Below are 112,650 nucleotides of genomic sequence, written 5' to 3' on the forward strand. Positions count from 1 at the left end.
GGAGCAGTTGTCAAAAATTGGTTTTGTTTTTAGATGTAACTCGTCCTTTCTGGATCGATAAGGCTTGTCAGTTTGATTGCTGATACATAATCACTAATCTGTAATTTTTTTTGATTTATCTTGCATTCTCTCTCTCTTTCCTGTTGTGTAATCACTAATCTGTAATTTTTTTTGATTTATTGTGCCGCAGCTGGCACAGGCACGAACATACCCGCCGCTTGCCCGAGTGCTCGTCGGCCCTCGGTCTCATCGTACAAGCCTCCATCCATCTGCTCCGGCCGTTTCCCTCACTGCCGAGGAACAACCCATAAGATTCAGACTGGGTGATACAGGGTAGACATGTCATAATGTGATATAAGGTAGATCTTGATCCTGCAAAACAAATCCAACGGCTAAGATTCGTCCATGTCATCACGAGTTAAAATTTAACTCCATTAAAATTTTAACTTCTGAGTAAATCTGCGAGTTAAATTTTAACTCCGATGATGCGGCTGCCGAGGATCCCATGAGGAGGCGGCCGGAAATTACAGATCAGGTTGGCATTAATTCTCACTTCTCGAAGATAATACATATTGCTGCATAGCACGAACAACTTCTTGTCCATGTTTTTCTCAACTTGTAATCTGTAAAATTTCTCAATCCTAATAAAATTTGGTCAGCCTATATTTCTTTGGCTGATCCGGCAAAACAACCATTAACAGGCCATTGTATGGAATTTTTCACATGGACAAGGGGCCAACTGGATAAGTTCTTCATTCAGTTTAGCTAGTCAACTAGTACGAGAAGAAGGCACAGTAAATATTCATATAAATAAAATTACAATACCAGTCACTCTACTACATGTTCTTTACTGACTTAACTAATAAATACGACCAACTCTACCACGCATATTGCAGCAAAGATTACCCTCCATCAAGAGTGCCATCGACATCACTCATCAGCATTATTAGATTTCCCAGAGTTAAGTTTAGAAACACGCTTCCAAGCCTGAAGCTTTTTCATGCTGCCACCAGGAAATGTGGGGTCGCCAAGGCTTCGATATTGTCTTGACATCAGCCAAAGAGATATCGCAGTTGCTACTGCTACAACATAGAACTCATTCCGTGGATCAATCTCGATCCTTGCATTACCCAATGCCTTGATCTTCTTGACTGCCAGCCTACACAAGATTAGAAAAAGAAAAAAGCAATTGCATCGCATGGTTAGCTTTATTACCATGCATGTTAAGTAGTAGGGACCCTAATTAGTATCACGCTAATTGTATCAATGGTAGAATAAAAGAGCTAAGCATTCTAAATCGAAGACATTGAGACCTCATATCCGTTCTTGTAAAAAGAAAATACTAGTAGTAGTAATTAGCATAGCGGGGCAAGCACGAAGATCAGATCGGTTTTAAGACTAGCTAGCAACAACCTAAGTGCATAAAGCAGAAGCACGGTTCGTTGAGCAATATGAAGCACAATGTGCATAAATATTGCATAGGTTACAAGGAAGTGTGTTGTTAATTACATCCTATATATATCCTTAACTCACCTTGCTGATTCCATAAGCTTAAAACCATTAGCATTCCTTTCCATGGAGAAGAACCTCTTCTGCCCTGCCCACTTCACACCCTCGGTTGCTTCAGAGATGACGAGGAATTGTCGCGGTCCCTGCCAGCAAGTGCACTCTGGTCAATACTGCTAAGGGTAACACGTAATCATAGCAAACAGAGCTTGATTGTTACACAAAATTATTTACTTAAACCCAATCATCAGAAGAAATAAAAATTGCGGAGCCAGCATACGCATCACAGGACTATCTTAGCAGCCAGCCTTACTGAATTAAATATAGAGTAAATTGTATACCGGGACAGATTTAGTTACCAAATTTTCACTTTGTTCAAGGGCATAACCAATTTTTTCACTTTGGGCTAGAGTTTCTTTCCTTCTGTTGCACATTGTGCCACCTTTCCCACCACCCGGCTGGGCACTGCCTGCACATCCTACCATCGCCGACACCATGAAGCTGTTGCTGCTGCCGCAAGGTGTGAAGAGCAACAGCACAGGTGAAGGAAGAGGAAGCAAGGAGCAAAGTTCTAGGAGGAAGCAGATGGAGTTTGATCGGTTGTGCACAGATGGACCTCACCTGCTCACCATGGGCACATTCCTCATTGAGTTGTCATTGCGTCTAGACTCTAGACTAGAGGATGAGAACACATGGCCTGGATATAGCTGCGGTGGTGAGGAGCTAGGAGCGGACAAGAAAGATTGAGGAGGTCTAAACTGAAACAAAAGCCATGTCCCTTAGCCCAAAGTGAAAATATTGGTTGTACCCTAGTCTAAAGTGAAACTTTGGTAATAATACCGAGCCCAAGTTGCAATTTACTCTTAAATATATCATGATGCCACAACAAAAGTGTTGCTTCTATCTATCTTTCCTACCTCAACCTATGTTATAGAAAATATTGAAAAAAACACTAGTTTAGTCCCGATTCCCAATACACTAATAGAGAAACTGAGAAAAACAGCAAGGGAAGAGAAAAATGAATTGAACCGATTTGTGGACTGTGGTCTCTAGCAATGATCCAAAAGCTTTCATAATTAGACTGATGAAAATTTTTAAGTATGTACCGATAGAAGTTACATTAGCAGCCCAAAATATAGTGCTTCCAGGTAACATCCATTTGGAAATCAAGGGGAAAATGGGTTGAAGGGTGTTACGCCACCTGCCTAAATTATTAGGTGGCACGCAATGGAAGCTAGAGCTCCACAGAATACCACTACAGCCCCTAGAAAACATGTGCTGCGTTGCCAGGTTCCTCCAATCTAGTTGTGTATACGCAGAAGCACTTGGAATGGAGTGAATAATAGAACATCATTTCATTGTTTCTAGAGATCTTGTTAAAGCAGCAGGAGATCTGCCATAGACTAGCAAAGTTCCACTGTAGACAAAGCTCGCAATCAATTTGTAGTCGGATTGATCATAAACCCTATTCTTCTGAAATCAAAAGCTCAAACGAAACACCTACACGAAATTAACCTCATATTGATCATAAAACCCTACTCTGGAATCAAAAGAAACACCTACACGAAATTAGTAACATTTTTCGACCGGGCGGCCGTACAAGAAACTAACCTAGCAAGCGAACCAAGCATCAGAAATTTATCCTACGTTTTAGATAGATAGATAGATAGATATATATAATAATTTTTTTTAAAAAAAGAAAAGGTGCGAGGGGAGCAAGCGAATCGAAGAAGACCTGGAGGAGGCGGCGAGTGGGCGCAGCTGCAGCGGCGGCGGCTACAGACATGTGCGGCATCGCGGCGGGGCGGAGGGAGGGCAGTGGCGGCGCCTGGTCGATGATCTCCGGCCGGCGGCGGCACACCCCCGCTGGAGCAGAACAGGATCCGGAGGCGGAGCGGCGGAATACCCTCGCCAAAGCCGATCGCATCATCGCCATCACCTCCCTCCTCCTCCTCCTCAACCCTCTTCCTTCTTTTTCTTTTCCTTTTTTTTTCTTCTCTCTCGATCTTACTTACGACTAGATAGGGTTGCCGTTCCCTCTCCGACTCGGTAAGTCTAACCACGCGGCCTTCCGTATTTGAAACTCTAATCCATGCCAATTGCCAAAATTAGAATCGGACTTTTCAACTACTCCTGCAGTATATACTATTACCGAAAGAAAAATAAAATCAACTCTGCTGGAGTAGCTCATAGTAACAGACACCTTATTAACGGTTGCGGTTTGTATTAACCTAAAGGCACCGTCATAATACATGATATTATAATAAAGCATAATACCAGGCGATGTCGTTCCGGTGGAACCTGACGGCGAGCGCGGCGAGGCCCAACCCGCAGGGGTCGTTCCACTACGGCACCATCGCGACGTCGAGGACGCTGATGCTCGCCAGCTCCGCGCCGGTACGCCGTCAGCGGCGTGTCGTTCGTCGTCCCCGACACGCCGCTCAAGCTCGTGGACAACTACAACATCGCCAATGTCATCGGCTGGGACAGCGTCCCGGCGCGGCGCCGCGGTCGGGGACGCCGGTGGTGAGGCTCAGCCTGCACGAGTTCATCGAGGTGGTGTTCCAGAACACGGAGAACGAGCTGCAGTCTTGGCATCTCGATGGATATGACTTCTGGGTTGTTGGGTAAGAATATAAGCTACTCCCTCCGTTACAACGCCGCGCGGTGGAAGAGGCGGTAGCGGAGGAGGAAGAAGCGGTCGGTGACGAGGCGGCGCCAAGGCTTGCATACGAGGGACGCGCGGACGAGGCGCTCCGGCTCGTCGGGAGGGAGGCGGACGAGGATCTCGCCGGCTATGGCCTCGTCCATCAGCGCCCGGCGAACGCGCAGCGGCGGTGGCGCCATGCTCGCCGGCGGCGAGGGCTAGGGCTAGGGCTTTTTGGAGGGTTTCGCTCGGCTTTGGCTGCGGATGTTTCGTATCCACAAATTTAGACAATTTGACCCTTTGTAAAACTAATTATACAAATAAATCGTGGCTAAAACTTATTTAAAAAATGACCCTTTTGTTCAGCGTCAAATCCCATGACACTGAAGTTAGATACCTCAGTGCCAAATAACGTGGCGCTGAATGTGAGTTGGCACGCCAACTCAGACTTCTATCCACAGTGGCACGACATTCAGCGCCAGTTGATGTGGCGCCGAGGTGTTTAAGTTTAGCGCCATGGGATTTAGCGCTGAAAAGGGTTATTTTTGAAATATGTTTTGGCCACGGTTCATTTGCTCGTTGTATAATTAGGCCCCCTTTGATTCAAAGGAAATTCATAGAAATTTTAGAGGATTTCATTCATTTGTTTTTCCTGTGTTTTGCAATCCTCTGTTTTACACTTACATTCCTATCAAAATCTTATGTTTTTCCTATTCCTATGTTTTCTCATTCCTTCGATTCAAAGGGCCCCTTAATTTTTGCAAAGGTTCAAATTGTCAAAATATGTGTTTCGTACCCGTATGGCGTTTTGTATGCCATTGGATCGGGCCTTTTGCGGTCCACACCGATTATTCTTCGTGGGCCTTTGCTCCTGGGCCCTAACTAGGCCCACACCTGGCAAACAGTTGCAAACGCACAAAGTTTTGAATCGAATGGGGAAATACACCTGCATTGTTGAGTGCAGTTGGAAGTGGGAACACTTTAATGTGGTGCTGCATCAAACTTCTCCATATGCAACAAATGCAAATGCCACCATGAATATTGTGCTTCAACAAGATCATCCATTCAGCTGAAAAAGAGTGATATATTACTGTGTTATTAATCCTTTTCAGGACTCAAGATTACCTGCAACTGCAATAGATAGAAGTCTTGGACTGGTCGCATGGAGTACCACATTATATATTATCCATGAACCAACCAAACACTGGAATAAATAGTTCTCGTATTTGAACACGAAATAACTTAATCTAATCAACTACTCCCTCCGGTTCCATATTAATTGACGTTTTGGACAAGATTGAGGTCAAACTTTTATAATTTGATCATCAATAACTTTAAAAATATTTAATTTAAAGGAACTAGAACAACATATATATATTTATATTTTAAAGCACTATAATAAAAGTAAACATGCATTTATTTATTATATATATTATAGTAGAAAAATAAGGTCAAAGATATATCTTGTAGACCATGTTATTGTCCAAAACGTCGATTAAAATGAAACCGGAGGGAGTAGTCAATGCGTTGTATCATTTGTTTTGCTACACGGGCGCTACTGCTTCAAATCAACAATCCTGCTTGAGAGACGAGCTAGTGTCTGCATGATGAGCCTAGGGGTCAGGAAACAAATGAGACTACGACCATGTAACAGTCAACATTTTTCAGCTATTAATTAGGCTCGTTAGTTTGATGTTGTCGCTCAACGTAGCATCCTTGAATTTGATCATCAGTGTACTTGAACAAGAGTGGGACATTTTCTAGTCCAACCTTGTAATATTTCAGTCCATACTTTCCTGTATCTGACAACACATTTTTTTCTTGGTATTGGCTGTGTTTAGTTCCACGCCAAAATTAAAAGTTTAAAGAAATTGAAATGATGTGACGGAAAAGTTAGAAGTTTGTGTATTTAGAAAAGTTCGATGTAACGGAAAAGTTGAAAGTTTGAAGAAAAAAATTGGAATCTAAACAAGGCCACTATTGGCAAGTTCAAACAGTGGCTTTCCAAGAAGACATCTTCCAGTATTGATCTCCACAATCTGCATGCTAATCAATCATCTGTCAAGGATTAGTAACATATGTTGTGATGAACAGAACTGCCTGCCTACGTGCCGCCGGTAGCTCAAGTCGATAGGCAAGTAGGTAACCGTGCACACTCGCTTCAGAAAATGTGAAAAGTGACTCTGAAGCCAGAACTTAAAGTCAATTTTGTACACCAATTCTTCTCCTCCCTCCCATGTGAAGTCAATTTTGGCGTATACTCCACTATATATGTATTATACTCATAAAAGACTATATCTGCCTGCAACAGCACAAAAGCTTGACAAATTCCCTTCTGGGCTAACAAAACGAGTAATATGTATTTTCGGTCAAACAATCCACGCTCCACTCAAATCAACTCCATCACACACCGCTGCTATATATGCAACCTGCACCTGCTGCCTTGCACTCATCACAAACAAGAACCAACTCGATCTCAGCATCAACCCACATCAAACATTCCACACAACATATAATTCGTGTCTCTCTGCTTCATCACACATTCTATCGATCTCAATGGCGTCTCAGGCCATCGAGAGCCACCGTGCCGGCGCGGAGATTGTCACCGGAGACGGCGTCTGCAGGAAGAAGTCCATTGAGCTGCTGGAAGAGCTGGGCCTCCCCAAGGGCCTCCTGCCATTGGAGGACATCGAGGAGTTCGGCTACAACAAGGAAACAGGATTCATGTGGCTGGTGCAGAGGAAGAAGAAGATCGAGCACACCTTCAAGAAGATCAAGCAGACCGTGTCCTACGCCGGCGAGGTCACGGCGTTCGTCGAGAAGGGGAAGCTGAAGAAGATCGCCGGCGTGAAGACCAAGGAGCTGCTGCTCTGGCTCAGCGTTGTCGAGGTCTATGTCGCCGAGGCCTCGCCGGAGAAGGTCACCTTCAAGACGGGAACCGGGCTGTCTGATACCTTCGACGCCACTGCATTTGCTCTTGGGGAGTAGAAGTTGACACGTAAGATTGGGGGTCTATGACTGAATTCTGGTTAAGTTGCCTTAGTTATTTGTTCATGAAAGTCGAGACATGCAAGCTTTATTTTCGCTTTTATATGAAAAGAAATTTTATGGTTATTGAGGAAGTATCTCGAGATACTTAAATTTTAGAGTAAAGTGTATGGGCGGTCTTTAAACTTGTAGGGGTGTGTCATCTGGGTTTTTAAACTCTCAAAATACATATCCAAATACCAGAACTTATCGTAGGGAGGGAAGAAGGCGATAGTGTATCTTTTTGCTTCTCTTTTTCTTCTCCTTCTTCTCTTTTTTTCTTTCTTCTCCTTTCTCTGTGACCCGAGCAGAAGAAAGGAACAAAAAAGAAGAATGCGAAGAAAACAAAAAAGAAAAACAAAAGAAAAGGACATGTCACGTCCATGTGGCATGCCACATCAGCACCAGGTATAGATGGCCAAATGGGCCGCCCGGCACGGCTCGGCCCAAGCACGGCCGTGCCTGGGCCAAGGCTTGTCGGGTCGGCACGGCCCGACCGACATACCGGGCCGTGCCGTGCCAGCCCATGGGCAGCATCCGCGGCCCAGGCACGGCCCAATACTACTCGGGCCATGCCGGGCCGGCCCGAAGGCACGACGGCGCACCGTGCTTCCTCATAGAAAAAGTCTATTTTTGGTCCCTCAACTTTGTGGCTGTGTTTAAATGCTGGAGAACAAGTCTATTTTGTATACCTCCTCGCAGAAAAAGTCTATTTTTGGTCCCTCAACTTTGTGGGCTGTGTTTAAATGGCTGGAAAATAAGTCTATTTTGTATACCTCTTATCTTGGGCCTTGCCTTATATGATTATTTAAGTCTATTTTAAAGCCCTATATTTTTTTTATTTGACCAGGCCGTGCCGTGCCGGCCCAGCGTGCCGAAGGTGCGGCCCAAGCACGGCCCGGCTGTCGGGCCGGGCCGGCACGGGCACGACCCCAGTTGGGCCGTGCCATGCTTGGGCCGGGCCAAACAGCCATGCTTTGGGCCGGGCCGTGGGCCATGGGCCATATGGCCATCTATAGCATCAGGTAGGATCCTAGAGAGGCTGTGTCGATTTGAGACCTAGATGATACACTTAGATAAGTTCTGGAACCTGAATCCGTATTTTGAGAGCTAGGAGATCTAGATGACATAACTTTTCAAGTTTAAGACCCGCCTATGCATTTTACTCTAAATTTTGTACTAAAAGTTTTGGTAACGTTACCTCTACCATGGAGGCAGTGGCAGCTGCTACCACTATCGCCTTCTTTCCTCCCTACCAATAAAAGTTGAAAAATAAATTATGATGAAAAAAAAATCTTAAAATCAATTTAAATTTAAGGTTGAAAATTTAAATTTTGTCTAATAAATATAAGCATAAATGAAAAGATGAGACTAATATGCGTTACGTGAATAATATTCTACAAACGAGAAATGTGAATACTACATGACAGCCAATGCTCGCAAGCCAAGCCAACTCTGGCTTTGTTCATGGACGAGGCTTGGGCTTGACTCGTTTGCCGCTCATGAACCCGGTTCTTTTCCACCCATAGAGGTTGCATAGGTAGAATGGACGTGAAAAAATAATAATAATTGTTTATAATTATCTTTATATATGCTTAGTTGATACTATCTTTGTTTTATATTATAAGACGTTTTGACTTTTCTTTGTCAAAATTCTTTAAATTTGATCAAATTTATAGAAAATTTAACAACATATACAACGTCAAATTAGCTTCATTAGATGTAACATTGAATATATATCTTCACGAAACCTTTGGTCACGGCCTTCGCTGGCCTCTTGCCGGCAGCCGAAGTACCCTTCCTCGAGGTGGCACCCACTATAGCAGCTAGGGTCTTTGCCCCCTCTAGGTCTTTCTGGCGAAGGGGTGACGAGCTGGAGGCCACGCCAGTTTCCGGATGATCCGGACTTGGGGTGTAACCTGGCGAATAGTTCTTGCCCTCCGTATCCTCTTCGGCCGCTTCCTCCACCACCACCACCTCCTCCTCCTCCTCCTCATCCCTCTCGTCCTCCTCTTCCTCATCGTTCGCATCCGATTCAGCAGGTGAAGGGGCGGTGGATCTGGTTGCTCGGCGGGTTTTGCTTCAACCCCCTAGCGTGGTTTTCGCAACACCTCTCTTACGCTTCTTCGACGACTCGGCTCCGTCGACGATCGTGACAACCTTGATCGGGTTCGCCCGAGCGGGAGGCTCGCTGTCGAAAACACGGTTCGCGCGGCCGCTAGTTTGTCGCGAGAGCAACATACCATACTCTCGTGCGGTTAGCTCGCCAATAATATTATTCGCCTTTGTCTCGGCCTCTGCTAGCGACTGCACTGTCCAAGCCAAACAAAGATGAAAGAGGTGTCTCCAGCACCAATCGGGTTGCGAAGATGAAAAGGCGCGAATGATGGCGAAGTAATAATAAAACATGCAGGCAAGACGAGACGGGGGAGGCCATAGACTTCCTCGTTTGCACTAAGCTAAACACCGCAGTCTCGGGACAGAGGGCATATGCGAAGCATGTAGTATTCTTCAACAAGATCGCGGGTGCTTAGCCGGAGGGCGATCTTGCGAAGAAGTATGAGCCTCGACTCCAGCGTGCCTTCCACCTCCACGTTCGGTTTCAGTTCGATGGAGATGGCATGGTGACGGCAGTGCAAGGCCTCCGCCCGTTCGGAACCGACCACATATGGAATGTTGTGGTAGAACCACTTTTGCATCCAGTGGTGATGCCACTTGGGCATGGAAGCATGGACGAGCTAGACATCTGACCGTTCCGGTCGAAGAATGAAGTTGGCACTGCCGAAGACCATCATCTTCGGCCCAGCAGCCGTCTGCACAGTTTTGGAAAGGATGGTAGCAGTGAAGATGGCGTCGAACAACTCCGCGGTTGGGGCCAAGCCAGCGCGGTATGACATGCCTAGTCGAACACTGCAATCCGCGCCAGGGCGGAAGGGCTCAGCTAGGGAAGCTTGATCTTGTAAAGCTGGAGGACGTCGGGAAGGAAATCATCGCACGAGAAGCGAAGCCTGGTGTCGAAGAACGTGGAGAAGACCAGCGTTCACCTGTCGCCCGGAGTTGGAACTAGAGCTTCGCCCGACACGAAGCCCTGCCCTTCGGCGATGGCTCCGGAGGCCACCAGGGAGGCAAGATCCGACTCCTTGATGAGAGACTTGCCAAGGAAGCAGGAGAGATCTTCGCCAAGGCGACCTGGATCGGGGACGGTAGCGGCGGCCTTAGCAGGCTTACACGCTGCCATCGGTAGCAGGGCGAAAGGTTGCAAGTGGCGAAAGGTTGCGGGGGCGAAGGAACACGCACGGCAACCAAACGAGGAAGAGAGAAGAGAGGTCACTAAGAGCGGGGGAGTTGAAATGAGAATGACTGCGGTAAGAATGAAAGCGACCCAGAGGGGTATATATAACCCCGAAGACGCAACGGTTTGGCTACCGGCCAATAGTGGCCAAACACGTGGTGCCCTTGAAGGGAGGCAGCAGTAACTTCCTCTTCCGGATGGGCTGAACAGTAAAAGGCCGCGGAAACAGTGCAATACGGCCCAAAACTGATCTAAATAAAGAAGGGGGAGGCAAAGAGAAGGAGTCTGTCCAAGCATCCGAACCGACTCAACTCCAAACGAGTTACTGATTCAAATAAGGGTGCGAAATCAAGTAGAGTAGAAAGAAACATAAAAAATGAAAAATATGTAATAATAAGTTTTAAGGCTTTGTTGGTTAAGAGAGGTTTCGGTAGGAACATTGGCCGAAAGGGTGAGCCTCATTGCCATACCATATGTTTGCACGGTCTCGGCCGAAACTCCCTACTCACCCTTGCCCGTGAGGGGCATGTTGGAGGCATGTCATGAGGGCCTTCGGCTGAACCTACCGAAACCATCAAATCAGCAAGACGCCAACCGGGTCTAGGAGGTTCGCCTTAAGCGAAGCTTCAAGGCAAAGCCAAAGGACGAAGTCAAGAGGGTTCGCCACCAAGCTCGGAGGGCTCACCATCTGGTCTCCCTCTGGGCGAAGCCTTAAGGCGAAGCATGAAGGGTTCGCCCCATGGAAGACTGGCTTCGCTAGGAAGCCCATCAAGCTAGCGTGGCCCATGAAGGCCATTTGCCTCTTATGGGCTGGGCCAAAGGACCCACCTAGGGGCCCATAATTAGAATAGACATTGTATGCCCTCACTGGTGTCCCTATCTAAAGAGTATCTATGTAAATTCCCCTGTACACACTAAACCCTAGAGGATATGAGCGTGTACTAAGACTATAACTAGCCCCTAGGACCATGTAATGGGGGGATCCCAAAAAAAATTATTAATTAATACAATGTTTTACTTTCTAATCATTCCACTGAGAGAACCACGTCCTTCGACGTGAAGCTTTTCGTTTGTACAATAACTGTAGCATCACATAAGCTAATTATGGATTAATTAGGCTCAATCGATTCGTCTCGTGAATTAGTCTAGGGTTATAGAATGGGTTTTGTTAGTAGTCTACGTTTAATACTTCTAATTAGCGTCCGAACATCCGATGTGACAGGGACTAAAATTAGTCCATGTAATCCAAACACCACCTTAATCAAATACAACTCACTCTATCCCGCAACAAGTCTTATCAACTCAAGGGCACTTGATGACCGGCTTAATTTCCATCATATCTCACTCTTATCTCAGCGCTAAGTCTTTCCAATCTATGGTGCAGCATACTATGATACATTTCTGTGTTATCGTCTTCATAGTATGCTGACAACAACAGCCCAAGACATATCACATTAAATATTGCTATAAGAACAAACTCAGTTTTTGATCTAATTGGCCTACTACCCCATTCATTGATCCTCCTAGCTGTCGGCATGTAAGGGTAAGTAAAAAAGACAGCGTTGGTTAGCTTACCAAAATATCTAATCATTTCAAATAATGTTTAAACAAGTATGGAGCTAGGAGTACAATAATGCTAAGTGTATTCTATCTACTATTGGTACTAATTACCGTACAAGATACAATACATTCTATTTACAATAATGCACTAGCTAGCTAGTATCCATAGGAGAATATATATTACAAGATATAATAAGCATTCTAAATTAAGATATATAGAGATACTAATAATACTATACATTCTCAAAGTTCAGGTAGATCTTTATGGCTAATATAGTAACAATAACGAACTTGACCATAACCAGCTGGGTTTTAAAATAGCAAATATATTATTGCATTGAATACACGAACTATAGTGTTACATCTAATCATTACTAACCTTGCTGATTCCATAAGCTAGCACCACTGTTAGCATTCCTTTCTGCCGAGAGGAACCTCTTCTGCCATGCTCACTTCATACCCTTGGTACCTTTTTAGATATGACACGCTGGCCCTGCAACAAGCGCTCTTGTACCTTTTAGATATGACACGCTGGCCCTGCAACAAGCGCTCTTGTACCTTTTAGATATGACACGCTGGCCCTGCAACAAGCGCTCTTGTACCTTTTAGATATGACACGACAAGCGCTCTTGTCAATATTAAGGGCAACACATAATCATAGCAAAATCATTTACTAAACTCAACCGTTAGATGAAAACAATATCATGGAACCATCACATCATCTACGCATTAAAAGTCTATCTTAATAGCTGGCGTTGCTGACTTTATATATATCATGATGACACGAGGAGGTGCTGCTTAAAATTTTAGTTCTGAGAAGTATGATCGGATAACTAGGCTTAACGATAGGAGACTAGGAGCCCAAGATGAAAATGTGTTTCTTTCTTACTTCAATGTTACAACACAATTGGAAATGCATTAGCCTAACATAGAAAAAAAAGAAGGCAGAAGTGCAATATGCTTGCCAAGTCGATCAATAAAAAGAACTCATTCCAAGAAGAGATGAAGAAAGCTCCCAAATTAGTGTCACCATCCATGTAGCAGGTTATGTGACCTTATGGAAAAATTGAGTTCTATATAGCAGGTTATGTGGCCTTATGGAAAATTTGAGTAGCAAGCATAAGGTAAAGCTACCCGGAAGGTACCCTCAAACTCAAACCCCTAAGATCCACTTTGAAAAAGCCTAAGCGAGGAAGGAGATCTTTACACGAAGAAGAAGAAGAAGGTTTTCCCATTATCAAACCAATCACGCAATTTATAGCCATGGTTAGGGTGAGGGAAAACACATCCTGAATTGCCAGGTTTCCATTCTATTACTTGGGATGAAGTGAATAAAACATCATATTACTACTACTACTAACTAACTGATTTTCCCTCTGCTCGGGCGACCGGCCAAGGGAGCAAAATCGAGTGCTCCCCCGCCCCCTGACACGCACGTTCCCCCTAGGCCCCACCATGTGTCCTGCCCCCACCTGCCACGTGTCTCCACAAAAAATGTTTGACCCAGTGTACTCACAATGTTTTACTATGTATAGATCTAATGTTGCAGTGAATTGAAACATTCTTTTGCAACAAATTGCCCACATATTTTGGAAAACCTCTATTAAGGGAATTCGTTTCATTTTTTGTTCCACTGAAAATGTTTCACCTAGTGTACTCACAATGTTTCACTATGTATAGATCTAATGTTGCAGTGAATTGAAACATTCTTTTGCAACAAATCACCCACATATTTTGGAAACCCTCTATTAAGGGAATTCGTTTTATTTTTTGTTCCACAAAAAATGTTTCATATAGTGTACTTATAATGTTTCACTATGTATGGATCAAATGTTGCAGTGAACTGAAACATTCTTTCGCTATTTGCGGAAACATTGTTTTTATATAAGGTGAAACAACACCTGATTTAAACGATTGAAACATTTTTGATCTACTTAGTGAAACAATTCCGATATACTTGGTGGAACAGCGTGTAACATTTAAAAATAATTCAATAATAAGCTAAACTTTTTTGTCGGAATATATCCATGTGTGGTCTTGTTTTAAAGATTTAATTGTAACGAATTTAATGGTGCAATATGATCATGATTTGGATAAATAATTTAAAAGAAAAAATAGTTTAAAGTAGTTTGCACGCATGCGTCATGCGACGTCAGGCTGAAGTAAAATAAAATGGGAAAACGAATTCATTGCACACAAATTTCAATGGAAAAACACCCATATCAGTACTTCAATAGGAAGTTGGGAATTTGTGTGTGTTGCGGGGAGGGTCTCGTCATACAGTTTCATCGTATGAATGGTAAGACCTTTTTTTTCTTATATATGTGAATGAGGGGGTAAAGAGAGCTGTTGGTTATGTTTACCCATATGGCTTTTAAGTGGGTCTAAGGATAAGTTTGAACTAAAATAAAATTTGAAGAACTGATATGGACAGATTGAAATGTGAAGGACCAGACTGAGCCTTAGAACTTGAAGGACCACTTTGGCTATTCACCCATATCCAAAATACCAAATATTTAGGGTGTGTTTAGATCCAAGGGCGTAAAGTTTTGGCATGTCACATCGGGTATTATATAAGGTGTCGCATAGGGTGTTGGGTCAAAAAAAAACTAATTACAAAACCTGTCAGTAAACCACGAGACGAATTTATTACCTAATTAATCCGTTATTAGCAAATGGTTACTGTAGCACCACATTGTCAAATTATAGAGCAATTAGGCTTAAAAGATTCGTTTTGCAAATTAGTCGCAATCTGTGTAATTAGTTATTTTTTAGCCTATATGTAATACTTCATGCAGGTGTTCAAACGTTCGATGTGATGGGGTGTAAAATTTTGGAGTGGGATCTAAACACCCCCTTATGTTGGAAGTTTCCTAGGGGACTCACTTTTTAGTTTTTAGGAAGCTAATTTTAATTAATCTTTTGGAGGGATGAAAATTTTGACATCTCAAATTCTGTTTACCATTCTCATAACCAAAACTTTGGGATGTTGTCGGTGATGCTCTAATGCAAAGATGCACATTCTGGAGAATTTTTTTTAGATAAACCATACCATATGGTTCGTGATACGAGGATGGCAGAATGACTCCATTTGCCCCCTTTGTCGTAGGAACCAGGAAACAGCCCTCCACCTACTAGGGGGATGCAGATACATGAAAAGAATCTGGACGGCACTAGCGGAATGAACAGCATGCGGCCAGCTTAGGACAACCTAGTGGCAAAACGCCTTGACGCTGCTTGAGTGGTGGGAGGCCACTGTAAATACCAAAGATGCGTCCAAGAAAGCGTGGCGGACCCTTATGTTGCTAGTGGTCTGGGAGATATGGAATGGAAGGAATCGTAGTACCTTCCAACAAAAGGAGCTCCCGTCAACTAGCCTTCTAGCCAAGATCAAGGGTGAATAAAAAAAAGAGAAAATTCCCTATCTAGCATAAAAAAAATTGCTCTTCCCTCTATAGCATCCAAACTTCAAAAGGTCCCTATCTATGCACCATCAAAATTTTTGTTCCCTATCTAACACTTCCGTTACTCCCGTTAGCCTCCACCGTCAAAACAAGCATGGACCCACCCTCAGGATTTTTTTGTTGCTCTTTCTCCAGGACTGAGCGCGACCGCGACCTGCTCTCCCCAACCCGCGCGCTCCTCTCACCAAATCCACGCCGCCAAAACCCTAGATCACCGCCCCCATGGCCGGCGGCAAGGACGGCGACCCCCCGGGTGGCGAGGACAGCGAGGACGGCGAATCAGCCAGGCGGCGAGGATGGCAAGCCCCCGGGCGGCCATTGGCGCCGGCGGGCTCCCCCGGATGGGCAGCGCCAGCGGCACGGGAAGCCAGCCCGTCGCGGCATGGGAGTGCAGCGCCGGCGGCACGGGAGGACACTAAATGAAAAAAATAAAGAACAAAAAAAAACTGTGAACAGAGAAAGAGAAAAAAGTATAAAATACAGAAGGGCAAAACCGTCTTTCCTCATGCTACTTAACACCGTCACCCTCAAAACTAACGGAAGTGATAGATAGGGAACAAAAATTTTGATGGTGTATAGATAGGGAACTTTTGAAGTTTGGGTGCTATAGAGGGAAGAGCAATTTTTTTTATGCTAGATAGGGAATTTTCTCTAAAAAAAACATGGGTTCTAGCAACTAGCGGGCGCAGAAATCCTCGGCAACTGACTAACTTTATAGATAGCTTGGTCCAAAGGTACTGAGCTTGTACACTTTCTTGGACCTGTACAGTTTACTCCTTACATTTTCAATGAAATTGGCGGCTCGCCTATTTGTTAAAAAATATAATGTACATTTTTTAAAATAATAGATTTGATCACAACGCAGTGTACATGTACATGGCACTGCTGATTACTCGAGTTTAATGCATGAAACAACAAAAGTACTACCATCTTTCTTTGAACGGACATTTACCACAAACTTTTGGCATCATTTCGAACAATGCAAGCAAATTAATTCCAAGTCCTTACTCCCCAAGTGCAAACGCAGCGGCGTCAAAGGTCTTGCAGATTCCGGCGCCACTCTTGAAGGTCACCTTCTCCGGCGACGCCTCGGCGGCGTACACCTCGATGATGCTGAGCCAGAGCATCAGCTCCTTGGTCTTCACGCCAGTGATCTTCTTCAGCTTCCCCTTCTCGACGAACGCCGTGACCTCACCGGCGTACGACACGTTCTGCTTGATCTTCTTGAAGACGTGCTCAATCTTCTTCTTCCTCTGCACCATCCAAATGAACCCGGTCTCCCGATTGTAGCCGAACTCCTCGATGTCCTCCAATGGCAGGAGCCCCATGGGGAGGCCGAGCTCTCCCAGAAGCTCGATGGACTTCTTCCTGCAGATGTCATCGCCGTTGACGATCTCCGCGCCGGCGCGGTGGCTCTCGATCTGTGACGCCATTGGAGCAGTAGTTTCGGAGAAAATTAGAAGAGAAGTTTTTGGTTTGGAAATGTGTTGTGTTTGTTTGTGCAAATGGGTTGAGAGATTGCTGTGGTGGAAGATGAGATGTAGGGTTCTGTTTATATAGAGTTCCCAAGTATCATGTTAATTTGTTTGTTCATTGTGATGAAGATCTGTCCAGGCTGCAGATGTTGCGAGATCCCCCATGATACTGAGATTTAGTGTATCCCATAGTGTGATGAAGAAACCCGTGTTCTTTATAATAAAAACTCAGTCATTATCCTTGAGTGTTGTCGTCACGTCGTGCATTAATCAATATAAGCAAGTATAAACATGTATCATCAACTATTGTTATTGTATCAGTGAGTATCATCCAAAGTGCCGTTGTGTATCGTTGAAGGTATCCTGAAGATTTCAACAGATTGAGACGAAAATCTCAAAGACTCGAATTCAAAAGTTAATTTGCACGTGTGCACGATCGATCTGAGGGTTCAAGTTCTCAGCTGTTGCAGTCAATTCTATTGCTGCTGGAGCTGGACTGAACTGTGAATTGTAAGCTGCAGTCTGTAGATTTGCAAATGTTGATTGATGTTCAGTAATTCACTTGTCGGAACAAACCTACCTGCCTGCCTGCCTGCAGGCTGCTGGTAGCTCAATTTGACAGGCCACTTGAAACACATGAAACACATCTCTGTCGCTTGCGAAATCCCAACAAAATTTCAGCATTCCATCCAACACATGGGAATTAAAATTCGCTGATATGTTAGCCCAGAGTCCGACTCCGATCCATGCGAGGTCGTTGCAGAGATAAAGACGGCGACCGTGACGTCAGGGAGGCCTAGAGGAGAAGGACGTGGCGGAGGCCACGATGCGGCCTGGTTTTGTTGCAACAGAAACGGGCAAGCATAAGTTTGAGGAGAATTTGTCTGCCAGATATCTTCAGCATTGAGATCTTCGGTTCCAGAATTGCTCAGTAAATATGCAGCCTATATCTCGGTTTATATGTCCATTGCTGCGATCATGACAAGATTCCATCGTTTTGATGCACTCTGTTCTGCAGTGTTGCGGTTAATTTGCGTTTCCTCAAGAGTAGTTCTCAGTTGCTGCATCACTTCGGTGCATACAGTAAGGGCTGAGCCTGAAACTGTACAATATCTGCTAGCCTCTGCTCTGCGATGTTGCTTGCTGATCAGGAATTTCTTTTGTCATGACACTGGTCTGGTCCAACACATGCTCATTTCCTCGCTGATGGTGCCCGGCAACCGGCAATATCTGAAGGATAAGCAATACGTCAAGACGCAAATACACATGGTTACAAGAGACTGAAAAAACTTGCCGTTTGCTACAGCCTACAGAGTGGCAGGAAAGCATAAAACAAATCATCGAGCGAATGTGCCATATCCATTCAATGTTTTCAGAAAAGCTACTATAGGAACAAAATATAGTGCAGAAAACTCATAACATTGGCAGCTTCAGTCAGCAAAAGAAGGCAAAGTGCTCTGCTGTTAAATGAGGTTCGATCTTGCTCCGCTGTAGTATAATATAGTGATTCAAAATATCAGATGACAAGCTGAAGGCTGAAGCCATGCAGTTCCTCATGGTAGGCTTGCCTCTGCTATATATCTAAGAACATCAACCCTACCTTGATGAGTCATGCAGTCAAATCTCTTAGAATAACACAGCCAAAACCCCAGTTCCATTAACCGAACAGCAGTTTAAAAGGCAGCAACTTCAGTCAGATCTCATAGTTTTTGTGTTCACGATTTGTTCAAGTTATTATTCAGCTTACCAATTACTACTTGGTCAACCAGGTACAACCAAAAAACAAAAAAAGAACTGTAATTTTAATGCTTACTCAGTGGGGCTAGAGCAATTCAATATATCAGTTCCAATTAGGCTTCCCAATCATGGATTGAATATTGTCTTAAATAAGAAGAAATGCCAACCTGAAAAACAGATCATGGGTAAAGATCATAAGCAGTTAAATGAGAAGAAACAAACTGTTCATTGTGTGAGTCATCCTTTTTCACTTGAATTACAAACTGGATTAAACATCTTAACTGACCTCTGAACACGATCGCATACTTCATCTCCCCATCCGAAAGGATAAAAAAAAAGAACCCAACACAAATTGATCATAAAGTTCAGAGAAGATAATTTAAACTAGGCAAAATTTGCCGTGGGACATCCAAAAAACGTGTAATTAGCTGGGAGACACCGCAAAAACGCTTATTTGCTAAAGGACACCACAAAAAACTGGTAATTAGCTGTTGGACACCTGCGGGATTATTTTATTATATCCGGAGAAATTGGAGAGAGAAACAGCTGTGTAAGTACGATTCTACCCTTTGAATTTTTTTTTATTTTTATTTTTTCTCCATCCTTCTCTACTCCTTCGTTAGTATTCTCTCTCTCATTCTTTCTCTCTTTAGCCCGAGGGAGCGCCGGTGACCGGCGCAGCGAGGCGCGCGCCAGTGCGGGCACCTCGGTTGGGGCGGCGTTGCGCGGGCACCTTGGTCCACCGGAACGTCGCCGAGTTGTAGATGAAGACGGTGGAGCGCTTCGCGTACGACAGCCCGAAACGCGACCGCGTGCTGCGGAGGTCGCCGGCGCCGGTGCTGGAGTCGGGCCCCGTGAACACCTCCCCCCCCCATCACGGCGATCAGCGGCGGCCCGATGAGCAGCCCGTCGGCGCCGAACTGCGGCCCTCGCGTAGTCGAACAGCGCCGCCCCACTCCCGCCCACCTTTGGCAGCACGACCGCCGCCGTCGCTGCGGCATCCGTGTCCGTGTCCGGCCAGTAGAAGAGGAAGGCGTCGAGCGTGTCGTAGTAGTCGTCCGTGCTTCGGTACCCCTGTGGGCTGAACCTGCCGAACATGACGGCATGACCCCGCCGGCGGCAGCGGCGGTGGCCATGCAGCCAATGACGGTGGAAGTCCGTCGCGCTGAAGCCGTCCACGTTGGCCTTGTAGCAGCATCTCAGCTCGCGACCTGCACACGGAAATTAATAATTAACCAAGAATTACTTACCGATCAGTAATTGAGCAAGAATTAAATCATCATCAAGAACAAGATGATTTTGGTTTTGCCTCTGAGGTGGGTGTTGGCGACGAGGGACATGGGGAACGGCGGCGCGACATCGTGATACTAGAACTCCGGTGGCGGCGGTGCGCTTCTGCCGCAGTTGAAGAGGCTGCGCGGGGTGACGAATCTCGCCGCCGGCCAGCAGCTGCAGGTTGGACTCGAACTCGGAGAAGCCACCAGCGATGTGGGGCCCATGTTTGGATTCCTTTGAGCCAAGGGCAAACTTGTCTTTAATGATTTTTTCTCTCTCCAATTTCTCCGGATATAGTAAAATAATCCCACGGGTGTCCAGCAGCTAATTACCAGTTTTTTGTGGTGTCCTATAGCAAATAAGTATTTTTGCGGTGTCTCCCAGCTAATTACACGTTTTTTGGATGTCCCGTAGCAAATTTTGCCTTTAAACTACAAGTTGAAAATCACTCCTAGTTACTGACAATGTGCACTAGTCTACAAAGCTTACGATTTTTTAAGTGCCCTGTCCCAGTGTTCATTAACCAAGTTGACTAAGGTCTTGTGCAAAACAGTATTTTTTTAATACTGGAACAGATGCAGGAATATACTCATATATGTTAGCAAATTACAATACAAAAGATTTATATAACAGTACATGGTGATGTAAGATAGTGGCTTTAAGCCTTTTACATAATTAAGATTACAGATTTGCACCATCTCTAGCTTACAGTAGCTGACTGACTCCTTAAGCCTTACTCACCAAGAGCAAAAGCGGCAGCATCGAAGGTATCAGAGAGCCCGGTTCCTGTCTTGAAGGTGACCTTATCCGGCGAGGCATCGGTGATGTAGACCTCAACAACGCTGAGCCAGAGCAGCAGCTCCTTGGTCTTCACTCCGGTGATCTTCTTCAGCTTCCCTTTCTCAGTGAATGCCGTGACCTCGTTGGCATAGGAGACGGTCTGCTTGATCTTCTTGAACGTGTGCTCAATTTTCTTCTTCTTCTGCACCAACCACATGAACCCAGTCCCCCTGTTGTACCCGAACTCCTCGATGTCCTCCAATGGCAGGAGGCCCTTGGGGAGACCAAGTTCTTCCAGCAGCTCAATGGACTTCTTCCTGCAGATGGCATCTCCATTGACGATCTCCGCACCAGAGCGGTGGCTCTCGATTTGTGATGCCATTGGATATGTGGCTCACACAAAGAAGTTTTGGTTTGGTATTGTGTTGCAAATGGTTTGATGAGAGATTGTTGGTGATGGAAGATGAGATATGGGGTTCTGTTTATATAGAGTTCTCAAGACTTGTCTGCTTGTTCATTCTGATAAAGATATGTGCAGACTGTAGAGGCAAAGGTTATGGACTTTGGATTCCAACTCGTGAAGAACAAAGCTTCGAGCCATGACTCAATGATTCATGGCTCAGTTGAACACCCGCCTTTTCTGACCATGCAGTTGATAACTGCATATTAATTCTATGCACAAAGCCCCTGACCAAGTCCACTAATGGTGTAATGCATACACTTCTTCAATCCCAGCATGCAATATACAATACAGTTATGGATGTATGCTGGTCAGCCAGCCAAGGATGACCCTTTATTTGTTCTGTATTTTTTTTTTTGGCAAGGAGCCAGAGATGGCTTAACTGACCAATTAATTAGCAGTGGTCCGGTCCAATTCGTTGGGCTTATGATCAATACTGGACACTAGTGCCATATGAACGAAAGCCAGAGCACAAAAACAAAATCATAACATTGGCAGCTTCAATCAGCAATAAAAGGCAAAGTGCTCTGCAGTCAATGCGATTCGATCTTACTCCTATGTAATTATATAGAATAACCTCGAATAACAAACTCATGACAGGCAGGCTGGTCTCTACTCTATTAAAGAACATCAAATCCATACTTTGATGAGTCATCCAGTCAAATTCTTTTTAGAATAACACAGCCTAAAACCCTTAGTTCCATTAACAGAAACAATTAGAACAGTTTGCTTTTACTGAACAGTTACAGCAATTTAAAGCACAAAAAATGCAGTCAAATCTCTCAGGTTTTTGTGTTCATAATTTCTTCAATTTATTATTCAATTTATTTTTACTAAATAAGGTGCTCCAGAAAAAACATGAGCAGTAACCTTTGTATTTTCAGTCTGAACTACAACAGGTAGTAGGGTCAACCACTCAACAATATCACTACTCACCAGAGCAAAAAGCAAAAAACAAATGCTTCAATATATCGGTTCCAAGTGGGCTTCCATATTGAGCATTGCCTCAAATAAGAAGAAATGTAAACCTATAAGATTGAGGGTAACGGTCCTAAGCAGTTAAATGAAATGAAACAAATTGTTCACTGCATGAACCATCCTCTCTCAATTGCATTACAAACTGAAATGAAACACCTCAACCAAGCACGGTCACATACTCTCTTCTTACTTCGATTGCCTATCTGAAATGATAATAAAAAGGAATAACTCTGTAAGATACCAGAAGCATAACGGAAGGGTCTGGATGGGTCACTGTACAGTCTGTACTCCAGCTGGGTGCGACGACCTCCCCCTAGCAAGATCTGAAAATACATAATGTATAAAACTTATAACCATATTATGCTCAACAGTAATACCCAAAATGAGGCATGTAATTTAACACAGTGCTATTTTGGAATGTATAATTCAGAAAAAATAAACAGTATAATAGATCAAGCCATCAAGAAATGCCTAGGCAATTACCAAATTTCAGGAACATTTCATAATATGTTGAACCAATCAAAAAATGATGTAAGAGCAACAGAGTTTTACACTTTTATGTGATATTGAATTTTCATAAATTCAGTGCTCTTAAGTGCAGAGCACATATATGCTAACCCATACTTTTTAAGTTGCTAACTGAAAAATCATGCTTGCTGTCAAATATCCATAATGGCGTAATTTAAGACTTTTTACGCCACCAACTGAAATTACAATAAGGATCTAGACTAGTACCTGAAGTGTAAAAGCTCATGTAGGGAAGGACAGAATAGTAGGGCCTGCTGTCACCAACCTTCTTCACTTGGCCTGATTTGAGCCCAATTGCGAACACGCCGACATCCGATGACACGAAAATGGTTTGTGTGCCTTCTATGAAACCAACCAGATCAAGTGAGACTGAGGGGTTATCCACCGGGATCAGCATTTCCAACTTGATTACCCTGAGTTGTTCCCAATCTGCAATCCCATCATCATCATCCACATACCACGACCACAGCACGAGGCCGCGGGTTTCCATAGTAGCAAATCCCAGTCCACCATCCTCCGCTGTCATCAGGGTTCCCCCTTGGTAATCATCCCACAATGGCGGCTCAATCTCCCAAAGCTCATGCCTGCCAATGTCATACCCCAGAATTCTAATGCCATTCTCACAGATGAAGAAGAGCATATCTTCGACAAGGAGGCTGGGCAACATCTCGACATAGGAATCGAACACGATTGAGACCTTGGAGCTCCACTCTCCAGTCTCTGACGAGTACAAGCACGCCCATGAGTAATGGTACCCGTGCTCTCCACTGCCCACGAAGACGACGAGGAAGGGGCCTTGGTGGCAGTCGAGATGGCGGCAGTCGCGCGCAGCGCATAGCACGGCCCCGGTGCAGTAGGCGTGCGGGTGCGGCGGCACGGGAAATCGATGGTGGTCGCCGGTGATGGGGTCCCAGACCATGAGCTCCATGGGATTGAAGAGGTTGATGAGGACGCGGCCGTGGCGGCAGTCGAGCGCCCACCACCAGTGGGGAGAACCGATGGCCGGTGGGGAGAACGGCGAGGAGGCGGCGGTGGTGGTTGGGACGAAGCGGGGGACGGAGGAGATCGCCTTGTCGCCGTCAACGTTGTGGAGGAATCCCAGCATGGGAGGTGTTCGATGAAATGCGCGGTAGCGGCGGAGGAAGGCCGGGTCGGTGATGATGCGGCACCAGGGCTTGCAGACGAGGGAGGCGCGGACGAGGGATGCGGGCTCGTCCGGCGGGATGCGGAGGAGGATCTCGGTGGTGAGGTCGTCGATCAAGTCCGGCAGCGACGCCATTGCCGGAGCGAGCGAGCGATCGAGGGTTTGGGTGGTGAGGAGGCGATGAACTCGTCGCGGGCAGGAGGACGCTGGTGGTGGCTTGACGGGAGTCGCTGTCAAGTGGGGCCCGCAAGTCAGTGAGAGTGGGACTCCTTTCGTGTACAATCACAGCTGCGCTCCGGCCAGTTTGAACATAGGAATGAATTCCAAATTCACCTAGTAAAAAACCGGTCAGTTTTCGTGAAACCGCTAGGTATAGTTTGTGGAAGCCGACTGGTATTAGCTGGTTTTTGTACGGCGTTGACCGAAAATCATCGGTTTTTATTGGTTTTCGGTTGGTTTTTCGTAAGCTGGTGGGGAGCGGTTTTTTTACTTCGAAAATGAAAAGGAAGCCCTCACATTGTGACAATGGATCAACCCAAAATTATAACTAACCGAAAAATGGGCAGCCGGTTTTTCAATACTTCCTCCGTCCCAGAATATAGAGAATTTTAGAGTTGGACAAGGTTATTAAGAAAGTAGATAGAATTAAATAGGAATGTGTTGTGATTGGTTAAGAAGTGGAGGTAGATGAGAAAAGTTAATGGTAGAGGGTTGTGATTGATTGGGAAGGAAATGTTGGTGAGGAAGTTGTTATATTTTAGGATAAATCTGAAGTGCTAAAAATTATTATATTTTGGGACGGATGGAGTAGATCACACCGTTAATATTTGTACATAAGTTTAACCTCTGTCTTATTTTAAAACATATGTAATGGTCATTTTCTTTACTTGGTTTATTTTTAAAGGCACTTTAAGCATGTACTATATTTTTATATATATTTGTGCAAAATTATTAAATGAGATGAAATATCAGATTACTGTCAAAAGACCAACATCATCTATTGATGAACACAGTAGAACCTGATCGCAAAGTTCAGAGAAGACGAACAAAACCCAGTTATAAGCACGGCGCAGCTGGCACCTTAAACTCGAACCAGTAGAACTTTTATCAGTTTAAACTGCAAGTTGAAACCCACTCCAAGTTAGTGATAATGTGCATGTTAGTCTCTGCATATCTTTTTCTTTTTGGGAAAGGAGACCTAAAGATTCAAGCTTACAATTTTGTAAGTGCCCTGTTCCAGTGTTGCTTAATCAACTTGACTTGTGTTGTCTTGTGCAAAACAATTGTTTCTCAGAACAGGAACAAATGCAGGAATATACTCGTTCAAAAAAAATAATAAACTACAGGAATATACTCATGTAGGAGTATGTTTGTAATAGTACAAAAGATATAACAGTACAAGGTGATGTAAGATAGTGGCTTCAAGCCATTTTTACATAGTAATTAAGATTAAGGACTTGCAGTCTTGCATCATTTCTACTAGCTTATAGTAGCTGATTGACTCCTTAAGCTTACTCTCCAAGCGCGAAAGCGGCAGCATCGAAGGTGTCAGACAGCCCGGTTCCCGTCTTGAAGGTGACCTTCTCCGGCGAGGCCTCGGTGACGTAGACCTCGACGACGCTGAGCCAGAGCAGTAGCTCCTTGGTCTTCACGCCGGCGATCTTCTTCAGCTTCCCCTTCTCGACGAACGCCGTGACCTCACCGGCGTAGGAGACGGTCTGCTTGATCTTCTTGAAGGTGTGCTCGATCTTCTTCTTCCTCTGCACCAGCCACATGAACCCAGTGTCCCGGTTGTAGCCGAACTCCTCGATGTCCTCCAATGGCAGGAGGCCCTTGGGGAGGCCAAGTTCTTCCAGCAGCTCAATGGACTTGTTCCTGCAGATGGCATCTCCATTGATGATCTCCGCGCCGGAGCGGTGGCTCTCAATTTGAGATGCCATTGGATATGTAGTTTCAGGCCAAAAAAAATGCTTTGGTTTGTAAATGTGTTGGTGAGAGATTGTTGGTGATGGAAGATGAGATAGTGAGTTCTGTTTATATAGAGTTCTCAATTGAACACCAGCCTTTTCTGACCATGCAGTTGATAACTGCAAATTATAATTCTGAAGCACAAAATCCCTGACCAAGTCCACTAATTATGTAGTGCATACACTTCTTCAGCATCCCAGCATGCACTATACAACCAGCCAAGGATGACTGTTATTCATTCAGTTATTTATTTTTGGGAGGAACCAGGGATGACTTATCTGACCAATTAATTAGCACTGGTCTGGTCCAATTCATTTGGTTCATGATCAGTACTAGACACTAGTGCCATATCCCCTAGCACCACCAATTCAATGTTTCCAGAAATAGCCATAGGATGATAGGAACAAAAGGCAGATCACAAAATCAAAGTAATAATATTGGCAGCTTCAATCAGCAATAGAAGGCATCTTACTCCTGTGTAATTATATAGAGCTCGAATGGTAAACTAATGCCATGGAGTTCCTCATGGCAGGCAGGCTAGTTTGATCTACTCTCTTTAAGAACATCAAATTCATAGAGCCAAATCCATTTTAGAATAATATCAAAATCAATCAGCACCAGAAGGCAAAGTGCTCTGCTGTCAATGCAATTCAATCTTACTCCTATATAATTATATTGAGTGATCTCAAATGACAAATTAATGCCATGGAGTTCCTCATGGCAGGCAGGCTAGTGTCTACTCTATTTAGGAACATCAAGTTCATGCTTTAATGAGTCATGCTGCCCAATCCTTTTCAGGATGATACGGCCTAAAACCCCAGTTCTATTAACTGAAACTTCTACAAAAGTTTAAATAACAGAAAATCCAGTCAAATCTCACAGGTTTTTATATTCACGATTTCTTCAAGTTATTATTCAGTTTACTTTTTACTAAACCATGTGCTCCCCAAAATAAAAAGAACACTAAGTCAGTAACCTCTGTATTTTCACAGTCTGAACTACTATAGGGTAGTAGGGTCAACCACTCAAACCTTGTCACTACTCATCAGAGCAAGGAGCCAATAACAAAGGATTCAATATATCGGTTCAAAGTGGGGCTTCCAAATCATGGATTGAGTATTACCTCAGATAAGAAGAGATGTAAACTTCAAAGATATATATGCATGGTAACGATCATAAGCAGTTAAATGAGAAGAAACAAATGTTCACTGTGTGAGCCATCCTTTCTCAGTTGCATTACAAACTGAAATCAAACATCTTATCTGAGCACGGTCACATAGTACTCTCTTCTTACTTCAACTCCCCATCTTAAAAGATAATAAGAGGACTAGCTCTGTAAGATACCAGAAGCTTAATGGATGGGTCACTGCACTTCAGTCTTCAGCTGGTTCCTCCGGCCTCCATATAGCAATATCTGAAAATACACAATTATAAAACTTATAACCATGAAATAGCTCAACATCAACATCCAAATGAGGCATGCAATTTTGGAGGTAGTGCAGTCCTGTTCTGGAATGTATACTTAAGAAAAATAGTAGAATTAGAATAAGTCATCAAGATATGCCTAAGCAATCCAGCTAATTTCAGGAACATTTCGTAACATGTCGAACCAAACAAAAAACAAGGTAAGAGAAACAGAATTTAATACTTTATGTGATATTGAATTTTTATAAACTCAATGTTGTTGAGCACAGAGCACATATATGGCAACTCATACTTTTTAAGTCGCTATAACTGAAAACTAAAGCTTACAGTCAAATATCCATAATGGCGTAATTTTATACTTTTACGCTGCTAACTGAAATAATGCCTGGTCCGATTTAAGGGAGGCTGTACAGGATCTAGGCTAGTACCTGAAGTGTAAAAGCTCATGTAGGGGACGACGGTATAGTAGCCCTCCTCACACAGCTTCTTCACTTGGCCTGATTTGAGCTCAATTGTGAACACACCAATCTCTGATGAGATGAAAATGGTATGCACGCCTTCGGCGAAACCGGCCAGTTCCCACGACAACGACGGGTTACCCACCGGATTCAGAAAGTCCAACCCAATTACCCAGGATTTTTTCCATTCCTCAATGCCATCATCACCCACATACCGCGACCACAGTAGGATGCTGCAATCTTCCACAGTAGCAAATCCCAGCCCACCATATCCTGATTCCATGAGGATGCCAACCTCATGCCCCAATGGGGGCGGGTCGATCTCCGAGAGCTCATGCCTGCCAATGTCATACCCCAGAATTCTCTTGCCACGCTCACATCTGAAGTAGAGCGTGTCTTGGACGAGGAGGCCAGGCAACATCTCAACATAGGAATCGAACGCAATGGAGGCCTGCGAGCTCCACTCTCCAGTCTCCGACGAGTACACGCACGCCCATGAGTGGTCATCCTCTCCTGTGCCCACGAAGACGACGAGGTAGGGGCCTCCATGGCAGTCAACATGGCGGCAGCCGCGTGTAGCGCACAGCACGGCCCCAGTGCAGTAGAAGTCCAGGTACGGGGGCTGAGGGAAGATGCGGTGGTCGCCGGTGGTCGGGTCCCAGACCATGAGGTCGATGGGATTGAAGAGTTGGAGGAGGAGGCGGCCATGGCGGCAATCGAGCGCCCACCAGTAGGTGGGGAACTCGATGCTCGGTGGAGGGAAATCGGGGTAGAATGGAGAGGGGGAGGTGGTGGCGACGAAGCGGGGGATGTAGGAGCTGTTGCTGCTGTGGTCAACGTTGTGGATGAAGCCGAGCATGGGAGGTGTTCGGTGGAATGCGCGGTAGCGGCGGAGGAAGGCGGGATCGGTGAGGAGTTGACGCCAGCGCTTGCAGACGAGGGAGGCGCGGACGAGGGACGCGGGATCGTCCGGCGGGATGTGGAGGAGGATCTCGTAGGTCATGTCGTCCACCAACTCCGGCGCCGCCGCCGCCATGCTCGCCGTCGCCGTCGCCGTCGCCGGAGCGAGGGTTTGGGAATTTGGAGTTGGGGTGGGGTCGAGAGGAAAGAAGGCGGTGGTGGACAAGACAACCGTCTCGAGTGGGGCCCACGAGTCGATGAGAGTCGTGTACAATCACAGCTGCTCATAATATGCTCAATTTTATTTATTTATTTATTGGCAGGGATAATATGCTCATATCAGTTTGAGTACAAGGGTGAAGGGTCCTTTGTTTTTGTTTGTTTTGCACCTCGAACTCTGGCACCCAAAAGAATTTTCAGCAATTTAAACAGCAATGACAATGTGCACGTTAGTCCTTAGTCACTGTTTTTTTTCTTTTCTCTTTATGATGAAAGGGAACAAATATATATAGGACTATACTCGAATGTTTGTAATACAAAAGAGATAATAGTAAGTACATGGTGACCTAAGATAGTGGCTTTAATCCTTTTACACAGTTGAGATTATGGTCTTTCATAATTTCTACTCCCCGAGAGCAAAAGCAGTGGCATCGAAGTTATCAGAGAGCCCGGTTCCAGTCTTGAAGGTGACCTTCTCCGGCGAGGCCTCGGCGACGTACACCTCGACGACGCTGAGCCAGAGCAGCAGCTCCTTGGTCTTCACGCCGGTGATCTTCTTCAGCTTCCCCTTCTCGACGAACGCCGTGACCTCGCCGGCGTAGGAAACGGTCTGCTTGATCTTCTTGAAGGTGTGCTCGATCTTCTTCTTCCTCTGCACCATCCACATGAATCCAGTGTCCCTGTTGTAGCCGAACTCCTCGATGTCCTCCAATGGCAGGAGGCCCTTGGGGAGGCCAAGTTCTTCCAGCAGCTCAATGGACTTCTTCCTGCAGATGGCATCTCCATTGACGATCTCCGCGCTGGCACGGTGGCTCTCAATTTGAGATGCCATTGGGTATGTAGTTTCAGGTGAAGAAGTTTTAGTTTGAAATTTGGGTTGTGTGCAAATGGGTTGTGAGATTGTTGTGATGGAAGATGAGATGTGGGGTTCTGTTTATATAGAATTGTGAAAGTTTGTTCATTCTGACAAGATTTGTTCAGACTGTAGAGGCAAAGATTATGGACTTTGGATTTCAAGTCGTGAAGAACAAAGCCTCGAGTCATGCCACAACTGTACCCCAGCCTTTTCTGACCATACCATGCATATTCACTCTGACGTAGCACAAAGTTCCTGACCAAGTCCATCCACTGATGAATACTACACACTTCAGCATCTCAGCAAGCAATGTTACACAGCACGGTTATGGATGTACGCTGGGCAGCCAGCCAGAGATGACTTATCTGACCAATTAGCACTGGTCCGGTCCAATTCGCTGGGCTCATGATCTAGCATGAATACTACTTCCCGTTCTTCGAAAACAAGCTAACATTCAAGTTTCACACACTTTCATACAACTTCAGTCCATGTAATTTTGCACAGTACAGGTTCGTAAAGTATGCTCACTTTACAAGTACCAACTAATACAATTTCAAGAGAGAAATTTTACAAACCTGCTAAGCCTAAGATGAATGCACAAGCGAGTCAAAGTAATGCAAATGAATAGCTGTAATTACAAGATTTGGCTCTATTCTGATCACTTCCAATATTCTTGAAGTCTACCACCTTTAGTTCCATGTAAGCTTTTGATTCTCTCCTGGGAGAGCTCTCATCTTCCCTTGCGAACTCTGAATTTCTTGCTCTTCAACTCTTAACTTTCTGTCTTGAAAGAAGATGCACGGCACATACAAAGCGAGGCACTGACCCATCATGTGGCTGATCACTTCTTCTTGTTACACTTGTTCGCCTCGAAGTATCGCCCGCAAGTTACTGCATCAGGAGGGATGATGCCTCCTTCCTGTCAATCACCATCGCATAAACAGATCAGATGCGCCTATGGCCATTCCACCATGGCTGTCCATTGAAAGTCAACTGGTACAAGAGCACATAGTAAACACTAGTATTAGAATGAACACGTATATTTTACACTACCAGCTAAACAGAAAACTACATTGCAATAAGTTCAGCTTTCACCCGGCGAAAATAAGTTCAGCTTTCCAACCCTCCCATCTAGAATACTTGACCCAGGAATTCTCACTACTACTCCGATAGTTCAAATTACTTCCCAGATTTCAGCTTTAGAACTACCCACACACTATGTTGACACGCCTACATCATAGTAAAAAACGATGCTAAACCAACTGATGTAACATCAAAGAATTCATTGCGTGGGTCAAGCCGCTTACTCTTCCATGCCTTGATCCTCTTGACTGCCAGCCTACATAAGGGAAATTAAAAAAAAAAAAGGAGACACCACTGCTAACTTAGCAATACATATTGAGATAAATAATGCATGTGTGTTCAATCTGAAATGATGTTCAGAGTTCAGACATACAAGATTGTTGATCCCCATAGTATTCTACTACTAGTGATAATAACTGGCATAGCTTTAGCTAAAAAAAGAATCACATAGACTGTAGTGCTCAAACTAAACAACTTGAGTACATATTATTTCAAGTTTTTTTTGTGTGTTCAGCGATGTGAAAAACAATTTAAAGGGTTAACACAGCATCCGCATTGGATTGACTACAATGAATTGTTCTGCAACACCCCATCCTTACTCACCTTGTGAATTCCTAAAGCTTAAGAGTCATTAGCTTTGCCTTCTGTCGTGAGGAACTTTCTCTTGCAGCCCACCTCATGCCCTCAGTTCCTTTAGAGATGCCAGTGAACACTGCATGCCTTGCAGCAAGCACTTCGGTCAGTATCAAGAGCAAAACATAATTATAGCATCAGAATCAAAGGCAAAGCATAATTATAGCAAACAGGTAAGTTTTTCATGCACTAATGAACTTCATTGCCAGATGAAATAGATATTGTGGAACATCCATTTAGTAAGGTTCATCAGTTTAAGTTTACTAGCTCAATATTAATTTAACTAATCCGAGCCAGAGGAAGGCAACAAAACTAAGTTATGATCACAATTCACAAAGGCAGATATAGAAATCCTGCACACAACAAAAGGTTGAGCTTGGAGGAAAACAAAGCTGCCATGCCACCAAAAGGACTGCAAGTGACCTGTCATCATCAAGTTAATTTACAAACACCGTATGCAAATTCATAAACCTCATCCTTAAATAAAACGAACACCTACCCAAATCTGTGTCAAAAAAACAAACACACCTACCCAAATTCAGCCTAAAAAAATGCAGGGAGTCAGGTGCCCTATTTGCATATGGTCATATACGCTAGTGCGCCACACTGTGGCTTAGGAATAATCAATACGTCAAGAGACTGATGCACATGGTTTGTGATAGGCTACAGGAGACCAAAAAAAAAACTATGTAGTTTGTTAAAGCATTAAGTAAACATCAAGTGAATGTGCTATATGCCTATTTCCACTCAATTGTTTTCAGAAAAAGCTACAGGAACAAAAAGAGATAAAAAAAAGACAAGTGCAAAACCACAACATTGACAGCTTTCAATCTGCTGTATTTTACTTCAAATGACAAACTAAAGGCATGGAGTTCCTCATGGCAGGCTTGTTGGTACTATACTTAAGAACATTGAATGATGAGTCATACAGTCAAATCCTTTTTAGAATAACATGGCCAAAAATCCCAGCTCCATTTAACTGAAGCTATTACAGCAGTTTAAATGTAGTCAAATCTCCCGGTTTCGAAGTCTGGACTACACAGAGTCAACCACTTAAATTTATCACTACTCACTAGGGCACGTGCAAAAACGGAATATTCAATATATCAGTTCCAAGAGGGCTTCCCAGTCATGGATTGAGTATTGTCTCAAATAAGAAGAAATGTAAACCTGAAAGATAGATCCTGGGTAACGATAATAAGCAGTTAAACGAGAAGAAACAAGTTGCGTGAGTCATCCTTTCTCACTTGCATTACAAACTGAAATCAAACATTTTCATTGCGCACGATCACATACTTTCTTCTTACTTCCACTCCCCACCAAAAAGGATAAAAGAAAAAAAGAAGACTTAAAGTTCAAAGGACTAGCTCTGTAAGGTAGAAGCAGCTCAATGGATCGGTCTGAATGGATCACTGCATTCCAGCTGGCTGCGCTAACCTCTTCCTAGCAAGATCTGAAGATATGCAAAGAATAGAACTCATAACCATATATAATAGCTCAACATGAACACCCAAATAAGGCATGCAATACTTTTTGGGGAAGTATAAATGTATAATAGATCAAGTCATCAAGATATGCCTAGGCAATTTAGCTAATTTCAGGAACATTTCGTAACATGTACTAGAACCAAACAAAAAATTGGGTAAGAACAACAGAGATCTATGTGATATGTGACATTGAATTTTGATATATATATATATATATATATATATATATATATATATATATATATATATATATATATATAAACACTGTTCTGAAGCACAGGGCATATATGTGGTAACCCATACTTTTTAAGCCACTAACTCAAACAATGCCTAGTCTGAATTTTTGAAATTTCAACTAAGGCAAGCTGTACAAGATCTAGGCTATTACCTGAAGTGTAGAAGCTCATGTAGGGAATGACGGCATAGTAGGGCCTGCTCTCACCAACCTTCTTCACTTGGCCTGATTTGAGCTCAATTGCAAACAAGTCAACATCTGTCAACATGAAAATTATATCTGTGCCTTCTGCGAAACCAACCAGACCACCTGAGTAAAAGAAGTTAGGGATCAGCATGTCCAACTCAATTATCCTGGATTGTTCCCATTCCTCAATGCCATCATAACACACATACTGCGACCACAGTACGAGGCCGCAAGCTTCCACAGTAGCAAATCACAGCCCACCATATTCTGATTCTATGAGGATGCCACCATCATGCCCCAATGGTGGGTCGATCTCTGAAAGCTCATGCTTGCCAATGTCATATCCCAGAATTTTCGTGCCATACTCACAGTAGAAGTAGAGTGTGTTTTCGGCGAGGACGCTGGGCAACATCTCAACATAGGAATCGAGCACAATGGAGGCCTGCGAGCTCCACTCTCCAGTCTTCGACGAGTATACACACGCCCATGAGTGATCATGCCTTCCTGTGCCCACGAAGACGACGAGGAAGGGGCCTTGGTGACAGTCCAGATGGTGGCAGTCGCTTGCAGCGCATAGCACGGCGCCAGTGCAGTAGGCGTGCGGGTGCGGGGGCAGAGGAAAGCGATGCTGGTCGCCGGTGATGGGGTCCCAGACCATGAGTTCCATGGGATTGAAGAGGTGGGAGAGGACCCGGCCGTGGCGGCAGTCGAGCGCCCACCACCAGTTGGGGGGATCGATGGCCGGTGGGGAGAATGGCGACGCGGCGGTAGTGGGGACGAAGCGGGGGACGGAGGAGATCGCCTTGTTGCCGTCAACGTTGTGGAGGAAGCCGAGCACGGGAGGTGTTCGGTGGAATGCGCGGTAGCGGCGGAGGAAGGCGGGGTCGGTGAGGATGCGACGCCAGGGCTTGCAGACGAGGGAGGCGTGGACGAGGTGCGCGGGTTCATCCGGCGGGATGCGGAGGAGGATCTCGGCGGCGATGTCGTCGATCAACTCCGGCGCCGACGCCATGCGGGAGGACGCGGCTCGCTCGCCGTCGCTGGAGCGAGGGTTTGGGTGGGAGAGGAGGAGGTGAACTCGGACTCGCGGCTACTTGGTGCGGTTCGACCGTCGCGGGAAGGGAGTCGCTGTCAAGTGGGGCCCACGAGGCAGTGAGAGTGAGACTCATGGTTTGAAAGAACTACAGTTCTTCCATTTTCAAGCGAGTATCAAATATTCACATGTTAAAAATGGATTCCCCAAAATTACACCGAACTCAAAAAAAAACCCGAGAAGATTAGTATTCCCCAAAATTAACTGTACGTCTGTACCGATAAATTAATAAGTATACCTTAATTAAACATGCAAAACAGTGAATTTTTTTAATATATCCGAACAAATACAGGAATATACTCATATGTGACTGTGTTTGCAATACAGAGATACAACAGTACATGGTGATGTAAGAAAGTGGCTTTAAGCCTTTTACATAATTTAGACGATAGGAGTAGCCGACTCATTAGACCTTAGTTCTTACTCCCCGAGAGCAAAAGCAGTGGCATCGAAGGTATCAGAGAGCCCAGTTCCAGTCTTGAAGGTGACCTTCTCCGGCGAGGCATCGGCGACGTAGACCTCGACGACGCTGAGCCAGAGCAGCAGCTCCTTGGTCTTCACGCCGGTGATCTTCTTCAGCTTCCCCTTCTCGACGAACGCCGTGACCTCGCCGGCGTAGGAGACGGTCTGCTTGATCTTCTTGAAGGTGTGCTCGATCTTCTTCTTCCTCTGCACCAGCCACATGAATCCTGTTTCCTTGTTGTAGCCAAACTCCTCGATGTCCTCCAATGGCAGGAGGCCCTTGGGGAGGCCGAGCTCCTCCAGCAGCTCGATGGACTTCTTCCTGCTGACGCCGTCTCCACTGACGATCTCCGCGCCGGCACGGTGGCTCTCAACCTGTGATGCCATTGGCTTAGCTATAAATCTCTCTAGCTCGGTCGAAATGCAATCCCACTGAAGAGTAGCTTTAGTTTGCAGGAAGTGATGAGCTTGCTCTGATGGAAGATGAGATTGATCAGGGCCAGTTTATATAGATGCACGGAGAGGCCAGCCTATGTGCTGTTCATTCTGAATGAGACACAAGCTTTGCTTTCAGACTAGCAAGCAATGGAAGTCTTGGAGCAATGACTTTGCTCTCTCGCCTTCTCTGACCGTGCATTGTCTATCGCACGAAGTACCTGACTGACCAAGTCAATCCGGGCCTGCAAATGGAATAAAAGAAACATATTTGAGTCACTTGTCACGGCGCATATAGTAGGAACAGTTAGCCGCACACCACGGCGAAACCAACGTACGGGTTAGTTAGCCAGATACGACTATAAAACTTGGCCAATATGAAATGACATTTATGTAGCAGCTCTAGCGCTGGTCCAGTCCAATACGTTAGGCTCACCAAGCTGCACTACATAGAACACTACAAAATTATTGTTTCTCTCTCAAATCAATTAAGAAGTTTCACATTTTCTCTATCGAATTGTAGCAATCTATCAAAGTAACTAGTATATGCACGCTAGTTAAATAAATAGTACTTCGTACTAGGCTACTAGCTAGTGAAGTAACATTCATTCGTTCATTCATTTTCTTTTCTTTTCTTTTTCTTGTTTTGAAAACTTAGGCAAGAAATGCCTTATATGTATTGATGTAGCAGGAGAGTTCAGTTAGAAAGTAACATGTACAGGATAATTTCATTCGTTTCAAGGGGCAGGCTAGTGTTCACGTATGAAAATGATCAATCAGTTTTAAGGCGAGACAGGAGAATGAGTATTTCACTGCTAATGGTTCATGTAACTCATAAGCAACATGAAATTAGGCCCAGAAAAGTAGGGCTAAAGGTATACTAGTAAATCAAGAGAAGATAATCAAGCTGATTGCACCTCCATTTTGCAGCGGCCACCCTGACAAGGATGCCAAACGGCGGATGAGCCTTGTGGAGAACAGAAGATTAATTCAACATTTGTTTGTTGCATGAATCGGACCATACAACATAAAGACCAGAGCAAAGGATAAACTGATTACCAGAAGGTCATTCCACGAGTAGCATGTAACAACATGCTACTCAAATTTCAATCCTGCTCACAAAGCTCCTCAAACCTGGCCAAGCTGCAACAGCCAAAAACTAATCATTACATTGCATGGTTCATATCAATGGAGCTTTATAAGTGAAAAAAAGGGAGAAAACAGCAGCATAATCACAATTTCACTGAAAAGCATAGAAGACATATGACCATGACCACAAACCTCTTGAGGAGAGGCTTTGGATTGTAAGGGAACAGACCCTTCCTATGAAGATCTTCCAGTGTTCTCTTCAATGAAAGGAGGCATGCTTTAGCATTTAGAAAAAGCTTGTGTTTGTTCTTGCTTTTCTTATGACATGCAGAACCTAACTTAGGGCCTTCAATTGAGCTACCACTGCTACTATTTGCATCATTGAAGGTCTTCTGCCTTTTAAAGTTAAGTTTCTCTATTTTTGCCTCATAAATTGAATCATCAGTGAAAGAATGCCAACATTGGGTTACCAGGCGTAAGCACCTGAGATAGAGTAACAGATATCATAATGTGGAGAAGGCACCTCTGTTATGCTGTTTATATACAAGGATTTGTAGGTACAAACTGACCTTAACAGATACTGTGCGCAATGCACACCTACATCTTTAGATATCAGATAATCAACAAGCACCAAGTGATCATAGTGCAGCTGCAGAATGACATTAAAATAAACAAATACTATTATCCTCAAGACTCATATTGTAGAGTGGAATCAGAAGAAGAAATTGGAAATCTACAGAAAAGTAATGGTGCATGAGCCAGCAAATGCATGAGACTTTATTAAGTTTGTAATGTCCCTTTACACATTGTATAACCCTCCATATGATTGTCTGAACTTGAAAGAACATGGAACATAAATAAGAGTGTCTTATTTATTTTTTTTTGAGTACAAGCTACGGTAAGAAGGAATCCGCAACCAAATAAATAGTAAAGGATGCCCCCCTATCTTAAACAGTTTTGAACACTGCTGATTACTAAAGCTTGCTACTATATTTTTACTACATACAGCAGTATGCCTGTGCAGAGAAATGAACAAGAACTGAAATTTAAAATGCCACCAATCCACCATGCAGAGAGTTGTGCTTCTTATAAACCTAGTGACATGAAGTAAAAGTATTTTCACTGACTCACCAATAAAAGCAAGAGATGGAAAACATGAACTGGGTCAAAAATGCTCGAGAACAGTTTGCCACCAATCAGTTCAGAAGCCCATCTATTCTCCATGCTATCTCTGCAAGTTCAGAAAAAAAAAGAGCATAACTTTTAACTACACCCAGATCTGGATAACTTTCTAAGACAAACTGCTTTACTCTTTGCTTACATTTTCGAGGAAATGAGTGGAGCATCAAGAAGTTGTAAGAGAACGTTGAACAGCATGTCATCCTAAAGTATAAAGGAACAGATCAGTATTATGTTAACACTTAACACTAGGAAAATTAACAAACTTAGCTGACAAATAACTTAAGCATCTAGATGAATTGGTTTGGAAAAACAGAAAGTGCAGAGAAGACAAATACAACTGGAATAAAAGCATTAGCACCTCTCTGTAATAACTAACATGCCTTTTCACTGGGGCTTATGCCAAACATAACAGGCAACTCTATAGTAGTGTAGAGTAATATAAATGTATGAGAAATATCCTACTGTAAGGAAACAAATTATGTCCACAACAACCCACTTCCGAAGACAACTACAGCATACTTGCAACTACTGCCAAATCCAAGTTACCAAAAACTACTTAAACAAAACCAACAAGATGAAACATATTTTCTACCTTGAACATTGATCAAGGTTAATTAGCTACCAGGCAATTGTAACAGATGCATACCTCCTCCATATATAACTGCAGAAAGCACAGAGCATTGTCTGTAGATGATTTGAAGCCAAAAATCTTATCTAAGAAACATCTCTGAAACCAGTCTGAAATTTCTGATAAGGCAAAACAGTCACAATGATCACTGCAGTCTAGAACTTTGTGACCAAGCATTTGATCGTCTCTCTTGCATGAACATTGCAGTGCACTGTCATTGCCATTGTGAGCCAAACATATGCAAAAGCTAAGAAACAAATACATAGCCTGTCTTTGTAAGTGCCTAGTGGATTTATCATGAGTCTCACCCAGACCTACAGTGCTCAACAAAAATGGGGATCCTTCCAAACAGTTTTCTGGTTTAGCAATATGTTGCATTATAGGTTCATGAAGAAGATCCTGGAAATGTTGTCGAAGTAATTTCAGGCAGCAAACAATATATGAGCAATCCTTCTGGATGTAAGGCTTTAGCCGCATCATTATCATCTGCATTGAAAAATAAATAGCAGACTGATGATGGTCCAAAAACAAAATGTTTAATTTCATAGAAGAACTTTATATGCACCTGATTAATCAAAAACTGTTTTACAATTCTTATTCGTAAAAAATGAAAAGCAACAAAAATGTCAGTGCAGTAATAGAAAATCTTTGCATGTCTGAAATTACCAGAAATTTGTGCTTTAAGTACTGAGAGAGACTTTTGGGGGCATCCTGATGCTCTGGTAATATAGCCACTAACTTAGGAATTACACCTACAAGCTTAGCATAGATATCTTGTCCATTGTTGTCTTCCAGGTCACTTTGCTCAAGTAAAGAGCACAATAGTTGGAGGAGACTGCTTGAAAGAAATCCTAACTGTTTCAAATCATCACTCAAGCTAAATGTGCTATCCTTGACAAGGTTTAGAGGTTCTCCAACATTGAGTTGATAATACAAATCCCAATCAACCATAAGAATATGATGAGCAGATATACAAATGAAGTCCTCTTTCAGTTCATTATCAGTGTGTTTAAGGAACTTTAAAATAGTGTGCAGTACTCGAAAGAGACTGGCCACCATATGCCCATTGATATCAAGACACCGTAGCTGAAGTAATTCCACGAAGCTTGTGATATTGGTGCTTGAAATAATAATGTCGTGACTTAGACTTTCCATAACAGAGCAATAGCAAATCGAGTCTTTTCTGAAACTGCTGATGGAGTCAATTAAAGAAGGTAAAGCACTATGAGCGCATGTTGATACTGTATGTATAGCTATCCAGACCAGCTCAACAAATTGAATCCAAACAACCTCCTAAAATAGAGCAACAACCATGGAATAATAAATATTTTTGAGAGAGAAGTGTGGATCAGATTGAAAATGAGAAAGCATGAGAAGCTTACAAACTTCATTAGAGAGTCAGAGATGACAATCAGGATATTCCCAGCTGAGTGTTTAACATAACTGCTACAGAAACCAAAGAAGCCAACCTGAAAAGGATGATGTCATATACTAACAAAGTAAGCTGTTGAAGAAAAAAAGCATGAGGGTACGAAATGTAATAAAACAGTATACAGTCACCACAATTGTCAATAATATCTAATTCTGAAGCAGTATACGTAGTTTAAAATTTTTGTGGAGCCACAGTTTCAACAACTTCCTCTGGTTAATTTTGTTGTTATTTTTTCATGCCTCCCTTTTCTATTGGTAAGAGTGGATGACACATTAACACTACTTACGGATCAAATGACATGATTCAAAGTTGTTGATAGAGACCCACAGGTGATCGGGATAACGCCTATGCCCTACTTATATATCCTGATGCCAATATGCCTGAACAAATGTAAAAGATTAAGGTTAATGAAAATGAAGACTAATCCAGTGTTGCTCATTGTCTTTGTGTTGCTATATAAACAATGAATGACTCAGGCAGTCAGGCACTAGCACCCAGAACCCTTCGCTTCCCAAAGACCCCAACAATTACTTATTGGTTCATAGTAGCATAAAAAGTGCCAGATGTATTTAGTCTAAAGAGCCATTGCTCAATGGCAGGGACGAAGGGTAATATTGTGCACTTCATATTTAATACTGTAACAGGTGGTTATGAGGAACTGGGACCATATGAGGATCCCGCTGACTATGATTGGAAAGTTGATGGCTGACGCAACAAAGCTGTATATGAAATATTCTTACCAATATGGAGATAATATTGGCCAGGCAGCTAAATCCATCATCAAAATGCTGGTTAGCTGGTAAACTGCAACTGTGAACTTCCGCGGAACATGAAATAATCTCCTAAAGAAAAAGGGTAAGAAACAAATGAATGTAATACTTGGAACCTGAGTGACAGAATCAAACAAATTCCCTCACAAAACAGAAATCAGTTACTACATGAACTAAGTAATTTGATGCCATAAAGACATTTCACAAGCCATTCTACATCATCATCACAATCCCAAACCACTCCCTCTCTGCTCCGTGATGATACCTTACACTACAGGGTTAAAGCCATGTGCTAATAATAGATTTTATCATTACGTTCTAATTCCTCAACCCCAATATAAAGCAAATGCTCAGTCAGTCGCATAATTTCGACTAAACCTACAGCAGTTCAACAATCAAACTGACCAAAAAAAGGCTATCGGAGGCAATACCTGATCCAATTCGCACCCTTCGTCGTCGTCCTCCTCCTCCTCTTCCTCCTCTTCCTCTTCCCATCCTCGAATCGCCTTACTTACCTAAAAAAATCCCAAAAAAATCACGGAAGGGAAGGGCAATAGAGCGCAGCAGTAACAATCGCGAACCCTAGTGAGAGGATTACTCGGGAGAGCGCGAGGAGGATCCGCCGCTCGTCCTCCCGTGTGAGCCGCGTGGCCGGCGGCTTGGGTTCCTGTGAGCGGCGCGCACGGAGTGATAGGCTAGGACTAGGAGACCAGAGTCATCAGAGGCCAGTGCAGAGAGCTGCTTACGAGGTGGGGGAGGAGTGCGCAGGCGACGAGGTCGCAGAGGCGAGCGAGCTGCCGCCTCTCCCGCCGCCGCCGCGCCATTCGCGTCGCGCCGCCTCTCCCCTTCCGGTGGATTCGAATTGGGATTTCAAATTCGGAGAAAAGTTTTTGATTTTTGCCTGAAATTCTCGGAAATTCATTCGAGGTTGGTAAATTTATTGGCCCATTGCGCTAATGGGCCCGGCCCATCATTACACTACATTAGATAAAGCCCATAGTATTATAGGCCGTAAGAGTCACAAGGGGAAGAACCGGAGAGAGAGAGGAACGGCGATGAGGAAGGCGGCGGCGGCGGTGGCGCCGTCGACCACGACGGGGTACGGGTCCGGCGAGGCGAGGCGGTCCTCCGGCGGCCGGAGAAGCCGCGGAGGCAAAGGGTGAAGAGGATGAAGGAGGCTTCACCTGCCACCGCGCGTCAAGTACATGCACCAACTACTATTTCTCAATTTCATTTTCCGCTTGATTCATTCTAGTAGTCTCCTATAATTTCCACTGAGTTTTGGGTCTAATAAATTAATATAAGCGCGTGTTAGTTTCCACTTTGGTTTTCATCGATGCGATTATAGCGTAGTTTCGCGTTAATTGAGATCATTTATCTATAGGGTCTTATCCTATTTATCTATATGATCGTAAATTGCAGGGAACTAAGGCACCTTCTGTCACATGATCCCATCATCATTAGGTAACAACAAACACCAGATAAAAGAAGTGGTAGGGTGGGTGATGATCTTAAGAATTCAAGATTTGTTGTCGATGACTGAGTAGCCTCCGCCAGCGAGCATGATAAGGATTGGATTGTTTTATTTTCTTTTTGGGAGAACGATTCAAGTATTGATTACTCCTATCTTGGAAACGAAATGCGGAAATGGCATAGTTGATTACAGAATTTTTGGCTAAATGACGCGCTTAAGTAGATAAACACAGATTAGACAAACCCATGCTAATGTAAATCTACCCTCGTTTGCAACTTCCTACGGTTTTGCGGGTGAATGTGACATCTTAATTAGGAACTTTCCTCCTCCTTCGTGGAAACTTTTCATGTCTCTTTCTGTCTTTCATATGTTCAACTTCAGTAATATTACTTTTTTGAATACTCATTATATTATTAAGGTTTAGTAATATTACAATAATCTCAATCTGCTCTACTTCTTCATATATAGACAGTTAGTTCATTTGTAAGACAGCTGCTTACTCCTACTGTCCTACATGCATGGTTTGTCCAGGTCCATCAATACAAATCAATAACACCAGTACGCCACTAGGCCAATTCTCTGCATGTGACCTGGCCAGCTTCCAAATCTTCTCAGAGTTGGGATCAGTGGCTAGTATCTCGGTTCTTTAGTAAGAGCCTAAGAGGCAAAGGTGAGAATTTTATTATGCATACCATCTACCTATACTTATACTAACTGGGTACTTCAAGAAAATATCTTAATAGGAAAAGCAGTGAATAAATTGCTGCCACTACATATCTAGTAATAGTTCCTCCTTTCTCACTCACCTTCTATCCATTCATCCGTCTAGTGGGAGTGAATTATAAGCTTAGATTGAAAGAAGAATAGACATCAATTACAATTTGCTAATTGTCAATTTTTAATTTCATTAAATTAATAGGATACCACTAAATTGAGAGCCCGAAATTGGTTTCCTTTTAAATCTTATAATTTTTAAATATAAATCACTTTGTCCTTAACTTCTTAAAAACAGCTTCACACACACGCGCGCACATATTGTATGTGTGTATGTATGTATGTATGTATGTAACATAATTTAGAGGATTTCCCTGCGCAATTTTGAGCAGACCTAGATTTCAAAAGTAGGATCAGGTTTAGTAACAATTCTTAGCTTAAGTTTCTTAGATTCAATTGTAATTTGTATATAACAGATTCTAACATTAGAATTGGATTTGATACTTGATAGACAACTCTTACTTTCTACTATTTATATAGACATGGCTGTATTTTTTATATACAACTATATCGATCAATCTATATCATTATAATTTGGACCTATCACGATCAAATGGCCAATATCTTTACTTTTTTTTTCTTCAATTAATGTGATAATTTCTACGTCCCTTAAGCGAATATGGTGCCCCATTTCGAGCTCTCTCTGCAACCTAATCACTTTCACTTTATGTCTTCTGTCAAAATGCTCCCTTTTTTCTTTTTTTTTTCTGTAGAAACAGTCCTCATGGCAGAAATGGTGGCCTCAACTGTTGTCCAAGAGGTTTTGGGCGGAGCCGTCTCCTACTTGTCCAGCAACCGGGAGAAGGTGTCCGAGAGGCACAACTTGGAGAAGTTGGAGATGGCACACGCTCAATTGGAGCACGCCCTAGAGAGATCTTCAAAGCTACCCATCACAGATGTTTCCTTGCTTCGTCAGAGGAGGATGTTCAAACGTGCCTATGAGGAGTGCAGTGAAGTGGTGGAGAAATGCAAGGTGCGGATTTTGGAAGTTGCTGAAGAGCAAGGGGTAACACACAGCTATTTTCCCAAGCAGTTTGTCCAAGCCGTAAAAGCCATGAAATCATATGTCTTGTCTTTCCTTGGCATGAACAAGCAATATCTTTTGAGTTGCTCCCATGTTCGCAGATTCGAATGGTTTGCAAAGAAGGCTGGTAAGTTTGCGAGGGATGTGGAGACTGGCCGTACACTTTGGCACTACAACTTTTTTAGCTCTCTCATCAGACCACTTCTAGAAGGGAAACATCTCAAGTATGACATGCCATTGCAAGGAAGCAAAACCCTTGGTATTACAATAGTACCTGTATCTCTTGAAGGGCGTGGCGTAGAGGCATTGATACAGTTAAATAAGGAGGATAGCAGAATGCCACTGAAAAATTTTTGTCTGTTGCTGATACTACGACTCTCAGAGAGCACGGACATAGTTAGGATTATCATCAATTGCTTGCAGTTACTTGGGCCTCATTTCACGCGTTTGGCTAAAGATGCAATTGGTCAACTTGCTGCTCTACAACACTCACATCCTCAAGACCTCGAACCACTGCTAGCACTTCAGGCCGTGGACTACCATCGGAGCTTTCTTGCCTTTCGAGCTACAGTTGCTCGCCCTGATCCATTTTGTTGCAGAGAAAAGAGGCTCGATCCTTGTGCTGACAACACCATCTCGCCCAATTTACCATATGATATTCCAGAACAAGTTATCTATGTGCGCTGCAGCAGCTACATTTCGGCTGTTGAGTACAATTACTTGTACAACTCAAGCAATATTGTGAGGGATTGGTCTATCCTGAAGATGGTGATCAATATTTCGCCTCATTTCTCGCACCCTGAAGCCAATCGGGGGAGTTACAGTAGTCGGGGAGCAACTGATAAGTGTATGTATGCTAGTCTGCACGAAATGCAGGAGATGGCAGTGTTAGTGCCCAAGGTAATGGATTGCTTCGTCTGTCAACCTGACTTGGGGTTTTATTCACTGTCTTTTCATTCAGTTCATGGTTATGGATACCTTTGTCTGATGAAGCCGCGCATCCGGAGCTGCAAAACCAATTCTAGTTGCAGATCCAAGGCCAGGAGAGTATCAAAGACAAGACATAACTAGTGTAAGTTTTGGTAGGGGCGGACAGTTTAATCATGTATTATGTATATGCTTACTGAAGATGTTCCCCTTCAAATTAAAAGATGTATAATATTGTACTAGTACGAGCCAGTGTGTTTAGGTTTAGCCAAGGCCCATCTTAGTCTTGACTCTTGACAAGCCAGTCTATGTTAATTAATTTCCTGTATGTTCAATGCAAATGTACATGTTTTACATCTGCTAGCTATTGTTCAGTTCTTATTTTTTTTCTGTCACAGTTAGTTATTTTTTCATACACGAATTTTAAAGCAAATCGAATGGTTCAAAATTACATGATAGTTACATGTAATTACAATGAAATTACATTGAGATTGTACTAAAAGTTTGACAAATGTAAATATAGTACAATCTCAATATAATTACATTGTAATTTATATATAGCAAAATTTGTTGACAGAAAAAATTTCATTGTAATTTCAATATAATTTTTAGAAAAAAACGTCGACAAATATATAACAAAATCGGCATTACTATCTCATTGCTGAAATAGATGAGCAATATTTATCTCTTGGGCCTTATTTGGATGGGCCTCAATTCTGGCCCACCCACGTGTATTAATCTATGTAAGCGGGCTGTCATTTCGGCCTAGCCAAATGAGGCTTTCAAGCTGTTGCTTTCGGCCCAGTCCACTGCCGCGGTGACCGAGAGCGCTGGCGGCGAGCGGCGGCGCCGCCGCCGCAGCCGCCGCGCGCATGGCGGCACGGGGAGGTAGGAGGCGGAGCATGGAGGGGGAAGCTAGCTGCGCCCCGGCGCGACGGAGATGAGGAGGCGCAAGCACAAGCGCACCCACCGACTACCGCCGCGGCGAGCGCTCGAGGTATGCACGCTCGGTTCACTCGCATCTCCGGTTGGTTTACTGTTGTTACCGCCGGCGTCCCGTCAGATGATGGAGAAGATTTTTCACCGCCTGCTCGAATGATGCTACCATCTTTCACACTAGGGAGTAAAATTAGCGAGGGATCAATTTGATTTTTCTACCATCTGTTCATACTAAGGGAGTAAAATTAGCTAGGGGTCAATTTAATTTCCACCATGGATGTGCTTTATAGGTAGTTGCATCGTCAACAACTTTAGAAGTTACTTACGTTTGCTTTCACATTTTCTGCAATAGTGATAAGATACTACCGTCTAATCGGTTTTATGCTGTAGAAAAGGACATCCCATTATGAAAGGGAAACTGATTTCACTTTCGTGTACGAGGAAAACGTGATGCCAGGCATCGGACTAGATATTATTCCGTTCTTCTCCCTAAATGATTAAACAATGACCAGAGTTTGACAAGGGTCATTGAAGAATTAACCAAATGACAAAGACCAGTCACCTCATCGCAAGAGATTGTTGTAGCAAATGGTCCCCATTTGGCCATTTTCTTCTCCTTGAGAATATAACAAAACCAACTGAGTGCAGGACTCGCTAACCACTTTTGACCCATTAACCCTCAAAAGTCCTGGGTATCACAATCCATTCCTATCCACAATAGTTTTTTCTTCTTCTTTTTTGAGCCATCAGCGGAGGGCCGAAGAGGCCCACTTGAACATTTCATTAATTCCACAATAATCTGATCACTTTCTTCTGTCCCTTCCAAATATCAGTATATATTACAGAATTGTGAGCTCGCCATTCAGGCAATCTGGTCTCAGCCTGCTGGGTAGATTCTTATACTGCCACAGTGCCACTTCATGTGCTCTTTGGCAATACCTTCCATCCCAGGTTCTTTTCTACCAATTCAAACTCAGCAGGCTGAAGTAGTTCTACTATAATCAGAGCAATTCATTACAGATCAGGAATCACTGATCTGTCCCTTTATTACATTGGGCATAGTGATATGTGATCGAGTCCTAATGGCAGAGATTGTTAGTTCTGTGGTTGTTCATGAGGCAGTCAACCAAATCATACATGGCTTGGTGAACTGGAATGAGCGAAAATCAAGCGCAGAGGAGAACATGGAGAGGCTTGAGATGGCACACATCAGGTTGGAGGCTGCACTTGAGACATCCTGTAAGTGGCGAATCACTGATTCTTCATTACTGTGTTGGCAGAAGAAGCTGAAGCGTGCTGCTCAAGAGTGCGATGACACACTGCGCAAATGCCGGCAACGCATCCTGGAACAAGAAGAGGCAGAACAAGAAGTAAGGAATTCCTCTATTCCTAGACGAATAGCCCATGCCACCAAGTCATTAGTGTCCTCCTTATTTTACAGCAATATCGATGGCTCATGTAGATCTGCTGTTCGAAGATTTGAGTGGTTTGCAGATGGAGCTAATGAGTTTTTGAGATTTGTGGAGTTTGGAGGAACACCACATCAGTACTTGTTCTTTGATCCTCTTATCAGGCAACTTCTTGCAGGCAAAACACTAGAGTATAAATTAGTGTCTGAAAATAAGTACCGGTTGTTTGTCATACGGCCCTTCTGTATTTCAGAGAATAGAATAGAGGCTAGGCTGATCTTTGACAGTAAAAATGCTAGTGCACTGGAGGATGATTTTTTCCTGTGTATGCTGCTACAAGTTTCAGAGAGTGTGGACATACTTGGCATTGTAATCAAGTGCTTGCAGCTGTTTAATCCCCATTTCATGTCTACAGCTGAATCTGTTAGGAATGAACTTACTCAGCTACCTTCACAAGATTTCACCTGGGTGCCATATGCTGAATCATGCCACAAAAAACACTGGGATAATATTCACAGCATTACTACCCAATGGTTTCGCCCTAACCCATTATGCTGCAAGCAGCATGGTCAGAACCACAGCTGTGAAAGTAGCAATCTAGGAATGCCATCTGTACAGGGTGTTTCTCTAGGACCAGTTATTGAAGTGAGTTTGCAGTGCCATGTCCCAGTTCCTGAGTTCAGAGAACAGGGAACAATTGTCAAAGGCAAGCCTTCTCTTAAAAAATGCCCGCATATGAAAGTTGACCTTGTCTACACACCCCATGGCTCATCACAAGACCTACTCCCAGAAATCAAGAGTTCTGTAATAGAGGTAATTAATGGTGATAAGCAACATTGCTTGCACACAAACATTGCCTTGGAACTAATGGAAGAGATCATGCTGCCAAGGGCAGTAGATTGTTTTCATGAGAATGCAGAAGCGAAATTGTATCAGATGCTTTGGAAGTCTAAACATGGTGGTGCATATCTTCAGGTTATGAAGGCAACCATGAACACTCGGAGCACACAGAGAACCATTCGAGGATCTAGGAAAGCGAAGCTGTTGCAACAGCAGGGTCATAAAACACAGCATCGTACAAATGCAATCTCTGACTTCCTCAACCTTTGGTCTGCACATGCGCCTGTCCAGCTGCAGGGCTCAATCCTCGATTGGATTCAGAAAGAGAAGGAAGCACAATTAGCACCTCCTCTACTGCGCCTGAAATTTTAGATCATGTAACAGGGACTGGTCAAGAAAACACGGATAATTAAATGAATGGAAATGTAATATTCTAGCAGAGAAAAGTAACTCATACGGAGTTGATTTCTAAGTCATTAGGAGTGTATTGATATGAAATGTGTGCTACATATGCTGCTGCTGTTGGTCTAACTCAAAACTTATGTTTGTAAATGATGATAACATGATGTTCATTCTCTGGTAATATAATGTACAGTTTCATCATTGGAAATTTGGATATGTCATATTTTATTTGAATTTGCATGCATGTATCGTTATTGAAAGTGATGAAAAAATTTCATATCTCACTCAAATTTCTGTACTTCACATTCCCATGCACTTCTTTTTTTGTTTGGGTTGTTTGCATCCAGCACGCATTTTTTTTACAGAAATTGTCAGTTTGACATTTGTACCATCTCTATGGTAGTTCAAACTACTCTATATGTTTAGGAGATTTTGAATTGAGAGAAGACAACACATGCATATATGTAATAATATATTCTGACTTCATCATGTGCTGAAACAGAAAACAGAACAATGCAGCAAGGAGGAGACCAAGTCATTTTTTGTGTCTGTTGGTGGGTCTGTGTGGAGGTGGGCATGCCAAGCCAACATAAGGTGCCAAATAGAACAATTTCAATGCATATGGAAGACAGGTATGCCATTAAAAGTGTTCAGAAGAATCCCAATACTTGGTCCAATTACAAAGCATGACCGGTTGGTAGTCTATGATTCAGAATAGTTAATTGTGTCACTAGTATGTACAGTTCATTTTATAATTGATGCTGATGGACCCTTTCGCAAAGGAAGAAGACTTGCAATCCTGTGAAACAGAGTGTGGCAGGCAATTTCACCGGTCTGAACATATATTACTCAAAAGTTGGTTCAGTTACAGAATATCTGGAGAAATACCAGAGGTAATAATGCCTTTTCACCCTCCAATTGACATTTTAACTAGTTTGGACGCACAGTTCCAGCTGAATTGAACTGAACAGTGAATGCAACTGAACTGAACTCTCCTCTTACCATTTCCAGCTGGACGCACATTTATGGTCTTCAGGCTTGCAGTGCAATCTGTTTACATCATTATTTTCAACTAGTTTGGTGAGGTGAGTATATTTTCTGCTGAAATCTTGATATTGTACTATTATACACCTCTCTATCTCAAGTTATTTTCTTCCATTTTACTATAGGACTAGAGGAGGTCAGGGTTATTAACATAATAATAGTAGTAAAAAGGGAAAATCCATATGGCATATGGAGAGTTAATATGTGCTTTACTTGGGCCTCGATAGGCCAGCCAAGCTTTGACTGACAAAGGGCCCAATAAACCCCTTTGACCACCACCACGTAAGCAGGTGACAAGCAAGCCAGTGCCATGGCCATTCACTGACAAGAGACAACTGACAAAAGGATTTAACTTTAGCTAGCCCAGGATCGGACAGTCAAAATCAAGAGACGGCAGTTTCAACTAGAGACTAGACTAGGTCACTAGAATGATGTATTCTCCTGGATGACATAGTCATCCCACAAGACTCGCTTACACCAACTTTGAATTACTCACTTTTTCCTCACCAGAATCATGCATTAATGCATTTCACTGCCCCCTGCATAAATATCTGTTATCTTACACTATTGTCAGTCTTTCCGTCTTTCGCACTAAGCTCTCCTGCAAATTGCAATCCAGTTATTGTCTGCTGGGTACTCTTCGGTGAACCTGTGTGACCACAAATTGCTTCCTATTGATTCAACTCAGAAGGTTGGCCTTTTTACATACTACAACATTGCTCTTTTTAAGTACTTATTAGGTATCCATTTGTCTGTATTTTGATTCTATCGGGCATAATGATGTAGTGATTGATATATATATTGCTCTGTCCTGATCAGGGAGGGAACATGGGAGAGGTAGTCAGTTCTGCCGTTGTTCATGAGACAGTGAACAAAATCATATCTGGCTTGATTGACAAGTATGAGCAAAATTCAAGTGCGGAGGAGCAGATGGAGAGGTTGGAGATGGCGCACATCAAGTTGGAGACTGCACTTGAGACATCCAGTAAGTGGCAGATCACTGGTGGGCCCTTGCAACGTTGGCAGAAGAAGCTGAAGCGTGCTGCTGAAGAGTGTGATGATACACTGCGCAAATGTAGGCAGCGCGTCCAAGAAGAAGAACAGGCTGAACAACAAGTAAGGAATTCCTCCTTACCTACGCGAGTTGCCCATGCCACCAAGTCACTGATATCATCCATCTTTCACGGCAATATCGACGAGCCGATTAGATCTGCTGTTCGAAGATTTGAATGGTTTGCTGATGGAGCTAATGACTTTCTGAGATCCGTGGAGTTTGGAGGGACACCACGTCGTTACTTGTTCTTTGACCCTCTTATCGGGCGCCTTCTTGCAGGCGAAACACTTGAGTACAAATTAGTGCAAGGAAACAATCAGCATTTGTTTTGGATACGGCCAAATAACACCGCAGAGCGAGGAGTAGAAGCTAAGTTGATCTTTGTTTACAATGATGAAAGTGTGCCTGTGAATAACTTTTTTCTAGGTATGATGCTACAACTTTCAGAGTGCACAAACATAGTTGGTACTGCAATTAAGTGCTTGCAGTTGTTTGCCCCTCATTTCAAGTCTACAACTGAAACTGTTAGGAAGGAACTTAGTCAACTACCTACACAGGACTTCTCATGGGTGCCACGTTCTCATTCATACCATTGGGACAGTATTCACAGTACAGTTACTGAATGGTTCCGCCCAAACCCAATGTGTTGCAAGCATCGTAGTCAGAAGGTATGTAGTAGTGGCAACATGGAGAAGACATATTTACCAGACATTTCTCTAGAATCAGTTATTGACGTGAGTTTGCAGTGCCAAGTTTCACTGCCTGGGTTAAAAGATCAGGTCACAGTTGTTGAGAGCAAACCTTCTCTCAAAGAATTTCCGCATCTGAAAGTTCACCTTGTCTATACGCCCCATGGCTCTTCAGAAGACCTATTCCCAGCAGTCGAGAGTTCTGTGATAGAGATGGTTAATGGTGTTGACCAACATTGCTTGCACACAAACATTGCCTTGGAACAAATGGAAGGGATCATGCTGCCAAGGGCTGTAGATTGTTTTCGTCAGAATGCAGGAACAACAGTGTATCAGATGGTTTGGAAGTCCAAACATGGTGGTGCATATCTTCAGGCTGTGAAGGTATCCAAGAACATGCTGAGGCAGAGAACCATTCGAGGAGCCAAGAAAGCGAAGCTATTGCGACGACATGATCATTGGACACAGAGTCGCATAGATGTGATCTCTGATTTCTTAAATCTTTGGGCTGCGCATGCGCCTGTCCAGCTGCAGGGCTCAATCCTCGATTGGACTCAGAAAGAAAAGGAAGCACAGTTAGCACCTCATCTACTACATCTGAAATTTTAGATCATGTAATAGGGACTTGTCAGGGAAATAGGGATACTTCAAAGAATGAAAATGTACTACCCCGTCACAAAATATAAGCACTTTTAGCTAAGAATATGGATAAAAATGCTTATATTTTGGGACAAAGGGAGTAATATTCTAGCAGGGGAAGTGACTTAGGGAGTTATCTCCAAGTTATTAGGAGTGTATTGATCTGAAATGTGTGCTCCATATATTTGCTGCTGCTGTTTGCGCAGCGCAGAACTTAGTAAATGGTGATAACTTGATGTTCATTCCCTGGAAATCTAATGTACAGTTTCACCACTGGATATTTGGATGTCATATTCTATTTGAATTTACATGCGTGTAATATGTTTGAAGCCTTGAAGGTGATGAGAAAATTAGCATATATCAGTATCTCGCTCAGATTTCTGCTATTGGATATTCCCATGCACTTCTATTTTCCTTTCTTTTGGGGTTATTTGTATCCACACATTTTTTAACGGGAAATTCTGAGTTTGATAGTGGTACCATTTATGTGTAATTTATTGTTTTGCACAAATATACCGTTGCGCGAAAATGACAATGGTGTGATGACGCCAGTTGGTGATGATAATATTGTGCTCGATGATCATACACAATATTCTGCATGACTTTATTTGTAAACAAAGTTGTATTGTGGCAGCGAAGCAAGAAGGGTAACAACCAGGTGAGTTAGTGTGGGCTTTAGTTGGGCCCTCGATGGGCTGGCCAAGCTTCCACTGACACTTGGGCCGCATGAAGGCCGACCACCACAAGCACGCCGCCGCGGCTGGCCATGGCCTCCGCGGCCGCGGCCGCCGCCGCCGCCGTCGCCGGAGGACGGGGTTTCTGGTCGATCGATAGTCCGCGCCGACGAGGGCGCTCGCAGGGAGGTCCGGGCATGGCGTTGCATTCGTCGATCCGCTGCAACTCCACCACTAGGTGGCGCCGTATGTGGTGGCGCGTGCGGCGACGCGGAGAGGGAAGAAGAAGAGAGCGGCTGTTTGCTCGCGCCTCGCGGCGGCCGCTTCATGCGCCTGCGCACTAGCCCGTGGTACGGCTCAGTTTCCCCGCATCTCGCAACCAGTTTTTTCTTTGGTTCCATGCTTAATTACTGTTCTGTAATTCTGTTTAGGAGGTGAAAGAGATTTTTTTTTTTTAAGATAATGGATTTTCATTAACTTTTTGCCGGGTCAGCGAAGGAGCCGACCAAATTTCGAGGATTTTCATTAGTCCAGGCTCTATATTGACGAAGTATATGCACAACCAAGGAGGTGAAAGGGATGGTAAAGGACTAACGGCCTGTTTGGTTGGTGGGAGTTGATAATGGGGAATGAGAGTGTATGATATCTGGAAGTTTAAGTTTGTAGTTTGATTGAAAGATTTGGGAATTCGAAGGGGTTTGGGATGGGGAATTAAGAGGTCCAATTCCCACCAATCTCTTACCTGGAGGAGGCCTGTTAATTCGTGAGACTTGGAGAGAATTCGATGTGAAACAAAAGAAAGGATAGGGACTAAAAATATAACTCCCATGACCAATCCCACTATCAACTCCCTCCTTAAAACTTCCATTCCTCTTTCCTTCTCTTCAAACAGGCCGTAAAGGTTAGTAGCCGGAACTGAATTGATTGCAGACTTTGCAGTGTCGACTGATGCTTAGCTTTAGCCCAAGATTGCAAACCATCAAATCTCCGGTCTAAAAGAGTGTGGCAGATCATCAATCCCACCTAGGACGGTCAAAAGCTCAAAAAGAGGGTAGTCCTTTAAGTTGATTGACGAATCAACAGGAGATTAGACTAGAGTGATGTGTTCTCTCCACCATACACATCAAACAAAGACGCGCTTAGCACCCAACTCTGACTTGCTCACTTTTTTTTTCTCTCTCCCTGGAATCATGCACGTCACTGCCCCCCTGCATAAATACCTCCTTGTGTTACAGGACTGTTCATTCTTGAAAACTGCAGTCCAGTTATCTTGTGCTAGGTACTCTCTCTCTCTGGGTGCACCTGTCTGACCCCCAAGGCCCCAAGTTACTTCTTATTGATTCAACCCAGAAGGTTAGGCCTTACATTGAACTTTGAATTTCTCACTTTTTTCTGTATGGAATCATGCATTATTTCATTTCACTGCCCCCTGCATGAATATCTCTTATATCACAAAATTGATTCAATTCAGAAGGCTGGCCTTTTCATATCCTACAGCATTGCACTTTGTTAGTACTTATTAGGAATTCACTGGTCTGTCTTTTGATTTAGTGATTGATATAGTATATATTGATTCTTGATCAGGGAGGGAATCCTACAGATTACTGAAGATGGGGGAGGTGGTCAGTTCTGCTCTCGTTCATGAGACAGTGAACAAAATCATATCTGGCATGATTGACAAGTATGAGCGAAAATCAAGTGCGCAGGAACACATGGACAGGTTAGAGATGGCACAAATCAAGTTAGATCTTGCACTTGAGACATCCAAGAAGTGGCAGATCATTAGTGAGCCGTTGCTACGTTGGCAGAAGAAGCTGAAACGTGTTGCTGAAGAGTGTGATGACACAATACGCATGTGCAGGCAGCGTGTCCAGGAAGAACAAGAGGCCAAACAAGTAGCAAGGGATTCCTTCTTTCCTAGGCGAATTGCCCATGCCACCAAGTCACTGATATCGTCCATCTTTTATGGCAATATCGACGAGCCGACTAGATCTACCGTTCGAAGATTCGAGTGGTTTGCAGATGGAGCTAATGACTTTCTGAGATCTGTGGAGTCTGGAGGGACACCGCGTCGTTACTTGTTCTTCGACCCTCTTATTGGGCACCTTCTTGCAGGTGAAATGCTAGAGTACAAATTGGTTCAGGGAAACAAGCAACATTTGTTTTGGATACGGCCCAATAACATTGCAGAGAGGATAGAAGGTATGGTGTTCTTCGTTTACAATGATGGCACTGCACCTGAGGATAACTTTTTTCTTGGTATGATACTACAGATTTCAGAGAGTACAAACATAGTTGGCACTATAATTAAGTGCTTGCAGTTGTTTGCTCCTCATTTCGAGTCTGTAACTGAAACTGTCAGGAAAGAACTTACTCTGCTACCTACACAAGACTTCTCCTGGATACCACATTCTCGTTTATACCATTGGGACAACCTTCACAGTATAGCTACCGAATGGTTCCGCCCAAACCCAGTGTGTTGCAAGCATCATGATCAGAAGGTATGTGGTAGTGGCAACATGAACATGATAGAATTACCAGACTTCTCTCTAGAATCAGTTATTCAAGTGAATTTGCAGTGCCATGTTGCACTGCCTGGGTTCAGAGAACGGGGAACAATTGTCGAGGGCAAATCTTCTCTCAAAGAATATCTGCGTGGACCGCATCTGAATGTTCTACTTGCCTATACGCCTCACGGATCTTCAGAAAGCCTATTCCCATCAGTCGAGGGTTCTGTGATAGAGGTGATTAATGCTAATGAGCAGCATTGCTTGCATACAAATATTGCCTTGCAACAAATGGAAGAGATCATGTTGCCGAGGGCCGTAGATTATTTTCATCAGAATGCGAAAGCGACAGTGTATCAGATGCTTTGGAAGCCTAAACATGGTGTTGCATATCTTCATGCTGTGAAGGCGACCGTGAACATTCTGAGCACACGGAGGACCATTCGAGGAGCTAGGAAATCAAAGCTGTTGCGACAACAGGATCATAAGATGCATCATCGCACAGATGGAATCTCTGACTTCCTCAGCCTTTGGGCTGCGCACGCACCTGTCCAGCTTCAGGGCTCAATCCTTGATTGGGTTCAGAAAGAGAAGGAAGTACAATTAGCAGCTCCTCTACTGCGCTTGAAATTTTAGATGATATAGGGCTCGTTTAGTAGAGCTCCAACTCCTAAATTTAACTCCAGGAGTTGAGTCTGGAGTGGGGTTATGGAGCCGTTTAAACCCAGCTCCACCTCTTTGGTTCATTTTATGAGAGAGTTCCATTCAGCTCCACTCCCATTTTGGGTGGAGCTAAAACTGTTTGGCTGAGCTCTAGCTCTAGGAGAGGTGGAGCTAGTGCTAGTCAGGAAATCAGAGAAACGTGAAGTACAAATGTAATATTTTAACTGAGAAAAGTGACTTGTAGGGAGATAATATCTAAGTCATTCGGAGTTAACTGATATGAAATGTGTGCTACATAAAAATGAAAACTGAAAATGTCACCTAGTGGTCTGCTCTTTCTTGACCTCTGTAACTGCTTCTCCTTCTAATATATCCGGCAGAGCTCCTGCCGTCTTTTGCTTCAAAAAAAAAATGTGTGCTACATATACTTCTGTTGTTGGTCCAACCCAGAACTTATGTTGGTAAATAGTGATAAGATGATGTTCATTGTCTGGAAGTCTAATGTACAGCCGTGCTCATCAGATGTGTCATATTTTATTTGAATTTACATCTGTGTACCATGATAGGAGGCGCATGCTTTTCCCCCCTGGAAATTCTTAGTTTGACAGTGGTATCCTCTGGGTGGTTTAAAATTCAGGTTATATGTATTTATGATGATTTTGAAATGTAACAAAAAAAAACATGCTATATTTCTTCTACTTCATCGTGTACTGAGACACAGAAACAAAGGAAACACACAAAAAGCAGCAAGTAGGAGAAAAAGCTGATTGGTGGGTGGACATGCCAAGCCAACAGATGACTCCGAAAGGGAACAATTCTAATCCGTCAAACAGACAGGTTTTCCATTACAGCTGTTCAAAAGAATTCCAAAATTTTTGTACTTAGTCCAGTTGCTAAGCTTGACCTTGTCTTCTGACTGATTTTTTTTTTTTGACTCAAAAAGGTAGAGAGACTCTACCTTATATCAGTATTCTGACTGATTAGTCTTTCTTTTTATTTTTTTTAGAGAAGGATATTTTTTATCTGGCCTCTACATCCAACCAGATATATGCAACCTTTTAAAATTAGAAACTTAGTCTATCAAATAGGGAACTTAGCTCTCAAATAACCTAATCTGAAATTCGCTCCTATAAAGATTTAAACTCAGGACCTTGTGGTGCTACTCAGGTCATTGCAATCACTAGGTTACATACCCTTTCACAACTAACCGATTAATCTGTCATAGAGAGTAATCAATCAGTTTATCAACGGAATGTAATATTTTTTACTTTTCTTTTGCTCAGTTGATTCAGTTTATATTTGACGGATCCTTCCAAAGACAAAAACTTGCCATTTTTTTCTTAAACTACTACAGCATTTTTATTTTTATTTTTTGAGAACTGGCAAGCAATTTGTTGGCCTGAAACATAGATATTACTCAAAAGTTGGTTTAGTTACAGACTATTTGGAGAAATACATTGCAGTAACTGTCCAATTGACATTGTGAAGATACTGAACCTCCCTCTAACCCTCTTCACCAGTCACAATTGCAGTTTGTTTAGAGCACTATTTTCAACCAGCTTGGTGAGGTGAGTACATTTTGCTTTTTCGCAGGCTGGCGTATGCCAGCCAAAGTTTATTAAGATTTTTCGGCAAGAGAGTTACAAGCTACAGAGATTACATTTTTTTTTTGAATCAAGCTACAGAGATTACATTCTACACCAAACTCCTCCAAAACAGGCTACAGCAGCTACGGGGAGACTGCCCGCGTCTACAGATGAGTAAATTTTGTACTTGCATTGCCCTTATAATCAAATGTATGGATAACAAAAGACAGTTACTTGTAAATGCCACCTGCCATTTTATACACTGTGGTACGCGCACTAATGAAGTGTATAGTATACTTAGCTCTACATTCCAGATATATACGATATGTTGATCACTTGCAGCTTTGTTGCTGCCTCTCTCATGTTCATTCGTTCACTGGGATTCTGGCGTGTGCAGGAAAGTGCCACTCCAAGCATGTCCAACAGCAACTGGTATGCTGCCTTCTCTTCGTCCAACATCGCTGGAGCAAGCTCCTTGAGATCTTTTCGGAGGTAAGTATCAATGATATGATCTATCACATCTGGATAGTTCCTCTCGACGAAACTGACGATGCTAAGTCCATTGCAGAACAGAGGATCAGTAGGCCTTTTCCCTGTTAGCAACTCCAATAGTACTACGCCAAAGCTGTATACATCTCCAGAGGTTGAGAGGAATCCTCCTCCAGCATATTCTGAGTTCATGTGAAATGTGCAAGGTAAGGTAAGAGTTCATGTAAATAATCAGTTGTCTGTCACATAAGTGACAAAGTTACAGCTAGAGAAACATACCTGGGGCAATATACCCTATAGTTCCTTTCAAACCGATCGAACAGATTGAGCTCGAATCTCCAACGGCAGGTGACTTGGATTTGAGGTAGAAATGTGCTATGCCAAAATCTCCCAAATGAGCAGTCATATCATCATCTAGGAGGACATTACTTGGCTTTAGATCACAGTGTATTATAGGATTCTCACAGTCATGGTGTAAATATTGCAATGCATCTGCTATGTCAACAGCTATTTTTATTCTTTGGGACAGGCTCAGTTGATTTGAAGCATTTGTACCACTTGCGGGGTGCAGCCAAGTATCCAAGTTGCCATTGGGCATGAACTTATACACTAGAGCCTTGAAATCATTGCCTACATTATCAATTGTTGAGCATGAAGTTAGAACTGGAAGTAGATTCCGGTGCCGAATGCTCCTCAAAGCTTTGCATTCTGTCATGAAACTTCTATCTGCACCTTGCATATCAAGATGAAAAACTTTCACAGCGACAACCATGTTTTCTTGGGTTAGCGTTCCTTTGTACACTGAACCGTAGCTTCCTCTCCCAATCAGATTACTTTCTGCGAAGTTCTCTGTAGCTTGAGCTAGATCTTTAAAAGAAACTATAGCAAACTGATCACTAGAAGGCAGCAATGGTAACTGCTTTCTGAACATCTTCTTTCTGAAAATTGCAAGGTAGGCCAGAAATATGAGACATAAAATGCCTAATGTAGGGACCAATACCTTGACCAAAAAATGTCGTCGTCCAGTTTTACTTTTATAAACAGTGGGGCATGAAGGCATATGTAACTCCAGTACTCCTCCACAAAGCTGTCGGTTGCCTTCAAGTGAGATGGCCGTAGCATTTCTGAATACCCCATCTGTTGGCACTTGACCTTCAAGATGATTATCTGATAAATCCAACTGGGTGAGAAACTGTAGTTTGCTTAGAGCAATTGGGATAGATCCTGTCAAATTGTTATGTGAAAGATTGAACAAAGTTAGGATGCTAAGGTTTCCCAAAGATGTGGGAATGCTTCCTGAGAGGAAGTTTTGCCCCATGTTGATGGTTTCTAATTGCTGACATGTGCCCAAAGTAGGAGGAATTTCCCCAGTAAGGTTATTTGATGAAAGATCAAGATAGCTAAGCTGTTGAAGGCTACTTAAAGAAGGGATCAGGCCTTGCAAATTATTGTGGGATAATCCACATTGGACAATTGTGGGTACTGTGAAGACCTCTTTAGGTATGTTGCCTTCAAGATTGTTATAACTGAGGTCTAACTTTGAGAGCTGTCGAAGTTTTCCTAGGCTGGATGGTATGAGACCATGGAATTGATTGTTTGAAAGAAACAATTCTGACATCTGGGAGGTGTTGCCAATGGCATCTGGAATGTTCCCAGTGAAGTTGTTGCTGTCTAGGTATAAAGCCTGTAAATTTACCATGCTTCCAATCCACCCTTCAATCGGACCAGTAAAACTGTTGAAATCCAATCCAAACTTAGTTAACCTATGAAGATTTCCTATGCTCGAGGGCACTAACCCTGAAAGCATGTTGTTACTCAACACAAGGTTGTCCATGCTAGAGGAGAGGTTGCCAACAGAATTCGGCAGGACACCTTGCAGTAGATTTTGGTGCAGTGAGAGCATCTTAAGACGCGTGCAGTTGCTCAATGCATCTAGGAATTCCCATCCCCAACTGTCTCTTGCTTCAAGATTGTTCATGTCAAGACCAAGCTTTTCGATCTTCCGGAGTTTACCAAGAGAAGGAGGGATTCGGCCAGTAAACCCTTGGTTATATGATAGGTCTAGCCACTGCAGTTCAGTTGCATTGCCCAATGAATCAGGGATATGACCTCCCAACATGTTACCACCCAAGTAAAGTTGCTGAAGGTTAGGAATGAAGTTGCCAAGGTCAGATGGCAATGGACCATGCAGCATATTAAGTGGTAGTGCTATTTCTTGGATGTGTGACAGATTGAAGAGCACCTCCGGGATCCTGCCTGACAGCCGATTTCCACCTAGCAACAAGTAGGACATGTTGGACAGCTTCCCAAGCTCCTCAGGAATGGATCCCTCGAGCATGTTGCCTTGAAGAATGACAGTATTGAGCGAAGTGATGTTCCCTATTTCTGGTGGGATGATCCCAGTGAGGTTGTTGGAGTGAAGCCGCATATTTCGCAGGTTGGAGAGGAGGGCTATGTTGGGAGTGATATCACCAACTAGATGGTTCCTTGAAACGTCCAACGTCCTCAATCTGGTGCAGTTTATGAGTGCCTCCGGAATAATACCCTGCAACGAGTTGCCACTCAGGTCAAGAAACACCAGCTTCCGCAGGTTGCCAAGCTGAGGTGGCACTCGGCCGGAGAGCAAGTTGTCGGGGAGGCTCAGAGAAGTGAGGTACGACATGTTTCCAAGGGAATGGGAGATCTGCCCGGTCAATGTTTGCCCAACGAGGTCCAGTGCCACGACGCGATGCGCCCGCTGGTCGCATGTGACGCCCTTCCACCGGCACAAGTGTGTGTTGGTGTTCCACGAGCTCATGGCTCCGAAAGGATCGTTCGTGATCGCTCGCTTGAAATCTAGGAGCGAGGCCAAGTCCGTGCCATTGACGTCCCCATCTTGCGTTGATGCGCCGCCCTTGATGCCTCCAGCTCCATATGACAGTAATAACAACACCAAGGTGCACGGTATAAACATACCCAGTTCCATGTGCTGCTTGCTTGTACCCTTATGAGGGATCTTTGCTAGCTGAAAGAACTAAGGGCCTGTTCACTTTGCTGCCAAAAAAAACCTTACCAAATTTTGGCATTGCCAAAATTTTGGCAACTATGCCAAAATTTTGGTAACTTGCCAAAATTTTGGCAGGATTTCTTATATAGTTACCAAAATTTGGCAGCAAACTAAATGTAGCTAATTTTTTTTGGCAACTTTACCAAAATTTGGTAAGGTTGAAAATGGCACCAAAGTGAACAGGCCCTAAAAGAGGATGCCATCAGTATGTGGGACAAACATGTTTCCTGGAGAGAAAAAAGTGAGTGAAAAATAGCATATTTTGGGACAAATTGGCATGAAGCTGGACTACATACGGTGCAATGACAGTTGAAGTCGATTGCTATTTCACTGCAAAACGAGCTGCTTGTTATCTGTCTATTATGAAAGAAAAAAAAAGAAGAAGAAAGAAAGGCGAACTATCATCCCAGAAAGGCAGGCGATCGAGCTATCATCTTGGAAAGACGAAGAGGAAGTGTAAGTAAAAATAGCACTTAATTCTACCCAAGTGTTTATCAATTGTTCGCACGATAGTCATGCTAGCATCCAATAAGTAAAGATTGACATAAGACCAACGAATTGTATGGCATGAAACACGAAGAGAGCAAAGGCGGGGGGGGGGGGGGGGGGGGCACCTTGTTACGTCGGTGTTACTGATCAGACGAAAAGTGTTGCTAAGAAAAATTGAAGGTTCGGAGTGTCCCGAGAAGGGCTTAAATGGGAGAAATTTACGGCATATCTCCATCCATATCGTTTTCACCTGCCATGAATTTTCCACATTTTGCCAATCCAGTCCTTCACGTATAGGAAAATTGCAGCTAGTTTCATGATTCAAAGCCTGAAAAACTGATGAATCGGCATCACATCTCCATCCAGATCGTTTTCATCTGCCACGGCCTTTTTGACATTTTCCCAGTGACGCGTTGCCCAGGCGACAACGAGTGGCCTTGCATCGGATACCATTCATGTAGACTCTTATGCACAGCGTGGTGGAGAAGACGAACGAGGAATGACCTCGCATGATGTCAGCACCCCTTGTACAAGGAACGGGTGCTCCATAGGGAAGAAAAAAGCAGTGGTCCACAGCACTTGGATCTGCAAGGTGGAGCAATGCCGACCGCCTGAAGTTGAGGGCCACCTCGCCATGGATCTGACTGAGGTCGAGCTGCCACAGTCCATGGACCATAGTTGCCGCCGGCGGCCTGGAGCGACGAGCACGCCATCCGGTGGATCGGAGGCAGGCTGGGAGGAGTAGCCAACTAGGGGAGGCGGAGATGGGAAGTGCGGCCGTCGGCCGGAAGCGAGGAAGAGAGTCGGCAATGGTGGGGGGAATTGGGCATTGGGGACGGATACTACGGCCGGTGAGCATCTCCAACAGTCCCTCCAAATTAGACTCTCTAAACACCCACATAGCCAACTCTCTATCTGATTTAGCAAGTCAAACTCCTTACCTACTTCAACAGCCTCTCCATCTACGCTCTCCATTTTAACTCTATGACAGAGGGTCCCATATGTCAGCCACCTTACCCTTCTTCTTCACCCCTCCTCTCTACCTTTTCTTTTCTTCTCCCCTCTCTCTCCACTCACTCCACACCATCGGAGACAACGTGGGGGCAACGGCGGGCGGCGTGGATTCGGGGAGACGGCGTAGACGACGGCGGTGGCAGCGGCTTGCGACGACGACCTCGGCAACGGTGGCCTCGACGATGACCCAGGGGTGCGGAGGCCGTGTGGCCCCCGAATCCATGCCGCCGCCGTCGCTCGTCGCCGCCGAGCTCTCGCTGCTCCTCTCTCTCTCCGCCGTTGCCGGCGTGCTAGGTCGCCCGTCGCTGCCGCTTGGGACGCCACCACCCCCTCGGAACCGAGCTCGCGCCGCTCCTCTCTCTCTCCGCCGTCGCCGCCGCTCGGGACGCCGCCACCCGCTCGGAACCGAGCTCCCGCCACTCCTCTCTCTCTCTCTCTCTCTCCACTGTCACCGCCGCTCGGGACGTCGCCTCGCCTCGGCGCCGCCCTCACCGGCTTCGCCGCGACGCCGCTGTCCTTGTCCACCCCTTCGCCGAGCCTGTCGACCACCGGAGCACCCTCCCCCTCGTCGACCCCGAACCCCTTTTTCTTGGATGCGGCTCCACCATCGGCTCTGAAGTCTGAACAGAGGAAAATACTACTCCCTCCGTTTCGAAATGTTTGACGCCGTTGACTTTTTAGCACATGTTTGACCGTTCGTCTTATTCAAAAAATTTAAGTAATTATTAAATCTTTTCCTATCATTTGATTCATTGTTAAATATATTTTTATGTAGGCACATAATTTTACATATTTCACAAAAGTTTTTGAATAAGACGAACGGTCAAACATGTGCTAAAAAGTCAACGGTGTCAAACATTTTGAAACGGAGGGAGTAGTACAGAAGGTGGTGGGACCCACATATAGCAAGTGAATGGTAAGGGGAGTAGGTTGGCCAAGTTTGGCTAGTGAGGAAAGGAACTTGGTCATCCGGATGGCTTGGAGAGTGGGATAGAGAGACTCTTGGAGTGCGATTTTTGTTCAAAATAGCTAAATTTTGGTTTGGAGAGTGGAATGAAGATGCTATTGGAGATGCTTTAATGGGTTTCCCTCTTCCTCTGTCCCTGTCATCTAGCATCAATAGATAACCCTTTCGTCTATATGAATCTATCTATTATATATCATCCATAGAAAAAGAAGCCAACATGTTCGCTCTCAAGGCCTAAAAATTCTCACATTAATCGGAGAAAAAATAAGCAGAGTTCATATAAAAATACAATTTAGAAATAGCTGAAATTCGTAATTAAAAAATAAGGATTATTAGAAGAGGAGACTAGAGTCCATATAGAAATACAATTCAGATATAGTTGAAATTCAGAATTAAGAAATAAGAAATATTAGAAGAGGAGACTAGAGTCCATATAGAAATACAATTTAGACATAGTTGAAATTCGGAATTAAAAAATAAGGAATATTAGAAGAGGTGACTAGAGTCCATATAGAAATACAATTAGAAAATAACTGAAATTTGGAATTAAAAATAAGGAATATAAGAAGTAGAGCATAAAGAAATACAATTAGGAAATAATAGAAATTCGGAATTAAAAAATAAGGAATATTAGAAGTAGAGTATAGAGTTCATATAGGAATTTAAAACTAACTAAAATTTGGAATAAACATAATAAAATTAAAATTAAAAGTAGAGTTTAGAGTCCGTATAAAAATATAATTCACAAATAACTAAAATTCGAAATTAAGAAAAACATGGGAAGAAGAGTTTAAAGTCAATATAGGAATACAATTTAGAAGTGACTGAAATTCGAAATTAAAAATTAAAGAATATTGAAATATGAGTTTAGAGTCCACATAGAAATACAATTAGAAATAATAAAAATTCAGAAATAAAAATAAATAATATTGGAAGAAGAGGAGTCTATATAGAAATACAATTTACAGAAAATTCGGAATTAAAAAAAAGAAATATTAAAAGACGAGTCTAGAGTCCATATAGGAATATATATAATTTACAAATAATTAAAATTTGATATTAAAAATAATTAATAACTAACACGTATATAAAATATAATATGAATATTACACATTAGTAGTTTTGTAAAGTTATTGCAAAATTTAAAATTATGTTGTCATTTTAATATATTTGAATAATATAATGAGAAAACATATATGCTATTATATGAGAGAAAATATAATGATGCTAGCCGCGCAATCTGCGCGGGCCACCATGCTAGTTTATATTATTCCATTCCAATTTCTTCCCGAAACTTTCCAAGAAAAATCCTGAATTGGATCCGAAATTTCCAAGAAAAAGTACGAATTACCACCCCCGCGAACTATTACGGTAGTATGATTTATCCCCCTAAACTATAATACCGGACATTTAGCATCCCAAACTCTTCAAACCGGATAAATTACCACCCTAACTTGATTCGAAGCGGTTTTCAGCCTACGTGGCGATACAGTCAGAAAAAACAAATAAAAACTCCTTCTCTGCCCCCCCTCTCTCTCTCTTGGTGAACAGAGGAGGTGGCTGGTGGGCAAGGGCGAGGAGCCGTGGCCGGGGCGGGCGGCAAGCGGTGGGTGAGGGCGAAGGCGGCTGCGTGTGACGGGCGGCGACGGAGGAGGCTGCGGGCAACGGGCGACGGGAGAGGAGCCGAGGCCGTCGTCTGTCCTGCTGCTTCCGCCGCATCCCGATGAGCACCTGTCCCCCACGCACGCCCTCCTCATCTCGCGCTGCCGCCTCCTTGTCCTGCGACGACGACGCCCAACAAATCCGGCTCTCTCCCAGAGTTCACCGCTCCCGCCTCCGTTTCCCACGCCCAAACTAGATTATAATTACGTTTTTTTTTAAAAAAAAAAGATGAATAGTAAAATATGTATCCAAAAGTTAACGGTGCCATCTATTAAAAAACTTGGTTCAGTTGAAGAGTATTTGGAGAAATACAGACGGTGTGCAGAGCAGATTCTGGTACAGTTGCTACTTATAGACTTTTCACTGTTAAATTGACATTTTTCAGATAGTGAATAGAAATCCGGACTCCATTTATACGAATTGACATCTCCAACTGACATTGAGAAGGAGCTGAAACTCCTCCTTCGGCACACAATTGTTTCGCTCTTCACCACTCCAAGTCAAGCTGCAGTATATTGAAAGCACTAGTTTCAAGTTTCAACCAGCTTGGTGAGTTGAGTAACATTTTGCCATTTTGGACACAAGCACAAGATTATTTTTTGCATTACGGACTTGTTCACTTCGCCGCCAATCTCAACCCTCACAATATTTGATAGTATCAATTTTTTGGTAGGATAACAAACTAAACAAATCTTGACATTGCCACTTCACCAAAATTTAGCATTTTCGAAAGTTTCTCCTAATACAAACACTATCAAATTTTGGCAGGACCACAAACTGAATACATCCAACGTTACCAAAATCTGGTAACGTCAAAGTGTGCCAAAATTTAGCAAGGCTAATTTTGGCGAAAAACCCTGCATTACATTTAGGGATGCAAGCGGTGCAACCCACGAACCTACTTATATGTTAAATAAAGGGTAATCCGCAGGTTTTCGCGTCATGACTCGGCTTTGCCGCGTCGTAGAGAAGCAAGTGGATCAACCCATAAACCTATTTATATATCAAATTATTAGGTAATCCACAAGTCAACCCGCGGGTTATTCACTCATTTTACCTATAAGCAGGTTCGCGGGTTGGACCGCTTGCATCCCTGGGTTGCATTGCTCTGATGATTAAATGTGCGGGCCGAGTTGAACTAGTGTGGGCCTTACTTGGGCTCGGCCTTGTTTTTCACTGCAACTGGGCTGCACAAGCACAACCCGACCACCACCACCTCACCCACCGCCATGGCCTCCGCCCTCCGCCCTCCGCCGCCGGGGACTCAGCTGGTGACTTAGCTAAGGCAAGTCACAGCGTGACATACGATGCATCTCGCCCGTTCAAAACGAATCCAACGAAGGTAGCGCTTGGACCCGCACGCAGGCAAAAAAAATCCCCGTTTCAGCCTAACAGGAAGCCCGCACGCGCTTAGCCTCGCCCTCAAGTCCGCGTACGCCGGCGCTTCACCTCGCCCTCGTCCGGCGCCGCCGCGACCGGGGGAGGCGCCAGGCCGCCCTGCCCTGCCGCCGCGACCGGGGGCGCATGGAGGCGGCCAGCCGCCGGGCCTGACAGAGCGGTGGTGCAGGCGGGCGGCCCACAGCCCGAGCCCGGCGTGTGGAGGAGGTCGTGCTGCTCCTGCGGCGCCGCACGTCCCGATTTCGGCGGCCTCAACTCCACGATGGATATCAGATCGCTCAAAGCAACAGCCCCATTCTGGCATTCTCATTTCATTCACAAAATTGCTCTCTTTGGATTTTGTCAACCAAAACACAATCCATCCCTATCGTATCAAGAAATGAAGGAGACATACGGGCTTGTTTGCAACACATGAATTCGTACTAGGAATTTTGCAGGAATCTCGCATAAAAACAGCTCCAAAGATGTCCTACCCACTATTGATCAGGGCGACCATGCACAGGAACTACTGACCATGAAATTTCACGATAGCACTACAGCAACGACGGCACTCCATTCAGCATCTTCAGAGAGAGAGATTCAGAGCAACATTGCTGCATAGGACAACTGATCATAACAAGACATGGAACCTCCCACCTAGCATGAACTAAAAATTTACAGCAGAGATAGCGAAAAGGAGGAAATGGCAGCACAACTCATGTCCAGTATAAACCAGACAATACTATAAGTCCATTCCAGACTTTAAACCTGAACAAATCATGGACCTGGGCAACATCTCAAACATCTCAAAATTTTTTAGAAAACATCGTCAGAAGTTACTGATTTATTCATTCATTCATTCAAATTACAGCATATATGAGTCATACAACCAAATCAATCTCAATCAAGATTACAGAATCAATTTGCTTCTAATCTCACAAAGCCAAACAATAACAATTCACTTTCAATCAGGACTCTGCATCATCCCAGACGGCAGGGCATTTCCACAAACACCTCGCGGGCACAGGAAAAGGTGCGTCGTTCTCCACAAACTCAACCAGCAGTGACTCCTACCCTGGACGAAGCCGGGCGGCGGTGTCACCTCTCGCCGGCGACGAAGTGGGCGGCCGACTGGTGCGGGCTCTGGATGCGGGCTCGGACGCTGAAATCCATCGTGGAGTTGAGGCCGCCGAAATCGGGACGTGCGGCGCGGCAGGAGCAGCGCGGCCTCCTCCACGCGCCGGGCTCGGGCTGCGCGGCTGCCCGCCTGCACCACCGCGCCGTCAGGCCCGGCGGCCGGCCGCCTCCACGCGCCCCCGGTCGCGGCGGCAGGGCAGGGCGGCCTGGTGCCTCTCCGGTCGCAGCGACGCGCCTCCCAGCTGACTCGTGGCGGTGGCCGGACGAGGGCGAGGTGAAGCGCCGGCGTACGCGGACCTGAGGGCGAGGCGAAGTTGAGTCCGTCTCAGGCTGCGCCGGTGTACGCGGACGAGGGCGAGGTTAAGCGCGTCCTGTGCGCGTGCGGGCTTCCTGTTAGGCCGAAACGGAGATTTTTTTTGCCTGCGTGCGGGACCAAGCGCCATCTCCATTGGATTCGTTTTGGACGGCCGAGATACATGGTATGTCACGCTGTGACTTGCCTTAGCTAAGTCACTGAAGCGGAGTCCCGCCGCCGGACGATCCGCGAGATGGCAGGCCGCGCCGGCGGCGCAAGGAGGTGAGGTCCGGCAATGGCGTTGCCTTGCGCGATCCACTGCCACTACTGTCTCCACGGGGCGCCACTATATGCGAGCGCGTCCCGGTGATGGAGGAGGCCTCGGTTTCCCCTCGGCGGCCGTGGCGCACCAGCTCAAGGTAAGGCTCGGTCTCCCTGCATATCATGTTTGTTGTGCGAGATCTATTCAACCGGTCAAGACTCAAGAGGAGTAGCCGCCGAAAGTGATTGCATTGATGATGATGATGATGATGATGATTTTTCCAAACAAAAAAAATGTTGCAGTGACGAGGATTCAATCAGCATTCAGAAGCATCCATCCTTGTTGGTTTGGTTGCCTTCAATCTTATCTTAATAACAAAATTTGCGTTTGGTCAGTGAAAGAGAGCATAAATCAACTGGAGAATCGTCCTCTGTTTTTTTTTTCTTTTGTTCCCTCTGTCTTCGTGCTGAACTTCTCTGGAACTTCTGTAATCGTTGCGTTTTCATTAAAAAAAACTGGAGAATCACATAGTTTTTGTTTTTTGTTTTTTGATAAAGAGAGGTCAAGCCCCTCCCGCTTTCATTAATGAAAACGATACGATTACAAGGTTCACAACAAAAGTTCAGGTTGCTACCCCCTAACAAACCCCTGTCAAACGCATCTCTGCTTACAAGTTCAGACACCAGACAGACTGGCAAAATGATCACCAAACATAGCACCACGCCTTACCATGGCTAAGAAGAACCCAAAAAAAACGCATTAAAAGACATCAGATTCTCCTAATGCTTCCAATTAGGAGAATCACATAGTATAATAGTTCCAATTAGGAGAATCACATAGTGTAATAGTAATTAAGGTGTTCTTCTCGAACCATATGTCAAGGGTTACCTAATGTCAAGGTGCTCTCATAATCTTAATAAGATTTGGTTGGCCTCTTCTTATGGCCAACCCGGCTAAAAAAAAGGTTATCTAACTTCCAATACAACCAACTTTGATTTACTCGATTTTTCTCCACTAAAGACATGGCATTCATGCTCAGGCTCAGCATTCATTCAATCTAGTTATCGTGTGCTGGGTACTCTCTGGTGCACCTCTCAGAAGGTTTCGGTTTACCGTTTTCACATACTTCAACGCATTATTAGTTTTCAGGAATTCACTTATCTATTTTTTGTTTTATTTGGGCATCCTGATCGATCTATTGATGTATCTTGCTCGGCGCAGATCAGGGAGAGATTATTGAAGATGGAAGAGGTGGTCGGTTCTGCTATCGTTCACGAGACGGTTAACAAGATCGTATCCGGGTTTATTGATAGGTGTGAGCGAAAATCAAGTGCACAGGATAACCTGGAGAGGCTGGAGATGGCACAAATCAAGTTGGACTTCGCATTGGAGACATCCAATAAGTGGCAGATCACTAGTGGCCCATTGCTACGTTGGCAGAAGAAGCTGAAGCGTGCTACTGAAGAGTGCGATGACACAATACGCATGTGCAGGCAGCGTGTCCAGGAAGAACAAGAGGCCGAACAAGTAGCAAGGAATTCCTTCTTTCCTAGGCGAATTGCGCATGCCACCAAGTCACTGATATCATCCATCTTCCATGGCAATATAGACGAGCCGAGTAGATCAGTTGTTCGAAGATTTGAGTGGTTTGCAGATGGAGCTAATGACTTTCTGAGATCTGTGGAGTATGGAGGCACACCACGTCATTACTTGTTCTTCGACCCTCTTATTGGGCATCTTCTTGCAGGTGAAACTCTAGAGTACATAGTGCAGGGAAACAGGCAGCTTTTGTTTTGGATACAACCCAATAACATAGCGGAGAGGGGAGTACAAGCTATGTTGTTATTTGTTTACAGTGATGGCACTGCATCTGAGGGTAACTTTATTTTGGGTATGCTGCTACAACTTTCGGAGAGTACAAACATAGTTGGCACTATAATTAAGGGCTTGCAGTTGTTTACCCCTCATTTCAAGTCTACAACTGAAAATGTTAGAAAGCAACTTACTCTGCTACCTACACAAGACTTCTCCTGGGTGCCACAGGCTCATTCAAACCATTGGTACAACATTCATAGTATAGCTATTGAATGGTTTCGCCCAAACCCACTGTGTTGCAAGCATCATGGTGCGAAGGTACGTGGCAGTGGAAACACGGACAAGATAGGATTACAAAACGTTTCTCTAGAACCAATTATTGAAGTGAGTTTGAAGTGCGAAGTTTCACTGCGTGGGTTTGGAGAATGCGGAACGATCGTCGAGGGCAAACCTTCTATCAAAGAAGTTCCGCACCTGAAAGTTAACATTATCTATATGCCGCATGGCTCTTCAGGAGACCTATTCCCAACAGTCGAGAGTTCTGTGGTAGAGGTGATTAATGCTAATGAGCAACATTGCTTGCACACAAACATTGCCTTACAACAAATGGAACAGATCATGCTGCCAAAGGCTGTAGATTGTTTTCATCAGAATGCAAAAGCTAGAGTGTACCAGATGCTTTGGAAGTCTAAACATGGCGGTGCATATCTTGAGGTTGTGAAGGCAACCATGAACATGACGAGCACACGGAGAACCATTCGAGGAGCCAAGAAAGCAAAGCTGCTGCGTGGAATGGATCAGAGAACGCAGAGGCGCACAGTTGTGACCTGTGACTTCATCTGTGACTTCCTTAACCTCTGGGCTGCTCATGCGCCTGTCCAGCTGCAGGGCTCTATCCTTGATTGGATTCAGAAAGAAAAGGAAACAGAGTTAGCATCTCCACTATTGCGTCTGAAATTTTAGATCATTTACAGAGACTGGTTAAGGAGACAGGGAGAATTAAGAAGAATGGAAATGTAATATTATAGGGTGAAAAGTGAATTGTAGGTAGTTAAATTTAGAAGTCCTTAGGAGTGTGTTGATCTGTAATGTGTGCTCCATGTCTCCATATGCTATTGTTTGTCCAGCTGATCACTTATGTTGGTGAATGGTGATAATATGATGTTCATACTCTATCAATCTAATGTACATCCTCACTCATTGGGCGTGACATATTTTATTTGAATTCGCATGCGTTTACCATGATTGAAGGTGATGACAAAATTTTGTACTTACCCTATTTCCTGCTATTTCATATTCCCATTCACTTTATTTTTTGTAAAAAAATTGTAATTTGCATATCAGTAATTTTCATACAGTGGTATCCTCGGGGCGGTTTACATTTCAGATTATATGTATTTAGGATGATTCCGAAATGAAACATTAAAACACATGCATATTTATTCTGACTTCATCGTCTACTGAAACACAGAAACAAAGGGAAACACAAAAAAGTTGCAAGAAGGAGAACAAGTTGATTGCTGGGTCTGTGAATGGGTGAGTGAGGAAGGTGGACATGTCAAGCCAAACAATTTTAATCATCAAGCAGACAAGCAGACAGGTATTCCCTTATTGTTTAAAATAATTTCAGTATTTTTACTTAGCCCAGTTGCAAAGCTTGAGGTTGGTTAAGCCCTGTGTTCCTTATTTCTTCTGACTGATTAGTCTGTGATTGAGAGTAATCAGTTTGTCACCAGAATGGCAGAATATATCGTTCAATCTTAAACTTTTGGTTAAGGCACAATTACAGTATATTCTAAGCACTAGTTTCAACCAGCTTGATGAGGTTGGTACATTTTGTACGGTAGATTATTGCATCGCATTCGCCGGGTCGGCACGCCGACCGTAGTATATTGAGAATTTGAAGAATGCACAGAGATGGCGAGGCTTCGCAGCCACCACCTATTTACAAGACGCCACACCACTATTGCATCGCATTCCTATGTTACTTAGTTGTACGGACAAAAGACAGTTCCTAGTAAATGCCATCTGCCATTTTATGTAATATGGTGTTCGCGTTAATTCGCTCCATCCCAGATACGCTCCATCCCAGATATGTACGACATTTTGCTCGCATTCAATTTCACTGCTGCTTGTCGCGACCTGTTCTGTGCAGTTTGGTTACTGTTCTTTTTTAAAAAAAAACTGCAGGTAATTTCATTACCCTGTTTTTTGAAAGAAAGCCTCAAACTTACTGAAAGAATCTTACACAACAGAAAAATAAAACTACCAGATCGGAAACATGGTAAACCACTGGGATCGTCAGCTTTCAGTGCCCTTTGCCCATCTCCAGGAAGGGAGAACAGAGAGTAAACCAGCCAAAAACACCCCCACACACCCATCTTCCCTAATACTCTCTCCGTCCCTAAATATTTGATGCCGTGACTTTTTTAAACATGTTTGATCGTTTGTCTTATTTAAAAACTTTTGTAAAATATATAAAACTATATGTATACATAAAAGTATATTTAACAATGAATCAAATGATAAGAAAAGAATTAATAAGTACTTAATTTTTTTAATAAGACGAACAGTCAAACATGTTTAAAAAGTTAACGGCGTTAAATATTTAGGGACGGAGGGCAGGGCATCTCCAGGCCAAAGCTGTGGCTGTGTTTAGATCCAAACTTTGAATCCAAACTTCCAACTTTTTCCATTACATCAACCTGTCATACACACACAACTTTTCAGTCACATCGTACCAATTTCAATCCAAACTTTCAACTTTGGAAGAAACTAGACACAGCCTGTACATCTTATCCATCAGCTTCTTAAAAACGTTGTCCAGCTCTAGCAGGGCGCAGTCTTTTCTTGTTTGGAGCACCCTCCAGCGCTGCATCAGGGCTATCGATCTGTACACAACCTGCAAAACAGATTTAGGCAATGGGTTACTGTTCTTTTTAGGGGAAAGATAAGTTCAGTGAGAATTGGCAAAAGATCTGTTCGACCACACAAGAGTCAAGACTAGTACCCGAAACTGATTGCAGTGACGAGTAGTTACTTTAAATTGTCCTAATTGCAGAGGCGTGGAGGATTTATCTTTGGCTAGCCTTGCAATGAGATTGGACGGTCATAGAGGGCAGTTTTCTTGCTTGACAAATCATACGGAGACTATGTTAATTAGAGTCTAAAAAGTGATGTGTTCTCACTTCTCACCTTGTGCTATGTTAATTAGACCATACATCCAACATGACCCACTTAACTTCTGAGAAAACACAATTTTGCTTTGCTAACCTTTTTCTCCACGAAGTCAGTCATGGACTTATTTCTTCTGACCAACTAGCTGTGATTGAGACCAATCAGTTTGTCACCAGAATCTATCTTTCAATCTTAGACTTTTATTTTCCTCAGTTAATTCATTTTATATTTGATGGATCCTTCCACAGAAGAAGATTTGTCTTTTTTTTCTTTTAATTATTTTGAAACGAGTATGGAAAGAAATTTTATCGGCCTGAACATATGTATTATTCCAAAGTTGGTTCAGTTACAGGGAGTATTTGGAGAAATACAGGCGGTATTGAGGGAAGACTTGTCATCCTGCTACCGGATGACAAGTCCCCCTGCCATTGTGAATCAATTGAATCCCCTCTTCACCACACAGATGTATGCTCTTCACAAGTCACAACCGCAGTATGTTTAAAGCATTAGTTTGAAGCAGCTTGGTGAGGTGAGTACATTTTGTTCTAAGTTCTTGTACACCTCTGTTTCTCTAGATCTGTCATGAACAGTTCTAACTAGACCTTTCGTTCCACTTTTACAAGCAGGAAGGGGTTTATCAACAAGAACATCCTGATGTCTGAAGTAGTTGTTTCCGCGGTAATCAGCGAGGCTGTGAGCAGGGTCTCCACCTTCTTCATCAACAAGCATAAACGGAAATTAAACGAGGAAGATGGCATGGAGAGGCTGGAGATGGCACGCATCAGAATGGAGGCAGCCCTGGAGATATCCAGCAGGTGGCCTCCGGTCACAGACGCCTCACTCCTGCGTTGGAGGAAGAAGCTGAAGCGCACATCTGATGAGTGCAGCCAAGTCATGGAAAGATGCAAGCGTCGTGCCATGGAAGATGATGAGATGGAGCAGGAGGTCAGGCAGTGCGCCTTCCCTAAACGGATCGCCCATGCCACAAGATCATTCTTATCATCTTTCACTGGACAGAAGAAAGTTGATAGCCTGATCACCACTTCAACCATTCAGAAGTTTGAAAGGCTCGCTGATGGTGCCAGCGAGTTCCTGAGATTCATGGAATTCGGTAGCATAGGCAGGAGGATCAACTACATGCTCGTTGATCCTCTTACCGGGCACCTTCTTGCAGGCAAAGCTCTACGGTATGAAATTTCTCAAGGAAATCAGCACTACCTAGCAGCATGGCCAATGAGTTTCGCAGAGCGAGGACTAGAAGCCGGGGTGTTGCTTTGGTACCAGAACCATGAGAGGCCGGAGAAGAACTTCATTTTCGGAATTCTACTACGTTTGGCAGCAAGCACGAACGTGACCGGGATTGTGGCCAGGTGCTTGGAGTTGTTACCACCCAATTTCAAGCCTGTTGCTGAAGCTGCAAAGCAGGAGCTCACTCAGGTGCACCATCGAGCCTTGTACTGCTTCCCCTTTGTTGATTCTACCGATCCAGAGTACTCGAGGAGGACCCACCATTCAGAGACTCACCATGCTCGCCCAAACTCCGCATGCTGCCAAGGACACAATCACCATGGTAGATACCCGGAGCCGGTGATCAAATTGGTCGTACGGCGGTATATCTCTGCATGGCAGAAGCCATCATCGTCTTCTTCATCATCATCATCATCTGGTCATGGCGATAGGAGGACACCCCTGCTGCAGCTAACGGCCGTGATCGGGCCGCACGCTTGGCTGGAGGAGCTGCCGCCCAGAGCCCGGAGCGTTGCTGTCGAAGCAATCGACGGGAGGGAAGAGCAAGCCGTGCACAGGAATGTTGGTGGAGGAGCTTCTGCTGCCCAACGCCATCGATCGCCTGTGCCGCCATGAGGCGGCGTACGATGGATCGTCGTCGTCGTCGTCCACGCATGAGGTGCTGTGGCAGTCCGGCCATGGTGTCGCCTACCTCTGCTTGAAGAAGATGGGAAGAGAGATGGCAGGGTGCAGGCGGACTCATTGGCCGTGTCATTGTGAAAGGTTGTGGCATCGCCGAGCTCAGCTCTGGTGCGGCGGCGGAAACGGCGCGGTGGCTGGTGGTGGCGGCGGCGGCGGGAGAACAAGAGGATGGAAGAGAAAGCGCCCACTCCGCGCAGCCATCGATCTATGAGAGCTATGTAAAAACCAAAACTGATAGTCAATAGGGGGAAGATTAATTTTGATCAATTCTAGTTTAAGCAGTGTTCCCATGTATATGATCTCATTTTTCAAGTTACCCAAAGGAGTGAAAGAAAAAATGGACTTCTTCAGGAGGAGGTTTTTGTGGCAGGAGGACCAAGGCATCAGAAAATATCATTTAGTGCAATGGCCCATTATTTGTTCACCTAGAGATCAAGGAGGTTTAGGTGTTCTGGACCTGGACATTATGAATAAGGCCTTGTTGGGGAAATGGATTTGGAATTTGGAAAACAAAGAAGGTTGGTGGCAGGAGATTCTTAGGGGGAAATATTTGAAAAATAAAACTATGTCTGAGGTAAACTTTAAACAGGGTAACTCTCATTTCTGGCATGGGTTGATGGAAGTAAAGGATGATTTTTTTAAATTTTGTTCAAAAAAAGTGGGGAATGGGAAAAGAACTTTGTTTTGGGAGGACAGCTGAATAGGTGGAAAACCCCTTAACATTCAGTTTCCAAATCTGTACAATATAGCTTTGACCAAACATGTGACAATTGCAAAGGTGAAAATGAAAGGCTTGCAATGCATCAAATTCAGAAGAGATCTAGAGGGAGATAAACTGAGAGATTGGGTGAGAATCAAAAACAGTCTGGAAAGTCTGAACTTACAGGATGACTCTGAAGATAAAATCTATTGGAATTTGACAAAGGATGGAATTTTTTCTGTGAAATCGTTTTACAAAGCCCTTAAAATGCATCAGGTGTCTTTCCCTCAAAAGAAAATATGGAAATTTAAGATTCCTCTGAAAATTAGAGTCTTTATTTGGCTGTTTGTTAAAAACAAAATTCTCACTAAGGAAAACTTGTATAAAAAAGGTTGGAGAAAGGGGAATGAAAAGTGTCAATTTTGTGATAAAAAAGAGGATATACAGCACTTGTTTTTTGAATGCCCTTTGGCCAAACTTCTCTGGAATATCATGTGTTGTGCTTTGGATATACTGCCTACTTTGAATCATCAGGATATTTTTGGACATTGGCTGGATAGACATGATAAAAACATGAAACACTTGATTGTGATTGGTTTAGCTGCAATCATTTGGACAATTTGGAAGTCCAAGAATAAAGCTTGTTTTGAAAATAAATTTCCAAGAGATCCTACTGATTTGGTCTTTATGGCTTGTTCCTGGGTGGATTCCTGGGCATCTTTGCAGAAGTTGGAAGCAAATCGAAGAAGACTGCAGTTGGGAGCCAGACTTATAAGACAGGTGGCAAGTGACATCTTCTGCTCAAGACATGGATGGAGACCTGGAATCTGGAGGATAGAAGGATGAAGATGTTATTAGTTTTTTGTGATCTGTTTTATCCTTTTGATGACCGAATGATGTTATTCGTGTTCAGCCATCGAGCCCTGTGAGGCATCTGGATAAGCTCTTTAGCTTTCTTTCCTCGTATTTGTTTTTGTTTCCCTGACTTTGTAAGGATATGCTCATTTCTAGTAAGAGAAATGGGGGCTCTCTGGCCCTAGTTCTAAAAAAAAAACAAAAACTGATAGGTATTGATTTGCAAAAAAAGAAATGCCAAAATTAGGGATTTCGATTGTAAATTTTGTAATCTCTATGAGTGACCTGATTGTGGTAGTGATCCAATGACAGACCTGATTGTAAATTTGTGGGTTGCTGACATCCGTTGCAAGTAGCCGGGTAGGGTCATGAATGTAAAGAGTAAATTGCATCGCCGGTACACGAATTTGTAAAATGCTTATTTTGGTGCATGAACTTGTCTGGTACGTGCGGAGAAAGATGAAAATGACACTACATGGCTAATCTTATTGATTTAGGGGCTGATTATGATACTATGTAAACATATACTCCCTCCATATTTTAATGTATGACGCTGTTGACTTTTTGACAAACGTTTGACCTTTCGTCTTATTCAAAAAATTTATGTAATTATCATTTATTTTATTGTGACTTGATTTATCATCAAATGTTTTTAAGCATGATATAAGTATTTTTATATTCGCATAAAAAGTTTGAATAAGACGAATAGTCAAACGTTGGTTAAAAAGTCAACGGCGTCATACATTAAAATACAGAGGGAGTATATAAGAAGGTTGTAATTAGATATACACCTCTTCAATAAAAAAATAGAATAGGATATAGTGATTGTAGAAAAAGATTTTTAAAAATACCAAGCAATGATATAAGGGTTAAAAATATATGAAATTCATCATGGATAAAGTAAGGATCAAATTATAAATATTGCATATCTTATGCATACTCACTACACGTATTCACATCACATCCTAATCAACATCGGTTTCGTATAATTAGCATTGCCAAGTTATTTTGATCCTCATTCGCAAGAATTAGACAAGTTCGTGTATTAAAACGAGCATTTTATAAATTTATATACTTAATTGCACCCACCTAATAAGTTTTGTGTACCACCAATACAAATTACTCAATGTAAAAAAAAAATAGCAAGGTTGGCCCTGCTATTACGTGGCTATCATCAAAATAAAATTATATTATAGTTCAAAATTATCTACAATATTTACTTATTTTTGACAAATAGAATAGCCAGCTCACCGGCTATACCTGTCATCGGTCATATCGTATTAGATATATGTAGGCATATCTTTTTTTTAAAGATAAAAAGAACTTATAAATCAGTGACACGTTATTATTGAGGAAAATAATAAATAAAGAAAGGAACTATAACAATAACAACTTTTTGCTCCAAGAGACTCTGTTCTACTCCAAAAAAATTAGAGGATTTTATATTAAAAAATAGTCATCTACCCTTTCGTTTTCAAGAAGGCCCACCAGCCGCTAGCACATCGCCCAAAACCGGCATGCCGCGAAGGACAAGAGCACCATGGTCAGAGCCATCAGGTGCATTCCTAAAGCCGGCCGGTGATTAAATTGTCCGTGCAACGACATATCTCGGTGCGACAATTATCTGGTCGGCAACGACGAGAGTAGTTGATTTTCTGAAAATTCCTTGGCATCTATGCTGCTGATGAAGGCGGTCTAAGTGACACATGCGTCGCCGGAGGAGTTGCTATCCCGAAACATGACCGTCGGCCGTCGCGGCTGTGGCGATAGATGGAAGGGAGGAGCAAGCCATGAACGAACATTGGGCTGTGCTGTTTGAGGTGGAGGAGTTCTTTCTACCAGTCATTGACTCGTTGTCGATCGCCAAAGCCACAACCACGATGCTGTGGATGGATCGTCGACGCACGAGGTATTCTGGAAGTCCCACTATGGCATCGCCTACCAACTTCTGCGTGGAAAAGATGGGTACCGAGATGGCAAAATGCAGGCCGATTTGAGATACAAGCGGGCCAACCCACGAGCTCGTTTAATTTATAGGCAAAATTTAGTGGGTAACTCGCGGGTTATCTATTAATTTAAACTATAAATGGATATATGGGTTGATCTATTTACATATCTAGATGTGGCAAGCGGGACCACGATATAAAAACCTACGGATTATCACATATTTGATCTATAAGTGAGCTCGCAAGTCGGCTTGCTTGTGTCCCTAGGCCGACTCAATGGCTGGTCTGATGGTAGACGACGGTGCCGCTTGCCTCCTGTGCTCCAATGTGACGGCCGGTGGTGTTAGAAGGGGGCGTGCATCCACCCATGTATTGACATGCGTGTCTACCATACTTTTTGGGTAGAGCAAAGTTAGCTAGCTATGTTTGGTTTGGGACCAATATAAAGCCAAATTTTAATAGGATGGTGAGGAAGATTCTAAAATATAGCCAAATTGAACATGGGCACTACCAATTGTTTGGCATCAATTCAAACTAGCACATTTTCTATTTAAATTACCAAAATTTTGGTATGGCACGTTTTGGCTTCAATCCAAAACGGCCCTGAGGGACCTGGTTGTAAATTTTCTGATCTCATCTGATCCGGGGGCTGCGTAATTGCCTGGTGTAAGTGTGGGCTTATACTTGGGCCGCGATGGACTCTCTTTCGCTGACAACTGGGCCACCCCTTCGTCTCCAGTTCACCCTCCTCGCCGACCACCATCATCCGCCACGGCCATGGCCTCCGCCGCCGGACGATCCGCGAGGAGGCAGGCTACGCCGCGCGTGGACCCGCGGCGGCGGCGCAAGGAGGTGAGGTCCGAGCATGGTGTTCCCTTGCTCGATCCTCTGCAACCACTGTCTCCATGGGGCGCCACATATACGAGCGCGTCCGCCGGCGATGCGGAGATGGAGGAGACCGATGTTTCCCCTCGGCGGCCGCGGCGCAATAGCACGAGGTGAGGCTCCGTCTCCCTGCATATCACTGCCTGATCACGTTTACTGCGCGAGATCTATTCAACCGGTCAAGAGGAGTAGCTGGAAGCCTGGAAGTGATTGCACTGAGCCAGTGACAATGATTTTTTCTTTAAAAAAAAATGTTGCAGTGACGAAGAGGATTCATCTTTAGCTAGCCTTTCTGCAAGACTGGTCAGTCAACATTCGGAAGCATTGTTTTTGGTTAAGTCGACAAGTCGTGCGGTGCGCCTTATTTCTTCTGACTGACTAGTCTGTGATTGAGACTAATCAATTTGTCACCAGAATCTATCGTTCAATCTTAGACTTTTCTTTTGCTTGGTTAATTCACATTATATCGGATGGATCCTTCCACAGATGAAGACTTGTCATCTCTTTTTGAAACAACTATGGCACAATTTTCTCGGCCTGAACATATGTATTACTCAAAAGTTGATTCAGTTACAGAGTATTTGGAGAAATACAGGCGGTGTGGAGGGAAGACTTGTCATCTTGCTATCACGGTCATGTTAATTAATTACCAAATTTCTATATCATGACATCAATTCCAGCACAGATGTACTCAAGGACCTTTCACTGTCCCATTGTGAATCAATTGAACTCCCCTCTTCACCACACAGATTTATGCTCTTCACAAGTCACAATCGCAGTATGTTTGAAGCACTAGTTTCAAGCAGCTTGGTGAGGTGAGTACATTCCGTGCTACATTCTTATAAACCTCTATATCTCTAGTTCTGTTGTGAATATAATTGTAAGTTGTAACCTTATCTTTCCATCCCCTTTTACAAACAGGCTAGGGTAATCGACAAGAACATCCTGATGTCTGAAGTAGTTGCTTCTGCGGTAGTCAGCGAGGCTGTGAGCAGGATCTCCACCTTCTTCATCGACAAGCATAAATGGAAATTAAGCGAGGAAGATGGCATGGAGAGGCTGGAGATTGCACACATCAGAATGGAGGCAGCCCTCGAGATATCCAGCAGGTGGCCTCGGGTCACAGACGCCTCGCTCCTGCGTTGGAGGAAGAAGCTAAAGCGCACATCCGATGAGTGCAGCCAAATCATGGACAGATGCAAGCGCCGTGCCATGGAAGACGATGAGATGGAACAGGAGGTCAGGCAGTGCGCCTTCCCTAAACGGATCGCCCATGCCACAAAATCGTTCATATCATCTTTCACTGGCCAGAAGAAAGTTGATAGCCTGATCACCACTTCAACCATTCAGAGGTTTGAAAGGTTTGCCAATGGTGCCGGCGAGTTCCTGAGATTCATGGAGTTCGGCAGCATAGGCAGGATAAACTATATGCCTGTTGATCCTCTCACTGGGCACCTTCGTGCAGGCAAAGCTCTACAGTATGAAAATTCTCATGGAAATCAGTACTACCTAGCAGCACGGCCAATGCGTTTTGCAGAGCGAGGACAAGAAGCCGGGGTATTGCTTCGGTACCAAAACCATGAGAGGCCAGAGGAAAACTTCATTCTTGGAATTATGCTACGCTTGGCAGCAAGCACAAATGTGACTGCAATTGTAGCTAGTTGCTTGGAGTTGCTACCACCCAATTTCAAGTCTGTTGCTGAAGCTGCAAAGCAGGAGCTCACTCAGTTGCACCAGCGAGGCTTCTACTGCTTCCCGTTTGTGGATTCTACTGATCCAGAGTACTGGAGCATCCACCATGCTGAGACTCACCGTGCTCGACCAAACTCAGCATGCTGCGACTGCGAAGAACACGAGCACCATGGTCGAAGCAGAAGCAGTGACATGGTTGAGCCGTCAGGTGCATTCCCGGAGCCGGTGATCAAACTGGCCGTGCAGCGCTATGTCTCTACGAGCCAGAGACAGAAGCAATCATCGTCTTCATCGTCATCTGGTTTTTCTGGAAATTCGGGGCCACCTCTGCTTCAGCTGACGGCCGTCTTCGCGCCACACGCGTCACCAGAGCAGCTGCTGTCCGGGGCTGAGAGCGTCACGGTTGTGGCGATCGATGGGAGGGAGGAGCAACCCGTGCACACCAATGTTGGATTGCATGAGTTGGAGGAGTTGCTGCTGCCAAACGCCGTCAATCACCTGTGCCACGAGGCGGTGGATGAATCGTCGGCGCACGAGGTGTTCTGGAGGTCTTGCCATGGTGTTGCTTACCTCTGCATGGAGAATGTGGTAACAGAGATGGCAGGGTGCAGGCCGACTCATTGGCCGCGCTCAGCTCTGGTGCGGCAACGAAGACGGCGTGGTGGCTGGTGGCTTGTGGCGGCGCCCCAGCGGGAGGGCCGGAAGAGGGGAGTGCGAGCGCCCAACCATCGACTTATGAGAGAGAGCTACATGTAAAATTCAGTTTTGGTGTGGTACAGCGGCAGAAGGGGGAGTGTGTACATGGAGACCTATATGTTGAAAACAAATCCTACAGGGGTTTATTTCCAAAAATATTTATCTTTAGCTAGCCTTTCTGGAAGATTGGTCAGTCAGCATTCAGTATTGACTATTGACGATTGGTCAGTCAAAGTGGGCAGAAACCAACTGGAGAACAGACTAGAGCACTAACCAAACTTGAAAGAGAACCACCTTTGGTTTGCTCGATTCTCTATCCACCGAAGACATGTACTTTCATTCTCGCCATTCATTCAAACCAGTTATCGTCTGCTAGATACTCTGTGGCTCACCTGTTTTCCCTCAAGATCTTTCCTACTAATTCAACTCAGAAGGTTGGGTTCACAGATAATTCAACAATGCACTTTGTACTTATCAGGAATTCACTGATCTATCTTTTGTTTTATTTGAGCATCCTGAATGATGTATTGATCTAATATATTGACGTGCAATTCTTTTGCGATTTCGCAAAAGATTGATGTATTGATATATCTTGCTCTGTGCTGATCAGGTAGAGATTATTGAAGATAGAAGAGGTGGTTGTTTCTGCTGTGGTTCATGAGACAGAGGATCATCTGGGTTGATTGACAGCTGTGAGTGAAAATCAAGTACAGCGGATCATCTGGAGAGGTTGGAGATGGCACAAATCAAGTTGGAGGTTACACTTGAGACATCAAATAAGTGGCGGATTACTGGTGACCCGATATTACGTTGGCAAAAGAAGCTGTGGAAGAGTGTGATAACAAAATATGCAGGTGTAGGCAGCACGTCGAGGAAGAAGAGGCTGAACAACTAGTAAGGAATTCATCCTTTCCTATGCAAATTGTGCATGCCACCAAGTCTCTAGTATTATCCATCTATAACGGCAATATCCATGAGCCAAATAGATCTGTTGTTCGAAGATTTGAGTGGTATGCAGATGGAGCTAATGATTTTCTGAGATCTGTGGAGTTTGGAGGGACGCCATGCTATTATCTGTTCTTCGACCCTCTTGTGGGGCACGTTCTTGCTGGTGAAACGCTGGATTACAAATTAGTGCAGGGAAACAGGTACCACTTGTTTTTGATACAGGCAAATAACATTGTAGAACGAGGAGCATGAGCTAAGTTGATCTTTGTTTACAATGATAGAGACACACCTGAGGATAACTTTTTCTTTGGTTTGATGCTACAACTTTCAGCAAGTACATACATAGTTGGCACTATAATTAAGTATGTGCAGCTGAAACTGTTAGGAGTTTATGCAAGTGAAACACAGTTTTTTAAGATCATGATTAACATGACATTGAAGCATTACCACGAATTTTCAAGGAAAAGGATTGCGGTGACGAGGATAATTTGTCTTCAATAGCTAGACTTTTTACAAGATTGGGACAGTCAACGAGGCAGCTTTTTAAGTTTTGTGTGATTGTGACAAATCAACTGTACATTCAAATCATCAGACTTGTGGTGTTGTGAAGGGAAGACTAGTCATCTTGCTATCACGGTCACATTAATTACCTAATGTCTGTCAACTTCATGACATCACTCATTGTACAGATGCTCCTTCATGACTTTTCACTGTCTAATTGGTATCGTGAAGACTCTGAACCATTTCCATCTGGATTCAGGTTTATGCTGTTCACAATCTGCAAAGCTATCAGTTTAAAGCACTAGTTTCAGTTTCAACCAGTTTGGTGTGGTAAGTATATTTTGTGCTGAAGTCCAGTATCTCTAGTTCTGTGATGAATAATTGTCACCTGACCTTTAATTCCCTTTTTAATAGAGGGCAGCAGTGATCACCAAGAACATCCTGATGTCTGAGGTCATCGCTTCTGCGGTCGTCGGTGAGGCTGTGAGCAGGATCTCCACCTTCCTCATCGACAATCATAACCGCAAATCAAGCGAGGAAGATGGCCTGGAGAGGCTGGAGATGGCACACATCAAGATGGAGGCCGCCCTGGAAGTGTCCAGCAGGTGGCCTTTGGCCATGGATTCCTCGCTTATGCGTTGGAGGAAGAAGCTGAAGCGAGCCTCCGACGAGTGCAGCCATGTCATGGACAGATGCAAGCGCCGCGCCATGGAAGACGATGAGACGGAGAAGATCAGTCGGTGCTCTTTCCCCAAACGGATCGCCCTTGCCACAAGATCATTCCTCTCCTCCTTCGCCGCTGACAAGAATGTTGATAGCCTGAACTCCACTTCAACCATTCAGAGGTTTGAAAGGTTCGCCGATGGCGCCGGCGAGTTCCTGAAATTCATGGAGTTTGGCAGAATAGGCAGCATCAACTACATGCTCGTTGATCCTCTCACTGGGCATCTCCTCGCAGGCAAAGCACTGCAGTATGAAAGTTCTCATGGAAATCAGTACTACCTAATATCAAAGCCAATGAGTTTCGCAGAACGAGGGCAAGAAGCCGGTGTGTTGCTTCGCTACAACAACCATGAGAGGCCAGAGGAGAACTTTGTTCTTGGAATTCTTCTACGTTTGACAGCAAGCACGAACGTGACTGGGATTGTGGCCAGGTGCTTGGATTCACTTCTCCCTAGTTTCAAGCCGGTCGCTGAAGCTGCAAAGCAGGAGCTCACTCAGGTTCACCACCGAGCCTTCTACTGCTTCCCCTTTGTGGATTCTACTGATCCAGAGTACTGGAGCATCCACCATTCCGAGACTCACCGTGCTCGTCCAAATCCGGCATGCTGCCATGGCCAGAGCAGAAGCAGTGACATGGTTGAGCTGTCAGGGACGACGACATTCCCGGAGCAGGTGATCAAACTGTTCGTGCAGCGGCATGTCTCGGCGCGACCATCATCATCTGGTCACGGCGGCGACGGCGAGAGGAGGAGATCCTCTGAAGATTCCGGGCCGCCGCCTCTGCTGCAGGTGACGGCCATCTTCGCGCCGCACGCCTCGCCGGAGGAGCTGCCGCCGTCAGGATCCGAGAGCGCCGCGGTCGTGGCGATCGATGGGAGGGAGGAGCCAGCCGTGCGAACGGACATCGGATTGCGCGAGGTGGATGAGTTTCTTCTGCCTGGCGCCATCGATCGCCTGTGCCACTGCCACGACGTCCATGGCACGGTGGATGGATCGTCGGCGGCGGCGGCGTACGAGGTGTTCTGGAGGTCGGGACATGGCGTCGCCTACCTGTGCGTGGAGAAGATGGGCACGGAGATGGCAAGGTGCAGGCCGACTCAATGGCGGGAGTAAAGGTAGAGACGACGGTGGCGCTCGCCTCTTCTGCTAATATGTGGTGACTGACATGTGGGCCAGTCAGAGAAACATGGTGCTTGACATGTAGGGTTTCATGTTAGAGGATTTGCTTCCTGTCCACCCACAACATGGAAAATATACAGTGAAAATTTACTGTTGGATCTAAAAATAGATGTATAGTAATATTTTTCCACGTCATAACTGTGAGTAAAATTACAGCTGAATTTGCCATGGTTTTTGCGGTGAGGATGCATTGGTGATGCACGGAAATTTTTACTCGCAATTGTGACATGAACAAATCTCAAGCGTATATATATTTTTTGAATTAACGATAGTTTTCAGATTGTTTACATTAAATAGTTTCTCCATTTGACCTGTGTGTAAAAAAGTTTGTGGAGTTGATTTGCAAAAGGTCGGATCATTACCATATAGCGATCCCAAATGGAGACCTGATTGACTGGTTGTAAATAACCAGATCGTTAGGAATGATATAGCAAATTAGCAATCCATATACTCCGTATCATTTAAACATTTTTTTTGCGGGGGATATCATTTAAACATTGAGGGACCTGGCTGTAAAATTTTTGGGTTAATTGGATCTATGCCACTGTAATTTGCCAAATTAAAAAAATACCACTGCTATTCATCGTATCGGCTATATGCCACTGAAAGTTATTAAAATTAGAACCATGCCACTCCGGTCATAATTTCTATCCTCCTCTCTTATGCCGTCTCTATTCCCGTCCTCATCCCCCTCCTCTCCACGGCTCCGCCGTCTGCGCCGGCCGGCCTCCTCCGCTCGACGCGCGGCTCTGCCGGCTCCATCGGCCCCACGTGCCGTGAGCGTGGCACGGTGCCGCCACGCTGCTCGCGCTCCCCGTGGCTGCCTGCACGCCCACCTACTGTCAGATGGCACCCTGGTCATACATCCCTTGTAGCAGCAGCGGGTCTAGCTTGCCCGCCCATAGATGCATTCTGTCGTTGATGCGCTTGACGTCGGCAAAGTCCACCAACCGCGCGAGGCCGACGTCGTCGGTTTGCTTGGCGGTGTTCCATGTCGAAGAAGCGGTCAAGGAGGATGGCGAGCACGACGGCGACGTCGGAGCATAGCTGCGTCCACCATGGGGTAGAGTGTGGGTCGCCGTCGGTGACGAGGCGGTGGACGAGCGCGACTGCACGAGGCCACGTGCGGCTCCGCGGCCTCCGCGGCCATGCGTGGCCCCTCCACCTCTGCCGTCCTTGCGCGGACCCGCGCGCCTCCGCCTCCCCTGCAGGCCCCCCGTTGCCCGGTGCACCTCCGCCGCACCACCGGCCTTGCGTGCCTTCGCGCGCCGTTGCGGCCCGACGCGGCTCCACCGCTCCCATCACCAACAACCGCCGAGAAGGCCCTGCTCCATGGCCGTCCTCCCCCTGGGTTCCAATTTTAAAAATTCCCAGTGACATGTAGCGGATATGACGAATGGTAGTAACATTTTTTTAATTTGTCAAAGTTACAGTGGCATGGATCTAATTAACCTAAAAAATTTTATCTCATACGGGCTGCGTAATTATTGCCTGGTGTTAGTGTGGGCTTTTTTGGAGCCGAGATCGGCTCTCTTTTGCTGATGATAACTGGGCCGCACAAATCCTCCTCCGTCTCCATTTGCGTAAGCAGGCGACACACGGCCGCCACCGTGGCCGGCAGCCATGGCCTCCGCCGCCGGCCGGACGATCCGCGATGAGGCAGGCTGCGCGTGGACCGGCGCCGGCGGCGCAAGGAGGTCCGGGCATGGCGTTCCCTTGCTCGATCCTCTGCCACTACTGTCTCCACGTGGCGCCACATATACGATACGAGCGCGTCCGCCGGCGATGCGGGGATGGAGGAGGAGCCCTCGGCGGCCGTGGCGCACTAGTTCGAGGTAAGGCTCGATCTCCCTGCATATCACTACCTGATCATGTCTATTACGCCATATCTATTCAACCGGTCAAGATGAGTAGCCGCCTAACTGGAAGTGATTGCGGTGACGATGATTTTTCTTCTTTTCACTACGTGAAATTCAAGATTTCTAGCATTTTTTTTCTGTAATGTGTATTAAGAGGAGTATTTAGAAACCAAAAATAGCAAGCACGTTTCATCAACTATATACCAAGATTTTACTTTTAAAATCTTATGTAATCTGGAGGAATATTACCAAGAACAGGCTTATTACCAGCGGAATGGCAAGCAAATGCCAACGCTGGAGTTGCAAACATGTCTGCTAATTGAGGAATGCATCCTATGCATAACTTTAAAAAATTAAATCAGCAAGCAAGCCTTGGCAACTCATTACCATGATTCCAGCTTCTGGAATGTGGAAAATTACCATTATGTTGTGGTTTCAGCTAGCCTTTCTGCAATATTGGTCAGTCAGCATTCGGAAGCATCTTTTTTGGTTTGGTTGCGGTGAATGTCTTTGTGAAACCATGTGTGGTTACAGTTCTTTTGTGATGGGAAATTGACAAGTACCGGAAGTGCAAGAAGTGTGTGCGTGGACTAACATTGGTCAGGTTGCGACATCTGTGCCAAGACAATGGTTGTTTGGTTCATGTGTGTGTAGGTGATCGGGGTCGATCTTGGTCAACGGTGGATCGGGACTAGACTCAGGGAGGAGTTGAGGTCCAAAGCGATCAAGGATACCGGGTGACAAGATTGGACACAAGGTTGCACACGGTGGACGAACACCGTATGAGGAGGTCTTTGCAACGGACTTTGCAAGGTCAAGTGCAAGTGCCGGGTGCGCAAAGAAAATGGTGAATGGAAGAAGAGCTTGCATATATGCACTAGTGTGTGCATATGCAAGCATGGGCAGCTAGTTGATTAGCTAGCTAGCTTGTGATGCTTCGGCAGTGCATACGTGCATATGGTCCAATACCATGCATGACTGCATGTGGGCTGGCTGGAAGAGAGGCCAACCGGCCTGTCCGGCTCGGGTGTTCGGTCAGCAGGAGGCCACATGGCCGGTCCTGACTGGCCCAAGATGGAGACAGCCCACGGCGACGGGCCCATGAAGACAAGGCATGCGGGGGGCGGGAGCCGTACGGGCGACGTGGCGTCCTCCCGTTCGACGGACCACGGCATCGGCAGGAAGACGTGACACGCGGCAGGCAGCAACTCGGAGGCGAGCGCGGGAGATCTCGGCGACGGCGCGCGCGCGTGAGGGACACGCGGCAGGCGCGGACTTGACCGCGCGCTCTCTCGCGGGAGCTATACCGCGTGGGTCCTACGCAGATTTTGGACGGGATGCGCGGGAAACTTCGCTCGCTGGCCAGAGCACGAGCGCGCGCGGAGCACGTGGACACATGGCGCATGTGGATAGGCTCGGATGGACACGACGCGGATCGGGGGTGCGAGGAGTCTTCGGATCGACGACGTGGCAAGCATCTAAGAGGTTTCCTTCGCATGTAAGGAAGAATGAACAGCCAGGATTGCATCTGAGATAGGGTTTCGTCCTAGGGGTATTTGAGACAATGTCTTAGGGGTCTTAGGCTATAAATAGAGAGATGGATGCAAGGGTGGAGGTTGCTCCTTTGGTAATCCTTTTGAGATGCTTGGTGAGAGAGTTTTCGTGTGAGTTTGGAGTGTGTTTGCCCGAGAGGCTTTTGTATTAGGATTAGTTTGGAGTGTGTTTGTCCGAGAGATTTTAAGTTTGTGTTAATGTTCCTCTGAAGGTGTATGTTTGCTCCTAGTTGAGCGGTTATTTTGCATCACCTATGAATGAAATGATTTGAAGGATTTCGTTTTTGTCTTGTCCATTTAAATTCCACAATTTAAATTCCGCTTGCAATTTGAACTTTGCGATGATGAGTTTTGCTCACTCCTCCTCACCTCTCTTCTAGTTTCGGGAATTCCTTTTCTCTTCCTCTTCTAGTTTCGGGAATTCCTTCTATCTTCTTTTCTAGATCCGGCTTCTCTAATAGCCGCGGTTCTAGTAAGGATTTTGAGAAATCCGGCTTGATGAGTATTTTCGGGGGCAAGATTTGAATTGCTATATTCACCCCCCCTCTATAGCCGTTCTTGGTCTTTCAGTCTTAATAACAAAATTTACTATTGGTCAGTCAAAGAGGGCATAATCAACTGGAGAATAAGGCTTACCTAACGTCCACATCTTTGATTTACTTGAGTTTTCTCCACCAAGGACATGGACCTTTATGCTCACCGTTCATTCAATCCAGTTATCGTCTGCTGGCAGCTGCCAGCTGGGTACTCTCTGGTGCATCTGTGTTCCCTCAAGTTCCTTCCTACTAATTCAACTCAGAAGGCACCTGTGTTCCCTCAAGTTCCTTCCTACTAATTCAACTCAGAAGGCACCTGTGTTCCCTCAAGTTTCTTCCTACTAATTCAACTCAGAAGGTTGGGTTTGCATATACTTCAAAGGTATACTTTATAAGTACTTATCAGGAATTCACTTATCTATATGAGAAAATTGCATCCTGGGCCACTTTTATTGACCATTGTTGCATGTTGGACTAGAGGTAGGACATTCTTTTCGGTTTGAACCAGAAATCTTTGCAAAAATTTTCATATTGAACCAGTCTTGTTCTTCCTCTAGATCTCCCCCTTTTCTCTTCTCTTCCCTGTTTTAGTTCGAGCTCACCACACTTCCTCAGGTTCCATCTACGTGTTTGACCTACGTCAGCGCCTGAGCTTGAGTGTGTGGTAGTCTCCGTCTTGAGCTCAACACGGCACACGGCAGAGCTCCAGCTTGAGCTCAATTAGCACATAGCCAATGAATCACGGTGGCACGGTGGGAAATTCTAACACCATATGTTATCACTCCACACTTATGCTCCACCAACTAGTCAATAGGTCCCATTCTAGCCCAAGTTCATCCATGGCAGTACTAGCTTAATTGGAGCTAGGGCACTTAATCAAGGCTGCACATTAAATCTTGAGCACGAATGAATGTGGCAGGGGCAGCGAAGGCTGACTGGCTGAGTAGAGCTCGAGCATGACTGTACTGGTGGAGCTTGAGCTCTATCTCTACTAAAACCAACTAGCCAGGTATGTGAATCTCAATCTGAAGGTAGAGAGAGTGAGGAAGCAGAGCTGGAAGAAGAACACTAGGTCCTAAGTGTAACATTTTGTAAAAATTACTAGCCCAAAGTGAAAATAATAGCTTGTTCCTAGTCCAAGCTGCGACCATGGTAAAGAAAGCCGGTCCAATATGCAATTAACTCTATCTATATTTTGATCGATGTATTGATATATCTTGCTCTGTGTTGATCAGGGAAGGATTACTGAAGATGGAAGAGATAGTCGGTTCTGCTATCGTTCAAGAGACGGTAAACAGGATCATATCTGGGTTGATTGACCGGTGTGAGCGAAAATCAAGTGCACGGGATCACCTGGAGAGGCTGGAGATGGCACAAATCAAGTTGGAGTTCGCACTTGAGACATCCAATAAATGGCAGATCACTAGTGGCCCGTTGTTACGTTGGCAGAAGAAGCTGAAGCGTGCTACTGAAGAGTGTGATGACACACTACGGAAGTGCAGGCAACATATCCAGGAAGAAGATGAGGTGGAACAACAAGTAAGGAATTCTTCCTTTCCTAGGCGAATTGCCCATGCCACCAAGACACTGGTATCTTCCATCTTTCACAGCAATAGTGATGAGCTGGGTAGATCTTCTGTCCAAAGATTCGAGTGGTTTGCAGATGGAGCTAATGATTTTCTAAGATCTGTGGAATTTGGAGGCACACCACGCCGTTACTTGTTCTTTGACCCTCTTATCGGGCACCTTATTTCAGGTGAAACGTTAGAGTACAAATCAATACAGGGAAACAAGCAGCATTGGTTTTGGGTACGGCCCAATAACTCTGCAGAGCGAGGAATAGAAGCTAAGTTGTTCTTTGCTTTCAATGATGGCAGTGCACCTGAGGACAACTTTTACATTGATATTATTCTACAACTTTCAGAGAGTACAAACATAGTTGGTACTACAATTAAGTGCTTGCAGTTGTTTACTCCTTATTTTGAGTCTACAGCTGAAACTGTTAGGAAAGAACTTATTCAACTACCTACACAAGACTTCTCCAGGGTGTCACATTCTCACTCATACGGTTGGGAGAACATTCATAGTATAGCTACTGAATGGTTCCGCCCAAATCCACTGTGTTGCAAGCATCATGGTCAGAAAGTATGTGGTAGTGGGAACTTGCACAAGGTAGAATTAACAGATATTTCTCTAGAACCCATCATTGAAGTGAGTTTACTGTGCCAAGTTTCACCTCCTGGGTTCAGAGAACAGGGAACAATTGTTGAGGGTAAATCTTCACTTAAAGAATTTCCGCATCTGAATGTTATCCTTGTCTATACGCCCCATGGCTCTTCAGAAGACCTATTCCCAGCAGTTGATAGTACTGTGATTGAGGTGATTAATGGTAACGAGCAACATTGCTTGCACACAAATGTTCATGCTGCCAAGGGCTGTAGATTGTTTTCGTCAGAATGCAAAAGCAACAGCGTATCAGATGCTTTGGAAGTCTAAACATGGTGGTGCATTTCTTCAGGCTGTGAAGGCAACAATGAACATGCGGAGCACACGGAGAACCATTCGAGGAGCCAGGAAAGCAAAGATGTTGCGACGACATGATCGCCGGACACACAATCACAGACATGAGGTCGCTGACTTCCTCAGCCTTTGGGCTGTGCATGCACCTGTCCGGCTTCAGGGCTCACTCCTTGACTGGATTCGGAAGGAGAAGAAAGTAGCAGGTCCTCTACTGACATTTTAGATGATGTAATAGGGACTAGAAGGGAAACAGGGATAATTAAAATTAAAAGAATGGGGGAGAAAAGTAACATGTAGGGAGTTGGTTTCTAAGTACTTAGGAGTGTATTCATCTGAAATGTTCTACATATACTGCTGTTGTTTGTCTCGTCAGTTATGTTGGCAAATGGTGATAACATGATGTTCTTGCCCTAGAAGTCTAATGTACCAGCCTTGCTCATTCGATGTGTCTGGTTTCATTTGAATTTACATGAGTCTATCATGATTGTGGGCTATAAGAAAATTATCATTTCTCACTCAATTGCCTGCTTTCTCATATTCCCATGCACTTTCTTTTTATTTTGTTATTTTCATCCAGTATGGCTTATTTACTGGAAATTCCCAGTTTGACAGCGATAACCTCTGGGTGGTTTAAAATTATAATATTTTGGATAATTTCAAAATGAAACTAGAAAACACATGAATATTTATTCTAACTTTGTCATGTGCTGAAACGCAGATGCAAAGGAAGATGCAAAAAAAGAGCAGCAAGGTGAACAAACTGATTGGTGACTTGGTGAGCCCGTGGATGGGGTGAGTGGTGGACATGCCAAGCCAACACAAGACTATTCATCAACTAGACAGATATTCCATTACAGTTGTTCAGAATAATTTCCAGTCCATTTGCAAAGCTTTACGGTTAGCTGCGGTGCACCTTATTTCTTCTGACTGACTAGTCTGCTATTGACTGACTAGTCTGCTATTGAGACTAATCAGTTTGTCACCAGAATATATCGTTCAATCTTAGACTTTTCTTTTGCTTAGTTATTTCATTTTATATATTTGATGGATCCTTCCACAGAGGAAGACTAATCCTTTTTTTTTAAACAACTACAGCAAGCAATTTTCTTGGCCTGAACATATGTATTACTCAAAAGTTGATTCAGTGATAGAGTATTTGGAGAAATACAGGCAGTATGAAGGGAAGACTTGTCATCGCTTTCACGATCACATTAATTAATTATCAAATGTCTATGTCACAACGTGTGTTCTGGTACAAATGTTACTTAAGGACCTTTCACTGTCCAATTGACATTGTGAAGAAAACTGAACCCCCATATTCACCAAACAGATTTATGCTCTTGACAAGTCACAATATTGCAGTATGACCAAAGCACTAGTTTCAAGCAGCTTATTGAGGTGAGTACATTTTGTGCTAATTGCTAAGTTCTTATAAACTTCCGTATCTCTGGTTCTGTAGTGAACAATTATAAGTTGTAACCTGACCTTTCCATCCCCTTTTATAACCAGGCTGGGGTAATCAACAGAACATCATGATGTCTGAAGTAGTTGCTTCTGCGGTAGTTGGCGAGGCTGTGAGCAGGGTCTCCACCTTCTTCGTCGACAAGCATAAACGGAAACTAAGTGAGGAAGATGGCCTGGAGAGGCTGGAGATGGCACACATCAGAATGGAGGCCGCTCTGGAGATGTCCGGAAAGTGGCCGCCGGTCACAGATGCCTCGCTGCTGCGTTGGAGGAAGAAGCTGAAGTGCGCCTCCGAAGAGTGCAGCCAAGTCATGAACAGATGCAAGCGTCGCGCCATGGAAGACGATGAGATGGAGCAGCAGATCAGGCGATGCTCTTTCCCCAGACGGATCGCCCATGAGACAAGATCATTCTTCTCCTCTTTCTCCGGCGACAAGAATGTTGATAGCCTAATCACAACCTCGACCATTCAGAGGTTTGAAAGGTTTGCTGATGGCGCCGGTGAGTTCCTGAGATTCTTGCAGTTCGGCAGCATAGGCAGCATCAACTACATGCTCGTTGATCCTCTCACAGGTCCCCTTCTTGCCGGCAAAGCTCTGCAGTTTGAAAATCCTCCTGGAATAAGTGGGTACTACCTAGCGGCACGGCCACTACGATTTGCAGAGCGAGGAGTAGTAGCCTGTGTGTTTCTTCAGTACAAGAACCATGAGAGGCCAGAGGAAAACTTCCTCCTCGGAATTTTGATACGGGTGACAGCAAGCACGAATGTGGTCGGGATTATGGCCAGGTGCTCGGAGAAGCTTACCTCCAATTTCAAGCCTGTTACTGAAGCTGTGAGGCAAGAGCTCGCTCAGTTCCACCAGCGAGGCTTCTACTGCTTCCCGTTTGTTGCTTCTACTGATCCAGAGTACTCGAGAATCCACCAATCCGAAACTCACCGTGCTCGCCCAAACCCGGCATGCTGCGAAGAAGAACACGAGCACCATGGTCGCCGCAGAAGCAGTGACATGGTTGAGCCGTTAGGTGCATTCCCGGAGCCGGTGATCAAATTGGTCGTGCAACGCCATGTCTCTGCTACACGACACAAGAGAACATCGTCTTCTTCATCATATTCATGTTCATGTGGTCATGCCAACATGGGTTGCTCGGGGCCGACTCTGCTGCAGGTGACGGCCGTCTTCGCGCCGCACGCCTCGCCGGAGGAGCTGCCGTCCGGAGCCAAGAGCGTCGCCGTCGTGGCGATCGACGGGAGGGAGGAGCAAGCGGTGCGCACTAACGTTGGATGGCGTGAGATGGAGGAGCTGCTGCCGAACGCCGTCGATCGCCTGTGCCACGAGGCTGCGGCGCATGAGGTGTTCTGGAGATCCGGCCATGGCGTCGCCTACCTGTGCGTGGAGAAGATGGGCACGGAGATGGCAAGGTGCAGGCCGACTCAATGGCGGGTGTAAAGGTAGACGACGGTGGCCTCAAGCCCTGAATGAGTAACGTTTTTGCAACGACATGACCTTGAGCTGGAGAGCCAAGCAGCTGTGATCTCTGAATTTCTAGAGTTGTGGGTTCAGGGTAGTCCTATCCTGATGCAATTCTCAGTGGTGGACTGGATTCAGGCCCTATTTGGCTTTTTCTCGAACGCGCAAAAGGATTGCACGTTAATATATTAGAAGATAAGAATATTCGATACACAACGCATTAAGCCAGACCGACTTATGCCAAGAGAGGAGGGAGGCCCTACTTGGTGGAGATTCTGAAAAGAGCAATTCTACGGTCCTTAAGGAGGTACCATGAGGTACCAAAATTTTAGTGTAAAATTTGGTACATCATAGTACCTAGATACCAAGAGGTACCAAATTTATAATAGAAAAAATGGTACCTCATAGTACCTACTCAAGAACCATAAAATTGCTCTGGTATGTAAATATGAGCTCAACATGGTGTTGAAGCTTTGATGTGTAATCGGTCATTTTGTCTGAATTTTGCATGCCTCACCCTGTTTCCTTTTAGTATTTCAGATCTCCAAGCAACTTGTCTTTTTATTATGCTATTTGTTAGGTGATGATCAGACAGCAATTTCATGAGAATTCTTCAAGCACGACAAAGGTTTTACATGGTCCAGCTAGTCTCCATTTGATCAAAGAGTTTAAGATACTGGAGACTTGATTATTCCCATCATGATCATCTGCTGGCAAATGAACCGAATCAAACAGCCTAACATAGAACTAGCATCTCGTAATGCTGCTTCTGTAGGATCGAGGAAGGCTGTGTTAGTTCCGAGAAGAAAGGGGAAGAAAAACTTTGTTTTTTTTTTCATGTTTTCCAAATTGCTTAATGGTGTATTTTTTAAAAAAAAATCTATATAAAAGTTGTTTAAAAAATCATATTAATATTTTTAAATAATTAATACTCAATTAATCAATCGCTAATGACTTGTATCATTTGGTGTATATTTTCCTCTCCTGAGACACATCCGAAGGAAGGAGACATATGGTGTAGACGAATGGGTTGTGCATTCGGCCCAACTGGTAGTGAAAGTACATCCTAGGGCGGCTCAAGAAGCCCATGAGTTAGTGGGCTTAAATTTGGGCTTCAGTGGACTGGGCCGAGCTATCACTAATTCACTATCACTTGGGCCGCACCAAAGCCCTTCGTCTCTCCACTCTCCACTCCGACCACCACGGCAACCACCGCCGTCCACCGCGCGAGCAGGCCTCCGCCGCCGCCGCGGACGAACGATCCAGGCGAGGCCATGCCGGCGCAAGGTGGTCCGGGGGAATGGCGTTGCCTTCCTCGATCCGCTGCTGCTGCTGCCAGCCTGCCACTGTGGGGGCGGCCATTTGTGCGTGCTCGTGCGGCGAGAGCCCGGCGATGCGGAGAGGAGGAGGCCAGCTTCTTCCTCGCGGCGGCCACGGCGAGGCGCGTTGAGATCGAGGTACGGCTAGGTTTCATCGCATCCCGCGATCTGTTTCGTCCAGCTTAATTTGTTGCTGTTCTGTTTAGGGGATAGGTTAGTCCACTGCACAAGCAACGTGTCGCAGATAATTCGTAGTCGCCAATAATGATTTTTTCAGACCAAAAGACGACTTCAAGTCGCCGATAATATAGTTATCGAATTCCCAGATCCCTACCAGTCAACACAAGTAAGCCGGAACTGATTTCACTAGGATTTTTTTTTTTAGGAAAAGGATCGCAGTGACGGCCTGACGGGGACAATTTTTCTTCAATAACTAGCCACGCTGCAAGATTGGACAGTCAATGAGAGCTTTCTTTTAGGAAAAGGATCGCAGTGACGAGGACAGTTTTTCTTCAATAACTAGCCACGCTGCAAGATTGAACAGTCAATGAGAGCAGTGTGCTCTCAACTTTCAACAGGTGTGGTATTAGACCATACATTCAACAAGACCCGCCTAACTTCCATGAGAGCCCAGCTTTGCTTTGCTCGTATTTTCTCCCCAAAGTCATCAACTTTGATGCTCACCATTCATTCAATCTAGTTATTATCTGCTGGGTACTCTCTGGTCGCACCTGCGTGGCTTCGATTTACTTGCGACTAATTCAACTCAGATTCTCTGAAGGTTGTGCTTTACATATTTCAACGATGCGATATTGCGCTTTGCTAGTTCTTATCAGAAATTCTCTCATCTATCTTTTGATTTTAATGGGCATCATGGTTGATGTTTCGATATATCTTGCTCTATGCAGATCAGGGAGGCTAATCTCGCAGCTGAAGATGGGAGAGATAGTCAGTTATGCGGTCGTTCATGAGACAGTGAACAAAATCATATCTGGGTTGGTTGACAAGTATGAGCGAAAATCAAGTGCGGAGGAGCAGATGGAGAGGCTGGAGATGGCGCAAATCAAGTTGGAGATTGCTCTTGAGACATCCAATAAGTGGCAGATCACTAGTGGGCCGTTATTACGGTGGCAGAAGAAGCTAAAGCGTGCTGCTGAAGAGTGTGATGACACATTACGCAAGTGTAGGCAGCGTGTCGAGGAAGAAGAGGAGGTGGAACAGCAAGTAAGGAATTCATCCTTTCCTAAGCGAATTGCCCATGCCACCAAGTCAATGATATCATCCATCTTTCACGGCAATATCGACGAGCCAACTGTATCTTCTGTTCGAAGATTCGAGTGGTTTGCAGAAGGAGCTAATGACTTTCTGAGGTCTGTGGAGTTTGGAGGGACACCACATCGTTACTCATTCTTCGACCCCCTTATTGGGCACCTTCTTGCAGGTGAAACTCTAGAGTACAAATCGGTGCAGGGAAACAAGCAGCATTTGTTTTGGATACGGCCCAACAACATTTCAGAGCGAAGAGTAGAAGCTAAGTTGATATTTATTTACAATGATTGCAGTGCACCTGAGGATAACTTTTTTCTTGGTATGATGCTGCAGCTTTCAGAGAGTACAAACATAGTTGGCACTACAATTAGGTGCTTGCAGTTGTTTAGCCCTTATTTCAGTTCTTCTACAACTGAAGCTGTTAGGAAAGAACTTACTCAGCTACCTACACAAGACTTCTCCTGGGTGCCACGTTCTCGTTCAGTTCATTGGGACAGCATTCACAGAGTAGCTACTGAGTGGTTCCGCCCAAACCCACTGTGTTGCAAGCATGGTCATAAGGTATGTAGTAGTGGCTACATGGACAAGATAGAATTTTGTGATGTTTCTCTAGAACCAGTCATTGAAGTGTATTTGGAGAGCCAAATCTTCCAATATAGTTGCAACAAACAGAGGGCAGATGTACAAGGAAAAATATGTTCTCCCAGAAGACCATCATATCTGAAACTTGGAGTATTCCTTTTGCCTCATGTTTCTTCAACCGACCTTCTGCCTGCCACTGAGAGTTTTGCAGTAGAGGTGATCAATGGTGAGGAGCAGCTTTACTGTCACAAAAATGTTACACTGGAAAAGCTTAACAGGATAATGCTACCAAAAGCAATAGATAGCTTCAATCAGAATGCAGAAGTGACAGCGCATCAGTTGCTGTGGAAGTCAAAGCATGAAGCTGCATTCTTTCATGTGTGGAACACAAGAATGAATATGTCAAGCATATTGAGTACTGCTAGGAAATCAACGTTGTTGCAACAACATGATCACCTTGAACTGGAGAGCCGAGCAGATGTGATCTCTGAGTTTCTCAAGCTGTGGGTTGATCGTGCTCCTGTCATGATGCAGTTCGCAGCTGTGGACTGGATTCAGGCCCTACTTGGGGAAGCTGGAGATTCTAAAAAGTTGCTGATGAGCATGTAGCTGTTGGGAATCTGGAGGAAGTTGGTGAAACCTAGCTTCTGGTTACTAGGTTCATAAAATCTAGATTTGGTGGCTACTTAATTTCTTAACCTGGAGGAAGAATATAAGCTGTTTAGGCGAGCTGGAGATTTGCTAGTGTTGCTATAAGCTCATTCAAACAAGGCCTTGAAGGGAAATACAGTTGCCACCAAGATTATGGAATAGAGATTGATCATGGTAACAAGGGGAAATGAAAGTAATGGATAGGAAATATTCTACTCCCTCCGGCCTGCTTTGCTGCTTGTTCGCATAACCTTTGGAAGGCCCGCAACCACAGTACCTTCAATTCTTCTCAGCAAAGCACCTCCGCAACGTTGAATCTGATCAAGGAAAATCTGCAATTATGGGAGCACCGCCTCAAGCCTTGCCTTCGAGCACACATTACTGCTTGGGTGGTCAAATTTGATTAACCACCCTCTTTTCTCCACTTTTGTATTTTTGTATTATTTTTGTATTTTTTGTATTTTCTCTTCCTGCTTTACATCTTGTATTTTCTCCTGTTTTCCTTTTTTCTTCTTTCTCCTTTTTATCCTTCTTCTCCCCCTGTAATGCTCCTGTTGTTCTCTTATTTGGCTTTACCAGATCTCATCTGGTTTGACCACCATTAATACAATGGTTACAAGGTAGAGTCTCTCTACCTTTTGTGTAAAAAAAAGTGGATGTGTAATCAATATTTTTTTATGTGAAATTTGCACGTATATGCTGCAACCAAGATTGAATTTTATCTGAATTTTTCATGTCTCACCCTGTGGACTTCTATTTCAGATTTCCATGGTATATCAGGTGATCAGACAGTCATTGGCTCATTTCATGAAAAATTCTTCAAATAGACAAAGTTTTACGTGGTCTAGGTTGCTTTCATTTGATCAAGATTTTAAGATACCGAAACCTTGGTTAGTCCCATCATGATCATCTACTGGTAAATGAACCGAATTAAACAACCTAACATAGAACTAGCACTCCAGTGTTGCTTCTGCCCCAACTTCTGCAGTAGGCCAAGGTTGTTTTCTTCGCTCAATGTTCCCAACCTCTGCCTCTCATGACTCATTTTCTGCGCGCACGCTTCACAAATTACTAAACGGTATTTTTTTCAAAAATAATTCTATAGAAAAGTTGTTGTAAAAAATCATATTAATCATGTTTTCAATTTTTTAGCTAATACTAATTAACCATGCGTTAATACTTGGGCCCTCCAAAAGAACGCAGTCGAAGGCCGCTGTGCAGCCTAAGCAGCCCATGGGCCTTTACTTGGGCCTCTGTGGGCTTGTCCGAGTTTTCACTGTCACATATGGGCCGCATCGACACCTTCGTCTCCACGCTGAGTCGCTGACCACCATGGCAACCACCACCGTGCACGCCACTGACGCCATGGCCGGACGGGGCCTCTCCGCCGCCAGATGGGGATTGCTCTGCCGCCGAAGGGTCCGCAGCGAGGCCGCGCCCACTCGTGGATCGGCGGCGCAAGGCGGTGCCATAATGGCGTTTCCTTCCTCGATCCGATGCCGCTGTTGCTTCCACTGTGAGCCGCCACCATACACGCGTGCTTGTGCGGCGACCCGGCGATGCGGAGAGGGAAGAAGGCCGCCGCTTCCTCGCGGCGGCCACGGCGCGCTAGATCAAGGTACGGCTCGGTTTCCTCGCCTCTCGCGACCAGCTTGATTTTAGTTACTGCTGTTCTATTCAGGGGAGAGGCACTCGCACTACACAAGCAACATAACCCGAGATTCCCAGCTATAATTCGTAGTCGCCGATAATAATTTTCTCAGACCCAACAAATTAAGTCGCCGATAATATAGTTTTACAGATTCCCAGATTCCATTCAGTCAAGAGTCAAGACAAGAAGCTGGAGTTTCTAATAAGAAAAATGATTACAGTGACGAGAGGAGAATTTTCTTCAGTAGCTAGTCCGCAAGATTGGGACAGTCAGTGAGAGCAGATTTTGATTTTAAAATTGTCTGTGTGTGACAAATCAACTTGAAAGTCACCGATAATAGTTTTCTCAACAGGTGCCATATTAGACCAGCCTAACTTCCAGAAGAACCCAACTGTAATTTGCTATTTTTCCTGCCTGAAGTCTTATACTTTCGTGCAATTCATGCAATCCAGTTATCTTCTGCCGGGTACTCTCTGGTGCACCTGTGTAGCTCCATTACTTCCTACTAGTTCAACTCAGAAAGGTTGGGCTTTGCATATGCTTCAACAATGCACTTCGTTAGTACTTATCAGGAATTCACTGATCTATCTCTTGATTTTATTAGGCATCATGATCAATGTACTGATACATCTTTGCTCTGTGCTGATCAGGGAGGCAGCTCTTGCGGATTGATCACTGAAGATGGGAGAGATAGTCAGTTCTGCCATTGTTACCGAGACAGTGAACAAAATCATATCTGGCATGATTGACAATTATGAGCAAAAATTAAGTGCAGACGAGCTGATGGAGAGGCTGGAGATGGCACAAATCAAGTTGGAGCTTGCACTTGAGACATCCAGTAAGTGGCAGATCACGAGTGAGCCGTTGCTGCGTTGGCAGAAGAAGCTGAAGCGTGCTACTGAAGAGTGTGATGACACACTACGCAAGTGCAGGCAGCATGTCCAGGAAGAAGAGGAGAAGGAACAGCAAGTAAGGAATTCCTCCTTTCCTAGGCGAATTGCCTGTGCCACCAAATCACTGATATCATCCATCTTTCACGGCAATATCGACGAGCCAAGTAGATCAACTGTTCAAAGATTTGAGTGGTTTGCTAAGGGAGCTGATGACTTTCTGAAATCTCTGGAGTTTGGAGGGACACCTCGCCGTTACTTGTTCTTTGACCCTCTTATCGGGCACCTTCTTGCTGGTGAAACACTTGAGTACAAATTTGTGCAGGGAAACAAGCAGCATTTGTTTTGGATACGGCCCAATGACATTGCAGATCGAGGAGTAGAAGCTAAGTTGATCTTTGTTTACAACGATTGCAGTGCACCTGAGAATAACTTTTTCCTCGGTATGATGCTACAAATTTCAGAGAGTACAAACATAATTGGCACTATAATTAAGTGCTTGCAATGGTTTACCCCTCATTTCAAGTCTACAACTGAAACTGTTAGGAAGGAACTTGCTCAGCTCCCTACACAAGACTTCTCCTGGGTGTCACATTATCGTTCATACCATTGGGACAACATTCATGGTATAGCTACTAAGTGGTTCCGCCCAAACCCAATATGCTGCAAACATCAAGATCAGAGCATGTGTGGGAGTGGCAGCATGGACAAGGCAGAACTGCTAGATGTTTCTCTTCAACCAATCATTGAAGTGTATTTGGAGCGTCAAATCACACAATTTAGATGCAACAGTCAGAGGGCAGCTATACAAGGAAAAAACAATAAACAGAGAGCAGCTGTACGAGGAAAAAGATGTTATCCAAGAAGGCCTTCACATCTGAAACTTGGGGTTCTTTTTTTGCCTCATAGCTCTTCAAATGACCTTCTGCCTGCAGCTGAGAGTTCTGCAGTAGAGGTGATCAATGGCGAGGAGCAGCCTTGGTATCACAGAAACATTACCCTGGAACAGCTAGACAAGGTCATGCTGCCAAAGGCAATAGGTAGCATCAATCAGAATTCTGAAGCAACAGCACACCAGCTTCTCTGGAAGTCAAAACATGAAGCTGCATTCTTTCATTTGGGGAAGACGAGAATGAATATGCCGAGCACATTGAGCACTGCTAGGGAAGCAACTGTGTCGAGACGACAGGAACTTGATCTGGAGAGCCGGGCAGATGTGATCTCTGAGTTCCTCAAGTTGTGGGTTGAGCGTGCGCCTGTCCAGATGCAGCGCTCAATTGTAGACTGGATTCAGAAAGAGAAGGAAGTGCAGTTAGCGCCAACACCATTCTAGAATTCTAGATCATGTAAGAGAGATCGATGAGGGTAACAAGGGGAATGGATAGGAAGTTCTTCATGATGAGAAATGAGCCTTGTTCAGTCTTAATTTCTAAGCCAGCAATAACTTGGTATGTACAATAGGGTTTCATGAAAGTGAAGCACAGTCTGTTCAGCTCAGCATATAAGCAAGCTGGTAATAACATGGTGTTGAAATATTACGCAAGAAATCCGTTCACTGGATGGGTAATCGTTCTTTTTATCTGAATTTTTCTTGTCTAATCTTTTGCCATCATTGAAAGTGTGATGATGATATTGATATATAGTTTATGTCTCTAGTCTCAACCTGTTGGCTGTTACTATTTCGTACTCAACCTGTTGCCCGGCATTTCAGATTTCCATGCACAGTCAATGGCATGAAAATTCTGAAAACAAGTCCAACGTTTTACTGGTCTAGCTAGTTTCTTCTATCACTGATATTTCACGGCCCTTCTAGAAGAAAAAAAAAATTCTAAACCGAGGTACGACTTGATCAAGAGTTCATTAAGATAATAAAAGACTTGATTAGTCCCTCTCCCATCATGATGATTCCCTGGAAAATGAAACAAATTATAACTAGCACTTTCCAGTAATGTTGCTTGTGCAGGAGAAGGAAGGTTGCCGTTCTTTTTCTCGTGCTCCATGCAGATCGAGGAAGGAAACGTCATGCCCAGGCGATCTCGCCGGCGCAGCTTATCGATCCCAGATTATTCTGCGGCAGCGACCACGTCGGCGGCTCCGCCATGGATGATCGGCGAGGAAACGTGCCGACGAATGGGTCGTGTATTTTCTTAAAAAAAGAAAAAACCGAACCAAGGGGTTCGGAGATTAAAACTCCGACTCCTCTAACCCTCACCTTTTTTTTTTGAGTGGAACGATGATTTATCGCTTCATTTTTCTCTCTCCCTGCAGAGAACCGAATGTAACTAATCGATTAGAGAGCAATCCTGCATGCAATCGACCAAAACCCAATTAGCGTGGTCGAAACCATCTTGCCGACTCCGGTGGCGCAATTGGAACAGCTGCACGGGAGATGCAACGACAAGCGGCTCAATTCCCAACACACTCACTATTTCTTCTTGAAAAATGTTTGAAGCAACGTCTCTCCATCCAAATCTCTTTTTTTTTTTTGGAACAGCTGCACGGCAGCAAGATTGTGATCGACCCATCATCACCCAGGGCGACCTGCAGCAGAAGAAGAGTGCCTCATTTTATTTTTTTTTCGCGCAGCTCACTTCTGCATAAGAGCACCTATAATTGTTTTTTTTTTAAAAAGAATTCTACTAGGAGGGTCGGAGATAAATATTCCGACAGCCAAACAAATAGAGAGCAGAGCGTGGCGAGTTCGGTGATTCCATAAGAGGGGATTGTTTTTTCTTTTCTTTTCTTTTCCTGAAGACGAACGAATGCAACCAATCGATCAGGGAGCAAATTCGCATGCAATTTACCCGATGAATCTGACCGAATCCCATGAAATTGACGAACTCCGACAGGTCGGGCACGGCAAGCCATAGGAACCTCTGTCCTCTGCACGGCGAAGATTGTGATCGACGCCACTGTTCTTGATTCCTTGTGAACATCAGAAGAGAAACCTATCTATTCTTGTAGGTTTCAGCTCGCCGACAACCTGAACCTGTACATCTAGCCATCAGGAAGTAATAGGGAAAGAGATAATCAATCAATTTGCACTGCTAGATACATATAGACTGATTAAGATCAAAGAAAGGATGAGATTAGCAGCACATTCTCTTCTGCACTATATACTGAATGAAGTACTGAAAACATTGCAGCGACGACAAGAACAATGCAATCGAAAGCATTGGTTCCATTTCTGCAAACCGATGAACAGTCAACTCAAGTAGAGAGTAGAATATTTGGCTTGGAAATCGTCCACGTAGGTGTCATCAAAAATCAAAAAGTCGTGCAAGACTTCCAGATTTCCAATTCAGAGACATTCAGTGGGCTAAACTACTCCAAAACCAGAGGCATGTCCCCTGATTCGCCTTCTCTGACTTCAATTCTCCTCTCCTCTCATTGTATAAATCCACCCGTCTGATGTCTCCTCCTGCTTTGCCGGTGCCGACCACGCTTTCATATCTTCCTCTTTGTCCCCCTCCTGTACTGAAAAAGAAAGGGAGAGCCCGAGAAGAAGCTCGAATCCGGCTCAAAAGTTCCATCTTTTGTTGCTAATTCAGCTCAAAATTCGATCTCCTCAGCTTGCATCGAGACTGATGGATGCTTGGTCGTCGGAGCTGGCCGGGAGGATACGGAGCTGCAGAAAGATCCTCGAGGCCATCAGATCGGCGCCGTCGCCGTCGCCGCCAAGCGATGGATCGGTGTCAGACAAAGGGCTCGACTGCGGCGGCGGCGGCGATGGTGCCATGCCGCCGCCGGCGAGCTCGGCGGCTGGTGGTGGCGGCGGCGGCTTGGGCGCAGAGACCGCCCTGTCCATCCTCGTCGACTGCTTCGGCCACTGATTATATTCCAAATTGGAGTATTTCTTTTTAGTTCATGTTTTATACTTTTGATATGTATAATCGCTGCAGCGAACGAGATGTATATATGGATCATGGATGAGATTATTCGAGATCTCTTATAGATATAGGAATTTGAGTTAATTTGATTTGATTTTGCTATTACTTTGAGATACATGTCTCAGTTCTACTCCCGTGTTGGCTCTCGTTGCAAGCAAGTTGGCAACACGTTTTTTGCGTTGACATCTTTAATTTTGTTTTTTTTCCAGTCCTAAACCATGAGCAACTTTCACATCTGATTTAGCAGCCTATTTGAATCCACCAAATTTTATTCAAAAACAAAGCAAACATCAACAGAAAAAAAAAGACATCTGAAAATTTGAGATGAACCAAAGATACAGTATTTTGGCGAAATTTGGGCATCCCTCCATATTCCAGAACATTGCCAAACTGAATAAGGCTGTGTTCGTTTGAGCCTCTTCCCAACCCCTCTCCCTCGTTTTCCACGCGCACGCTTTTCAAACTGCTAAACGGTGTTTTTTTTTAAAAAAAAGTTTCTATATGAAATATTAGCGTAGAAATCGATCAAATTTGCATAAAATTCTCACAAATTTTGTCCTTGGAATCCATTCCAAATGAAACATGCGAAAGCGCATGTAGTATAGTGGTTGTAGTGACTTGAGTAGCATTATAAGGTTTGAGTTCAAATTCAATTGGATGTAGAGGCCCTAAAAAAAACCCTTCTCTAAAAATAATAAAAAAAAAACAAACGAAACGAGGACTAAAATGGCATGAACAAGATTTGGGCCTAAGTTGGAAAGCCCAACTAGGCCCACTATTGCAGCCATGTAGGCCCAAGTAGGCCCAGTCCCAATACGCGGAACCCGTTGGCGGCAACTCCTACATATCCCCGAGAATTCGCGCTTCCGACCCCAAAATTTCCCCATTTCCTTCCTCTCTCTCTCTCTCTCTCTCTCTCTCTCTCTCTCTCTCTCTCTCCCCACTCGCTGCTTCCGCCGCCGCCGCCGCCGCCGCCGCAGCCCATGGCCTCCTCGTCGGAGAACGTGGAGGCGCCGCGAGACGAGCAGCGCGACCCGCCGCCGTCACCGCCGAACCCTAGCGAGGAGGCCGGGGCGGGCGAGGAGATGGAGGCGGAGGGGGAGGGGGAGGAGGAGGTGAAAACCCTAGAGCGGGCGGAGGAGCTGTTCGAGAGGGGGTCCAAGGCCATCGAGGAGGGGGACTTCGTCGACGCCGTCGACTGCCTCAGCCGCGCCCTCGAGATCAGGTGAGGGGCTTTCTCCGCTACACCCCCTCCGCTTCTACGGTTCCATTTCCCGACCTGGCTGGTTCGATGTGGGGGAATAACGTAATATTTGGTTCAGTGATGCTGTGGATTTGATTGTGTTGTTGCTGTCATGTGGAGTTTGTTATTTTGCCTTGTGTAATTGGGGAGGTGAGTCGGGTAGGGTTTATGAGGTTCTACAGCAAGCTGTTTGTTATTTTGTCTTGTGTAATTGGGGAGGTGAGTCGGGTAGGGTTTATGAGGTTCTACAGCAAGCTGGAGGCCATGATTGGCGATTGGATTTCTCTTGTTTATCAACGTGGCGCAATGGATTGGGCTATCGTGTTGAGGAATCAGTCAATTCTCCTCTTAGCCTCGTGTTAATTGATAGCACTAGCTAGGAGTTTGTTTTATCTCTTGTTATTGTGTGTGAATTGCGACTACCATAGCAGCAAAGTGCGATTACTCAATTCTTGATATCTCAGAAATATGTATGTATGCTGCTCCACTACTGACTAGTTGGAAATATTTCACTGAGGTCAAGTTATATTAGTTTGTGGTTGTGCTTGGTAAATAGACAGAGCAGCTACCAATCTCGAACTACTGATCCATCTCAGTTTACATTATGTCTCAATGAACTTGTACTATAACTTCAGTGCTTGCGCCCTAACAAATTTATGCCTTTTGTTGTCATCAGGGTTGCACATCATGGAGAACTTGCTCCGGAATGTGTTAGCACATATTTTAAGTATGGATGTGCCTTGCTATACAAAGCTCAGGATGAGGCTGATCCTTTGGGTAATGTTCCCAAGAGTTCATCTAATAAGGAGTCCATGAAGAGTACTACTAACAAGGATGATAGTGGAAGCTCAAAGACCCCCGGTAGCAATACTGAGGATGCTCCATCCACGGATAAAGCTGATGCTGAAGAAGGTATACCATTATTGTACCATGTACCTATGTAGTTGTTATTGTACACTTATGGCCTTTTGTCTTACCCTGTTCTTATATACTATGCATAAAAACAATATCATTAATATGTTCTTGTTATAAAGTAATGGTATTTTTTGGAAAGTGTTCAGACTTATTTCCTCCATTAGTCAAATTATCATTATCATTCCATAGGAGGCCATTTGGTCACAGTGGATATATTGGTTGGTCTGAAAGGGCAATTATATTTTGTGCTATTGATAATGCGTGATTCCAGAGGCAGAAAAAATGTTTTGCGGTTTGTAAAAAACCATTATATGGCCAGGCCATATTTTGAATACACCTAGGTTTATTTATCTGTATTCCTTTCTTACTTGTGCACTTGGAATAGAAATGGCAGCTTAAACAGATTAAGCACTTGCACAGGATGCTTTTGCAAATTTACGAGTTTCCTTTATTTGAGTAATTATAGTAGCGTGCAATAATGTAAATAGTTCTTCTTACTTTGCTCAAGATTAAATAATTGGTCTTGCATTTCTATAAGAAACCTTACTAGTTTAATTTTAATTGAACAAACTTATTGGTCACTATTTGGTTGGGTGGGATCATTTGTGCATCTATATGCATCTAACTGCTCCCTGTAGCAGGTTGCTATTGTACTATAATAAATGATGGCCACACTCCATGTGCTTTTCTTCCTGGTTTCTGTGGTAAGTACTGATATAGTTTTGGTTAGGGCAAAACTCAACTGGAAAAGGTCAAGAGGAGGAAAACGGTGACAGTGACAAGGATGATGATGAGATGGTGGGAGATGAAGATGATTCTGATTTGGATCAGGCCTGGAAAATGTTGGATATTGCAAGGGCTATAGTTGAGAAGAGCCCAGATGACACTTTGGAGAAAGCAAAAATCTTTTCTGCTCTAGCTGAAGTCTCCATGGAAAGAGGTCTGTCTCCACTATCTTAGTTACTCTCTAGTTTTGATGGTAAATGGTTTTGGTGCTAATGCCCCATATTTCATTTTCAGAGGACATTGATAACTCACTCGGTGACTACTTTAAAGCTTTAGCCATATTGGAGAAATTGTTTGAGCCTGATCATCGTCGAATTATTGATCTGTATCCTTCTTGTTTGGTAAACATAATACTACCAAATTATCTGCCTGCAACCTGCATCCTTCTGCCATATAGCAAGTATAAAACAACATTTGCAACCCAATGCTGTAGTGCCTGCAACCTGCATCCTTCTCGACTTAAAGAGTTAGGCAGCTGAAGGTGTGTTTTAAATATTGTTATACATGTATATTTTCAATGGGAGTTCCACCCAAATCTGCATGGTTACCTTCATTTTCTTACATGTACGTGTTTGTCTAAATGTGGACATGAACTGTGGTATCCAGTTCATAGGAAAGGTGACACTAGTATCTTTTATTTTCAGTTTTTATTCCTTTGCTTGCCTTAATTCAGTCCTAGAAACTTCCGCATATGTTTGGTCTATGAGTTGGTGTCGAAGATTTCAGATGCAATTCCATATTGCGCTAAGGCTATTTCATTATGCAAGTCACGCATACAAAGCCTAAAAAATGACAAAGATGCTTTGTTGGCTGGTAAAGATGATAACGCATCAGCTGCTGATGGAGGCTCAGAAAAGTCCGCTCCTGAGGGTGAGATAGAGCAGCTCAGTGGCATTTTGAGTGAACTTGAGAAGAAGGTAAAATAAACTTGATTTTGTCTATATGAATACTCCTTTGACATTGCCATCTTATTTTCTTCTTTCATATATGAATGCTAAATACGTTCATTTGTGAAAATAAGCTTTATTATTTTCTTCATACAAATACGCCTTTCACATTGCCAACTTCATTTTGTTCTTGAATATGTATGAATTGTTTGAATTCAGCTGGAAGACTTGGAACAAGCAATGTCTACCCCAAGCTCTGTTATGGATGAGATTATGAAGAGGATTGCCTCAAAGGCAGGTGGTGAACAGAATGCTACTGACACAATGCCAGCGGCTGCTTCTTTCAATTCTTCTTCACAGATGGCTGGATCAAGCAACGGCTTTGATTCGTCAACTCTGTCTACGGCAGCTACAACCGGAAGTACTGGAAGCACTGTAACCGATCTTGGGGTTGTTGGTAGAGGTATCAAACGTGCTAATATCAAGCCAATCTCTGCTGAACCTCCTCCCAAGAGAGCTGCAGCTGATTCGCTCTCAGTAAAAGGTGATAGCAGCAACAACTCAGATGTTCATACCCCAGCACAAGAGGGCGATGATTCTGTATCAAAGTAATGCATTTTACCCTAGGTAGTAACTTAATGGAATCTATTCGGTGCCAAAATCCTGTCTTGCTTAATATGTACTGCTGCATGTCCATTTTCTCAGAAGAACTGCCAATAGGGATTGCATGAACCTTTTACCTTTTCAGAGCTCAAACCGTGTCTTAAATTGATGGTTGACTTGATTGTTGAGTGAGTTCATGGTGGACTACCATCCAACTCAATTGTATCTGATCATAGTATTTCCCCGTTTGAAATCTGCCAGTGATACCGTATCAGCGTTGCTAAACTTGCAAGGCCTATTACGATTCGATCGCTGTCAATGTTGTTTGTACACAAACAGATCAGAGGATTGCCGGCGTGAACTCATCTTATCTGATGGTATTTATGGGGTATCATCCTATTCTATATACCACAAAAATACAGCTGAAATTCTCTCCTCTGAGATCCTGGAATTATTGGAACTCAAATATCCAATTTGCGTGCAAATCTCCTCTCAACAAATATTCAAACATTCACCAAACAATTCCCTGTGGAAAATATGAAGGAACACTGCAATTGGGTCACACTCCAACCCATCTCCTTCTTCCCTTTACTTCCCTCACCGGTCCACTACCTCCGTCACTTCTCCCCAGCCCAATCCTTTCTCCCCTTCCTTCCCCCTCCGCTTGGGCCTCAACCTCAACAGCCCAGCCCTTTCCCCTCTCTCTCACTCGGCCCAGCCAAGGGCCGCCTGCCTGGAAGAGCTAGCAAATCTCTCTCTTCTCTTCTCTTCTCTTCTCTATCTCTATCTCTATCTCTACTATTATAAAAAGGGAAAAGTACGGTCCCTCAACTTGTCATCGAGTTACGAAATCGTCCCCAAACCGCAAAACTGGGTATATGACATCCCTCAACTTACAAAACCGTTCACTTTAGGTCCTTCGGCGGTTTTGATCCCGGTTTTGTCTAATGTGGCGGCAGAGTCAGCGTGGGACCCACGTGGGCTCCACATGTCAGGCTGCGACGTCACACCCCCTCTCTCTCTTTCCCCTCTCCTCTCCCTTCCTCTTCCTCCTCCACTCTCTCTCAATTTTCTCCTCAACGGAAAGCCAGCCGGCGGGTGGGGAGAGGGTCGTCGGGGCAAGGTGGGAGAGGAGGTTCGGCGGCGGGCGACGAGGCGGCGGAGGCAGGGATGGGCGACGCGGCGGTGGGCGTCGACGGGCGCCGCTGCGGGGGGCGACGAGTCGGCGGAGGCGGGGCCGGGCGACGTAGCGGTGGGCGTCGACGGGTGCCACGGTGGGCATTGCGGTGGTGGGCGCAGAGGCAAAGGCGGGGCCGGGCGCTGCGGCGGTGAGTGCAGACGCGGGCACCGTGGCGGTTGGCACGGAGGCGTGCGTCGCGGCGGTGGATGCGGAGGCGGGCGCCGCGGCGGTTGGCATGGAGGCGGGCGTCGCAGCGATGGTTGTGGAGGTGGAGCGGGCGCCGTGGAGGCGGCCTGGCTACGGGGATGACGGCTTCCCCGTTTTCTTCACTGAGACCAAGTGCACGTCAGCACCGACGTGGTCCTAGCACTCCTCAATGGGTTCCTCTTCGCCGCTGCATCGACGGGCTTCGCTTCGACCCTTCGCTCCTCCACGCTTGGCCGCCGCGTCCCCGACCTTGGTGGTTCACGGCGTGGCCGGTGGCCGGCAGGGGAGAAGAACGGCGGCGGCACTCGGTGTTGAAGACGGGGAGACCGGAGGCCGCCGCCGCCGCCATGCTCCCCCTGTGCTCCCGCCGCCGCCACCCTCCCCTTCTCCCGCATCGCCGGCTACCGGACATCCTCTCCAGCCTTGCCCCGATGACCATCTCTCCACCCGCCGGCCGGATGCCCATTGAGGTGAAAAGTGAGAGAGAAAGGGGGAAGGGAGAGGAGGAGAAAGAGAGAGAGAGGGGTGTGTGACGTGGCAGCCTGACATGTGGAGCCCACGTGGGTCCCACGCTGACTCAGCCGCCACGTCAGACAAAACCGGGATCAAAACCGCTGAAAGACCTAAAGTGAACGGTTTCGTAAGTTGAGGGATGTTATATACCCAGTTTTGCGGTTTGGGGACGATTTCGTAACTCGATGACAAGTTGAGGGACCTTCGGTGTACTTTTCCCTTATAAAAATTGAAGATGTTTTCGCGGTCCGTCATCCGTGTTTAAGTCGGTTATAAAAATTGAAGATTTTTCCGCGGTTCGTCATCCCTGTTTAGTCGGTTTTAATTTTATGTTTTGGTTTTAATCTATATAGAGAACTATTATAAAAATTGAAGATGTTTTTGCTGGTATTTTGGTACGTCATCCGTGTATGAGTTGGTTTTTAAATTTTTTTTGCTTTTGGAAATACATATTTGTATTTGAGTCGGTTTCTGTAACGCTCCGCTTTTCGTCAGACATTAAAAACTAATTCGGCAAAATCCTAATTGCGAAAATTTCGTTCTTTGAGTGTGAGTTTAAGTCGTGCCATAGATCTCAATTCAATCTCCATCGTTGTTCCCTCTCGTCGCCATCAAAATCGCCCACCTCAAGATTCCAATTCCGATTCAAGTCTCCAAATGAAATTCCGAAATTCAAATCCTATCTTGAAATCCTCGCCAAATACATGTCCCCGTTCCCAAAAATATCAAAATCTCATTTTGAATCTCTTCCTTGACTTCTCCTCGAGTCTCCCTTGATTCCTCCCTAAACCCTCGAGTTCGAATATCAAATTTTGAATTCGAATCCAAACCCTAACCTCAACCATTCAATCCCTCTGAAAAAGTCTATTTGCCTCCCTCAAGTTTAGTGGGCCGATCATGTTCCCCCTAGCCCATCTCCCCTCTGCCTATCTCCTCCCTCCTCCTTGCACGTGCTGTGCATGTGCGCCGCCCGAGAGAGCGTCATCTCTCTTCCTCTCTCTCTCACCTGTCGACCACCGCCGCCTTGCCGATTCCTGCCGCCGCGGTTTGAACCCTCCCACCGCCGCCATTCAATTTTCGCCGCCTCCGCCGTTTCCCACGTGCGCATGCCCTTGTGGTGGTCGTCGCCCGAACGCCGCTGCCGTCAGCCCTGCCACGCATGCGCTGCGCTGCCGCCGACCCCCACAGTCCTGCTACCGCTGTCGCACCACGCCGCGTGCTTCCAAAACCGAGAGGCAGAGCGCCTCTCTCACGCGCCCTCTCTCCTCCCTTTTGCACGCCCAAATCGGCAAGGAGCAGAGCTCCCTTTTCCCCCTCCTTTTCTACTTTGACCATGCCGCGCAGCTCCTCCCGCTCCCGGGATTCGATTTTCGCCGTCCGATCCACCGCCTTCGCCGCCCAACGCATCCTCGTCGTCCGCCGTTCTCGCGTCGCCCGTGATCACCAGCCGAGCACCAACCAACTCGCCCACGCCTCCCAAACCGACATCGCCTCCACTATAAAGCCGAGCCCCCTCTCAATCCCTCCTGCTTCACTCTCCACCGCTGCCGCGCCATCGTTGCCGCCTGGCTGCTCGCCGCTGTCGCCGCTCCTTCTGCCGACAAGCGCGAGAAGCCGAGACACTCCGTGGTGCCGACCGCCCCATCCTCGCGCCCCTCTCTTCTTCCCCGGCCGCGCCGTCTTGGCGCCGTGCCGCTCCCGTCGCGGCGACCGTCCTGCCACGAGCGGACAACGCCATCCGCCCCGCCTCAGCGTCGAACCCGCCGAGGACATCCCTGCCGCCGGCGCGTTCCTTCCTTCCCGGTGAGCTCCGCTCCCCT

At 44.7% G+C, this 112,650-nt stretch overlaps 23 protein-coding genes and 3 pseudogenes across 42 annotated transcripts; 14 read left to right on the forward strand and 12 right to left on the reverse strand.

Annotated features, from left to right (window-relative positions):
• Positions 1 to 724: 724 nt before the first annotated feature.
• LOC9266681 (uncharacterized) lies at positions 725 to 3,493 on the reverse strand. The gene is made up of 3 exons (XM_015789326.3): positions 3,242 to 3,493; positions 1,534 to 1,652; positions 725 to 1,159 (listed from the first exon to the last, which is right to left on the reverse strand). The coding sequence occupies exons 1-3, from the start codon at positions 3,440 to 3,442 to the stop codon at positions 931 to 933; spliced, it is 549 nt and encodes a 182-aa protein (XP_015644812.1). The 5' UTR covers positions 3,443 to 3,493; the 3' UTR covers positions 725 to 930.
• A 3,111-nt stretch (positions 3,494 to 6,604) lies between these two features.
• Positions 6,605 to 7,326, forward strand: LOC4342272 (uncharacterized protein At5g01610). Its single transcript, XM_015790281.3, has one exon. The coding sequence runs from the start codon at positions 6,710 to 6,712 to the stop codon at positions 7,139 to 7,141; it is 432 nt and encodes a 143-aa protein (XP_015645767.1). The 5' UTR covers positions 6,605 to 6,709; the 3' UTR covers positions 7,142 to 7,326.
• A 9,036-nt stretch (positions 7,327 to 16,362) lies between these two features.
• On the reverse strand, positions 16,363 to 17,030 carry LOC4342273 (uncharacterized protein At5g01610). Its single transcript, XM_015790893.3, has one exon. It carries the CDS (start codon positions 16,927 to 16,929, stop codon positions 16,501 to 16,503), a length of 429 nt encoding a protein of 142 aa, XP_015646379.1. The 5' UTR covers positions 16,930 to 17,030; the 3' UTR covers positions 16,363 to 16,500.
• Positions 17,031 to 19,204: 2,174 nt separating this feature from the next.
• LOC107277946 (uncharacterized) lies at positions 19,205 to 20,048 on the reverse strand (annotated as a pseudogene).
• A 487-nt stretch (positions 20,049 to 20,535) lies between these two features.
• On the reverse strand, positions 20,536 to 21,218 carry LOC4342274 (uncharacterized protein At5g01610). The gene has a single exon (XM_015790135.3). The coding sequence runs from the start codon at positions 21,143 to 21,145 to the stop codon at positions 20,717 to 20,719; it is 429 nt and encodes a 142-aa protein (XP_015645621.1). The 5' UTR covers positions 21,146 to 21,218; the 3' UTR covers positions 20,536 to 20,716.
• An 864-nt stretch (positions 21,219 to 22,082) lies between these two features.
• On the reverse strand, positions 22,083 to 24,061 carry LOC107277256 (uncharacterized). Of its 2 annotated transcripts, none has more exons than XM_015790133.3 (2): positions 22,995 to 24,061; positions 22,083 to 22,524 (listed from the first exon to the last, which is right to left on the reverse strand). In XM_015790133.3, exons 1-2 carry the CDS (start codon positions 24,006 to 24,008, stop codon positions 22,306 to 22,308), a joined length of 1,233 nt encoding a protein of 410 aa, XP_015645619.1. In that variant the 5' UTR covers positions 24,009 to 24,061; the 3' UTR covers positions 22,083 to 22,305. The 2 variants fall into 2 exon arrangements, with proteins under 2 accessions (XP_015645619.1, XP_015645620.1); XM_015790134.3 differs by having other exon boundaries at positions 22,937 to 24,061.
• A 1,107-nt stretch (positions 24,062 to 25,168) lies between these two features.
• On the reverse strand, positions 25,169 to 25,880 carry LOC107278592 (uncharacterized protein At5g01610). The gene has a single exon (XM_015791478.3). The coding sequence runs from the start codon at positions 25,811 to 25,813 to the stop codon at positions 25,385 to 25,387; it is 429 nt and encodes a 142-aa protein (XP_015646964.1). The 5' UTR covers positions 25,814 to 25,880; the 3' UTR covers positions 25,169 to 25,384.
• LOC4342277 (putative F-box protein At3g16210) lies at positions 25,169 to 29,753 on the reverse strand. Of its 2 annotated transcripts, XM_015791477.3 has the most exons (3): positions 27,695 to 29,753; positions 27,186 to 27,255; positions 25,169 to 25,748 (listed from the first exon to the last, which is right to left on the reverse strand). In XM_015791477.3, exons 1-2 carry the CDS (start codon positions 28,758 to 28,760, stop codon positions 27,215 to 27,217), a joined length of 1,107 nt encoding a protein of 368 aa, XP_015646963.1. In that variant the 5' UTR covers positions 28,761 to 29,753; the 3' UTR covers positions 25,169 to 25,748; positions 27,186 to 27,214. The 2 variants fall into 2 exon arrangements, with proteins under 2 accessions (XP_015646963.1, XP_025882805.1); XM_026027020.2 differs by lacking the exon at positions 25,169 to 25,748 and having other exon boundaries at positions 26,983 to 27,255.
• Positions 29,081 to 29,753, reverse strand: LOC107277643 (uncharacterized). Its single transcript, XM_015791480.3, has one exon. It carries the CDS (start codon positions 29,673 to 29,675, stop codon positions 29,247 to 29,249), a length of 429 nt encoding a protein of 142 aa, XP_015646966.1. The 5' UTR covers positions 29,676 to 29,753; the 3' UTR covers positions 29,081 to 29,246.
• Positions 29,754 to 30,477: 724 nt separating this feature from the next.
• Positions 30,478 to 34,382, reverse strand: LOC9267204 (uncharacterized). Its single transcript, XM_026027021.2, is given in 3 exon segments — positions 30,478 to 30,618; positions 31,386 to 31,494; positions 33,291 to 34,382. Coding segments are annotated over 2 exon segments (1,143 nt in total). The 5' UTR covers positions 34,336 to 34,382; the 3' UTR covers positions 30,478 to 30,618; positions 31,386 to 31,396.
• A 277-nt stretch (positions 34,383 to 34,659) lies between these two features.
• Positions 34,660 to 35,356, reverse strand: LOC9268981 (uncharacterized protein At5g01610). The gene has a single exon (XM_015791479.3). It carries the CDS (start codon positions 35,263 to 35,265, stop codon positions 34,837 to 34,839), a length of 429 nt encoding a protein of 142 aa, XP_015646965.1. The 5' UTR covers positions 35,266 to 35,356; the 3' UTR covers positions 34,660 to 34,836.
• LOC4342280 (uncharacterized) lies at positions 34,660 to 41,326 on the reverse strand. Of its 4 annotated transcripts, none has more exons than XR_001547658.3 (14): positions 41,161 to 41,326; positions 41,013 to 41,081; positions 40,846 to 40,929; positions 40,385 to 40,486; positions 39,595 to 39,681; positions 38,879 to 39,505; positions 38,231 to 38,698; positions 37,724 to 37,785; positions 37,534 to 37,633; positions 36,972 to 37,051; positions 36,595 to 36,885; positions 36,373 to 36,456; positions 36,231 to 36,280; positions 34,660 to 35,558 (listed from the first exon to the last, which is right to left on the reverse strand). XR_001547658.3 is itself a non-coding variant. In XM_015791476.3 (13 exons), the coding sequence occupies exons 1-12, from the start codon at positions 41,236 to 41,238 to the stop codon at positions 36,420 to 36,422; spliced, it is 2,085 nt and encodes a 694-aa protein (XP_015646962.1). In that variant the 5' UTR covers positions 41,239 to 41,326; the 3' UTR covers positions 34,660 to 35,558; positions 36,373 to 36,419. The 4 variants fall into 4 exon arrangements, 1 of the variants encoding a protein (XP_015646962.1); XR_001547660.3 differs by having other exon boundaries at positions 35,410 to 35,558; positions 36,231 to 36,251; XR_010742341.1 differs by lacking the exon at positions 41,013 to 41,081.
• Positions 41,327 to 41,427: 101 nt separating this feature from the next.
• LOC4342281 (uncharacterized) lies at positions 41,428 to 44,969 on the forward strand. 3 transcript variants are annotated; one of them, XR_010742342.1, is made up of 3 exons: positions 41,428 to 41,615; positions 42,420 to 42,558; positions 43,376 to 44,969. XR_010742342.1 is itself a non-coding variant. In XM_015789110.3 (3 exons), exon 3 carries the CDS (start codon positions 43,387 to 43,389, stop codon positions 44,755 to 44,757), a length of 1,371 nt encoding a protein of 456 aa, XP_015644596.1. In that variant the 5' UTR covers positions 41,428 to 41,615; positions 42,420 to 42,558; positions 43,382 to 43,386; the 3' UTR covers positions 44,758 to 44,969. The 3 variants fall into 3 exon arrangements, 2 of the variants coding, with proteins under 2 accessions (XP_015644596.1, XP_066168229.1); XM_015789110.3 differs by having other exon boundaries at positions 43,382 to 44,969; XM_066312132.1 differs by lacking the exon at positions 41,428 to 41,615 and having other exon boundaries at positions 42,416 to 42,558.
• Positions 44,970 to 46,623: 1,654 nt separating this feature from the next.
• Positions 46,624 to 51,937, forward strand: LOC4342282 (uncharacterized). Its single transcript, XM_066312766.1, is given in 7 exon segments — positions 46,624 to 46,765; positions 46,833 to 46,922; positions 48,706 to 49,096; positions 49,215 to 49,288; positions 49,867 to 49,938; positions 50,067 to 51,245; positions 51,248 to 51,937. Coding segments are annotated over 2 exon segments (1,368 nt in total). The 5' UTR covers positions 46,624 to 46,765; positions 46,833 to 46,922; positions 48,706 to 49,096; positions 49,215 to 49,288; positions 49,867 to 49,938; positions 50,067 to 50,075; the 3' UTR covers positions 51,446 to 51,937.
• LOC136351181 (uncharacterized) lies at positions 46,635 to 48,411 on the forward strand. Its single transcript, XM_066312765.1, has one exon. It carries the CDS (start codon positions 46,635 to 46,637, stop codon positions 48,171 to 48,173), a length of 1,539 nt encoding a protein of 512 aa, XP_066168862.1. The 3' UTR covers positions 48,174 to 48,411.
• Positions 51,938 to 52,378: 441 nt separating the features above from the next.
• Positions 52,379 to 55,751, forward strand: LOC4342284 (uncharacterized). Of its 3 annotated transcripts, XR_010742318.1 has the most exons (3): positions 52,379 to 52,653; positions 53,539 to 53,656; positions 53,888 to 55,751. XR_010742318.1 is itself a non-coding variant. In XM_015790258.3 (2 exons), exon 2 carries the CDS (start codon positions 53,914 to 53,916, stop codon positions 55,444 to 55,446), a length of 1,533 nt encoding a protein of 510 aa, XP_015645744.1. In that variant the 5' UTR covers positions 52,514 to 52,653; positions 53,888 to 53,913; the 3' UTR covers positions 55,447 to 55,751. The 3 variants fall into 3 exon arrangements, 2 of the variants coding, with proteins under 2 accessions (XP_015645744.1, XP_015645743.1); XM_015790258.3 differs by lacking the exon at positions 53,539 to 53,656 and having other exon boundaries at positions 52,514 to 52,653; XM_015790257.3 differs by lacking the exon at positions 52,379 to 52,653 and having other exon boundaries at positions 53,547 to 53,656.
• A 1,301-nt stretch (positions 55,752 to 57,052) lies between these two features.
• On the reverse strand, positions 57,053 to 62,696 carry LOC4342285 (receptor kinase-like protein Xa21). 3 transcript variants are annotated; one of them, XM_066312799.1, is made up of 3 exons: positions 61,209 to 62,696; positions 57,828 to 60,780; positions 57,053 to 57,730 (listed from the first exon to the last, which is right to left on the reverse strand). In XM_066312799.1, the coding sequence occupies exons 2-3, from the start codon at positions 60,511 to 60,513 to the stop codon at positions 57,363 to 57,365; spliced, it is 3,054 nt and encodes a 1,017-aa protein (XP_066168896.1). In that variant the 5' UTR covers positions 60,514 to 60,780; positions 61,209 to 62,696; the 3' UTR covers positions 57,053 to 57,362. The 3 variants fall into 3 exon arrangements, with proteins under 3 accessions (XP_066168896.1, XP_066168897.1, XP_015645195.1); XM_066312800.1 differs by lacking the exon at positions 61,209 to 62,696 and adding an exon at positions 60,891 to 61,185; XM_015789709.3 differs by lacking the exon at positions 61,209 to 62,696 and having other exon boundaries at positions 57,828 to 61,185.
• Positions 62,697 to 67,747: 5,051 nt separating this feature from the next.
• Positions 67,748 to 70,860, forward strand: LOC4342286 (uncharacterized). Its single transcript, XM_015790199.3, has 2 exons — positions 67,748 to 67,954; positions 69,019 to 70,860. Exons 1-2 carry the CDS (start codon positions 67,886 to 67,888, stop codon positions 70,573 to 70,575), a joined length of 1,626 nt encoding a protein of 541 aa, XP_015645685.1. The 5' UTR covers positions 67,748 to 67,885; the 3' UTR covers positions 70,576 to 70,860.
• A 2,314-nt stretch (positions 70,861 to 73,174) lies between these two features.
• Positions 73,175 to 76,704, forward strand: LOC107281522 (uncharacterized). Its single transcript, XM_015790141.3, has 2 exons — positions 73,175 to 73,318; positions 73,416 to 76,704. The coding sequence occupies exon 2, from the start codon at positions 73,444 to 73,446 to the stop codon at positions 74,650 to 74,652; it is 1,209 nt and encodes a 402-aa protein (XP_015645627.1). The 5' UTR covers positions 73,175 to 73,318; positions 73,416 to 73,443; the 3' UTR covers positions 74,653 to 76,704.
• A 2,226-nt stretch (positions 76,705 to 78,930) lies between these two features.
• Positions 78,931 to 85,011, forward strand: LOC4342287 (uncharacterized). 4 transcript variants are annotated; one of them, XM_015791743.3, is made up of 6 exons: positions 78,931 to 79,217; positions 79,365 to 79,919; positions 80,026 to 81,926; positions 82,103 to 82,640; positions 83,201 to 83,271; positions 83,356 to 85,011. In XM_015791743.3, exon 6 carries the CDS (start codon positions 83,386 to 83,388, stop codon positions 84,775 to 84,777), a length of 1,392 nt encoding a protein of 463 aa, XP_015647229.1. In that variant the 5' UTR covers positions 78,931 to 79,217; positions 79,365 to 79,919; positions 80,026 to 81,926; positions 82,103 to 82,640; positions 83,201 to 83,271; positions 83,356 to 83,385; the 3' UTR covers positions 84,778 to 85,011. The 4 variants fall into 4 exon arrangements, with proteins under 4 accessions (XP_015647229.1, XP_066168517.1, XP_066168518.1 ...); XM_066312420.1 differs by having other exon boundaries at positions 82,103 to 83,271; XM_066312421.1 differs by lacking the exons at positions 79,365 to 79,919; positions 80,026 to 81,926 and having other exon boundaries at positions 82,103 to 83,271.
• Positions 81,951 to 83,143, forward strand: LOC107281558 (uncharacterized; annotated as a pseudogene).
• Positions 85,012 to 88,320: 3,309 nt separating the features above from the next.
• Positions 88,321 to 91,750, forward strand: LOC4342288 (uncharacterized; annotated as a pseudogene). The gene is made up of 3 exons (XR_010742539.1): positions 88,321 to 89,173; positions 89,407 to 89,800; positions 90,027 to 91,750. The product of XR_010742539.1 is annotated as an uncharacterized protein (transcript).
• A 710-nt stretch (positions 91,751 to 92,460) lies between these two features.
• Positions 92,461 to 94,775, forward strand: LOC4342289 (uncharacterized). 2 transcript variants are annotated; one of them, XM_026026765.2, is made up of 3 exons: positions 92,461 to 92,709; positions 92,821 to 93,276; positions 93,349 to 94,775. In XM_026026765.2, the coding sequence occupies exons 2-3, from the start codon at positions 92,844 to 92,846 to the stop codon at positions 94,221 to 94,223; spliced, it is 1,308 nt and encodes a 435-aa protein (XP_025882550.1). In that variant the 5' UTR covers positions 92,461 to 92,709; positions 92,821 to 92,843; the 3' UTR covers positions 94,224 to 94,775. The 2 variants fall into 2 exon arrangements, with proteins under 2 accessions (XP_025882550.1, XP_015645515.1); XM_015790029.3 differs by having other exon boundaries at positions 92,463 to 92,709; positions 92,821 to 94,775.
• A 644-nt stretch (positions 94,776 to 95,419) lies between these two features.
• Positions 95,420 to 98,750, forward strand: LOC4342290 (uncharacterized). 3 transcript variants are annotated; one of them, XM_015789407.3, is made up of 3 exons: positions 95,420 to 95,701; positions 95,949 to 96,344; positions 96,472 to 98,750. In XM_015789407.3, exon 3 carries the CDS (start codon positions 96,500 to 96,502, stop codon positions 98,021 to 98,023), a length of 1,524 nt encoding a protein of 507 aa, XP_015644893.1. In that variant the 5' UTR covers positions 95,420 to 95,701; positions 95,949 to 96,344; positions 96,472 to 96,499; the 3' UTR covers positions 98,024 to 98,750. The 3 variants fall into 3 exon arrangements, with proteins under 3 accessions (XP_015644893.1, XP_025882548.1, XP_025882547.1); XM_026026763.2 differs by having other exon boundaries at positions 95,949 to 96,141; XM_026026762.2 differs by lacking the exon at positions 95,949 to 96,344.
• A 627-nt stretch (positions 98,751 to 99,377) lies between these two features.
• LOC4342291 (uncharacterized) lies at positions 99,378 to 104,607 on the forward strand. Of its 2 annotated transcripts, XM_026026764.2 has the most exons (3): positions 99,378 to 99,683; positions 100,169 to 100,239; positions 100,367 to 104,607. In XM_026026764.2, exon 3 carries the CDS (start codon positions 100,398 to 100,400, stop codon positions 101,937 to 101,939), a length of 1,542 nt encoding a protein of 513 aa, XP_025882549.1. In that variant the 5' UTR covers positions 99,378 to 99,683; positions 100,169 to 100,239; positions 100,367 to 100,397; the 3' UTR covers positions 101,940 to 104,607. The 2 variants fall into 2 exon arrangements, with proteins under 2 accessions (XP_025882549.1, XP_015645036.1); XM_015789550.3 differs by lacking the exon at positions 100,169 to 100,239.
• Positions 104,608 to 105,371: 764 nt separating this feature from the next.
• On the forward strand, positions 105,372 to 109,145 carry LOC4342292 (uncharacterized). Its single transcript, XM_015789209.3, has 6 exons — positions 105,372 to 105,721; positions 106,416 to 106,651; positions 107,385 to 107,594; positions 107,675 to 107,765; positions 108,120 to 108,357; positions 108,547 to 109,145. Exons 1-6 carry the CDS (start codon positions 105,480 to 105,482, stop codon positions 108,937 to 108,939), a joined length of 1,410 nt encoding a protein of 469 aa, XP_015644695.1. The 5' UTR covers positions 105,372 to 105,479; the 3' UTR covers positions 108,940 to 109,145.
• Positions 109,146 to 112,650: the final 3,505 nt, after the last annotated feature.

This window comes from Oryza sativa, chromosome 7 (genome assembly GCF_034140825.1).
Source record: "Oryza sativa Japonica Group chromosome 7, ASM3414082v1".
Lineage (NCBI taxonomy): Eukaryota > Viridiplantae > Streptophyta > Magnoliopsida > Poales > Poaceae > Oryza > Oryza sativa.

What these genes read in the sequence shown, in the direction of transcription:
- LOC9266681 (XM_015789326.3), bottom strand. Translation starts at nt 3,442, where the DNA reads ATGGCGATGATGCGATCGGCTTTGGCGAGGGTATTCCGCCGCTCCGCC. An exon ending in CCACTCGCCGCCTCCTCCAG is followed by an intron (nt 1,653 to 3,241) that starts GTCTTCTTCGAT and finishes ACTTGCTGGCAG; the next exon opens with GGACCGCGACAATTCCTCGT. An exon ending in AAGCTTATGGAATCAGCAAG is followed by an intron (nt 1,160 to 1,533) that starts GTGAGTTAAGGA and finishes AATCTTGTGTAG; the next exon opens with GCTGGCAGTCAAGAAGATCA.
- LOC4342272 (XM_015790281.3), top strand. Translation starts at nt 6,710, where the DNA reads ATGGCGTCTCAGGCCATCGAGAGCCACCGTGCCGGCGCGGAGATTGTC.
- LOC4342273 (XM_015790893.3), bottom strand. Translation starts at nt 16,929, where the DNA reads ATGGCGTCACAGATCGAGAGCCACCGCGCCGGCGCGGAGATCGTCAAC.
- LOC4342274 (XM_015790135.3), bottom strand. Translation starts at nt 21,145, where the DNA reads ATGGCATCACAAATCGAGAGCCACCGCTCTGGTGCGGAGATCGTCAAT.
- LOC107277256 (XM_015790133.3), bottom strand. Translation starts at nt 24,008, where the DNA reads ATGGCGTCGCTGCCGGACTTGATCGACGACCTCACCACCGAGATCCTC. An exon ending in AATCAGGCCAAGTGAAGAAG is followed by an intron (nt 22,525 to 22,994) that starts GTTGGTGACAGC and finishes ATGTATTTTCAG; the next exon opens with ATCTTGCTAGGGGGAGGTCG.
- LOC107278592 (XM_015791478.3), bottom strand. Translation starts at nt 25,813, where the DNA reads ATGGCATCTCAAATTGAGAGCCACCGCTCCGGCGCGGAGATCATCAAT.
- LOC4342277 (XM_015791477.3), bottom strand. Translation starts at nt 28,760, where the DNA reads ATGGCGGCGGCGGCGCCGGAGTTGGTGGACGACATGACCTACGAGATC. An exon ending in CATGAGCTTTTACACTTCAG is followed by an intron (nt 27,256 to 27,694) that starts GTACTAGCCTAG and finishes GTGTATTTTCAG; the next exon opens with ATATTGCTATATGGAGGCCG.
- LOC107277643 (XM_015791480.3), bottom strand. Translation starts at nt 29,675, where the DNA reads ATGGCATCTCAAATTGAGAGCCACCGTGCCAGCGCGGAGATCGTCAAT.
- LOC9268981 (XM_015791479.3), bottom strand. Translation starts at nt 35,265, where the DNA reads ATGGCATCACAGGTTGAGAGCCACCGTGCCGGCGCGGAGATCGTCAGT.
- LOC4342280 (XM_015791476.3), bottom strand. Translation starts at nt 41,238, where the DNA reads ATGGCGCGGCGGCGGCGGGAGAGGCGGCAGCTCGCTCGCCTCTGCGAC. An exon ending in GCGCACTCCTCCCCCACCTC is followed by an intron (nt 41,082 to 41,160) that starts GTAAGCAGCTCT and finishes CGCCGCTCACAG; the next exon opens with GAACCCAAGCCGCCGGCCAC. An exon ending in TGCAGTTATATATGGAGGAG is followed by an intron (nt 37,786 to 38,230) that starts GTATGCATCTGT and finishes TTTATACTTTAG; the next exon opens with GATGACATGCTGTTCAACGT.
- LOC4342281 (XM_015789110.3), top strand. Translation starts at nt 43,387, where the DNA reads ATGGCAGAAATGGTGGCCTCAACTGTTGTCCAAGAGGTTTTGGGCGGA.
- LOC136351181 (XM_066312765.1), top strand. Translation starts at nt 46,635, where the DNA reads ATGGCAGAGATTGTTAGTTCTGTGGTTGTTCATGAGGCAGTCAACCAA.
- LOC4342284 (XM_015790258.3), top strand. Translation starts at nt 53,914, where the DNA reads ATGGGGGAGGTGGTCAGTTCTGCTCTCGTTCATGAGACAGTGAACAAA.
- LOC4342285 (XM_066312799.1), bottom strand. Translation starts at nt 60,513, where the DNA reads ATGGAACTGGGTATGTTTATACCGTGCACCTTGGTGTTGTTATTACTG. An exon ending in TATAGGGTATATTGCCCCAG is followed by an intron (nt 57,731 to 57,827) that starts GTATGTTTCTCT and finishes ACATGAACTCAG; the next exon opens with AATATGCTGGAGGAGGATTC.
- LOC4342286 (XM_015790199.3), top strand. Translation starts at nt 67,886, where the DNA reads ATGCGAGCGCGTCCCGGTGATGGAGGAGGCCTCGGTTTCCCCTCGGCG. An exon ending in CCGTGGCGCACCAGCTCAAG is followed by an intron (nt 67,955 to 69,018) that starts GTAAGGCTCGGT and finishes TGCTCGGCGCAG; the next exon opens with ATCAGGGAGAGATTATTGAA.
- LOC107281522 (XM_015790141.3), top strand. Translation starts at nt 73,444, where the DNA reads ATGTCTGAAGTAGTTGTTTCCGCGGTAATCAGCGAGGCTGTGAGCAGG.
- LOC4342287 (XM_015791742.3), top strand. Translation starts at nt 80,053, where the DNA reads ATGTCTGAAGTAGTTGCTTCTGCGGTAGTCAGCGAGGCTGTGAGCAGG.
- LOC4342289 (XM_015790029.3), top strand. Translation starts at nt 92,844, where the DNA reads ATGATGTCTGAAGTAGTTGCTTCTGCGGTAGTTGGCGAGGCTGTGAGC.
- LOC4342290 (XM_015789407.3), top strand. Translation starts at nt 96,500, where the DNA reads ATGGGAGAGATAGTCAGTTATGCGGTCGTTCATGAGACAGTGAACAAA.
- LOC4342291 (XM_026026764.2), top strand. Translation starts at nt 100,398, where the DNA reads ATGGGAGAGATAGTCAGTTCTGCCATTGTTACCGAGACAGTGAACAAA.
- LOC4342292 (XM_015789209.3), top strand. Translation starts at nt 105,480, where the DNA reads ATGGCCTCCTCGTCGGAGAACGTGGAGGCGCCGCGAGACGAGCAGCGC. An exon ending in AGCCGCGCCCTCGAGATCAG is followed by an intron (nt 105,722 to 106,415) that starts GTGAGGGGCTTT and finishes TGTTGTCATCAG; the next exon opens with GGTTGCACATCATGGAGAAC. An exon ending in TGAGTGAACTTGAGAAGAAG is followed by an intron (nt 108,358 to 108,546) that starts GTAAAATAAACT and finishes GTTTGAATTCAG; the next exon opens with CTGGAAGACTTGGAACAAGC.